The 144,179-nt window shown below is 40.1% G+C and overlaps 1 protein-coding gene and 1 non-coding gene across 2 annotated transcripts; one reads left to right on the forward strand and one right to left on the reverse strand.

Annotated features, from left to right (window-relative positions):
* Positions 1–13,878: 13,878 nt before the first annotated feature.
* On the reverse strand, positions 13,879–91,532 carry MTPN (myotrophin). Its single transcript, XM_061414823.1, has 4 exons — positions 91,166–91,532; positions 42,395–42,508; positions 41,481–41,564; positions 13,879–17,085 (listed from the first exon to the last, which is right to left on the reverse strand). Exons 1-4 carry the CDS (start codon positions 91,235–91,237, stop codon positions 16,999–17,001), a joined length of 357 nt encoding a protein of 118 aa, XP_061270807.1. The 5' UTR covers positions 91,238–91,532; the 3' UTR covers positions 13,879–16,998.
* A 34,387-nt stretch (positions 91,533–125,919) lies between these two features.
* On the forward strand, positions 125,920–125,991 carry TRNAQ-CUG (transfer RNA glutamine (anticodon CUG)). The gene has a single exon. It is a non-coding gene; the product is annotated as a tRNA-Gln (tRNA).
* The last annotated feature ends 18,188 nt before the right edge of the window (positions 125,992–144,179 follow it).

Here is a 144,179-nt window from a genome sequence, read left to right on the forward strand (position 1 = left end):
GACCTCTTAATTCAAATTTGGTTGGATGGATTTACTTTTGGACATGAGGAACCTGGTTTGTCCTTGGTGTCAGGACTGTGTCTGAGCTCCTGGGAATCAGCCAGGTGTGACCACCTGGACAGGTTCGTCTAGGATGCAAGTTCATCTGCATGTTAAGTGTCACTGTGTGCACGAAAGGACAGAACACAGCATGAACAAAGGTAGTGCTCGTCTGCAGACTTCTGCTTGAGGTCAGCCTCGGGCAGCCCCATGTTCCTCCACCTGGAATCGGCTTCCATGTCCTCCCCTTTGACATGTTAGCCCATAAGCTTATGGAAGCATATACTTTTTCCTTCTTCTTTTTGAAAAGTTTAATTGATTTATTTTTGCTTGTGTTGAGTCTTCCATGCTGCGTGGGCTTTTCTCTAGTTGCAGTCAGCGGGGGCTACTCTCTGGTTGCAGTATGCTGGTGAGAGAGTTAATTCCTAGGCAGTCCCCGAGAAGGAGAAAGGGGTCCAGGGCTCTTGAGGAGAAAAGGACAAACATTTTTTTCTACATTGCTTTGTCTTAGCCAGTTTAACAATGTATCTTGCTTGAGGATATGTTTCTCCTTAACAAAAACCATCTTACTAATCCTGTTATCTTAAGATGTCTGTTGTGGGAGTGAGTCTGATAAAAGTATAGAAGGCTTTGCTAAGACTAGCTGTGGCGGGTAGGGGGGTGGGGATGGGGCGGGGGCTGGGGACTCTCCCCCTGCGATTGTCTATGTCAGAAGCTTTCTCTATGTCTTTTCATGCTAATTTAGCCTGGTCCCTGGTCCCGAAGCTAAATCTTCGGAGATCACGAATCCGACATTGTTCACTGTAAACGATCACCAGCTTCTCACTGTGCTGGCTTCTCTGCGGAGCATGGGCTCTAGGGTGCACAGGCTTCAGTATCTGCAGCTCCCGGGCTTTAAAGCTCATGCCCAGTAGTTGCTCTGAGGCATGTGGGATCTTCGTGGACCAGGGAACAAACCCCTGTCTCCTACACTGACAGGCGGATTCTTTACCACTGAGCCACCAGGGAAGCCCCTATTTTTTTCCTTCTTAACAAGGAGACAACAACCTCAAAGAGAAAGAGTAGGGCTAAAAGTGTGGATGTGATTTTTGGCAAAAAAGATTGTCAAGTTAACTCATGACATGGTGGTAAAGAACCCACCTGCCAATGCAGGAGACACAAGAGATGAGGGTCCGATCCCTGGGTTGGGAAAATCCCCTTGAGGAACTTATGGCAACCCTCTCCAGTATTCTTGCCTGAAGAATCCCATGAACATGGGAGCCTGGCGGGCTACAGTCCATGGGGTGGCAAAGAGTCAGACACGACTGAAGCAGCTTAGCACGCACACAGGCATGGCAAGGCATTGAACATAATTCTTTCCTAAAATATTTCGGGAAGTACAAGGCAGAATAACTCAAATAACTGTGGCAGGAGAAACATTGTCATAAAGATATTTTCTTTTTGTTCAACGCTCCACAGTTTGGAAGGCACATTAAGTGGTGTGCTTGACTCTATATTATAATAAGATAGTTAAAAAAAAAAAAGATAATGACTATCTCAGAAAAAAAGGAAATTGAACTAAATGAAAACATTCTGAGCCAGAGGTGGTAGATTTTTTTAAACTCCCTAATATTTATTTATTTATTTGGCATAGTTGATTTACAATGTCAATTTCTGTACAGCAAAGTGATTCAGTTATATCTATATGTACATTCCTTTAAAAAAATATTCTTTTCCATTGTGGTTTATCATAGGATACTGAATATCATTTTCTGTGCTATACAGGGGTCCCCAGCCATCAGGATCTAATGCCTGAGATCTGAGGTGGAGCTGATGTAATAATAATAGAAATAAAGCACGTGATGCTCTAATGTGCTTGAATCATCCCCAAACCATCCCTGTCCCCACCCCACCCCCCAGCCCCCCAGGTCCGGGGAAAAATTGTCTTCCATGGAACTGGTCCCTCGTGCCGAAAAGGCTGGGGGCTACTTCAGTAGGCCTTGTGATTTATCCATTCCATATATAATAGCCTACGTCTGCTAACCCCAGCCTCCCATTCCATCCCTCCCCTTCACCCCTCCTGCTTGGCCCCCACAAGTCTGTTCTTTATAAGACCTCCTTTTAAAACACACATCTCTCTTTTAAATGAGGGAGTTTAAACTTTTAAAACAGAATCCACTGGGTCACACAATCAAAATAAATGTTTCCGGCTCGGCTATCCTCAGGGAGAATTCCCTTCTGTCTTCCACATCGTCAAACCTCGGCCACACCGCCTGAGTAAAGGGCTCCGTTGCCTGTGGCAACTGGGTGGCAGATGTCCAGGTTTTAATTGGGGTTTGTATTGATTCTCATCATCATGAAAAGAATTGCTAATAAAGACGTGAAACCAAGATTTAAACTCACAGCTACTGAAATGAGACGAACTCAGGACTGATGTAATGGTGCATTCAAAAAGAAAAGGGAGAGTAAGAAAAAGATGGCAAGCCACTCTCTAGTGTTTTGTGCTGAGTGTGAGGAGTAGGTATCCAGAAGGCACATCCTCCTCGGGGCGACAAAGCCTGGGACCTCACTCCTGTTTGGTAAAGCAAGCCAAGCACTGGTCGACCTCTCCCTGGACGCGGAAGCATTAGCGGCTCCCTGCAGAGAGCTCTTCCCTGATGGACAGGGAGGCCTGGCGTGCTGCTGTCCGTGGGGTCGAGAAGTCAGACACGACTGAGCGACAGAACTGAACTGACAGCTCTGAGCTGCTGGCTCCCGCATGGTCCCATTAGGACAGTCTGGTTAGGCTGGGTGGGGCCCTGCTGCTGCTGCTCTTGACCAGTGAGCATGCACAGTGCAGAGAAATGGCCTTGGGACGTCACTGCCCGGCCTGCCCTGGAGGCAGGGTCGTTTGCCGGGTGCCAGGCGATCCTCCGCAGGGTCTGCTCAATGTCTTGTCTGGTCTCAACGCTGCTGCCACCCACCACCTTCCTCCCACGTCTTAGCCTGCGTCAGTGCCACCCGACACAGAGGGATGGTCAGCGTAGGCTCACTTGGCAGTTAGTGTGGGAATGGCAGGAGGGAAGCTTAACCCTGGTGGCTCTTCTTTATTCGGTGCTGTCCCCTTTTTCCATCCCCCCTCCCCATACTACTTAAGCTATTATAGTATTTTACCATAACGCCACTAGTTTGGCATGGATATTTTGACTCGTACCAGCGAATCCTCACTAGCTTTTAACTCCTCCAAGAGGCAAAAAAGAAAAACCTACAAGAATGTGAGAGACACTTTCTGTCTGGGCAGATAGAAAGGGATAAAGAGGATTCTTCAGAAACACAAGAGTTTATTATTTATAGCACCTAACCTTTCTTAGAGAAGGCAATGGCACCCCACTCCAGTACTCTTTTGCCTGGAAAATCCCATGGACGGAGGAGTCTGGTAAGCTGCAATCCATGGGGTAGCTAAGAGTCCAGCACGACTGAGCGACTTCACTTTCACTTTTCACTTTCGTGCATTGGAGAAAGAAATGGCAACCCACTCCAATGTTCTTGCCTTGAGAATTCCAGGGATGGGGAGCCTGGTGGGCTGCCGTCTATGGGTTTGCACAGAGTCGGACACGACTGAAGCAACTTAGCAGCAGCAGCATCAACCTTTTTTAGACAGAAAACCAAAGTATTTTGCTTTTAGTCTATTTTTTCTTTTCTTCAAGAGTTGAAAGAAAAGGAAATGCTGGACCCTTAATGGTTGTTGTTCACTCAGTCCTGTCTGACTCTGTGACCCCATGGATTGTAGCACACCAGGCTTCTCTGTCCTTCAGTTCCCCTGGAGTTTGCTCAAACTCATGTACATTGAGTCTGTGATGCCATCCAACCATCTCATCCTCTGTTGCCCCCTTCTCCTCCTGCCCTCAGTCATTCCCGGCATCAGGGTTTTTTTCCAGTGAGTCAACTCTTCACATCAGGTGGTCAAAGTACTGGAGCTTCAGCTTCAGCATCAGTCCTTCCAATAAATATTCATGGTTAATTTCCTTTAGGATTGACTGGTTTGATCTCTGCTTTCCAAGGGACTGTCAAGTGTCTCCTCGAGCACCACAGTTCGAAAACATCAGTTCTTTGGTGCTCAGTCTTCCTTATAGTCCAACTCTCACATCTGTACATGACTACTGGAAAAACCATAGTTTTGACTAGATGTACGTTTATCAGCAAGGTGATGTCTCTGCTTTTTAATATGCTGTCTAGGTTTGTCATAGTTTTTCTTCCAAGGAGCAAGTGTCTTTTAATTTCATGGCTGCAGTCTAAATCACCATCTGCAGTGATTTAGAGCCCAAGAAAATAAAGTCTGTCGCTGTTTTCATTGTTTTTCCATCTATTTGCCACAAAGTGATGGGATTGGATGGCATGACCTTTGTTTTTTGAATGTTGAGTTTTAAGCCAGCTTTTTCACTCTCCTCTTTCACCTTCATCAAGAGTATCTTTAGTTCCTCTTTGCTTTTTGCCATTAGGGTGGTGTCATCTGCGTATCTGAGGTTATTGATATTTCTCCTAGCAGTCTTGATTCCAGCTTGGGCTTCATCCAGCCCAGCGTTTTGCATGATGTACTCTGCATGTAAGTTAAATAAGCAGGGTGACAGTATTCAGCCTTGATGTACTCCTTTCCCAATTTTGAACCAGTCCATTGTTCCATGTCTGGTTCTAACTGTTGCATTTTGACCTACCTACAGATTTCTCAGGAGGCAGGTAAGTTGGTTTAGTATTCCCATCTCTTCAAGAATTTTCCACAGTTTGTTGTGATCCACATAGTCAAAGGTGTAGTCAGTGAAGCAGAAGTAGGTTTTTCTGGAGCTTTCTTGCTTTTTCTATGATCCAGTGTGTGTACTGTGTGTACTAAGTCACTTCAGTTGTGTTGACTCTGTGACCCATGGACTGTAGCCCCCCAGGCTCCTCTGTCCTTGGGATTCTCCAGGCAGGACTACTGGAGTGGGTTGCCATGCCCCCCTCCAGAGGATCTTCCTGATTGAACACTTGTCTCTTATGTCTCCTATGTTGGCAGGCAGGCTCTTTATCACTAGTGCCACCTCTGAAACCCTATGATCCAACAGATATTGGCAGTTTGATCTCTGATTCCTCTGCCTCTTCTAAATCCAGCCCGTGTATCTCTTAAGTTTTTCGCTCACATACTGTTGAAGCCTACCTTGAACGAATTTGAGAATTACCTTGCTAGCATGTGAAATGAGTGCAATTGTGTAATAGTTGGAACATTTTTTGGTATTTCCCTTCTTTGGGATTGGAATGAAAATCAACCTTTTCTAGTCCTGTGGCCACTGCTGAGTTTTCCAAATTTGCTGGCATATTTGAGTACAGCACTTTCACAGCATCATCTTTTAGGATTTGAAATAGCTCAACTGGAATTCCATTACCTCCACTATCTTTGTTTATAGTAATGCTTCCTAAGGCCCACTTGACTTCACACTCCAGGATATCTGGCTCTAGGTGAGTGACCACACCATCATGGTTATCCAGATCATTAACAACTTTTTTGCATAGTTCTTCTGAGTATTCTTGCCACCTCTTCTTAACCTTTTCTGATTCTGTTAGGTCCATACCATTTCTGTCCTTTATTGTGTCTATCCTTTAATGAAATATTCCCTTGGTATCTCTAATTTTCTTAAAGTGATCTCTAGTCTTTCCCATTCTATTGTTTTCCTCTATTCCTTTGCATTGTTCACTGAAGAATACCTTCTCTCTCCTTGCTGTTCTTTGGAACTCTGCATTCAGATGGGTGCATCTTTTCCTTTCTCCTTTGCCTTTGCTTCTCTCCTTTTCTCAGCTATTTGTAAGGCCTCCTCAGACAAGCTTTTTGCCTTCTCGTATTTCTTTTTCTTGTGGATGGTTTTGGTCATTTCCTCTGGTACAATATTAAAACCTCCATCCATAGTTCTTCAGGCACTCAGTCTATCTGATCTAGTCCCTTGAATCTATTTATCCCTTCCACTGTATAATCATAAGGGATTTGATTTAGGTCATACCTGAATGACCTAGTGGTTTTCCCTATTTCCTTCAATTTAAATCTGAATTTTGCAATAAGGAGGTCGTGATCTGGTCATGATTAAAAGGATGATGCTTTCCTTTTAATGAGACATATCTTCTTGCCTCCAGGTGATGCTCCTGATGTTTCATCAGCAGATTCCTCCATCTAGGGTGGGGTGTCATTGTCTCTTGCTGCATAAGAAAACAAAAAACCCCAAAACCCTAGCGGCTTAAAACAACCATATATATTTGTTTTTAATTCTGCAGTTTGAGCTAGGTCCAGTTGGTGTTTCTTCTGATCTCACCTGAGGTCACTCATGGCTACAGTTCTCTGGGGGCCCAAATGGGGTGGGATAGTCCAAGATGGTCTCACTCATCTGTCTCACTCATCTGTCTCACTCATCTGTGGACTAGGATACCTCAGCTCCTCATGTGCTCTCCTGAGGTATAACTCTGGGTTACTTTCCATGCTGAGATTGCTAAGCTCTAAGGAGGCAAGCCCCAGCAAGGCAACACCTGTGTTCTTCTCCTGGTTTCATGTTCGATGTCCCATCTGGCCCCAATAGGTCACATGGCCAAGCCCGAGTGTCAGTGTGGGAAAGGGTTGCCCCAAATCCTACATACCCAGACATGACTCACTGGAGACCATTACTGTAATAATCTACTCTAGGTATGAAGAGAGGTGCATTATTTATAGGCTTGAAGTAAAGTGAAAGTTGCTCAGTCATGTCCGACTCTTTGTGACTCCATGGACTATACATGGAATTCTCCAGGCAAGAATACTGGAGTGGGTAGCCTTTCCCTTCTCCAGGGGATCTTCCCAACCCAAGGATTGAACCCAGGTCTCCCACATTGCAGGAGGATTCTTTACCAGCTGAGTCACAAGGGAAGCCCAAGAATACTGGAGTGGGTAGCCTATCCCTTCTCCAGTGGATCTTCCTGACCCAGGAATTGAACCAGGGTCTCCTGCATTGCAGGCGGGTTCTTTACCAACTGAGCTATCAGCGAAGCCCATTTATAGGCTTGGCTTTTATTAATAATTTGTTTCATTTAACACATTACATTCTCCAATGACTTGCTGATCACTCTCTAACTAGGTCCTGGTCAATCCAACAGAGTTTTCTTTAACTTATCTGAACTAAACAAGTATATCAGGAGTTGGCAAGCTTTTTTTGTGAAGGGCCAGAGAGTAAATATTTTAGGCTTTCCTTCCTTGTGAGCTATCAAGTCTCTGTTACAACTACTCACCTCTCCTTTTGAAGTGTGCAAGAGGCCATAAATCAAAAAAAAAAAAAAAAGTAAGTGAATGAATGTAAAACTGTGTTCCAATAAAAAACTGTATTTATAAAAAAACAGGTGGTGGGGCAGGTTAGGTCTGTGGGACACAGTGTGCTGAGTCTTGATCTATATATTAATTCTAGATGCCAGAAAAACAGTACATTCAAGTAGTGCTATTTTTCAAATGAAAAATTAAATGTCATCTCTGCAGAGTTTGATTTTGTCATGAGAAGTGATTGATCAAGGCATGTTACCTGATACTTTTCATCTAATTGCTTAACATCATAAACAAACTCATAAAATGTTTTCTTATAGAATCATAAAATGTTTAAGAACTTGGAAAATGTGTATTTACTGAATAAAATGTCATAAGTTGGTTCAGTGAGAGTTGGAGAGGCAATTTATGTAGAAAGCACAGCCTACCACTAGTATATGGCAGTTGAGTATATACAAGTTACCTGACTTCTCTGAGCTTTAGTTTTCTCATTTGAAAATAGTTCTACCTTATAGTTTTATTAAGTGTAAATGAGTTAGTTCATAGGAAATAGTTAGCATAATGCCCAGACCATAATAGATGCTCAGTTAAAATGTGAAACAAACATCAAAATGTCATAAAATTCTAATTCCCTTAAATAGTAATTTTTGATAAGCATGGGTACATGATAGGATTTCCAGGTTCATAGTGTTTAGTTTCAAAAACTTAATTTTAACTTTATTAGAAATAATAGGCAAATTCAGTAAAGTCAGAGGATACAAAAATCAATCTACAAAAATGAGTTGCATTTCTATATACAAACAACTATCCAAAAAAGAAAATGGAATTCTAATGTGGTCCAGTGGTTAGGAATCTGTGCTCTTACTGCTGAAGGCCCAGGTTCAATCCTGGGTCAGAGAAATAGGATCCTACAAGCCGTGAAGTGTAGCCAAAAACAAAGAGGAAATTAAGAAAACAATTCCATTTGCGATAGTGTAAAAAAGAATAGGATATTTAGGAATAAATTTAACAACCAAAGTGGTGAAAGGTTGTACACTAAAAACTACAAATCACTGATAAAAGAAATACAGATGGAAAGATGTCCCACATTCACAGACTGGAAAAATTAATATTGTTGAAATGTCCATATTTACCAAAGTGATCTATGGATTTAATGTAATTCTTATTAAAATCCAAAATACATTTTTACAGGAAGAGAAAAACAATCTTAAAATTCATTTGGAACCATAAAAGACCCTTAATAGCCAAAGCAGTTTTGAGCAAGAAGAACAAAGCTCCCTGATTTTTAAAACATGTTGCGAAGTTACCATAATCAAAACAGTATAGTACTGGCATAAAAACAGACATTTAGACAGACTGTGGAACAGAATAAAAGAAATTAGAAATAAACTCTGGCATATTCATATGCTCAACTAATATTTGACAGAGGAGCCAAGAAGACTCAATGTGGAAAAGATAGTCTTCAATAAATAGTGTTGGGAAAACTAGATATCCATGTGTAAAAGAATAAAATTGAATTCCCATCTCACACTATATACAAAATGCAACTCAAAATGGATTAAAGACTTAAAGCCCCAATGCAATAAGACTCCTAGAAAATATAGGGAAAGAGCTTCTAACATTGGTTTCTGAAATGGTTTCTTTGATATAGTATCAAACGCACAGGCAACAAAAGCAAAACAAGATTAAGTGGGACTACATCAAACTAAAAAGCTTCTGCACAGCAAAAGAAACCATCAACAAAATGAAAGGTCAACCTACGTAATAGGAGGAAATATTTGCAGACCATATAGCTGATAAGGGGTTAATATTCAAATATATAAGGAACTATATAATTCAATGGGACCTTCCCTGGTGGCTCAGACAGTAAAGCATCTGCCTTTAATGTGGGTAGACCCGGGTTCAATCCCTGGGTCAGGAAGGTTCCCTGGAGAAGGAAATGGCAACCTACTCCAGTACTCTTGCCTGGAAAACGCCATGGATGGAGGAGCCTGGCAGGCTACAGTCCATGGGGTCACAAAGAGTAGGATATGACTGAGTGACTTCACTTTCTTTCTATAACTCAATAGCAAAAAAAAAAAAAAAAGAAAAACCCAAATAATTTGATGTTAAAAATAGGCAAATTCCCAAATAATTTGATTTAAAAATTTGATTTACATTTTAAATTTTAACTTCAGAATGTCTGAATAGACATTTTTTCCAAAGAAGACATACAAATGGCCACCATATATATGAAAAAGAGCTCAAGGTCACTAATCATCATTTTTGTTGTTTAGTCGCTAAGTTGTATCCAACTCCTTTGTGACCCCATAGATTGTAGCCTGCAAAGCTTCTCTGTTCATGAGATTTCCTATGGAAGAATACTGGAGTGAGTTGCCATTGCCTACTCCAGGGGATCCTCCTGACCCAGGGATTGAACCTGTGTCTCTTGAGTCTCTTGCATTGGCAGGCACATTCTTTACAACTAAGCCACCTGGGAAGCATCCCTAATCAGGACACCAGGCTCCTCTGTCCATGGGATTTTCTAGGCAAGAGTACTGGAGTGGGTTGCCATTTCCTTCTCCAGGGAACTTCCCAACCCAGGGATCAAACCCAAGTCTCCCACATTGTAGATAGACGCTTTACCGTCTGAGCCACCAGGGAAGTCACCCCTAATCAAGGAACTGCAAATCAAAACCACAATGATATCTCACCTTAATATCAGTTGGGATGGCTGTTATCAAAACAAAACCTCACAAAGGACAAATGTTGGCAAGGATATGGAGAAAAGGGAACCCTTATTGTTTGTGAGAGCGTAAATTCATGCAACTATTATGGAAAACAATATTGAGGTTCCTTAAAATATTAAAAATAGAATTACCATTTGATTCAGTGATTCCATTCCTGGGTATATAGCCAATGAAAGTAAAACCAAGATCTTGAAGAGATAGTTGATAGTTGAATGCACTCCCACATTCCTTGCAGCATTATTCATGATAGCCAAGACATGGAAACAACTTAAATATCTGTTGCTATACAAATGGACAAAGGAAATGTGATATAGGTGTAATATTATTTAGCCCTGGAAAAAGGAAATTCTGCCATTTGCAGCAACGTAGATGGACTTTGAGGGTGTTACCTAAGTGAAATAAGTCAGGAACTAGTTGTGTGTGGTATCAAAAGTATTCAAATTCACGGAAGAAGAGACAGAATGGAGACTGCCAACCGCTAGGGGAGGGGAAAGTGGGGAGGTGTTGGCTAAAGGTTACAAAGTTTATGTTGTGCAAAATAAATGTTATGCATATCTGCTTTTTACAATTTTATCTTTTTACTGAAGTATAGTTGATTTAGGGTTGTGCCAGCCTTTACTGTACAGCAAAGTGACTGAGTTATACAGTCATCTCAGACTCTGCGACCCCATGGACTGAACAGCACGCCAGGCTTCCCTGTCTTTCAGTATCTCCCGGAACTTGCTCAGACTCATGTCCATTGAGTCAATGATGCCATCCAACCATCTCATCCTCTTTTGCCCCCTTTTCCTCCTGCCCTCGATCTTTCCCAGCATCAGGGTCTTTTCCAATGAGTTGGCTCTTCACATTGGGTGGTCAAAGCATTGGAACTTCAGCGTCAGTCCTTGCAATGAATACTCAAAGTTGATTTCCTTTAGGATTGCCTGGTTTGATGTAGACATTCTTTTTTTCACACTCTTTTCGATTATGGTTTATCACAGGACATAGAACATATTTCCCAATGCTACACAGCAAGACCTGTTGTTTACCCATCATATATATGATAGCTTGCCCCTGCTAATCCGGAACTCCCAGCCCTTCCCTCCCCCATGAAGTTTCTGTTATGCAAAATAAGTTCTGGAGATCTATTATTAAGAAAAAGAGGTACCAGGGCTGCTGGGCTTCCTTGAACTTTCTGCAAGGGAGCAGGTATAAGCTCTGGTTTTGGAAGAGAATAGTTTTTCCTCTTCATTTAATTTGAAGGAGTGTGGGCTCTAAAACCAAACATAACTATTGGCTGTGAGCAAGTTATATTCAATCTTATATTCTCTTTTCCTTAACATATGATATTTTAAACATATGATTATTATGAAAATTGAATAAGATAATATAAAAGGGTGGTTTCCTTGCTGGCTCAGTCAGTAAAGAGTCCGCCCACAATGCAGGAGACCCAGGTTCAATCCCTGGGCTGGGAAGATCCCCTGGAGAAGAAAAGGGCAACTCACTCTAGTATTCTTGCCTGGGAAATCCCATGGACAGAGGAGCCTGCAGGGGTAACAGTCCATGGAGTCGCAAACAGTGGACGCGACTGAGCAACTAAACCACCACCAAGGTAAAAAGTTCTCAGCACAACTCTTAGCTGAAATACAATAAATATTATTAAAATTTTACTAGTAAAATTAATATAAATTAGATCGAGTACTTTCAAGCCTACTGAAATTGGACTCACAATTCACCAACAGTGGTACATGGCTAGACTTGGTGGGTGTGCATAAACATATAGGACATTATTAGATATCAGGAAGATACACAGATATCGGATACAGCCTTAGATTCGTTAAAGAAAAACTTAGAAAAACACAGCTTCTTTTTAAGAGTTATCTAGTAGTGTCTTCAAAATCAGCATCCAGTGGCTAAGAATTGTCTATGCATTATTTTTCTTTGTGTGATAAGATGCTGTGGCCTGTCAACACTGCCAGACCTGTGACCCATCGTTCTATCCAAATGATGTGAATAAGGCTGCTCTGCTGCAGCTGCTGAATGCATAGAAGTTGCTAGGGTGGCCAGACCATCCTTTGTGTTGCTACTCTATTTACAGCTGTGTTTTAGTATGCGCTATAAATAGCTCAGTGACCTGCATTTGACCCCATGGCCAGCATTTCTTCAGTGTATAATTGATTTGGGTCTGTAAGTTCAGTGGTACTTTTGAGGCTGCTTGGCCAATATTTGAGTACAATGACACTTAGGTGTAGCCCCACGATCCCAGTAGCCAGTAATCCTTTAGCTAGGATTTACTAAAACAAAGTTTATCTTGCATTTGACTGTATAATTTGACGTTAGTGGTTCAGATCAAATACAGTGAATGTCTGCTATGTATCTGGTGTTCCTAAAACTGCTGATAAATTCTACTGTGTGTGCTAAGTTGCTTCAGTCGTGTCTGACTCTAGAAAAATATCCTATGGCTGATGTGTGATGATCTCCTTAGTGTCTGGGGAAAGACGGTGGATCTAAAACAGGAGATGGTTGCTTGGCACAAGGGTGGCTGTTTCCGAGTTGGTGGTACACCCACTGCAGTAGAGAATCCATTTCCAAAGCACTGATGCCTCCATAGGACAGCAGAGTTGAAAAGGCACCTTGTCTCCCAGAGGGCTCTCCTGCTGTATGTAGGAGACTGCCAGGCAGAAGCCAGCAGGGACACGGCTGGACTAGAGGAATCCCCGTGACCTGTGACATAAGCATGATATTTATGACATATCTCCCCAAATTACTTGCATGTTCCCCTCACTCAGGAATTCAAAGAAAGAGCTTGGACAAGGCTCAAGCCTCAGCAATTCAGCTATGAGGACTGTAACCATGAGCTGCTGCTGGAGACCATGGAAATACTGTCCACAGCAATTGATTGGACATCCTTCAGGGAAAAATCCTAATAATGAAGGGTCATAGTTCAGCTGGTAAAGAATCAGCCTGCAGTGCAGGAGACCCTAGTTCAATTCCTAGGTCGGGAAGATCCCCTGGAGAAGGGATAGGCTTCCCTGGTGGCTCAGATGGTAAAATCTGTGTGTAATGCAGGAGACCTGGGTGCAGTCCCTGGGTTGGGAAGATCCCCCAGAGGTGGGCATGGCAACCTACTCCAGTATTGTCTGGAGAATCCCCATGGCTACCATGCATAAAGCCGCAGAGCTGGCCACAACTACGTGAATACACACCATTCTTACTAGCATTACATCTCTGGAACCGCTGTTCTATCTTACTCTTTTTACCCGGAACATAACTGAAGTTTAGCCACCCTTGATGACACCTTGTTTACAGGCTTTTTGTTTTTCTCTTTATTGTCTTGTACAAACTCATGTGTATTAGATTCACCTGGAGGGCTCACTGTAACAGACTGCTGGGCCCGGGGGCGGGGGGGGGGGGGCATTTCTACCATGTTCCCAGGTTACAGTTGCTAGTCTAGGAGAGGACAAAATCTAACAGTCTGATATACTGTGAAAGTTCTGTGATAGCTTAAATAAGTGTATGAAAGGATTAAAGAGGTTTAGCTTGATGCTATTCTAACACCTATTAAGATCCTGACGCTTCAAAGTTTCCCAGTTACAGCCTGCTCATAGAAACTCCTCCTCATTTATTAGAAACAGTGTGTATTCGGAAACTGACACAGATGAGCAGAACCTCTCAATGAGATGAGTAGTACAGTTTATTTCAATTAAATCTTTCCTAGTCTTATTTTCTTTCTAGAAGTGGAATAAACGGGGGGAAATTCAGATTAAAGTTTAAGGCAAAGTATCAATACAGTTATAAAGAAGACCAGAGGAGGAAGGTGATAATAACCCAAAGTAACCAAGGGAAGAGAAAAATGAAAAACCCTGACACGTTGGCTGTAGCACAATTCAAGTTTATTCCATTTGTTCTTGCAACACAAAACTTAAACACAGTATTATTTAGCATTCTGATGTACATGAACTAGGATAATGAGAACCCCAACTGTGTCAAATGTATTACACTGTGGAAAAAATGAACTCAAATATATCAAAATGCACAAAGCACTAGTCTTCCTCCATTACTGCTTAGAAAGATATGATTGTTTCTCCATTTACAAAATAGAATCAGGACAATTTAAATTTTTTAGAATTTTGCATGCAAACACTGTAATTGCTTATGTAGGAGGGCACTTCACCAGCTTCTTCTATACACAATCGAGTATACAATATTGCATGGAAGAAAACAGCAGCTCAGTTGAAGTTTTAGGGGAAAAAAATCAAATAGGTACATATAGATTTGAAATCCATTATTTGGGGGAAGGAAATCAATGAATGAAGGGCCTGCTTGCTGGCAGCTTCCACCCATGGCATCCACCTACTTCTCCTTCAGGCCCCACTGGGTTTAGAAGGTGAGCTGTGCAGAGAACTACTGGGTCGATTCCGGTGCCGTTAGCTGAACTGTAAGTCTACAGACACCAGTCTGAAGCTGCCAGGGGGAACCTGTTAGGATACTAATGTAGACAGGCAAACCACCTGTTTTCACTTGAAATAGTGCATATGAAAAGACTGACTTAATACAAAACTACAGAACATGCAAGATTTTTTTCTGAGATGTTAAATATTACTGCAGTGGAGAACAAAACTTAACCTTTTACTAATGCATGTAGTACCAAAAAAGCAGACAAGGTTTTAGCTTTCTTTACTCAAAATATGAACATTAAGTGTTGTAAATTTCTCTGCCAAGTGGTTCAGAAATACATTATAAATAACCTAGTTAAAAAAAAAACAAACTCTAAACCATCTTGGTCAGTCTATTCTATGTTTATCTGTTATTTTCTCAAGCAACCGCTTCATAATTATGGGGTTTACAAAATGGCTGAGAAAGAAGAGGGAAGGCAAAGTAGCCTCTACTGCATTACAGGGAACACCAGGATAAACTGTACAAAGAATCACATGGTCTCTGGACCAGTGACTGGAGGAAGCAGACCAGGTTTAGGAATGATAGAACAGCACACTCTCTACAGTAGCCCACTACAGAAAACACTCGGAAAGTAAAGGTGAAAACTGTGTAGAGAGTAAAAGTCGAGCCTTTTAAACAGCAGTATGCCAAGAAGCGAAAACAAAGATACCAGAACACCTTGTACGCTGACAGTACACGCTGACAGAGTGCCCTCCATCTTCAGCGAGGATCACTGTGTTTCAGTTCAGTGATGGCATAAAGCACTAATTACTGACTTCTAATCCAACTCTAATAGCCTGCATCAAGACAGCAGAATTAGCCACAGGTATCAAAGTATTTAAACCAGTATTCTGTGATTGTTTTCTTGGACGCAGGAAAATTCCAGGGTTAGGCTAGTTTTAAGTGAAAAAGCCACAGGATAAAAAAAGGGTTCACCAGGGAAAAATACACACAAACAAACCCACACATCAACCAACCAATCAGCAACTGGTAAGATTTGTTATTGGCCAGGCTGACTATTCTTGGTACTAGTTTAACCCTGTTGTAGGATGCTACATGGCCTTAAAAAATTGTCATTAATTCTTTATTAACCACAATCTGAATACAAGTCCCTAACCCACCCTCCCCCCACTTTTAAAAATTTGAGGTACATTCAATTATTGCATGACATGGCTAAGGAAAAATGCTAGTATTTTTAGTAAGCATATATGGATGGCAAGTCAAATGAATCTTATTTTATATGCAGGACAGCAAATTTAAGGGTATATGTATGTTTTAATCAGCTGTACTGCTCAAGAAATAAACATTAGAAAATGTGTCTATTTTCTGCAGGTCAGAACACCATTTTAGGGCACTGTATTTTTAAAAATACAGAATATAATTTGAAGGTGTCCCATTTTATGCAGTGCATAAAAGAGAAAAGAAACAAAAATATATTAGGCAGGTGGGCTGGCATACATTCAGCAGAAGCCTATCAACAGCTCTGGGTAACCTGGTGACATGCGTATTTTTAAGAGATGGGGTTAAACTGGTCCGAACAGTAAATCTCACCCCAGTGAGAGCTTTGGTGCAGTAAGTAATCAGCATCCAAGGTGGGTCTGAGAGAGGCATTCCAAAAGAATGTTCCTTGATTCTTCAAACAGAAGTGAGGCCAATCTATTCAAACAGCAAATGAAGAAAATCCATAGGTACTAAGACAACTGTTCTCTCTGTATCTAACAGGCTTATGGCTATGATTCTATTTTTAAATCCCCTTTTACTACCAGCGAGAGTTGGAAAGTGTTTCAATGTTCTATGTCTGAATCTAGAGGAAGGGAAAAAAAAAAGCAGACTGGAATGATTTCTCCTTTAGACTTCCAAAATTTGAGATTTTATAAATAAAACTAGTCAGTTTTACCTAAAGAGACATGAAATCCATGTGAAGGGGGAGAGGAAACCCAAAGTCCAGCCGTCCAGCAGCGGAGGAGTGTGCGCCCCCTCGCCTTAACCGAGCTCTCATGTAAAGCTGGAAGTCACCAGGGGAGATTTGGTCACCAACCTCAGGCAGCGCTCGTAACTACGCTGGGAAATCCCCACTAGAGTGCATCTTAAGGCAGAAGGCTAGAGCTAATTGCTTGTCTCAGCACCCTAAGTTTCGTCACAGCAGCCACTACTGCTCACACAGATAGGGCTACCAAATATATAGTTGGCCTTGGTATAATCAGACCCTCAACACAATCTAATAAATTAGCTAGGGAGCTGAAAAGGTCAAATATTAACGGTATGTTTTGTCTTTGCTCTCCCATGGGTATCAGTTTTTTTTTTTTTAAACTGGAAATGGAAAAGAGGCTGACCTGATCAGGAATCCTAGTAAAAGCCTGATCTTGTTTTTTCCCTCTCCTCCCAAACATTGTTTATTTTGTTCCTGGTAGTCTGATTTGTTATGAATTTCTCTCTCCCCTCACCCCTCTAAAAGTATTTTAGCTGAAGAAGCTGGCAGATAGAGAGTAACAGACAGACAGGCAGCAGTGTGAGGCCACAGGAGAGTCATTCTTCCAGAGCTGTTAGCCCATCTGTCCATCACTGAAGAAGGGCTTTGATTGCCTGGTTGTCAGTGGCTTCAAAGGCAGTCAGTCCATCAGGACCTTTCACAGTCTTATCGGCACCCTGGAAAACAGAGGAAAGAGCCTTTATCATTAAACAAGCCTACAACCAAGAGAAGAGAATGAAAGGCTAGATTAGTTGGCACATGCAAAACTTCTTTGCTCCTGGAATCTGTTCCACTGAAGGAAAACCCCCAAACAGTTGTCAAGGATACAGATTAAGCTGTAAAAATATCAGATTATTTTTCACTATATTGCACTAGAAATATACAAACTACAAACACAACTTGCCAATAACATAGGCAATGACTGGTTTTTATTTATAATTACTACTACTACTACTAAGTCGCTTCAGTCGTGTCCGACTCTGTGCGACCCCATGGACTGCAGCCTACCAGGCTCCTCCATCCATGGGATTCTCCAGGCAATAGTACCGGAGTGGGGTGCCATGGCCTTCTGGTTAGGTATTACTTATAATACCTAACTAATTAAGTTTTAAACAGGAAGATCCCTGTGTGTAGTATATAATGAGGGTGGGGAGAGAACACTTTTGCTAAAAAAAGCATTACTGTGACAACACTTTCTTCTTTGCAACATTTTTTGGAGAGTGTATAAATATTACACACATATTTTTAAAATCTAGAACTTACAAATCTTTTAGACAAATTCCTAAAGAACATGTATGACACTGGTCATTATACTTCCAAAAACTGAGCAGTAAAGGACTGGAATGTAAGCCAGGAAGGGAGGGTCCCTGCTACACTCCAGAGAGAGTCTCTCCAGTTTGCTCCCTTGTGCTTCAGGAGGAGAGTGCTGTTCTGGACATTTTACTTCCAACATGGCACTGCAGTTTTGAGAATGTGTACATATGCTTTGGTTGGTGTCTGTTGTTCTTATCCATCTTCCCTTATTAGAATAAAAACTCAATGGGAAGTAGAAATCTTATTCATATTATCCACTACTGTGTCCCCAGTATTTAAACAAGTGCCTGGTGCACGGGAGGTGAATTTGCTCCCAAACTGTGTCTGAACTCTCTAACTCCCAGTGCCAGCAACACTCCACCATCTGAGGGTGCTCTGAGAGCTCCAGCCCAACCAGGATGTATTCATCAAATAACTTCTAGTGTCCTGTCCTCCTCCATTGCCAAGTCTCTCCTCTTCCTGAGGCCTACAGAACTGTCTAAACTTGGAGTACACAGTCATGTAGAGACCAAAGTCAGTCAAATTCACCAGTCTCTCCTCCCATTCATCGTTCAATGTGCTAATCCTCTAGAATGTCTCACCATTCCTAAACCATTCCATACCTTTACATTGCTGGGTTCCATAGGGAATGCCCTGCCCCCTTTCTCTGGGAAACCCATTCAATCATTCAACAAATATTTACTGACTGTCTGATGTATAGACACTGTGTAAGGGGCTGGTGGTGATTCAGTCACTAAGTCGTGTCCGACTCTTGTGACCTCAGGGATGGTAGCCAATCAGACTCCTCTCTCGATGGGACTTCCCAGGTGTAGGGGCTGGAGAATCAAAGGAAAAACAAGATACACTCTGCCAGTCTGGCTCGTGTGAGAGACAAACAAATGAACAATTATGATACAATGGGATGAGAACAAAAAGAGCACTATGCACAGTGGTGAGTGGCCCATAAACTAGAATGGGATGAGGTAGGAGTGTGCAAGAGTCTTTCTGGATGAGGTAATGCTTGAGCTGGGTCTTGATGAGTAAGTACAAGCTGATTAGGTGAGCCAGGAAGGAGATGACAGAAATTCTAGCAAGTGTGAAATTATCACAAAGTCCTCCCCATTACGAATATAAAGGTTTGCTTTCTCCTTTTCTAAGTGATTTTTAACTGCACTATGAGACACACGGAACTTACAGTCAAGTGACAGAGAAATCTGCAAGTGAGAACTTCAGTGGCGAGCATGCCAACACAGGTTAAGTGACAATAATTGGGTCAGTTGTATTCAAAACAAATTCTTTAAAATTTTTTTTTACCGAAGTCTAGCTGAAAGACACTGTTGTGTTAATTACTATTGCACAGTAAAGTGACTCAGTTATACGTATATACATTTTTTTTCATATTCTTTTCCATTATGGTTTACGTAGGACCGTATTGTTCACCATTCTATATATGCCAGTTTGCATCTGCTAATCCCAAACTCCCAATCCATCCCTCTTCCACATCACTATCCCTTTGCAACCACCAGTCTGTTCTGTGTCCCTGTTTCTGTTTCACAGACAGGTTCATCTGTGTCATACTTTAGACCCTACATATAAGTGATATCATATGGTATTTGTCTTTCTCTTTTTGATTTACTTCACTTAGTATGACAATCTTTAGGCCCATCCATGTTGCTGCAAATGGCATACTTTCATTCCTTTTTATGACTGAGGAGTATTCCACCGTAATATATGCACCACATCTTTATTCATCTGTTGGTGGACATTTCGGCTGTTTCCATGTCTTGGCTACTGTAAACAGTGAACAGAGGGGTGCATGTCTCTTTTTTAGAATTATAGTTTCGTCTGGCTTATAAGGCCAGAAGTGGATCATATGGTGGTTCTATTTTTAACAAAACAATTATTCTTATTGGTAACTGTTTTTATGACTAGCACTGTAAACTGTAATTCTGCATTAACAAAAAGTCAAATATCACAGTGAACATCTGTTGCTTTTTAGCTGCCAGAGTTCACTTCCCTTCTTTTGATAACAGCATCCTAATTTCATTCTAGGGAATCATTTGTCCCTATTGTGTGGACTCCTCAAACTATAACTTAAGGTGCCAGGTACTTTTCTTGCCAACCATCAGAGCAGGACACTCACTTCCGGATTTTGAATCTTGACTGAAGAGAGCAAAAGAAAGGCAACAAGAAGTCAGAGCTCACTTATTTCTGTGGCGTCACCCAGAAAAGGCAGCAGAGAAGTCTCTCCTATCTAAAGTCTCACAGCTGGCATAGTTCTGGCCTCTTCTCAGCCCAGTACTCCAACTTGCCAACTGATTCTATGATTAGTCCAATTATCTTCTACTTGTGAGAGTCAAATTCTGCTATTTGCAACCCCAAAAATCTAGCTGATAAAAGTACCTAAAATTTTATATATGCCATCTCTTTTTTCCTAATTATAACACAAACTAATCACAGAACTCAGAAGACACACCAAAAAAGCCCCCATAATACTCATTATTCTATAAGCCAGATACAACTAACATTAACATTCTAGTGTTTCTATCTACTCTCTATGTCCTAAATATGTATGTGCATGTATCGATTTTAAAAATAAATGAGTAAGCATAAGAGAAACAGAGTGACTCTTACACCACACAAAAAAACTTTAAGATAAAGAAGTATTACCAGAGACAAAGAGGGACATTTCATATTATTAAAAGGCTTAATATCCAAAATAAAACCAAGAAAACAATTCCATTTATGATAGCATCAAAAATAAATGTTAGGGATAAATTTAATGAACTCAAACCAGTTCTTCTAAAAATGATAAAGCAGTTCTGTCAATGTGGAAAAAGATATTAAAAGAAAATGATTTTTTGGTAGCTGATTGGAGAACTTAAGAAATATCTGGCCTCAACCCTTCCTCGAGGAAACCATTTTCAATCAATTGTTATTAGTTCCAGGGATCGTCCATGGCTCTAATACACTCATGCCACTGGAATTATTAACTTTAGATATTACCTTCTGATTCCCCACCACGCAGATGCAGCTTTAGCACACTACCACCTTCTACCCCAGACCCTCCCGATTTCTTACACTTAAAAACAGCGGTTTTGTTTCTCTGTAAATGTGTGATGTGTTTATTTAAACCTGTGCTTCTTGTTTCATCAATTCTGACAGTATCTCTGCTCTGTAAGATACTTTCTCTACCTTCACCCAATCCTTGCCCCCAAATGAGTTTTGAGATTCATATGAATGAGATAATACAGTATTTGTTTTTGTCCAATATATCTCACTTAGCACAATGCCCTCAAGGCCTCTCTGTTGTTACAAATGGCAGGATTTTCTTTTTTTAAATAGCTGAATAATATTCCATTGCAGTGTGTATGTGTATATATACACACGCACATATATCACATTTTCTTTATTCACACAGGTTATTTTCAAGTCTTGGTCACAGTAAATAATGCTGCAGTGAACACAAGGTACAGATATCTTTTTGAGTTAGGATTTCTGTTTCCTTCAGATAAACACCCAGAAGTAGAACTGCTGGATCATATGGTAGTCCTATTTTTAATTCCTGAGGCCCCTCCATACTGTTTTCCACAGAGGCTGCACCAACTTACACCCTGCAAATAGTGCACTGCTGCTACTGCTAAGTCGCTTCAGTCGTGTCCGACTCAGTGCGACTCCATAGACAGCAGCCCACCATGCTCCCCCGTCCCTGGGATTCTCCAGGCAAGAACACTGGAGTAGGTTGCCCTTTCCTTCTCCAATGCATGAAAGTGAAAAGTGAAAGTGAAGTTGCTCAGTCATGTCTGATTCCTAGCGACCCCATGGACTGCAGCCCACCAGGCTCCTCCATCCATGGGATTTTCCAGGCAAGAGTACTGGAGTGGGGTGCCATTGCCTTCTCCAGCCAATAGTGCACAAGGGTTCCCTTTTTTTCACATCCCTGCCAACACTTACTGTTTCTTATATCCGTGATAACAGCCATTCTAATAGGCGTGAGGTGACAATTCATTGTGGTTTTGATTTATATTTCCCTGATGATTACTAATGTTGAGGAACCTTTTAATGTACCTGCTGGCCATCTGAGTATCTTTTGTAAAAAATGTCTATTCAGATCCTCTATCCATTTTAAAATAAGATTTTTTTAACTAAGTTTTTTTCCTGTTATGTGAATATTCTGTTTTGGTTATTAACCCCTTATCATATATATGATTTGCAAATAATTCTCTCCCATTCTATAGGTTGCCCTTTCATCTTGTTGATGGTTTTGTTTTTGGTGCCAAATTCAAAAACTTATCACCAAAATGAATGGCAAGGAGCTTATCATCCATGTTTTTTTTCCTCGAAGTTCCATGGTTTCAGGTCTTATTTTAAAGTCTTTAATCCATTTTGAGTTAATTTTTGTGTGTAGTTGTAAGATAGTGGTCCAGTTTCATTCTTTTGCATATACCTGTCCACTTTTCAATATCATTAATGGACCACACTGTCCTTTCCCTATTGTATACTCTTAGCTGCTTAACGGTAAATTCGTTGACTGTGTGTGTATCAGTTCAGTCGTTCAGTCATGTCCGACTCTTTGTGACCCCATGGACTGCAGCACACCAGGCTTCTCTGTCCATCACCAACTCCCAGAGTTTACTCAAACTCATGTCCACTGAGTGGGTGATGCCATCCAACCATCTCATCCTCTGTCATCCCCTTCTCCTCCTGCCTTCAATCTTTTCCAGCAGGGTCTTTTCCAATGAGTCGGTTCTTTGCATCAGGTGGCCAAAGTATTGGAGCTTCAGCTTGAGCATCGGTCCTTCCAATGAATATTCAGGACTGATTTCCTTTAGGATGGACTGGTTGGATCTCTGTGCAGTCCAAGGGACTCTCAAAAGTCTTCTTCAACACCACATTCAAAAGTATCAATTCTTCAGTGCTCAGCTTTCTTTATAGTCCAACTCTCAAATCCACACATGACTACTGGAAAAACCACAGCTTTGACTAGATGGACCTTTGCTGGCAAAGTAATGTCTCTGCTTTTTAATATGCTGTCTAGGTTGGTCACAACTTTTCTTCCAAGGAGCAAGCATCTTTTAATTTCATGTGTGTATACACACACACACACACACACACACACACACACACACACACACGGGTTTATTTTGGGGTTCTCTATTTTCTGTTCCACTGATCTATGTACCTGGTTTTATGTCAGTACTGTACTGTTTTGCTTCTTGTGCATGTATGCTCAGTCATGTCCAACTCTTTGTGACCCCATGGACATAGCCCACCAGGCTCCTCTGTCCATGAAATTTCCCAGGCAAGAATACTGGAGTGGGTTGCCATTTCCTACTCTTCGCAGCTCAGGGATTGAACTCACATCTGTGTCTTCTGCATCAGCAGGGAGATTTATTACCACTGGGCCACCTGGGGAGCAATTTTGCTTCCTACATATTTGTAATACAGTTTGAAATCAGGAAGTTTGACACCGCTAGCTTTGTTATTTTTTCTCAAGATTGCTTTGAGTATTCAGGATCTGCTGTGGTTCCATACAAATTTTAGCACTGTTTAATCTATTAAAATTGCCATTGGAATTCTGATAGGAACAGCATTAAAGCTTCTTTGGGCAATATGGACATTTTAACAATATTAATTCTGCCAATGCATGAGCACAAAGTATCTTTCCATTTATTTGTGTCTTCTTCAATATATTTCATCAATGTAGTTTTCAGCATACGAATGAGTCTTCTGCCTTCTTGGTTAAATTTACTCCCAGGTATTTCATTCTTTTTGATGCAATTATTTTAAGTGGAACTTAAATTCTCTTATAATTTGTAATTAGTATATAGAAACACAACAGATTTTTGGATATTGGTTTTGTATCCTGATACTTAACTGAATTAGGTGAATAGTTCTAACAGTTATTTTAGTGGAGTCTTTAGGGTTTTCTATAATATATGTTGTGTCATTGGCAAAAAGAGAACATTTTACTTCTTCCCTTTCAAATTGGATACCTTTTATTTCTTTTCTTCTCTAACCGCTCTGGCTAGGGATTTCCAGTACTATGTTAAATAAGTGGTGTGAGTGGGCATCCTCATCTAGTTCATTATCTTAGAGGAAAAGCTGTGTTTTTCGCAGTTGAATATGATATACAGGTTGTGGTCATAATACAGCCCTTGTTATGCTGTGGTATATTCCCTCTCTATCTGATTTATTGAGTGTTTTCATTATGAATGAATGTTAAATTATGTCCATGCTTTTTCTGCATCTACTGAAATAATCATATGATTTTTATCCTTGTTATTGCATTATATCACAATGATTGATTTGCAGATTCTGAATTGTCCTTGTGTCCCTGGAATAATCTGATCATGGAGTATGAAACTTTTAATGTATTGCTGAGTTTGGTTTGCTGACATTTTGTTGAGGATTTTTGTATCTATGTTCATCAGGGATACTGGCCTGCAATTTTCTTGTGGCATCCTTGTCTGGTTTTGGATGAGGAAATGCTGGCCTTGTAAAATGAGACTGGAAGCGGTCCCATCTGTACTGATGTTTTTGGGAAGAGTTTGAGAAGGACTGATATTAACTCTTCTTTAAATGTTTGGTAGAACTCACCAGTAAAGCTATCTGGTCCTGAATACTGATTGAAATTTACAGTTAAAATATAAAAACAATGCTTAAATTACTGCTGGGTAGACAAAGATGCCACACGAAAAAAGAAAACTACAGGCCAATATCACTGATGAACATAGATGCAAAAATCCTCAACAACATTCTAGTAAACAGAATCCAACAACATACTAAAAAGATCATACATAATGACCAAGTGGGCTTTATTCCAGGGATGCAAGGATTCAATATTTGCAAATCAATCAATGTGATACACCACATTAACAAACTGAAAGATAAAAACCCGTATGATTATCTCAACAGATGCAGAGAAAGCCTTTGACAAAATTCAACACCCATTTATGATAAAAATTCTCCAGAAAGCAGGCACAGAAGGAAAATACCTCAACATAATAAAAGCCATATATGATAAACCCACAGCAAACATTATCTTCAATGGCAAAAAACTGAAACCAAAGAATTATCTCAAAAATATACAAGCAGCTCATGCAGCTCAATACCAGAAAAATAAATGATCCAATCAAAAAATGAGCCAAAGAACTAAACAGACATTTCTCCAAAGAAGACATACAGATGGCTAACAAACACATGAAAAGATGCTCAACATCACTCATTATCAGAGAAATGCAAATCAAAACCACTATGAGGTACCATCTCACGCCGGTCAGAATGGCTGCCATCAAAAAGTCTACAAACAATAAATGCTGGAGAGGGTGTGGAGAAAAGGGAACCCTCTTACATTGTTGGTGGGAATGCAAACTAGTACAGCCATTATGGAGAACAGTGTGGAGATTCCTTAAAAAACTGGAAATAGAACTGCATATGACCCAGCAATCCCACTCCTGGGCATACACACTGAGGAAACCAGAACTGAAAGAGACACATGTACCCTAATGTTCATCGCAGCACTGTTTACAATAGCTAGGACACGGAAGCAACCTAGATGCCCACTGGCAGACAAATGAATAAGAAAGTTGCAGTACATATACACAACGGAATATTACTCAGCTATTAAAAAGAACACATCTGAATCAGTTCTAATGAGGTGGATGAAATTGGGGCCTATTATACAGAGTAAAGTCAGAAAGAAAACCACCAATACAGTATATTAACACACATATGGAATTTAGAAAGATGGTAACGGCAACCCTACATGTGAGACAGCAAAAGAGACACAGATATAAAGAACAGACTTTTGGACTCTGTGGGAGGAGGCGAGGGTGGGATGATTTGAAAGAACAGCATTGAAACATGTATATTACCATATGTGAAACAGATGACCAGTCCGAGGTTAATGCATGAAACAGGGCACTCAAAGCCAGGGCGCTGGGACAACCCAGAGGGATGGGATGCGGACGGGGGTGGGTTTGACATGGGGGATACATGTACACCTGTGGCTGATTCATGTCAATGTATGGCAAAAGCCACCACAGTATTGTACAGTAATTAGCCTCCAATTAAATTTAATTAAAAATTACTTCTGGGTAAACACTGCTCACTGTGGCACCTGGCAGACTACTATGATTAGTTTTGTTTCTACTGTTCCAGTATCAAAACCCTGTGCACTCCTCTCAAATGACAGAGTCAGGAGATCCACAGCTGAGTTCTTCCTCAGTCCTATTCATTCATTTACAAATAACAACTTTTTATCCTATCTGTTTGGCTAAACTGCTATAACAGAGGCTAAAGCACAATGAATTAAACTAAGTTAACTTATTTCTCTCTCATAGAACAGTAATGCTTAGTGTGCTCACCTCCACATCTGCTTCCAGCCTGCTAGATGTGGGCGTGAAGTCCGTAGCAAGTGGCCTCATATGTTAGGTGATCTAGAAATGGCACACATCTGTGCACACCCCATCGGGCCAAACTTAGACACAAAGCCCCAGCCACTGCAAGACAAACTGAGATGCAAGTACTAGCTAGGCCGCCACTATGCACCAAGTTAAAACATGAAGGTTCTCTTTTTAAAAGATGAGTAAACACTGGACATGAAAGGCAATTTGCACCCTAACCTATGCTGTCCTGAAAATACTCTGGAATATTATCTCTAAATTCTGTCTAGCCTGCCTCTCCTTCTTACTCCTTCCACTCCACCCTCCTCCCCTTTACTTTCTCTCAACTTTATTTAAATGCTGGATTCTCCATGGTTCTGGTTTTTGGCAGGCATCTTCACCACTTGCTCAGTATGCTTTTGCCAGATCTCATCCACGTTATGATTTAACTTCTGACTTATGTATTCATTTTGAACGTCTACCCTGATCTTTAAAGCTTTCCCCACCACTCACACACACTGAGACTTACCTACTTTAGTCCCAGAAATACTATAAATGGAGCCTTTCCTAAAGTGAATCCATAATGTTTTTTTACCAACTTATTTCTTTATCTGGAACATTCTCTATCATGTTAAATGTGGAGATACTATGCAGTTTTTTTTTTTTTTTTTTGCTTACTTCACATGTAATCAGTCACTAAGTCTTTAGACAATAATGTTCTTAAAATTTCCCACCTGTCCTTGCTACTATCTCAGTTCAGTATTTTCATATGTAAATTCTAATGCAATAGTTTCTTTTTTCAATTCTCCTGCTACTCCAACTCAGACTCCATACATCTGTTGGGGTGATCTTTGTAAAATTCAAGTCTGATCGTTAATACTCACCTACATCAACGCCTTTAATGGCATCCTCACAGAAGAAAACAAGATAAATCATGTGATACATAAGGTAAAATCTGCTCACTACCCACCTCTTGCTAAATTTCTTGCTAAATCCCATGCTGCAGCTGTGCTGAACAATCTCCCTTACTCTAATGCATTAACACGTCAGGTCTCTATTGCCTCTGTGACTTTTCTCACACTGATGCTTCTGCTTTGAAAGGTAATGCAGTTCTCTATTCGATTCCTGGACACTAAGTTTCGAGGACTCAAGTGTCAACTGCTTTTTGAAGCTACATTTGTGGTCCCTGAAGTTGTAATGACATTCTTATTTATATCACACTAGGCCTCTGACTCCCAGGACATGTGACCTCTCCTTCCTTTAGATCCCTGCTGGGTTACATATAAACTCCTGCCACAGCGATCAAAACACTTTAATGCCCTTGTTTTACATTTTACCAAATATGTTGACACCAGTACTAAGCTTAACAGTTGCTAAGTTCACAAAGCCTTGCACAGTGTCTAACAGGCAATAAAATACTATAAAAAGTAAATGCTTTTAAAATTAATTGATATAGACTATTACTATATGTAATAACAGACTAGATCAGGACTAGGTTCATCTTACATTTACAGCATGATTCAAGTCATGATCAAGTTTCCTGGAGGACGAAAAGGATGCTACGACCAAGTTAAGTGGCCTCAGCAGAAAGAGAGGTCATTTGTCATTCTAGGGAGTAAAAAAGCTTTAAGGTCTCACAAGAAATTTCTTAATTTTTTTCAAAAGTTATAGCTTTAGATAATCATGCATTATTTTTTAAACTCTGTATTTTGTATTGGTGTGTAGCCGATTAACAATGCTGTGATAGTTCAGGTGAACAGGGAAGGGACTCAGCCATACATATACATGTATCCATTCTCTCTCAAGCTCGCCTCCCATTCAGGCTGCCGGGTAACACTGAGCAGAGTTCCCTGTGCTATTCAGTAGGTCCTTGTTGGTTATCCATTTTAATTATAGCAGTGTGTACATGTCCATCCCAAACCTACCCTCTCCCCATCCTCCCCTCCACTGCCCCAGCCCTGGCAACCATAAGATCGTCCTCAAAGTCTCTGAGTCTGTTTTGTACGTAAGTTCATTTGTATCATTTCGTTTTAGATTCCACATACAACCGACGTCATATGCTATTTCACCTCCTCTGCCTGACTTAAAATTTCACTCAGTATGACATTTTCTAGGTATGTCCATGTTGCTGCAAATGGTGTTATTTGACAGTAAGTCACAGACTATAGGAAATGTTTTTTAAAAAATTAAAGTCATACTATCTCTGCCCTTCAATAGAATAGTTTACAATGTAGCCAAAAGATAAGGTATGCTGGCATGAATCAACAAGAGCATATCTTTATCTACTTCTTACAATTCTGCTTTATACTACCAGTTCTTAATCTGGACAAATAGGCCAAAAAACTGGATTAGTAACATTTTAAGACTGAAATTCTTAAACTTGTACTGAGGTTATCTGATATTATATTGACAAAAGGCTTTTGTGGCAAAGATAATTATAATTATGCTGATTAACTGTTAGAATACTAAGCAGCTGTGTTTCAATGAAAAATTTATCAAATTAATTAAAAAATTAGCATTTAGATACAAATACACACACAACACTGGTGGATGTTTCTTTGTATGTTGCGTTGCACAGAGTCGGACACGACTGAAGTGACTTAGCAGCAGCAGACACGGTTTTACAACCTTAGACTATAACCACAGATCATAGAATACAATCAAAATTCTCCAAGCCAGGTTTCAGCAATACGTGAACCGTGAACTTCCAGATGTTCAAGCTGGTTTTAGAAGAGGCAGAGGAACCAGAGATCAAATTGCCAACATCCGCTGGATCATCAAAAAAGCAAGAGATTTCCAGAAAAACATCTATTTCTGCTTTATTGACTATGCCAAAGCCTTTGACTGTGTGGATCACAATAAACTGTGGGAAATTCTTCAAGAGATGGGGAATACCAGACCACCTGACCTGCCTCTTGAGAAACCTATATGCAGGTCAGGAAGCAACAGTTAGAACTGGACACGGAACAACAGACTGGTTCCAAATAGGAAAAGGAGTACGTCAAGGCTGTATATTGTCACCCTGCTTATTTAACTTCTATGCAGAGTACATCATGAGAAACACTGGGCTGGAAGAAGCAAGCACAAGCTGGAATCAAGATTGCCGGGAGAAATACCAATAACCTCAGATATGCAGATGACACCACCCTTATGGCAGAAAGTGAAGAAGAATTAAAAAGCCTCTTGATGAAAGCGAAAGAGGAGAGTGGAAAAGTTGGCTTAAAGGTCAACATTCAGAAAACGAAGATCATAGCATCTGGTCCCATCACTTCATGGGAAATAGATGGGGAAACAGTGGAAACAGTGTCAGACTTTTTTTTTTTTTTGAACTCCAAGTCACTGCAGATGGTGACTGCAGCCATGAAATTAAAGATGCTTACTCCTTGGAAGGAAAGTTATGACCAACCTAGAGAGCATATTAAAAAGCAGAGACATTACTTTGTCAACAAAGGTCCATGTAGTCAAGGCTATGGTTTTTCCAGTAGTCATGTATGGATGTGAGAGTTGGACTGTGAAGAAAGCTGAGCACCGAAGAATTGATGCTTTTGAACTGTGGTGCTGGAGAAGACTCTTGAGAGTCCCTTGGACTGCAAGGAGATCCAACCAGTCCATTCTGAAGGAGATCTGCCCTGGGTGTTCTTTGGAAGGAATGATGCTAAAGCTGAAACTCCAGTACTTTGGCCACCTCACGTGAAAAGTTGACTCATTGGAAAAGACTCTGATGCTGGGAGGGACTGGGGGCAGGAGAAGGGGACGACAGAGGATAAGATGGCTGGATGGCATCACTGACTCAATGGACGTGAGTTTGAGTAAACTCCGGGAGTTGGTGATAGACAGGGAGGCCTGCCGTGCCGTGATTAATGGGGTTGCAAAGAGTCGGACACGACTGAGCGACTGAACTGAACTGATAGAATATAACCACTATATAACAACTTAGCAACCATTTGATATATTCAACTCACTTTTGGAAAGAAAGCGGGTCAGAATCAAATACAAAATGAATGCCTGAATGAATATATCTGGTATTAAATGTCCCACAAGACTCTTAAAATGTAAAGGAACAAAGCAATTCTTTGTCCTCTCCCTTTAACCACTCAACTAACTCTTATTCAACTGCTATTCTCTGTGAAGCCCTTCTGGAATTTTCCAGACAGTGACTTGGCTTGGCTTCTCTCCTCCTGTATGCAAGGGCATGTTGCTGACCACACTTCAAGGCTGACATTGTAGCCTGGCTTATCTAAAGTCTAGTACAGTCCCCTTTTTTTCTGTACTTTCCTCCCCTACAGAAAAGAAACTGAATCCCCAGACTCGCTTAAAGCTGTAAGCTGCCCTCTGGCACAGAGCTAGCCTCTCCTGTGGACAGCTTTCTTTCTCCATAAAGCCCCAGGGACGAGAGAATCCTTAGTTGTTTTTAGACAGTAAGGACTAGGGGAGACAGGGGAGAAGAGAGTGTGAGATGCTAAGGACAAGGGGAGCCAGTCATTCAGCCTTGGACTGTCATACCTTCAGGCCACTTTTTCTTTGAGATGTAACTGACATAGAACATGACACTAGATGATCTGATATATGGATATACTGCAAAATGATACCACAATAAGACTAGTCAACATCTATCACTACACAGAGGTACAAAGATTTTTCCTTAGGATGAGAAGTATACGATTTACTCTCTTAATAACTTTCGGATGTATAATACAGTATTGTTAACTATGGCTACCATGTTTTATGTTACATCCCCAGGACTTATTTATCTGATAATTGTAAGCCTGTACCTTTCTGGCAACCATCAACATCATGTGTTCTCTGTATTTGTGAGTTTTGTTTTAGATTCCACGTTAAGTAAGATCATATGGTGTTTTTCTCTGACTTACTTCATTCAGCATAATGCCTTCAAGGTCCCTCTATGTTGTCACAAATGGAAAGGATATAAAATATAGCCAATATTTTATAATAACTATAAATGGAATATAACCTTTAAAAAATTGTGAATCACTAGATGGACCTAGAGATTATCCTAAATATAGCAAGTCAAAGACAAACATTTTATGGCATCACTTACATGTGGAATCTGAAAAACAGTACAAATGAACTTATATATAAAACAAAAACAGATTCACAGACATAGAAAGTGGAAGAGGAGGGGAGGGATAAACTGTAACAGATGCACACTACCATATATAAACAAGGGTTTATATTCAGTATCTTATAATAACCTATAATGGAAAAGAATTTAAAAAGAACAGATATACACATATATATGTATAATCACATCATTTTTCTGTACACCTGAAACAAACACAATATTGTAAATCAACTATACTTCAATTTAAAAAAATATACTGTACACTTGTAACTTATACAACATTGTACAGCTACACTTCAAAAAAAAAAAAAAAAAAAAATCAAGCAGGTGGTGTGGATCAAGGACATACTGAACCTGTGAATCCCAATTCTACCCCAAAGTAGCTGTGTGACTTTAGGCAAGTTCCTTAACCTCTTTGCAGATGTTTTATTTGCTTTACATAAAATGGTAAGGCTTACATGATCTCTGCACAAAGTCCTTCATCAAAAATTCTGTTAATCTCTCTTAAAAATGAGTTAAACAGTGAAATATTATTCAGCCACAAAAAGGGGAAGCCACTTTCTTGTTTAAATCTCTGTAGCAGGAGTTTTGTTACAGTTGAACTCCACTTCTCTTAAGAGTATTTGTCACAGTCTTTAATTATCTGCTAACTGTGCTTTATTGGCTGTGAAGTCACAGGTGGTGGTTTAGTCGCTAAGTCATGTTCGACTCAGACAATCCTGTGGACTGTAGCCTGTCAGGCTCCCCTGTCCGTGGGATTCTCCAGGCAAGAATACTGGAGTGGGTTGCCATTTCCTTATCCAGGGGATCTTCCCAACCCAGGAATCAAAGCCGGGGAAGTCATAGGACCAGGTATTAAATCTGTCTTTGCTAACTTCAGGGCCATGCACCCTGTCTGCCTCTCTAAACAATGTGCTAAACAAGCAACAGGAAATGGCATGACAATGAACGACAATATGAACGACTATACTTGCGAGGACTTCTAATTTATGTGGTAGGCTGTGTTGCTATTTTAACCCTTTAGTTTGAAAAAAATAAAAAACTGATTCTTATAACCTCGATTAACTCTTAAAGAGAAAAGTAGCCACCCCAACCTATTTACATAACAAAAGCTAACAAATGAAGCCCCTTCTCCACCCCCGGAGCAATGAGACACATTCTGTTTCCCTGTACTTCTCATTTGGAGACAGTGACCACAGCTCATTTTCAGCTGCATATATAATGATCTTGGATTTGTTCTTATGTTACAGCTCTGGTGTCAAAGTAGTGGAGCTTGAATCCTCATTCTCCTCCTAATGAGCTGTGCGATCCTGGGAAAGCTTCCCAATGCTTGGTGCCTCAGTTTCCCCATCTGTAAAATGGGGGATTAAAAATCGTACCCACTTCATGGGATTACTGTGATGATTAAATGAATCAATATATGTAAAGCACTTAAATGACATTTCTTAGGTATAAGTACTATTTTAACTAGGAGCTAATTCATTTACCTTTTCATCAACTCTATGTGGTAAGTACTAGCCCCATGTCTCAGAAGAGAACATTCAGGCTGAGACGATAAGGAATTTATTTAAAGCCACAAAGTTATTAAGAACTGAAAGCCAAACTTGGAGGCGTGTGACATCACAGGACACACTTTATGTCACTAACAGAAACTATCTAAAATAACGATGCACTCCAGTCTGAAAGAGCTAAATAGGTAAAAAAAAAAAAAAAAGCTTACAAAGGACATACTTGTGGATGAGATTTGTAAGGTGTATCAAAACAGTATAACAACTGGTTTCTCCAGCATCTGGGGGCACTTTTCTAGCTATATCAAGCCTGCTAGTTCTTTCCTCATGCAGTTTCTTAAAATAAGGCAATTCAGAAAAGGTATTGCTCAGTTCTTTGTAGGTCACTAGTCCTAAAATTTTTTTGAAACTAAACTTGCCCATGTTACATGGAAAAGAACTTTGGGGGTTAAAGCAATAAATAGTATGTGTGCTTTGAGAATATGCAAAACTGTTTAGATTTTACCAGGAGTGGAACAGTGAGTAATTTGAGTAAAAAAATGTTTCTACCTACCATACATCTACTTGTTTAAGCTGAAAAGGGGTGGACTTCTAAGCCCTTGTGTCTTGATTCTCAATTCAAGCAACAGAAAATGTACCACAGACACCTCTTTTGACAATGCTGGTATTTGAGAGGGATATGCAAATTTTATTATCAACTGGCTGCTTGAGTTTTTTCAAGTACAGCATAGAATAGAAAACATATTGAGCAAAATCTTCAGTATTATCAGGTAAGATGCTTTTCTAATATTAGCAGTTTTAGTACTTTTTATTCTCTATGGCAGTTGTACATAAGATGTTAATCATTTTAACTTCCTTTTTATAAAAGGAAGGCCATTGAGTAAATCTGTTTTTCACTCATTTATCCACACAATGAACATAGAGTGGTCTGAATCAGCTGGGCATCAAAGTTGCACAAACATCAGTGGTTACATATTTCTCTTGAAAGGTTACAGGAGACATCCTAAGGAGGTACATTCTGTGACACAGTGTAAAGCAGAGAAATAACGGAAAACAAAAAAGCCAAGTTTATTTTGGACTTTTCTCTCTCAGATATAGCTTAGTATGCTAAATGTCTCTACCAACAAATGAACTTATAATAATAAGTATATTGCCAGTTTGATTCTGTAAGAATAAAACAGTAATTATATTTTAAAAACTCATTAAATATTATAAGATTTGTGATTCTCTCATGCTAAGGTGCCTTTTCTTTATTTGTTTAAAAGAATTCTTATTTACTAGGAGGTTGAGTGGTCATTTTTAATAGTAGTATATCGCATATAAGGGACAGAGTATAAACATACACAAGAGTAATGAATACTTGTCTGTCTGAATTCTAAATGACAGTAAACATAAATGTTTACTTTGATGTTAAGTATTTCCCTTTTCCCCACAATACCCTAGAGTGGATTATTTAGAGACAGTTTTCCTTAGAATTAAGGAAACAAGGAGACGTCTTAAAATCTTTTATTATCAAAAGAATTACATAAATTATAAAGAATTTTAGTAAGTATAAATGTAGAAATCTGATATATATTAAATACTATACTAGATTAGAGAAAATGTTAATATTAGAGGAAATGTCTAGCCTGATCAAGTGTATTAATGTTACAGGCAAACAATTACTTCTCAGAGAACTGTTTTTTAAACCACATAGAAATTAAGATGCTGCCAAATTATACATAACTGTGAAAAATAAATGAATTTCAGACTTACGAATATCCATCAGCCATAACATAGTTCGAGAGTATCATTTTGTGATTAACTCTCTTCTACATAATGTGTGCCTGCAACATTACTATTATTCAGGCATTTGAGATTTTAGTCAGGAAGTCAGTAGTATTTTTATACATCTTTTAAATATCTTTTATTCCAAACGTTTCCTGTTTTTTTTCAGGTAAAAAAAAAAAAAAATCTTATTCAACTGTGAGATAATTACAATTTAAAATGACAGGTGCTTACATGGTCTGTTTTTGCTTTCATAACATTAGGTCAAAGTCTATTAGGTTTGATCGTTTTAGTGACTGCGGGTCAGCTGCCACTTCTGTTTCATACTCTCACTCGGGCTTCTTACTCCCTAAGACTACTCTATTCCCCAGGATGCTTCTGGAGCCTGAATTTTTAATCTGTTTCATCTGTCTCCTTTCACCAAACCACTGTTTCTCATGTACTCTGGATTTGGTGAGTACCAGGAGTTTTGTTCATTTTCCTTGAATCGTATTTAGTATTATTTAGTAGTTCTACAGTTTTAGCTTATACTTTTAAACATTCATGATCATTTTATATTTCAATATTTGTTTTTATTCACATAGTAATTTCTTGCTTATTCCTTGGGTGCTGACCACTTGTGGGCTTCAAGCTGCCTTGGATCGACTCCTAACTTGCAACAGTCCTCTCTTGCTTATATTTGGGAATGCCTTCTTCAGCTTCATATCACCTGCTTTCTGTCTCTCAAGGATAATTTATTGTCTCATGAATCCCATCTTATGGTTTAAAGCAGATGTCAATTCATTTATTTTAAAAAACCTCTTTTCTATTATCAGAGGGCTAAAGGGGGATACCCTGGCATATGTTCAGACCTCAGTCTTGAAGTGAAAGGCTCACAAGTGTTGATTTCTACATTTTTTTTCAATCATGAGTGTAACAATAAAAAATAAGGCCAACAGCTTTTACCTGCAAAAATATAATCATTTCTCATAATTGTCCATAATGATAAGTCTGAAAATGAACTCTCAAGGAGAAAGAACATGTGTGGAGTCATATCTTGGAAAAAATCTTGATTCCATTACTTTCTGTTAGACTTTAGGAAGTTGTTTAACTTCCTTTATTGTCACCTTATGTATTTGGAGATTACATGAACAAAAGTTATATTTTCCATAGATGTTAGCTTCCTTTTTTGCTATATGGATAATAAAGAATTAAACATCTTAAATTCCCACTTGTGTCATAACTTCATCTTCCACTGCATTAAAATTAAAATTGTCCAGTAAATGGCATAGCTTGATTGTATAAAATCAAACCACATGATTTGATTTTATATTTAATTCTAGCAACTCTTTTGTTTTTGTAATTTTTGTTTTTATCATTACTTGTGATCATATTGAGTTTTAAAATATTATTTTGGCTTTTCCCTTATGCTAATGATGTACCAGTGGAATAATACAGTTGTGTAGCTGAGAATCCATTTGTAACTTATAGTTGGCTCTTTGTATCTGTGGTTCCTCCGCATTTGTGGATTCACCCAACCATGCATCGTGCAGTATGTTCAGCATTTACTACTGAAAAAAATCCGCATATAAGTGTGCTGGTTCAATACAAACCTTTGTTGTTCAAGTTGTATATTAGAGCTGTCAACAAATCTGGAAAACTTCTAAACTATGTACTTTCAAATGAATTCATAGTAATTGATAAGGATTCTAACTTTGATAAAAAGCAGGACAAACCAGATTACATAATATAAACTCTGAGTGGACTTTAAATAAATGCACTAGACCATGGAATAGCCTTATTTTAGTTAATTAAGGATTTTTGAAAGAGCACAATTTCCTCCTTTAAAAATTTTGTTAACTACTGGGTATCCATTAAGAAGCTTATGCAAAAATAAAATCAATGTAATTAATTAAAAAAAAAAAAACAATACTACATTGTATTACATTGCTTTAAAAAGGTAATGTGTTGCTTTCAAAAAGATAAAAAGAAAATCTTTCTTTCATCTAAAATAACAGCTCTACATGGTTACAATTGGTTTGCCATCAATATAGCCACCTCTGAATGTCACTTATTTAGCTACAAAAATAAGGCTCAGATATAATCAAAGGACAAAATTACAGGCACAAATAAAATTAAAAACTACTTTAAAGTCAGGAAACTCAACTTATAACCGATAATTCAGCAATATAGTATATATCTATGAAGACCCTTCTGGGATAACATATAATGGCTTATCATATATTCAAATCAAGCCAGCTTTTCAGGAACTTATTTAAGTAGAAGATTTAAGGTCTTAATGACCTACAGCATAGTGTTTTGGGAATAAAAAATATGGAACAATGGTCTGTGCTCTCGCTATCTGAAGAGTAATCACTTCTTGTTCTGTTTGTCCTAGGTGGAAAGAAGCTGAGATTGAACGGTTTTATGAAGACCTACATGACCTTTTAGAACTAACACCCAAAAAAGATGTCCTTTTCATTATAGGAGACTGGAATGCAAAAGTAGGAAGTCAAGAAACACCTGGAGTAACAGGCAAATTTGGCCTTGGAGTACAGAATGAAGCAGGGCAAAGGCTAATAGAGTTTTGCCAAGAGAACACACTGGTCATGACACTGTCTTCCAACAACACAAAAGAAGACTCTACACATGGACATCACTAGATGGTCAACACTGAAATCAGACTGATTATATTCTTTGCAGCCAAAGATGGAGAAGCTCTATACAGTGAGCAAAAACAAGACCGGGAGCTGACTGTGGCTCAGATCATGAACTCTTTATTGCCAAATTCAGACTTAAAATGAAGAAAGTGAGGAAAACCATTAGACCATTCAGGTTTGGCCTAAATCAAAACGCTGATGATTATACAGTGGAAGTGAGAAATAGATTTATGGACTAGATCTGATAGACAGTGTCTGATGAACTATGGATGGAGGTTCGTGACATTGTACAGGAGACAGGGATCAAGACCATCCCTGTGGAAAAGAAATGCAAAAAAGCAAAATGGCTGTCTGGGGAGGCCTTACAAATAGCTGTGAAGAGAAGAGAAGTGAAAAGCAAAGGAGAAAAGGAAAGATAAAAGCATCTGAATGCAGAGTTCCAAAGAATAGCAAGGAGAGATCAGAAAGCCTTCCTCAGCGATCAATGCAAAGAAATAGAGGAAAACAACAGAATGGGAAAGGCTAGAGATCTCTTCAAGAAAAATTAGAGATACCAAGGGAACATTTCACGCAAAAATGAGCTCGATAAAGGACAGAAATGGTATGGACCTAACAGAAGCAGAAGATATTAAGAAGAGATGGCAAGAATACACAGAAGAACTGTACAGAAAAGATCTTCATGACCCAGATAATCACGATGGTGTGATCACTCACCTAGAGACTGACATCCTGGAATGTGAAGTCAAGTGGGCCTTAGAAGGCATCACTACGAACAAAGCTAGTGGAGGTGATGGAATTCCAGTTGAGCTATTTCAAATCCTGAAAGATGATGCTGTGAAAGTGCTGCACTCAATATGCCAGCAAATTTGGAAAACTCAGCAGTGGCCACAGGACTGGAAAAGGTCAGTTTTCATTCCAATCCCAAAGAAAGGCAATGCCAAAGAATGCTAAAACTACTGCACAATTGCACTCATCTCACATGCTAGTAAAGTAATGCTCAAAATTCTCCAAGCCAGGCTTCAGCAATATGTGAACCATGAACTTCCAGATAGCTGGTTTTAGAAAAGGCAGAGGAACCAGAGATCAAATTGCCAACATCCACTGGATCATCGAAAAAGCAAGAGAGTTCCAGAAAAACATCTATTTCTGCTTTATTGACTATGCCAAAGCCTTTGACTGTGTGGATCACAATAAACTGTGGAAAATTCTTCAAGAGATGGGAATACCAGACCACCTGACCTGCCTCTTGAGAAATCTGTATGCAGGTCAGGAAGCAACAGTTAGAACTGGACATGGACAACAGACTGGTTCCAAATAGGAAAAGGAGTACGTCAAGGCTGTGTATTGTCACCCTGCTTATTCAACTTCTATGCAGGGTACATCATGAGAAACGCTGGGCTGGAAGAAGCACAAGCTGGAATCAAGATTGCTGGGAGAAATATTAATAACCTCAGATATGCAGATGACACTACCCTTATGGCAGAAATTGAAGAGGAACTAAAAAGCTTCTTGATGAAAGTGAAAGAGGAGAGTGGAAAAGTTGACTTAAAGCTCAACATTCAGAAAACGAAGATCATGGCATCTGGTCCCATCACTTCATGGCAAGTAGATGGGGAAACAGTGGAAACAGTGTCAGACTTTATTTTTTTGGGCTCCAAAATCACCGCAGATGGTGACTGCAGCCATGAAATTAAAAGATGCTTACTCCTTGGAAGGAAAGTTATGACCAACCTAGACAGTATATTGAAAAGCAGCGATATTACTTTGCCAACAAAGGTCTTTCTAGTCAAGGCTATGGTTTTTCCAGTGGTCGCGTATGGATGTGAGAGTTGGACTGTGAAGAAAGCTGAGCACCGAAGAATTGATGCTTTTGAACTGTGGTGTTGGAGAAGACTCTTGAGAGTCCCTTGGACTGCAAGGAGATCCAACCAGTCCATTCTGAAGGAGATCAGCCCTGGGTGTTCTTTGGAAGGATTGATGCTAAAACTGAAACTCCAGTACTTTGGCCACCTCATGCTGAGAGTTGACTCTGATGCTGGGAGGGATTGGGGGCAGGAGGAGAAGGGGATGACACAGGATGAGATGGCTGGATGTCATACTGACTTAACGGACGTGAGTCTGAGTGAACCTCGGGAATTACAGGGAGGCCTGGTGTGCTGCAATTCATGGGGTCGCAGAGTCGGACTCGACTGAACTGAACTGAGGTCGAAAGAAAGGCTTATCAGAAACAAATACATTTCTGATCTACAGTTTGAGATCTGGCTACAAAGAAGGAGCTGGCTTAGGGGTACCTCATTTGGTAAATGACCAGAGCCCTAAGCTAAAAAAGGATCCCTGGAGGTTTTTATTTTCAGAGAACAAAAAGCCTTGGCTAGGTACAAAAGGTCACAGAAAGAGGGAGAAAGGAGGAGGAGGAGTCATTTATTTCTTGTTTTTATTCTGACTTATTAATTTGTAATTAAGATATAACTGATACTATAATTACAATTTAAGGTATACAACAAAATGATATGTGTATGTACTGTGAAATGGTTACCCCAATAAGTTTAAATAAAAATCACCTCACATAGTTTAAAATTTTTCCTCTGAGAACTTTTAAGCTCTATTGCTAAGTCACTTCAGTCGTGTCCAACTCTGTGCGACCCCATAGACGGCAGCCCACCAGGCTTCCCCGTCCCTGGGATTCTCCAGGCAAGAACATTGGAGTGGGTTGCCATTTCCTTCTCCAGTGCATGAAAGTGAAAAGTGAAAGTGAAGTCACTCAGTCGTGTCCGACCCTCAACGACCCCATGGACTGCAGGCTTCCAGGCTCCTCTGTCCATGGGATTTTCCAGGCAAGAGTACTGGAGTGAGCATCTCTCAAATATAATATAGTATTGCTGCTTCTTTTGCTCTACACTCAGAAGATATATTGAGGTGGGCCAATTAAGCCAACCCTGAGGAAGAAAGCTGAGATAGAGACAAAGAAATCAGATGCTGGTCATGTGGCTTAAACCCACAGACAAGCTGTGCCTCAACCTAGAACTGTGTGAGTCAACATGATCTCTTTTACTGCTTGAGCCTGTCTAAGCTGGGTTTAGTTACTTTCAATAGAGTCCTAACCAATAAAATATTACAATTAAATCTTTCATGAATTGTAAATTAATATTTGTAGCCTCCGACAACCAGTTTTTAACATAATACAAAAACATTCCCCCAAGGCTGAAATTATCCATAGTTCTCAAAGGTTCTTTTTAATCTTTACATGAGTGTGGGGGACGGGAAGACAGGAGAAAGATACAGTGGCTGGAAATCTTCATGACCACATCCCACCAAAGATGCTGGATCCATTACAGTGGTAAAGAATAATGTGTTCCACCACCACACGTTTCAAGAAATCCGGTATTTGTGCTGAAGGTATGGGTAAAACCCCCTAATTTTAAAGGACCTGGGTTAACTGCTTTCAGATAGTACCTTTGAAAAGTTGTCAATAAAGTGTTGGGACAAAAGTACTACTTTCTTTCCCAATGTTCTCCAAATCCTACTGAAACTGAATCTATGAAGCATATAATCCTCTTTAGTCTTAAACATAATAAAAGCTACTATTTATTGACTATTATGATGTGTCAGGTACTGTGCAAAATGCTTCATATATATTTACTCATTTTATTTCTAATTCTTTCTTCTTCTTTTAGCAGGACTTATTTGAAAATTCCAAATTAAACATTATTAACATTTTCCAGAATATGGCCATGAAAAGATAATTTTGGGATTAACGTGAGTGCCTTATTTTACGATGATTTCTTGTCTTCCAACATTTGCAGTTTCCATCTAATACAGTTAGAATGGTTGCAACTGACTGGTTAATTTTTAAGGCTGGACTCTGACCTTCATTTGAGAGCTTGTAATCAAAGACAAAACACTGGAAAACTCCAAATGTACCATGATCTCAATCATATCAAGAAACCAAATGACTTGGAGAGCCCCTTACAGCAATCCTCAATAATCTTGCTCAGAAAGATCACTACAGACAAAGAAGTTTACAAATTTCAAAGGCAAGGTTATAAAAGTGTGGTATGTGAATCTGGCACCAGTCTGCAAACTGTTACTAGCACAGGACAACATTTTCTGTATTAAGTACAATGTCTAGTTCAGCTAACTTTTAAAAAGAAAATTGCAGGATATTCTTGATGAAGGAGACTGTGTTGACTTATTTTCTAGCTCAGGCTCTTTACCCAGTAAGAACTGGTAACAGCGTGTGGATCAGCTCTTTCAAGCAACATTGCTCTAGTCTTCAATTTTGGCTGTTACCTCTAATTTTTCTGTTCCTGATGCCACACAAAATTTAAGTAAATTAATAACCAATTACTTAGCTTGAACAGTTATAAAACAATAAAAACCAGCAATTGACCTCACCTTTGACAGAAGCAATTTCACGCAGGAAACATGACCTTCATAGACGGCAGACAGAAGAGGTGTGATATGATGTTTATCTGGAGCCTATGAAAGAATGAGATATAGATCACTTTATCCATTTTTCATTTCTTCCTTCTCTCTAGATCATTAGGGAATGCTTGTAAATAACTGAAAATCAATGTTCTCCCATTTTTAGCCTCTTACAGAGCTGACAGAGGCCTAGGCCCACAAGCAGTTTCTCCTTAGAAGCCGGTGAAACAGAGGGAGCAGGACTTTGACCCCAGCTCAAATCTGGACTCTGGCACTTAACTGTGTGACTAGTTACTTAACCTCTCTGAGCCTCAACCCCCCACTACTGTAGGCTCGCCAGTATGAAGAGGTAACAGATGCCCAAAATTGGGCCAGGTGACATGGCAGCCCCTGAGATGTGAAAAGTTCATCTCACTTGCTCTTTATGGTTACTTAAAACATTTTTCTGAAACTCTGAAATGCAGAGGCTACAAAAGGCAAGAATCAAGAGATAACTGCTGCCTGACTGTTGTCCAAAAATCCACTTTTAGATTTTCCGTATGACTACAGGGCCTATCCTCCACTGGGTGATAGCCATTTGCTACCTACAGATAGTGCTAACTCTCAGACTGCTTTAGAACATGAAAAGGAAGCATGAATCTATCTATCCTGTGTCCCCCACCCCCAAGTTTTATCAGTTTAAAAAAATAAACTTGTTCTGCTTATTAAAAAAAAAATCACAACCATGTATTTCTAAGCTACAGAAATTCAGCAAAATTTCAGACTATATTCTTACTTTCACATGAGATTTCCACCAGTAACTATTTTACAAATCTACTGAAAACAACTACCCAATAGCATGCAACAGGAATTTTTTTTCTAGAATGACAATGTTCTTTACATACATTAATATCTGCTCCTTTCAGCAGCAGAAATTCCAGGATTTCAAGCTGTCCACAATCTGCTGCATAATGAAGAGGCTTTCTTCCACCTTCTAGTGTCCGGTTGACATCTTCTCCCTTAGAAGCCAAATGAAAACAGTATTCGTAAGGATGGTAGACTGAAGAAGGGAAATGAAGCACCTGGTAGCTTTACTTTCTTAAAGCTACAAGGGTTTCGTCAAAGAATTACATTACCTGCAAAGTGAAACAAGCAACCAAGAGCTTGAAATTAAATTCTGCACAATGGTTAGCACACAGTATGACTGCAATTCAAACCATTAGTCAAGCTGAAAACAATTAAAAAAAAAAAGCTAAATGTAATGAAATATATGATTGTGCTCTATTTCTAAGGAATTTTAATCACCATGAAGTCAAGATGTGACCAGCAAAGAAAAAATGTTGAGTTTAAATAAAGATTTTACACAGATCATATAACATGTATTTTAATACTTCAGAGAAAGCATCACTACTTTGATGGAGGCAGACATCACTATCAAAAGGTAATCAGTATTGGCTATTAAGAATTCATTTCATTCATTCATTCAAATTTAAGCTCTATTGTATGGTCAGCTCTGTGAACAGAGTGAACAATGGTAAACAAAATCCGAGATGGTTTCTGATTCCACAGAGCTTACCACCCAGTGTGGGAGGCAGATAGTAATCTAATAATCACATGATTAAACATACATTTAACGGAGTTGTGAGAATTAAAGTAACTGATCCATGCAAAGCACTGAAAATAAGGTGGTATAGCTAAAATTAACAGATACAGGATTAGCTATTATTATAAGCTACCTATGTAAATAAATATTTATTTAAATACTGAGTCAAATCCATTACTCAGTATTTTCATTTTAAGGTTAAGGGTCATTATATAGATAAAGCATCTATTTTACAAACAATAAAATCATTAAATTCAAACAATTTGAAATCACTAAATATACAGAGGTATTTTTTTCCCTTAAGGAAAAAGTTTACCTCCAGGGTTTTACATCCTCCAGAAAATTAGCGTTATCATCTTATTTCTCAAGGGCTGGTACTTTAAAAAAAAAAGAAAGCATTCCAAGAGGTAAAACCACCTGCCTATCACAACAATCAGTGGAGGCCTCATAGCATTAAGTCAGGAAACTAAATTACACACAGTGTTTCTGAGTTCCAGGCCAGATGTATGTTTTAAATATATTGTCTCTATGTCAAGAATTTAATAAAAAATAATTTTCCTCCTTTTTAATTCCTCGATGATAAAACAACCTTTTTCAGTTAAGAGGATGTGAGTAATTCACAGCAGTAACTTCTAATGGATTGTTTATTCAAGTCATCTGAATGCAGAGTGCCAAAGAATAGTAAGGAGAGAGAAAGACTTCTTAAGTGAACAATGCAAAGCAACAGAAGAAAACAACAGAATGGGAAAGCCTAGAGATCTCTTCAATAAAATCAGACATACCAAGGGAATATTTCATGCAAAGGTGGGCACAATAAAGGACAGAAATGAACGGGCCTCACAGAAGCAGAAGATATTAAGAAGAGGTGGCAAGAACACACAGAAGAACTGTACAAAAAAGATCTTCACGACCCAGATAATCACGAGGGTATGATCACTTACTTACAGCCAGACATCCTAAAAGACAAAGTCAAGTGGGCCTTAGAAAGCATTTTTCTATGAACAAAGCTAGTGGAGGTGATGGAATTCCAGTTGAGCTATTTCAAATCCTAAATGATGATGCTGTGAAAGTGCCACACTCAATATGCCAACAAATTTGGAAAACTCAGCAGTGGCCACAGGACTGGAAAAGGTCAATTTTCATTCCAATCCCAAAGAAAGGCAATGCCAAAGAATGCTCAAACTACCACACAATTGCACTCATCTCACACACTAGTAAAGTAATGCTCAAAATTCTCCAAGTCGGGCTTCAACAGTACGTGAACCATGAACTTCCAGATGTTCAAGCTGGATTTAGAAAAGCCAGAGGAACCAGAGATCAAATTGCCAACATCCACTAGATCATCGAAAAAGCAAGAGAGTTCCAGAAAAACATCTATTTCTGCTTTATTGACTATGCCAAAGCCTTTGACTGTGTGGATCACAATAAACAGTGGAAAATTCTGAAAGAGATGGGAATACCAGACCACCTGACCTGCCTCCTGTGAAACCTGTATGCAGGTCAAGAAGCAACAGTTAGAACCAGACATGGAACAACGAACAAACTGTTTCCAAATTGGGAAAGGAGTACGTCAAGGCTGAATACTGTCACCCTGTTTATTTAACTTACAGGCAGAGTACATCATGGAAAACGCTGAGCTGGGTGAGGCACAAGCTAGAATCAAGATTGCTGGGAGAAATATCAATAACCTTAGATATGCAGATGATACCACCCTTATGGCAGAATGCGAAGAGGAACTAAAGATTAAGGTGGGGAAACAATGGCAGTGACAGATTTTATTTTCTTGGGCTCCAAAATCACTGCGGTTGGTGACTGCAACCACAAAATTAAAAGACACTTGCTCCTTGGAAGACAATGACAAACCTAGACAGTGTATTAAAAAGCAGAAACATTACTTTGCCTACAAAGTTCTGTATAGTTTTTCCAGTAGTCATGTAGGGATGTGAGAGCTGGATAATAAAAAAGGCTGAGTGTCGAAGAACTGATGCCTTCAAACTGTGGTGCTATAGAAGACTCTTTAGAGTCCCTTGGACTGCAAGGAGATCCAACCAGTCAACCTTAAAAGAAGTCAACCCTGAATATTCACTGGAAGGACTGTGATGCTGAAGGTGAAGCTACAATACTTTGGCCACCTGATGCGAAGAGCCGACTCACTGGAAAAGACCCTGATGCTCGAAAAGATTGAAGGCAGGAGAAGGGGATGACAGAGGATGAGATGGTTGGATGGCATCGCTGACTCAAGGGACATGAGTCTGAACAAACTCTGGGAGATGGTGAAGGACAGGGAAGCCTGGCATGATGCAGTCCATGGGGTCACAAAATCTGACACAAGTGAGCGACTGAACAACAACAAGGCTCCTTATACAGTAAATTAACACATTAGTAGAAAGAAGGTGTGGGAGAAGGCAATGGCACCCCACTCCAGTACTCTTGCCTGGAAAATCCCATGGGCGGAGGAACCTGGTAGGCTGCAGTCCATGGGGTCGCCAAGAGTCGGACACGACTGAGCGACTTCACTTTCATGCACTGGAGAAGGAAATGGCAACCCACTCCAGTCTTCTTGCCTGGAGAATCCCAGGGACGGGGGAGCCTGGTGGGCTGCCGTCTATGGGGTCACACAGAGTCCGGACACGACTGAAGTGACTTAGCAGCAGCAGAAAGAAGGTGTATAACATACTTAATATCACTGGAGACTGGGGAAGAGCTCCAATTCTACCAGAGTTGTAGGACCTTAAGACTACTTTCGAAATCTTTGTTTTCTTCCCATTTTTACTCCCATCTATAAAATGGGACTAAAAACACACCTCACTGGATTTTAGTGTATCATCAAATGAAATAATCCATGCAAAGTATCTAACACACTACTAGACAAGGTAGTATGTTTAATAAAGGTTAAGTATTATTGCTGTGGATTGATTCACACTAGTTCTAAAAGACTATCCAAAATTAGGTTAATGAAGGTTCAGAATAATGGCTGAAATATAAAGATATGACTTATTATACTTTATATTCAGAAACAAATTTAAAAGTAAGGCCAACCTGGAGTAACAGCTTAATCTATATTCACAACTGCAGAAATGTGAGGCTTTGTTTGAGGCAAAGAAGTATTGCTTAAAATGATTTAGATAAAACTAGTTTTCCTTTCACTTCCTTTCCATTATTCATGCTAATTATTAACTGGAGAGGATTAACTAGATAGGCCTTTTCAGTGGAACAAAGTAAAGAAATAACTGCAGTAGTCAGTAAGACAGCTTTGTCAAAAGTAGTGTTCCTGAATTAAAATATGTGATACCGTCCTTCTCAACTTGGTATAAATGTGCAAAAGGCATATGAAAAGGAACAGTTGTGAGTTTAAACTCCCTTTATCCCTGCAGATGCTGCCTTTACAATTCTTATTTTAGCAGACAAAAATGACAATACTGGAAAGGCTTAGTGTGACTGACAGGAAAGAAAGCATCTTCTTCTGTAGGCCTTTGAGGAATTTATAGTACTAAATACCTATATTGGGAAAGTAGAAAGGTCTCGAATTAACCATCTTTGTCCTTCTACCGTAAGAAAATGCATGGGAAAAAGACATATGGAAATCTCTGTACCCTGCTGCAAACCTGAAAATGCTCTAAAAAATAAAGTCTATTAAAAAAAAATAAATTCAAAGTGAGCAGAAACCAATGAAATGGAAAACAGAAAAATAATAGAAATCAAAAGCTATTTCTTTGAGATCAATACCATTGATAGATCTCTAGCTAGAATGATTAGGGGGAAAAAAAGCACAGAAAATGCTAATATCAGATTTTACAGACCATCTTCCCCCAAAGAAACTCCCAGGTCACAGATGGCTACACTGGTAAGTTTTACCAAACACTTAAGAAAAAATGAATAATAATAATTCTGCACACTCTTCCAAAATAATAGGAAGGCCAAAATGTGTTCTTTGAGGCCAACATACTCTGATTCTGAGACAAAGACATTACAAGTCAGGAACAGCACAGGATAATGTCCCTCACGAACACAAACTCTAAACAATGTTAGCAAATTCAATCAAATAATGTATAAAAGTACAAGAGGCCATGATTAAGTAGTATTTATCCCAGGAATACAAGGTTGGTTGAGTATTTAAAGACAGTCCACATAATTCACCATTTTAACAAACTGAAAAAAGAAAAACCGTACAATCATCTCAAAAAGCATCTGACAAAATCCAACATCCTTTACTGATAAAAGCTCAGCAAACTAGGAAAAGGAGGACATTTCTCTGGACTGATGAAGGGCCTCTACAGAGAAAGTACAATTAACATCATACTTAACTGGTGACAGATTGAATGAATGCTTTTCTCCTAAAACCGGGACAAGACATCTTTCTTCTATCACCTATATTCTACACTGTTCTAGAGGTTCTGAGCACTGCAACCAGGGAACAAACCAACCTCATCCATTCTGAAAAGGAAGAAGTGGAACTGTCTTTGTTTACAGATGATGATAGCTATGTAGAGCAAAGTCCAATGGAATCTACCAAAAAGCTACTAGAATAAGTAATTTTAGCGATGTTAAAGAACAGAAGATCAATATACTGACTCAACTGCATTTTAATATAGCACCAGCAGTTAATAATTACAAATAAAAACTAAAACCAGTATTATCTACAATAGCATACAAATTTATAAAATATCTGGTAATAAGTCTTAACAAAAAATACAATACCTATATACTTAAAATCACCAAACACTGTTGAGAGGAATTAAGAGAGGATCTAAATAAATAAATGGAGAGATAAGCACATTCATGGGTGGGGAGACTGAATATTGCAAAGATGTTAATTTTCCACAGATTGATATACAGGTTCAACGCAATACCAATTAAAATCCTAGCAGGCTTTTAAAAAAAAAAACTTTGACAAACTGACCCTAAATTTCATGTGGAAAAACAAACAATCTAGAACAGCCAAAACAACTTTGAAAAGAAAGAACAAACTGGAGAGCTAACAATATCTGACTTCAAAAATTATTGAAAACTGCAGTAATCAATAAAGCATGGTACTGGCATAAAGATATAAAATACGGAAACTAATATATACTAATAAAAAAGCAGAATAGTAGTTGCTTACTGGGGTATTATGGAAGGGAGGGACTACGAAAGGGCACCTGAGGGTGATGGAATCCACCAAATTCATTATTATGACTGTGGTGATGGTTTCATGATTGTATACATGTCAAAACTTATCCAGTTGCACTCTTTAAATATCTGCAATTTCTTGCATTTAAATTATACCTCAATAACATAGATTTTCCTAAATCAAGTCTCTGTGGCTCTATTCTTGATGCTAACTAAAATTTGATGTAGAAGAGGGGCAGTAATGACTGACAGTACCTTCATGGGAGACTTAAAAGGAAAAGCTACTTAGGGTCAAGTTATTTCATTGTTAATGCTAAATGAAAAGCTCCTGACCTCTGTATTCTGTAACTCAACAAACTAGATGGAAGAAAAGTTTTAAGGTGGAATAAGTGTGGATCAGTATGGCCCCTACTAGCTGGGTGGGCTTCAGGTATCAAAACAATTGTCTGCACTGCTGGAAAAAAAAAAAATCTTACTCAGCACCTCAACTTTCAGCCCCATTATGCCGACCCCATTCCTTTCCACTGTCTTTTACCCAGTTAATTCCTACTAATCCTTTAGAATCAAGCTTTAATCAAACTTCCTCTAAAGTCATCTTTGAGTAATATGACCTTCACAGGGGTGCGCAAAGCAGCTTGTGCAAAGCAGCTTGTATGTATTTCTCTGCTTCACATTCAACTCAACCTGCCTCTATCTGTATCCTCTATGAACGCAGGCCACACATCATGTCACTATTAGTTACTTTTGTAGCTCTAATGCCTAGATAGTTTCTGATACATAGTAAATTTTACATAATAGAAGCTTTTATACTGAATGAATGTGAAATTGCTCAAGTGACAGACTTGGAAGTAAGTCATACACACCATCTTCTACTTCAAGCAACTACTGATAATGCATTACTTACCCAGTAATAGCAGCAGTAACGTGAGACCAGTGCTATGTTTACTGACAGAGGGATTGGAATGACAATTTAACCAGCTCCCCAGCAGCTGGAGAGTGTTAACCTCAGTAGTGGTGGTGAAATAGGGAAGGTAGGCAGTGCTCTATCTAGTTCCTTTCTCCTCACTCTTGGCAGGCATCAGCGATCAGAAGAGAGGATGTCAGACATATTCTTCACCTTCATTCTAACTTCATGAAACGTGACCAGCTACGGAGAAAAATCTAACCCTAATTTTGTCTCCCAGATTCTGGGGATAGAAGTGAGAGATGCACAATTTCAACAGGTCCCTTAGCATTACATGGCAATCTTACCACGTTCCTGTTTTTCTTGCTTTTACACCTTGCACAGAGACTATTTTAAACCTCTTCCACTTTTTGTAAGCCTCCTCCTTCCTTTTTATTCTCAGATAACCTTGTATTCTTCTCCAAACAGAAAATGGTCTTCAGACATGAATTCCCTCCTGAACTTCTATTTTCCTGCAACTGACAAATCCTTTCCTATCTAAAGGTAATCCCTCATGTAAGTTTTGGTATCACCCTTTTTTGTTGTCTTACAAAAAAACTCATTCCTTTGTTACCCCTTTTCTTGCCTGTGTTTTCAACCTCTCCTGCTCTACTTGCTCCCTTTCATCAGAATATGCCACTCACAACTCCATTAAAAAAGCAACAGCAACATAAAGTCTATCCTTAGGCTTGACATCCACCTTTTAGTTACTATTCTTTCTCCTCCTTTTCATAGCTAAACTTGCCAAAACAATTGTGAATATCTGCTATCTCTGGTTTCTTACTTCCTGTTCTAATCTGGCTTCCACCCTCATTATTATACTACAGCCATTTTTGCTGACGTCAAAGACCTCCATGTTGTGAAATGCAAAGGTTATCTCTTAGCCCTCACCTTAACTGAGGTCCCAACATGACAAAGTGGATCACTTCTCCCCGCTTAAAGCACCCTCTCTTCCCCTGGCTTTAGGGACACCACGTTATAGTAGTTTTCCTTCTGCTCTCTATTTCTTTGTTGTTTCCTCTTCTGATTTGTCCACTTCTAGGAGACGTTTGGAGAAGGCAAAGGCACCCCACTCCAGTACTCTTGCCTGGAAAATCCCATGGAGGAGCCTGGTAGGCTGCAGTCCATGCGGTCGCTAAGAGTCAGACACGGCTGAGCGACTTCACTTTCACTTTTCACTTTCATGCAATGGAGAAGGAAATGGCAACCCACTCCAGTGTTCTTGCCTGGAGAATCCCAGGGATGGGGGAGCCTGGTGGGCTGCCATCTCTGGGGTCGCACTGAGTCGGACACGACTGAAGCGACTTAGCAGCAGCAGCAGATGTTTAAAACTAATTTTTGAGATCTTGGTTATGAATTCTGATTATCATATATAATTCAGTTGATAAAAACTGGTTAGCTTTATAGTCCAGTAATAGTATACACCTTGATTACTTCTTCAGTGATAGTTTTTATGTTTTTAAAGACATCATGCAATAACATCATGTAATAGAATCATATCATGTGTCATAGAGTTGGACAGCAATAAATTCTCACCATGATGGGTGTGTAAATAACCAGGCAGGTGACAAATAACTGCACACAGCTTCTGTTTACCACATACAGTTCAGGTAAAACAGGCTGACAAATATAACTTGTCAACACATCCAGGCTGGTTTAGCTTCACTTTTCCCTTTTTAGCAAGAATAATTTATCCAGTATCATTTTACTCTCCTTTCTGTCATTGCAATGTGAAGCCTGTTGGTTGTTAAATATACAACAGATTTTTGTTACATTAAAATTATACTTTTTACTATATTTTTCTTGTACCAACAAATCTGTTTTGAAGCTATTTTGTTTCTATATATGATATATTCTACTTGACAATCAGTGAAGAGACTTTCAAAAAGCTTACAAATTCTTTTGTGTGTATACATTTTCTAGGTAAAGAGCCCAGGTCACTTTTCATCAGATTCTCAAAGGGTACCATGATCCCTGAGAAGTTAGGAACCCTTTCCTTTAACTTTTCTACTTTATGATGGGAAGTAGTATTTAAACAGTGGGAAGACCACCAGACAGAAACCCTTAGTGCTAAGTTACCTCTGCTACTGCTACAATGAGGAAGCAAGAAGCTTGGAAGACCTTGGAAAACTCTGCAGCTGGAGCAGATGGCCTCTTAAGTCTACAACTGTTCCCCCCTTATATTTGAGACCAGGGAAAACAGGTGTTTCTATACTTCTGGCCACAAAACAAAGCAGTAGCTTAAGAGACTGGAAGCAGAAAATGGCTGCTACAAAGGTACATTTAACTTTCCACACAAACTGGATCAAACAGGAAGGTTTAATACAACAACACGAATCATGTTAAAAATACATCTACATTTCAAAGTAAAAAACTTCTTTTCAAACCTATTCTTAGAGTTGTTTTGCTAACAAAAGTAGGCAATGGTTTTTAAAAAGATGCAATATGGTCTTTGAAAAAGACATACTACTTGCAATCCATCTAATTCAACATTTACTACGCCTACTATAAGTTAGGCACTGTGCTACTTGCTTGGGATAAAATAGGAAGGCTGAACTCTGATTAAAAGAATTTGCTACCTTCTTGGGAAGCTAGCATGCAAATAAATGAATGCCATTTAGTTAAGTACCACAAAATACAGAGGAACCTTAATGAACTTAATGTTCGACAACTTTGTTGGCAATTCATCTTTTACTGCAATTTAACTTTTCATCTATTTATATCTTGTATTGTTAATTCAATGGCCTTAGGGGTCAGACACCACATCTTATACTTTTTCATTTGTAGCATAATTCTCAACATGGTTCTTTTAAATCTTTAATAAAAATTTGTTTTGACTGCTAATTATAACAGCATATTCTAAAATGCTAAATTAAGGAATAACAGTATTCAACAAGGTGTCTACTGATTTGGAGAGTGCAGATGTATGCGTATGTAAGAGAGTGGTATCTGGAGAAATTAAATAATATATTATGCTATATGGAATTTTCATAGGCCAACAGGAAATCCAGGTGCTCATTTGGAAAGCACCTATAATACACTGTTGCTGTGAACTGAACTGAAAGTCACTCAGTCGTGTCCAACTCTTTGCGACCCCATGGACTATATAGTCCATGGATAAGAATACTGGAGTGGGTAGCCTTTTCCTTCTCCAGGGGATCTTCCCAACCAAAGGATCAAACCCAGGTCTCCTGCATTGCAGGCAGATTCTTTACCATCTGAGCCACCAGGGAAGCCCAAGAATACTGGAGTGGGTAGCCTATCCCTTCTCCAGTGGGTCTTCCTGACCCAGGAATTGAACTGGGGTCTCCTGCACTGCAGGTAGATTCTTTACCAGCTGAGCTACCAGAGAAGCCCCTGTTGCCGCAAGGCTTCACTGAAATAAGGTAATATATCTGGTATACGAAGCACTCAATAAATGTTAACTGATAATATTATCAGAGGTCTCAATAGTTCTCATTTGAATAGTTTTCCAATCAATTTTCCCACTTTCAACAATTTAAAAAACGTAAATCAGTGTTCCTGAAGAGTAACACAAGAACACTGGTCACACCTCTTCCTCACGCAAAAACATTTCACCTGCTCCCTTTGGTTAAACAGAAAATCTTTGCCACGATACTCAAGTCATCTTAAACACCAATTTACCATTCTGGACTTTTTTATTCTCAGACACACTGCTCCCAACGTATCTGGGAAACTTCACTTTGTTGCTCTTCTTCGTCTACTGAAATTCCATTGCCCCTGAAGATCTATTTTCTCTATGAAACTTTTACCTGATACTTTCCCCGCCTTCCACCCTTGATACTCTTGATAAACAATTTCCTCCGTTTAATTCTTCTATTTCTTATTTATATGTCTTTTACTACATTTACCTTTATTTAATTAGGTGTATGTCATTTCGATGATAACACCATTAAAGGACAATGCCTTATACTGCCTACCTACCATGTCTATGGGTGACTTGTATATAAGAGTCCAATTTAAAGAATTAGCATATTCATTTATACCATGTTTGTCACACTATGTAACCTTTTGCTTACCAAAACATATACAAAACAAATATAAAGAGGTATTTAAAAACCACTGGTAAGAGTGTCTGAAAGCCACATCTCACTGCTGGAAAGGACTCTGTCATCTAATTCAACCGCTCATACTGCATCTGAATCCTTGCTTGTGTATGCCCAGCATACAACTGAATCTCTCTAATGAAAGACAATTCAAGACCGTACAAGTCAGTCTATCCCTGCTTTAAATGCTGTAAATTTCACTGCTTACTGGTTTTGATCCTGTTCTTTGGGGACACATGGAACAAGGAGTTCCCCCTTTCATTAGATTACTGCTTAGTAGCCATGGTACTAAAATGAGATTTTTTTTCTATATGATTTGCTGTCATCTTGAATTTCAGTTACTTTCTGAGTATACATGGAGGGCCATTACATAAACTGCTATTAAACTGCATCTTAAAAAAGTCACCTTCTTTTTCCAGGCTCCCAAGTTCTTTCTAGATTTTATTAAAAGAGTTTTGTTAGTCCTCATCTGCCCCTCCCTCCAGTTGTATCTCCCCTATCCTCATTATGGTCACCTAAAGACATTTATTTAAAAATTAAATAAGAAAAAGACTAGGGAATGAGCCCCACCAGTGTCAGGAAAGCTTCCTTCAATTTGCTGCATAAAGAGATAGGTATTGTATTTGCGTACTACCATTCAAACTATCTTAGATCTAGTTCGTCACACTCTTTTCTAATCATCCTTTCCCATATGGCCCCAAGCATAACGTTCTATCATCCATAGTTTCAATGAAATGCTTGAGATTTCCTTTATCTAACAGTCAAGAACTGCAAAAAAGAGAATAGAATATTTCATACCTTGAAAGTAATTTTATGATTTTGACATAATGAAGAGATTAAAGTTAAACCCCAAAAGGACACATTAAACCCCAGTGCTAATATAAATGTTTACAAGTTCTGACATTATCTGAATTATGTCCACAGACTTGAAAGTAAACTGAACTCCAGTATAAGTAACATATTCTGAGGGAAACATTTTCTGATATGCCTGTCCTAACTTCTGGGAAAACAAGCAGGAAAGGATAATCCAAAAACAAGTTCAGAAAACTACTTGCATATTCATTCTTAGCTGCAGAGCCTGCTCCCATGAGAGAGAGAAAAAGTGATCTACTATTTCTCTACTCAAAAAGGATCATCTTATGCAGAGACAGAGTCAGAGACCTAAGGCACATTCATGTCTGAAGAATTTTTTCTGAAGTTTATTAGAAGCAGGCAATATCAATATAAAGCATAAAAGATCTCATATCAGGCCAACAAAGTCACCTCCAACTAGAATTCTAGCACACGAGGCAGAAGCAATCACCACATCCTATTTGTTCAGGTACCCTGAAACTGGACAGCTTTCCCACTTTAAAAGATAAGTAACAGAAGAAAAACAATATGGGAATGCATAAAAATTAATCATTTAGCAAAAGAAAAGGAATATCACGTTGAATCTCAAGAAATTTAATTTTAGCAAGCACTTATAGTGTGACCAAAATGGAATCCAAAAGACATGGTTTCTTTGAAACAGGTATTTTAAGAAGAAAACCGGCAAACATACACAGTGAACAAACTGAGATGCCAGCTGATTGGAAAAGCAAGTTGTCTAAGAAAGTAAAATGTAGCAAGAAAATGAAAACTGTAATAGCAAAATTAAAATCTGCACCAAAGTCAGAAGAACTGGGCAGCACTACTCAAGAAAAATTAAATAAAGTATTGGGAACAAGCTTATCTTCCAGAATATAAAGGTGATAAAGAAATAAAATTAACTAAAAAAAAAAAGGATAATTGGTATGTCAAAAGTTCAAACCTATAAACACAGAAACAGAACAAAGGGAACAGAAATAGTCATAAAAGTAAGTTTTTTTGAGCTCAAGAAAGACCTGAGTCTGCTGACCATAAAAGCTAATTATATTACAAACAAAACTGAACATATCCTCTCCATCAATACAGCTTTTCAATTTTTTATAAGAATAAAGCAAAAACAAAAAGTGTAAAAAAGAAAAATACATTAATACAAAAGAAAATTAAATTAGCCCGATTTTATTTTGACCTCTCCACAACAGAGTTTTAAAGAGGGAGGAACAATCTACAATAAAGGTATCCAAGTGAGGCTTGGATATGAGATACAATCCCCTGAGGAGTTACTGACACTAATACTAATGGGAGATGTGTGAGGTGCTGGAGGGTAGGCAGAAGGTTGAGAATCTCTGATCTCCAGTTTGGAAAGAATACGTTATGCAAATCAATATTCATGTGTAAAGGCAGTCTTGGGAATCAGCAAATCAGAAAATATATCACCTGTGCTCCCCTGAGTGGGAGAAAAAGGTGAGGAAAATCTTAAGACTTCTAGTGCAGTATTTGCCAACATTTTAGTTCCAAGATCCCAAACAACTTTTTTTTTTAAGGGGGATTATATCTGTAGGTATTTACTGAATGTGAAATTAGAAAGCTTTTTAAATGTTGATTAATTCATATAGAAATAATGACATTACATGCTAATGTAAATGCAATTTTAATAAAAATAACCATATTTCCCCCACCCCAAAATTGATAAGGGTGGTACTGTATATTATTTTTGTAAATTTTTTAAATGCTTGCTTCAATAGAAGACAGCTGATTCTCATATCTGCTTCCACATTCAATTTATTTTGACATACTCTTTTGGCTGAAATATATGAAGAAAAATTTGGCCTTCTGAAGATATGTAGTTTTAACAAGTAAAAAAAAATTTAAGTCTTTTTAGTTGATTATGGATATTCTTCTTGACATTATAATAAATATCCATGCAGCATGATTCTGTAATCTCCTGAACTGGCCATTTAGAATATACTGGATTACCCATATATTAGAATATATTGGTTTATATTTAGTTATGCAAATCTTCCTGATGTTGACAACTTTCTTTATACAACAGCAAAACATCACATTCATTGATATCATCTCAGATCTCCCTGAAAAAGTCTTTAAGTACTGGGAAGTTGTCAAGCTCAGAACGGCAGAGGTAAATGTTCCAAAATTTTAGTTTTCTCTGAAAATCTGAATTGTGTCATTGGCAATAAAAATTATCACCTGTTTTCCTTGAATTGAGTCTCATTAAATTCATCCTCAAGACAGTATCTGCCAAATATCCAAATCTGAATAACTGAACTCATAATGTAATCAGTTGGTTAAAAACGAAACAAAACAACCAACCAAACAAACAAAAAAAAAACTGATGTGGGCTTCCAGTTCAAGATGGTGGACTAGAAGGATGTGTGCTTATCTCCTCCTGTGAGAGGGCCAAAATCACAACTAGCTGTTGAACAACATCAACAGGAAGACACTAAATCCCACCAAAAAAAATACCCTATGTCTGAAGACAAAGAAGCCGCCGCAGTGAGATGGTAGGAGGGTGCAAACACAATAAAATCAAATCCCATACCCGCTGGGTGGGTGACCCACAAACTAGAAAACATAATACCAAAGAAGCTCTTCCACTGTTGTGAAGGTTGAGTCAGGCTTCCCAGCCTGGGGAAGCAACAAAGGGATTGGGAATCCCCAGGGAATCTGACAGTGAAGGCCAGTGGGATTTGATTACAGGACTTCCACAGGACTGGGGGGAAAAAAGAGACTCGAGTCTTGGAGGGTACACACAAAACCTTGCACTCACCAAGACCCAGAGGAAAGGAGCAGTGACCGCACGTGAGACTGAACCAAAACTACCTGCTAGTGTCGGAGGGTCTCCCGCGGAGGCAGGGCTCAGCGGGAGCTCACCACAGAGACAAGAGCACTGGCAGCAGCAGTCCTGGAAGGTCCCCCTTGGCATAAGCCCTCTTGGAGGCTGCCATTAATCCTATCATAGAGCTATCAGGGCTGGGTCGCCTCAGGCCAAACAACAAATTGGGGCGGGGTGGGGAACCCCACCCATGAGCAGAAAACTGGATTAAAGCATAACTGACCAAGGCCCTGCCCACCAGAACAAGACCTGGTTTTTCCCATGACCAGTCCCTCCCATCAGGAAGCTTACACAAGCATCTTACCCTCCTCCGTTAGAGAGCAGACAGAAGCAAGAAGAATCACAGTTTCACAGTGGCTAAAATGAAAACCCCACAGTACAAAAAGTTAATCAGGATGAAAAAGCAGAAAGTTACATCCCAGATGAAGGGACAAGATAAAACCCCAGAAAAAACAACAAAATTAAGTGGAGACAGGCAACCCTGCAGAAAAAGAATTCAGAATAATGATAGTGAAGATGATCCAGGATATCGGGAAAACAATCGAGAAGATGCAAGAAGTGTTTACCAAAGACCTACAAGAACTAAAGAACAGACAGAGATGAATAATACACCAGAATGAATCAACAGCAGAATACCTGAGGTGAAGAATGGATAAATGATCGAGAGAACAGAATGGTGGAAAGCACCGATTCAGAACAGAATACAGAAAAAAGAATGAAAAAAAAAAAGACTGCCTAAGAGACCTCTTTAGTGAAAGTCACTCAGTCATGTCTGACTCTTTGGGACCCCATGGACTACACAGTCCATGGAATTCTCTAGGCCAGAATACTGGAGAGGGTAACCTTTCCCTTCTCCCAACCCAGGGATTGAACCCAGGTCTCCCGCATTGCAGGTGGATTCTTTACCAGCTGAGCCACAAGGGAAGCCCAAGAGACCTCTGGGACAACATTAAATTCACCAACATTTGCATTATAGGGGTCCCAGAAAGAGAAGAGAGAGAAGGACCTGAGAAAATATTTGAAGAGGTTAATAGCTGAAAACTTCCCTAACATGGGAAAGGCAATAGTCAACCAAGCCCAGGAAGCACAGAGTCCCAGGCAGGATAAACCCAAGAAGGAACACACCAAGACACACAGTAATCAAACTGACAAAAGTTAAAGACAGAGATAAAATATTAAAACCAATAAGGGAAAAACATCAAACAAGGAAACTCCCATCAGGTTAGCAGCTAATTTCTCAACAGAAAAGCTACAAGCCAGAAGGGAATGGCACGATATATTTAAAGTGATAAAAAGGAACAACCTACAAATAAGAATACTCTACCCAGCAAGACTCTCATTCAGATTTGATGGAGAAATCAAAAGCTTTCCAAGGAAGCAAACGAGAATTCAGCCCCACCAAACTCGCTTTACAACAAGTGCTAAAGGAACTTCTCTAGGCAGGAAACAAAAGAAGAAAAAGATGGACAATAAACCCTAAACAATTAAGAAAATGGTAACAGGATAATATGCTGTGCTTAGTTACTCAGTTATGTCCGATTCTTTGCAACCCCATGGACTGTAGCCTACCAGGATCTTCTGTCCACGGGCATTCTCCAGGCAAGAATATTGGAGTGGGCTGCCATGCCCTCCTCCAGGGGATCTTCCCAACCAAAAGATCAAACCCAGGTCTACTGCATTGCAGGTGGATTCTTTACCATCTGAGCCATCAGGGAAGCCATATATATATTGTAAATTACCTTAAATGTAAATGGCTGTGTGTGTGTATATTAGTCGCTCAGTCGTGTCCAACTCTCTGTAACCCCATAGACTGTAGCTCACCATGCTCCTCTGTCCATGGGACTTTCCAGGCAAGAATACTGGAGTGGGTTGCCATTCCGTTCTCCAGGGCATCTTCCCGACCCCAGGATTGAACCCTGGGTTCAATCTCCTGTGTCGTAGGCAGATTCTTTCCTGTCTGAGCCACTATTTCAATTAAAAATATATATATATTTAAAAGTTTCATATAAAAGCAGCTAGTTTAAGTTGCAAGTCCAACAAATGTAGGACATCTTCACACAGAATAGTAAAGATGTGCGCTCCACAATCAAGATTTAATAAAAGCCTGGCTTCCCTGGTAGTCCAGGGGTTGGGAATCTGCCCACCAATGCAGGAGACATGGGTTTGATCCCTGGTCTAGGCAGATTCCACATGCTGAAGGGCAACTAAGCCAACGTGCCACAACTACTGAGCCCACACGCTGCAACTACTGGGCAAACACAACCTAGAGCCCATGCTCCACAAGGGAGAAGCCACCGCAGTGTGAAGCCTCAACACGGCAACTAGAGTAGCCTCCACTCGCTGCAACTACAGAAAGCCCACACACACAACAAAGACCCAGCTCAGCCAAAAAATAAATATATAAAATTTTAACAAATATTTAATAGAAACAAATTTTTAGTAGTACTTCAACAAGGGCCTGTTTTTCAACTACACGTGTGTGGGCAAAGTTCACAACAACTGGCAGTTACACATTTTGATGCCACTGCCTTGATTCACACAGCAGGTATACTTACTTTTGTTTTTGCACCATCAGTAAAAGTATCACAATCAAAAGAGAAAATAAAAGTCTTAATACTATTATGAAAAGAGTTTTGACCTCATGAATCTCTTGGAAAGGTCTCTGGGGTCCCAGGAGATCTGTAATACTTTGAGAACTGCTGATCCAGTGAAACAAAAGAGAGGAATTCAAAATTAGAACACAAAAATGGGGAGTTTGGCATAAAAGAATAATGAAAAGTAAAGTTAAGTGAGCCTTTATTTAGGCAAATATGATTAAAAAATAAATCTTCAGAGAGAAGATATACCATGTAACAAGTATAAATAATCACACATTTATATAAAGTAGTAATGGGTAGAAAATAAAAAGCCTATTAGATTTTGTCAGATAAAATTATTAAGTGACACACTGAGCTAAATGCTGTACATGGGAGATTTTTAGATAAATACAGCATATTCTCCCTGAAATACTATGCAGAATCATTCAAAATGAAAATAAGAATGGCACATACTCCTTGAAAGCTTACAACATGCCAGGCACTATTGTAAGTACTTTCTGGGTATTAATCCCTAATTCACTTCATCAGCACAAAAGCTTTAGGAAGTTAGTACTCCTCTTCTTGTACAAGAAAACTGAGGCACAGACAAGGTAACTCATCTAAGTTCCACATTGCTGAAATGTGAGATGACCATGCTATTTAATCAGTAAAGGATGTATGATCCCCTTTATTTCAAAACTTAGAAGATGATGATTATATATAATCATAAAATTTCAGAGAATGCATACAACAAATTTATTAGTAGTTATCTTTAAGAAGATTATGAGAAAATTCATACCTCTGTATTTCAGTAATATTATATTTTAAAAAATGAGCACATATTACTTTTAGTCAAAGCAAGATAGACATTTTTCTTTTGAAAAACTAAAGGCTGCTGCTTAGCAAAATCTAGACCTAAGCATTTTTTTTCTGATGAAATTAAAGTTTTAGTAGACTTAAGTAGACTTTCAAGTCATGGAAGAAAAGTAAATTCCTACACCTAAAAAATGAAAGCAAATTTAAACAAAGTGAAAACAAAGTCTAAAAAGCAGAAATTTTAAATGTGAATAGGTTACTCTACTGAAGATAAAAAGAATCAATCTTGGATTTTGTTAAATTACAAAAGAAAGAAAAGCAAACAAAAAACCCAATAGAAGCTGATTTTAGAAAAACAACTAAAAACAAAGTAATATGAGAAAGAATATAAAAGAATGGGCAAAAACATATCAGCACATATATCTAAAAAACTAAGATGACTAATATTAATATACAACAAAGTAGAATTAAAGACAAAGGAAAGTAAATGGGAAAAAGATGTTTATTTTACATTTTTTAAAATGTAGAAGGTAGTTATGAATTTTTATCTGAAAAGTATCAATAAAACAACTAACAAAAATAGCAGTGCACACAACTCAACATTAAAAAAAAAATTAAAAAATGGGCAGAACTGAACAGACATTTTTCCAAAGAGGAAATAAGGATGCCAACAGGAATATGAAAAGATGCTCAGCATCACTAATCACCAGGGAAATGCAAATCAAAAACCACTATGAGATAGCACCTCACACTTGTCAGAAAGGCTATCATCAAAAAGAACACAACCAACCAATGCAGACGAGGATGTGGACTAAGGGGAACCCTCGGACATCGTTGGTGGGAATGTAAATCGGTGCAATCACTATGGAGAACAGTATGGAGGTTTCTCACTAAAAATAAAACTACCATATGACCCAGAAATTCCACTCCTGGGTATGTATCCAAAAAACCAGATACACTGACTTGTAAAGACACATGTATATAGCAGCACTATTCACAATTGCCAAGACATAGAAACAACCTAAATGTCCACTGACAGATGAATGGATAAAAAAGATTAAAAAGCGATTTATGTATGTATCTTCCCTGGTGGCTCAGACTGCCAGCAACGCGGAAGACCTGGGTTTGATCCCTGGGTTGGGAGGATTCCCTGGAGATCTTCTAGGATAAGGAAGTAAGATCCAGGAAGGTGCCTGGAGAAGGGAACAGCTATCCATTCCAGTATCCTTGCCTGGAGAATTCCATGGACAGAGGAGACTGGCAGGCTTACAGTCCATGGGGTTGCAGAGTCAGGCACAACTGAGCAACTTTCATATATATGTATGTATGTACGTGTGTGTGTGTGTGTGTGTGTATGTATGTAATAGAATATTAACTCAGTCATTAAAGATACTGAAATTTTGCCATTTGCAGCAACATGGACAGACTTAGAGGGCATTATAATAAAGTGAAATAAGTCAGACAGAAAAAGACAAATACTACATGATACCACTTACATGGAGAATCTAAAAATACAACAAATTAGCAAATATAACAAAAAAGAAGCAGACTCACAGACATAGAGAACATGCTAATGGTTACTAGTGGGGAGAGGAAACAGGAGAGGCGTGGTATAGGAAGCGTAAGGAAGTAAGAGATACAAACCATTAGGCATAAAGCAAGCGTCCAGAAGACACTGCACAACTAGGGAACAGAGCCAATATTTTACAGTAGCTATAGCGCATAACCTTTAACACGTGATTCACTACATTGTATATGTGTAACTTACATAACACTGTACAGCAACTATACTTCAAAAAAATCTATCAATCTCCTGTTAAAGAAAGATGAAAGAATCAACAAAAAGAACTATACATTTAAAAAAACAGCACTGTAGTGAGGGTCTATCATAATAATCTGAGTCTCTGGTAGGTAAGAATATAGCAGGGCCTGATTAATAATTAATGAGACTGCATGAGTATGTATTAAACTATGGACTCTAGGGAAACAACACCTTCTATTTCCATGGAGTATTAAAATTCACAGACCAAAGAAAACTTCAATACATTCCCAAGTTCAGAAGCTTACAGAACCTATTCCCTAATCACAATGCAATAAAACTAAAAATTAATACCAAAAGCTTTAGCACAAATACAAAGCAGAACAAAAACTGAGGGAACAAAGAATAAAAATAACACAAAAAACAAAGAACAAACACAACATCCTAAATTACTGACGGAGTAAAAAGGAACACAATACTAGAATTACAGACTCTTTTGAAAATAAAGCTAAAAATATTAATTGTATTACAGAATATCACTTATAGTCAGAACCAAAACTGACTGTGAAAAAACCAAGGGAGTTTTTGTGAGATGGTTGGTTAAATCAAAAGTATGAATTTGAAGTCACAGTTCTTTTATTTCACATTTGATTTCGGAAACATTTCTAATTCTGCTTAAGTCTTGAAACAACTAAAAGCATTTTTTAAATCTTGGTGGGGGGAGGGGTCTGCACTGGGCAGTATGTGGAGCCTCCCTGACGAGAGCTCTAACACGTGAACTCTGCAGTGGACGCATGGAGTCTTAACCGCCGGATCACTAGGGAAATCTGACAAAATTTTAAGTATACTGTGATAACTTTTCATATTAACTGAAAGGTAATAACAATCTTTACAAATTTAAAAATCCGTTAACAAAGTCTGATTAGAAACATCATTCAATCCATATTCCTTCCTAAGAAAATTGAAAATTAACCTCAAAAACATCTGACTTCAAAGATCTATCCTTCCAGTTTTGGGAAAATCAGTGTTAATAACAGTTCATTAAATAGAGTTCTTAATACTTGAGAAAAAACCCCAGTATTTATATATATTTATAAATATGTCTATACATACATAAAAAATAATACATTCCATCAATATTTCCTTTAAAATAATTATTCCCAAACCTGACACTGTTCAAAATATATCCTCATAAAAATAAGTATTCTAAACAGAAACACGGAGAAGCCAATGGCACCCCACTCCAGTACTCTTGTCTGGAAAATCCCATGGGCAGAGGAGCCTGGTAGGCTGCAGTCTGTGGGGTCGCCAAGAGTCGGACATGACTGAGCGACTTCACTTTCACTTTTCACTTTCATGCATTGGAGAAGGAAATGGCAACCCACTCCAGTGTTCTTGCCTGGAGAATCCCAGGGATGGGGGAGCCTGGTGGGCTGCTGTCTATGGGGTCGCACGACTGAAGCGACTTAGCAGCAACAGCAGCAAACAGAAACAAGAAATCAATTAAGAACAACATATAGCAATTACAGCACTAACTGATGAATAATAATTTAAAAATACAAGTATTGATATTTGGGGCCAAAGTAGCTGCTGAATTAATATTTCACTTTAAATAAAACTTGCAAACTACTATCTGGCTTTGGTGGTACTGTGTAGCAATTTGACTGTTTTCTCTTGAAATACAAATAAGGGGGGAAAAAAAAAGAGCAACATTCTGTGCCAAAGGTAAAGACGTCTTACAATGACTTAAGTTAAATTATTATCTAATTACAAAGCCTGAAATGCTGAACCACTTTTTTTACGTGATTAAGTCAAAGCAGTCTGGCACCTTTATTTGATCTCCTGTCTTTTGTTTACTTTCACCTTAGAAGAGTAAAAATAGTTAAAGTATCAAAGAACTCAGAACCACCCTGCCCCAACCCACCCACCTTGTAATCAACTGGTTGACAAGAATCAAATCCTGTTAGGATGCCACCCCCACCCCATCCCAACCCATCCAGACACCTTATCTGCCAGTTTGCCAATTCTGAACTCTGCTACTGCTCTTTCTCCTATTCATACTGTGGATGCTCCTCTTTCCCTGTTATTTAGGGTCCACATTTTGCCAATGACTTTCACCTCGATCTGATATTCCTTAATCTGATCTCCATTCTGCCTTCTGGATAAAGAAGAGCTGCAAGCTCTTTCTACACACACTCTTCTTACCCTGGTATACACAGCTCTAGATCTTCCCTAAGACCTTGAAACTTTAAAGAGCTTATTATTAGCCACTAGCCATTAGTCATTTATTTAGTCAGTCATTCAACAAATATTTATGAGCTCCCATTATGAGCTTATACATTATCTTCAGTGATAGAAATACAGACATGAACAAAAAAGGCAAAGTTCATCAGGTCAAGTCATGGCTGTAACCTACTCAGCATGAGCTGGACTATGGTCACTGAAGTTCTCAAAGTTTCTCTTTTGACAATCAGATCAGATCAGATCAGTCACTCAGTCGTGTCCGACTCTTTGCGACCCCATGAATCGCAGCACGCCAGGCCTCCCTGTCTATCACCAACTCCCGGAGTTCACTGAGACTCATGTCCATCGAGTCAGTGATGCCATCCAGCCATCTCATCCTCTGTTGTCCCCTTCTCCTCTTGCCCCCAATCCCTCCCAGCATCAGGCTTTTCCAATGAGTCAACAGGTTTGTGCTAAGTCAAACAAAAGTTCAAACTCCATTCCTCCTCTCCCCTCTTAATCTTAAATAAAAATAATAATACTCATGTTCCTGTAATGGAATTAGAGTGGTTTCCAGAATCGAATGGGTCCAAAAACAAGTTCTGGCTCTGCCGTTTATTAGCTTGGTTATCCTAGGCAAGTTACTTGAATTTCTCCAAGTCTCATTCATCTCATCTGCAAAAACAATCTTTAATGGTTTTTTTCAAACAAAATTTTCTGACACAAAAACGTAAGCACTAAACAACCTCACATTAAACAGGGACCACAACCTCCAGTCCAGGTACCTGTTAATCCCATACTCTAAGTTTATCCCTTACCCCCTTCTCTCCCCTTTTTGGTTTGTTTTCTATGACTAGAGACCTAAGTTTTGCCCTGTGCTATGAAATAACAATAATCACAATACAGGTACGTACTACCATACATGGGCTTCCCTGGTGGTTTAGACAGTAAAGAATCTGCCTGCAATGAAAGAGACCTGGGTTCAATCCCTGGGCTGGGAAGATACCTGGAGAAGGGAATGGCTACCCACTCCAGTATTCCTACCTAGAGAATTCCATGATGGAGAAGCCTGGCAGGCCACAGGCCACGAGATCACAGAGTCAGACACGACTGAGCAACTAACACTGACTTTCTCTACCATATATAAAACAACAGGATTTACTGTATAGCATAGGGAACTATATTCAATATCTCATAATAACCTATAATGAAAAAGAAAAAGGACGAGATGGTTGAATGGCATCATTGACTCAACGGACGTGAGTTTGAGCAAGCTCCAGGAGATGGTGAAGGACAGGGAAGCCTGGCATGCTGTAGTCCATGGGGCTGCAAAGAGTCAGACACAACTGAGTGACTGAGCAATAATAAATATATATAAGACTGAATCACTCAGCTGTATACCTGAAACTAACACATTTTAAATCAACTATATTTCAATTAAAAAATTAGGCCTCTGGTTTGGTTTACTATTCTAATCACATATGGTCCAGAGAGAAAAATTTCTCCTGTTGGACTGCTGTTACTATTTCATTGTAAATGCAGATATGAGTTAGGCAAACAAAGGGCAACAGTTTAGGTACACTGGTGAAGAAAAGGCAAGTTCAAGGAGCTTTATGATCAGAATTGTTCTAACACCCACAATCCAAATACAGAGTAAATCAACAAGAGTCTAGTTTACCTAGTATTTCTGTTTTTTTTAGAGCTCACTCTTCCTTTCACTGGAGAAGCAAATGGCAGCCCACTCCAGTATTCTTGCCTGGAAAATCCCACGGACGGCGGAGCCTGGTAGGCTACCGTCCATGGGGTCGCAGAGAGTTGGAGACAACTGAGCAACTTCACTCACTTCACTTCCTTTCACTAAATTTCCTCCAGTCTGTCTCCATCTTTGCTTTCCTCACTCTTCTAAATGACTTAATATGGAATAAAAATGTATTTTTAATAGTTTTAGATTTCCTATCCTTAAAGGTAAAATTTTTAAAATGCATCTCAAAAGTGTAGTTTGGTTGGAGATATTTACCATAGATCTAGTACTTCTTACAGGCCTCTACTACACAGCATGCGGTTCACTTGAGTGATTTCTTTTTTAGGTCTTTCTTCAGGTAAAAAGAAACTATCTTCTTTTGATCTATAAGATACGTACACATTACTGAGTTCTAAAGCATAAGTACATACTGTACTGTCATAAAAAATCAGTATCCTGAGGCACAGATGTGACCATTTTGCAGCACAGCATGTAAATACTAGACACCTGACTGACTGTAGAATGCAGTAAAACTATTAAATTTAAATCCTATATAGTTGAGTCAATGTCCCCAATAATTCAGTTACAGTTAACCCTACATTTCCCCACTTAGAATTCAGAAGTCTGTAGGCTGAGTATTTAGTATTGTCATGACGACAGATCCTTTTGAGAACTAGATGGATGCAATCAATTCTCCTTTCCTATGAATCTCCTGTCCTCCTCCCTCCCCTGCCACTCAAGGTTAAAAGTCCCCACTTAAGGGTATTACTTTGCAAGAAAAATCATGTATTACTGCACTGGTGACATTAGTGGGTAAAACAGTACCAGAGTTATAAATTACAACATAGCCATGGATTCAAATGTATAATATCAGTACTTTAAATACTTTATATGGAACTTTATGATACAAGAAAAACAGATGGCACAACAAAAAGGTAGAAAGTCTGAGAAGTATAAAATAAAATAAACTTGCCCTTACTCTACATAGTTTTTTACAAAGTTAACAATAGAGTTCTTGCACACCAAATGCATTGAACTCTCAATATTATAAATATGAATTCATTTCAAAATAATGAACAATGACACCCGTAACAAATAATCATTTAGTGAACACCTGTTTAATAAATGTAATATATGAAGACACAGTTTCATAAAACATTTTGAATGTGTTTTAAACAATAGTTTTTTGTTACTAGCTACAAATCCATACTAGGCTGATCCTGATGAAAGTGATCACCTTCTAAAATCCAATGAATCAGTCACCTCAGACATGTTCCCAATTGAGGGTTATTTTCACTGACAAAATTACTAATACTCGTAGAGGTACTACCACTTGTAGTTCACTTGTAGTGGACACACTGCAATGGCAGCAATGGCTGAGAATCTGGCCAAAAAGAAAAAACAAAACTGTTCACAGTAAAAAACAAAACACATATTCCTTGTTTAAGAATCAGAGAACTACAAAATAAGTCCTGTGTTTTTAACAGTTTTGCAAATAATTATGTATCTCCATCTCTGGGATTCTTAACCTAGGACTATTCAAGGTTCTGAAAGTATATATTCAAATTACAGGCTTTATGTTCATTAATTTACTTATTAGCATTACATGGAACTAAGAGAAGGCAAAGAGATATCAATAAAATGTGTGCCAGAAAACATGTTAAGTGCAAATGTGTGAGTCTTTTTAAGTATTTTTAATCAGTTAAAGTGTTAAGCATCTATCTTTGCAACCAAAAAAAAAAAAAAAAACAAACACTTTAAAGTGGAATCCTGCAATAATTTAAGGCCTCAAATCTTTACCATATGTTCCCATACCAATACAGAATCTTCAAATTTTCTTTTCTTTTCAAAATGCTACTTCAGGCATTTAAATTAGTTTTATATAACTGATTTACTTATTAAAAGCACACTTTTCTTCTTTGAAAGAAGAAAAGGTTTAAAAGCAATAGGTTACAGTTGGATAGTTTCTATTAAGCTGGTGAAAGAGTAGTTCAGTTTTGGACTTCCCTTGTGGCTCAACTGGTAAAGAATCCGCCTGCAATGCAGGCGACCTGGGTTCGATCCCTGGGTTGGGAAGATCCCCTGGAGAAAGGAACGGCTACCCACTTCAGTATTCTGGCCTAGAGAATTCCAGGGACTATACAGTCCATGGGGTCGCAAAGAGTCGGACACAACTGAGTGACTTCACTTTCACTTTTCACTTTCATGCACTGGAGAAGGAAATGGCAACCCACTCCAGTGTTCTTGCCTGGAGAATCCCAGGGACGGGGGAGCCTGGTGGGCTGCCGTCTATGGGGTTGCACAGAGTTGGACACAACTGAAGTGACTTAGCAGCAGCAGGCTCAAACGCATCTTTGTTAGTCAAAATAGGAACCATTACAATCAACACATTTTTGCCAATGAGAAGTAAGTCTGTTTATTTCTGGAGCATAAAAATCCGTGCTTTGGAATTCAACGAACTCTTGTAAAGCATTTTCTGCCTCCTGCTGGTTGTCAAAACATTTTCCCTGCAAAAAAGTTGTCGAGATACTTGAAGAAGTAATAGTTAGTGGCGAGAGGTCAGGTGAATATAATGGATGAGGCAAAACCTTGTAGTCCAATTCATTCAACTTTTGAAACGTTGGTTGTGCAACATGCAGTCATCGGGTGCTGTCGTGGAGAACTGGGCCCTTTCTGTTGACCAATGCCGGCTGCAGGTGTTTCAGTTTTCAATACATCTCATCAATTTGCTGAGCAGACTTCTCAAATGTAATGGTTTCACTGGGATTCAGAAAGCTGTAGTGGATCAGATGGGCAGCAGACCACCAGTGATGAAGACCTACTTTGGTGCAAATTTGGTTTTGTGAAGTGCTTTGGAGCTTCTCACTCCAACCAGTGAGTTGCCAGTTGTATAAAATCCACTTTTGGTTGCAGGTCACAATCTGATCAATATGTTTCGTTCTTCTTGCACGAAATAAGAGAAGATGACACTTCAAAACGACGACTTTTTTTTTTTGCGGTCAGCTCATGAAGCACCAACTTATTGAGCTTTTTTACCTTTCCAATTTGCTTCAAATGCTGAATGATTGCACAGGGGTCAATGCTGAATTCTTCTGCAACTTCTCCTGTAGCCGTAAGAGGATCAGCTTCAATGATCCTCTCAACTGGTTGTTGTCAACTTCTGATGGCCCATCACTTCGTTTCCTCATCTTCAAGGCTCGTCTCCTTGAACCACCACTGCACTGTACATTCATTAGCAGTTCCTAAGCCAAATGAGTTGTTGATGTTGGGTGTTATCTCTGCTGCTTTACAACTCATTTTGAACTCGAGTAAGAAAAATCACTCGAATTTGCTTTAAAATCATTTCCCTAGTCTAAAATAAATATAAAATACGCTTTCAAATTGTGGTGCTGGAGAACACTCTTGTGAGTCCCTTGGACTGCAAGGAGATCAAACCAGTCAAGCCTAAAGGAAATCAACCCCGAATAGTCACTGGAAGGACTGATGCTCAAGCCCCAATACTTTGGCCACCTGATGCAAAGAGCCGACTCACTGGAAAAGACCCTGATGCTGGGAAAGACTGAGGGCAGGAGGAGAAGGGGGTGACAGAGGATGAGATGGTTGGATAGCATAACTGAAAATGTGAAGTATTAGAATCTTTTTTACTGGTGACTATGGTTTTTCCAGTAGTCATGTATGGATGTGAGAGTTGGACTATAAAGAAAGCTGAGCATCAAAGAATTGATGCTTTTGAACTGTGGTGTTGGAGAAGACTCTTGAGAGCCCCCTGGACTGCAAGGAGATCCAACCAGTCCATCCTAAAGATCGGTCCTGGGTGTTCATTGGAAGGACTGATGTTGAACCTAAAACTCCAATACTTTGGCCACCTGATGAGAAGAGCTAACTCATTTGAAAAGACCCTGATGCTGGGAAAGACTGAGGGCAGGAGGATAAGGGGACAAGAGAGGATGAAATAGTTGGATGGCATCACCAACTCAATGGACATGGGTTTGGGTGAACTCCGGCAGTTGGTGATGGACAGGGAGGCCTGGTGTGCTGTGGTTCATGGGGTCGCAAAGAGTCGGACACAACTAAGCAACTGAACCGAATTGGTGGTATAAAATTCTTAACAAAATACATATTTCTATAAAAACTACCAAAATTAATAAAGTCCATCCAAAATATTATAGCAGTAACTGAATCTGGAAAAAAGATTAGTATGATTAAAAAGTAGCTTCATTTTCAATAAACTAATTCATGGCTCTCTAATTGGAATATATTCCCAAACTCTTATGGAGCCAGGGAAAGACCCTGTGTTCTGCTCTAAAGGTCTACCTTCTTAAAAGACAACATCTGTAAATAATCCTATGATAAGAAGAGAGATGGGGAAAAGACAGAAAGGAGGGGGGCAAGAGAGGAAAAAGAAAAATTCTCTCTCTAAAATTTCAGGCATGGTCTCTGTAGAAATTTGTTGAGTGAGAAGAGGGGGTATATACTTTCTTAAGATTGTTTTCTTTTTGTCATCATCATATGTGAATGACAGCTTAAATATATTTCTTTGCATCTTTTAATCCTGACAGAATTGCTTATTTCACTTAACCCCTTAGGAATTAATGTTATTTTGCCCAGAAGCTTACAGACTAAAAAAAGAAAAAAAACAAAGTTCAGTTAATCATTTTAGCCAGCATCATCTATCTTGTTCCTCATTTGGGCTTATTAATTTTAAACAGAAATACAAGGACCCTCTTATTTCCAATCTGGGGTCTTTTTTCTGAAAACTTGTATCTCTATCAATCAGTTCAAACTTATGCGTTCTTCCCTAACCAGCAAAAGCTGGTTACAATGCTTTATTTACTGTAACACTCAATGTTCAATTTTTTCCACCTATGTATTTCAAATGTGGTTCTGAAATATTTCAATGCAAATGATGCAGAAAGAATACTCTGCTGGAATGAGTCAGACCAAATCCAATCCTTCCACTTATCAGTTGTACAACTGCAGGCAATTTACTTACTTTCCATTTTCCTAACCATAAAATGGAGACAAGACCTACATGGTAGATGTAAGGATTAAATTTCATACACATCTGTATGTTCATTAATTATGTGGGACTGGCCTAAGTACTCAAAGAGAAGGCATATATTCTCACTATCTTCCATTCTGAATCTGATGTTCTATAGCATTCATTCTCCTCTATATTGCAACCAAACATAACTTCTTGGCTTTTAAGGCTGTTTATTCTTTTTATACAGTTGTATGTTTTCTTAAAGCGTTTTTACAGTTGCTAAGTTTTATTCATAGATCATGTATTAAACAGGGAAATAACTCAACCTACATAACTATCTACCTTATTTGTTGTTGGTCCTAAACACCCTTTTTATTCTTTCCTGGTAGCTCAGCTGGTAAAGAATCCACCTGCAATATAGGAGACCCCGGTTCGACTCCTGGGTCAGGAACATCCCCTGGAGAAGGGAACAGCTACCCACTCCAGTATTCTGACCTGGATAATTCCATGGACTACACAGTCCACCAGGTCGTAAAGAGTCGGACACAACTGAGTGACTTTCCCTTTCATACACCCTCTTATCAGAACCTACCCAAGAAAATGCATCCTCAAAAGAGTTACTGAATACACTGGCCAACATTGCAGGTCTCAAATGATACTGGCTGAATGAACTCTGAATGAACCAGTGAGAACTGTGCTAACTAGCCTTCTTTTTCACTTCTAGAGTTGGAAATCAAGCCAGGTCATTGGACTGGCACTAATGCTGGAAAGAAGAATTCTGGCACATTTTTGAGGATGGATGACCTTTGATAGCCAAAAAGACTTTGTAAAATTACCTTTCAGTTTTATGATTTAAATCAGCATGTTTGCATGTTTATAAGTAACGATTCCTAATTTTCAGAGTAATTTTAGGTCTCTTGCCTAAAGTTCAAATTTATGATAAAAGCTCAATACTTTTAGAGAATTTAATTCAGCCTCTCTTCCCTTATCCCAATCTACACATGGCTTTCCATGACTTGCTTTTCCTTATAGTTCAGTATCTAAACCATAAAGATAATTTTTTTGGAAAGGCTGATCCCCAAAATAAGTTTTATATTTGATCATATATTTTAATTATTTTAGTTCTCAAAAACTCAAGGGGAAAAAATGAAATTTAGTTTATTGGACAACCTAGTTTTTGGAACACTCAAGTGTTACACAGGAGTGAAGAAACTATGTCCCATGTGCCAAATCTAGTCTGCTGCCTATTTTTGTAAATAAGATTTTATTGGACACGCTCATTTGTTTACATATCATCAATAGCTGCTTTTGAACAATAGCAGAGATGAAAAGCTGTGATAGAGACTGTAAGGCTTACAAAACCTAAGCCAAAAGAGACACTAAGAAAAGGGTCTAAAAACAACAAAAACAGCATACATTTACTATACAGTTACAGTATGTTAGGCATTGCTTTGTTAAATTTTACCTTAACTATCTCCTTTAAAAATTGGGTAAAATTTTTGCATAAAATTTACGGTTAAAACATATGAATTGGGTACTATTATAATTCCTGTTTTCAGATGGGAAAGCTGAGGTCTGATGAAACTAAATAGTCTGGTCAAAGTAAACAGGCGGACCAGGAGTCAAACCTAGGTCTACTGGAAACAAGAGCAAAAGAAGAATTACTCTTCTTCAGGGGTTTTTAAAAATAACACTAAAGGTGTTTTCTAAGGACTTAGTCTGTGGCTAGAAAGCGTTCAACTTTATTGGTTTGATGGTCCACATGCTTTTATATTGTAAGTAGTATGTAAGTACTACTACTTATAAGTAGTAGTATGTATAAGTGTAGTAGTAGTATGTACTACTTAGTATGTATGTATGGAATTAAGTATAGATTTTAATTCTTGTCCACTAATACCAATGAAAGAAAAATGGTTTTTATTTTTCACAAGGAAATGAGCATAAAAACTATCTTTACTTTTACTGAGACTGTATGGTTTTTAAATTTTTTTTTAATTTTACTTATTTCTTTAAAACAAGTTATACTGGGATTAAATGACAATTTAAATCAATTATTAATAAATACATAGTAAATAAAATGGAGATACCCCACATCCAAGGTCAGGAGCAGTGGCTGTGAGGAGATACACCCCATGTCCAAGGTCAGAGAAACCCCAGTAAGACGGCAGGCGCTGGAGCAGCTGTGAGATATCCCACGCTCAAGGGCAAAGGAGAAGCCCCAGCAAGATGGTAGGAGGGACGGATTCACATTTAGAATCAAACCCCATTCCCGCCAGAGACGCTCAGAGGGCTCAAACAAACCTTGTGCGTGCCAGGACCCAGGGAACCCCAAGAGACTGAGACAGAACTGTGTTTGAGTGTCTCCTGTAGAGGTAGAGGTCACCAGTGGACTGCCACAGGGCCAGGGGCTCTGGGTGCAGCAGACCTGGTAATGGCATAAGCCCTCTTGGAGAAGGTCATCATTAACCCCACCACAGAGCTTCCAGAACTTACGCAGGTCTGAGAAATAGGCTCTTGGAGGGCACAAACAGAACCCTGTGTGCACCAGGACCCAGAAGAAAAGAGCAGGGACCCCACAAAAGACTGACCCAGACTTGTCGGGGAGTGTCTAGGAGTCTCTGCAGAGGCGTGGGTTGTGGTGGCCTGCTGCAGGCTTGGGGGCACTGAGTGCAGGAGTACATGCATGGGACCTTCTGAAGGAGGTCTCTGTTATCTTCATTCCTTCACCATAGTTTCAGTTCAGTTCAGTTGCTCAGTCGTGTCCGACTCTTTGCAACCCCATGAATCGCAGCACACCAGGCCTCCCTGTCCATCACCAACTCCTGGAGTTCACTCAGACTCACGTCCATCGAGTCAGTGATGCCATCCAGCCATCTCATCCTTTGTCGTCCCCTTCTACTCCTGCCCCCAATCCCTCCCAGCATCAGAGTCTTTTCCAATGAGTCAACTCTTTGTATCAGGTGGCCAAAGTACTGGAGTTTCAGCTTTAGCATCATTCCTTTCAAAGAAATCCCAGGGCTGATCTCCTTCAGAATGGACTGGTTGGATCTCCTTGCAGTCCAAGGGACTCTCAAGAGTCTTCTCCAACACCACAGTTCAAAAGCATCAATTCTTCGGTGCTCAGCTTTCTTCACAGTCCAACTCTCACATCCATACATGACCACTGGAAAAACTATAGCCTTGACTAGACGGACCTTTGTTGGCAAAGTAATGTCCCTGCTTTTCAATATGCTATCTAGGTTGGTCATAACTTTCTTCCAAGGAGTAAGCATCTTTTAATTTCATGGCTGCAGTCACCATCTGCAGTGATTTTGGAGCTCCCCAAAATAAAGTCTGACACTGTTTCTACTGTTTCCCCATCTATTTCCCATGAAGTGATGGGACCAGATGCCATGATCTTCGTTTTCTGAATGTTGAGCTTTAAGCCAACTTTTCCACTCTCCTCTTTCACTTTCATCAAGAGGCTCTTTAGTTCTTCTTCACTTTCTGCCATAAGGGTGGTGTCATCTGCATATCTGAGGTTATTGATATTTCTCCCAGCAATCTTGATTCCAGCTTGTGCTTCTTCCAGCCAAGCGTTTCTCATGATGGACTCTGAATATAAGTTAAATAAGCAGGGTGACAATATACAGCCTTGACGTACTCCTTTTCCTATTTGGAACCAATCTGTTGTTTCATGTCCAGTTCTAACTGTTGCATCCTGACCTGCATACAAATTTCTCAAGAGGCAGGTCAGGTGGTCTGGTATTCCCATCTCTTGAAGAATTTCCCACAGTTTCTTGTGATCCACACAGTCAAAGGCTTTGGCATAGTCAATAAAGCAGAAATACATGTTTTTCTGGAAGTCTCTTGCTTTTTCGATGATCCAGCAGATGTCGGCAATTTGGTCTCTGGTTCCTCTGCCTTTTCTAAAACCAGCTTGAACTTTTGGAAGTTCACAGTTCATGTATTGCTGAAGCCTGGCTTGGAGAATTTTGAGCATTACTTTACTAGCGTGTGAAAACTGACCTTTTCCAGTCCTGTGGCCACTGCTGAGCTTTCCAAATTTGCTGGCATATTGATGGCAGCACTTTCACAGAATCATCTTTCAGGATTTGAAATAGCTCAACTGGAATTCCATCACCTCCACTAGCTTTGTTCATAGTGATGCTTTCCAAGGCCCACTTGACTTCACATTCCAGGATGCCTGGCTCTAGGTGAGTGACCACACCATCGTGATTATCTGGGTCGTGAAGATATTTTTTGTACAGTTCTTCTGTGTATCCTTGCCACCTCTTAATATCTTCTGCTTCTGTTATGTCCATACCATTTCTGTCCTTTATCGAGCCCATCTTTACATGAAATGTTTCCTTGGTATCTCTGATTTTCTTGAAGAGATCTCTAGTCTTTCCCATTCTGTTGTTTTCCTCTATTTCTTTGCATTGATTGCTGAAGAAGGCTTTCTTATCTCTTCTTGCTATTCTTTGGAACTCTGCATTCAGATGCTTATATCTTTCCTTTTCTTTGCTTTTTGCTTCTCTTCCTTTCACAGCTATTTGTAAGGCCTCCCCAGACAGCCATTTTGCTTTTTTGCATTTCTTTTCCATGGGGATGGTCTTGATCCCTGTTTCCTGTACAATGTCACGAACCTCAGTCCATAGTTCATCAGGCACTCTATCTATCAGATCTAGTCCCTTAAATCTATTTCTCACTTCCACTGTATAATCATAAGGGATTTGATTTAGGTCATACCTGAATGGTCCAGTGATTTTCCCTACTTTCTTCAATTTCAGTCTGAATTTGGCACTAAGGAGTTCATGATCTGAGCCACAGTCAGCTCCCAGTCTTGTTTTTGTTGACTGTATAGAGCTTCTCCACCTTTGGCTGCAAAGAATATAATCAATCTGATTTCAGTGTTGACCATCTGGTGATGTCCATGCATAGAGTCTTCTCTTGTGTTGTTGGAACAACCATAGTTTGGCCCCAGGTAAATAGCAGGGAGGGATCAGAGCCCCTCCCATCAACAGAAAACTGGATTAAAGATTTACTGAGCATGGCCACGCCCATCAGAACAAGAATAGTTTCCCCCTCAATCAGTCTCTCCCATTAGGAAGCTGCCATAAGCCTCTTAATCCTTCTCCACCAGAGGGCAGACAGACTTAAAACCGCAATCACAGAAAATGGCCCAATCTAATCACATGGACCACAGCCCTGTCTAACTCAGGGAAACTATGAGCCATGCCCTGTAGGGCCACCTAAGATGGACAGGTCATGGTGGAGAGTTCTGACAAAATGTCCACTGGAGAAGGGAATGGCAAACCACTTCAGTATTCTTGCCTTGAGAACCCCATGAACAGTATGAAAAGGCAAAAAGATAGGACACTGAAAGATGAACTCCCCAGGTTGGTAGGTGCCCAATATGCTGTTGGAGATCAGTGGAGAACTAACTACAGAAAGAATGAAGAGATGGAGCCAACGCAAAAACAACACCCAGTTGTGGATGTGACTGGTGATAGAAGCAAGGTCCGATGCTGTAAAGAGCAATATTGCATAGGAACCTGGAATGTTAGGTCCACGAACCAAGGCAAATTGGGAGTGGTCAAACAGGAGATGGCAAGAGTGAACGTCAACATTTTAGGACTCAGTGAACTAAAATGGACTGGAATGGGTGAATTTAACTCAGATGACCATTATATCTACTACTGTGCACAAGAATCTCTTTGAAGAAATGGAGTAGCCATCACAGTACAGAGTCCAAAATGCAGCACTTGGATGAAATCTCAAAAACAACAGAATGATCTCTGTTTGTTTCCAAGGCAAACCATTCAATATCATGGTAATACAAAGTCTATGCCCTGACCAGTAATGCTAAACAAGCTGTTCTAAGAACACAACAAGACCTTCTAGAACTAACACCCAAAAAAGATGTCCTTTTCATTATAAGGGACTGGAATGCAAAAGTTGGAAGTCAAGAAACACCTTGGGTAACAGGCGAATTTGCCCTTGGAGTACAGAATATTGCAGGGCAAAGGCTAATAGAGTTTTGCCAATAGAACACACTGGTCGTAGCAACACCCTCTTCCAACAACACAAGAGAAGACTCTACACATGGACATCACCAGATGGCCAAAACCGATTTCAGATTGATTATATTCTTTGCAGCCAAAAATGGAGAAGCTCTATACAGTCAGCAAAAACAAGACTGGGAGCTGACTGTGGCTCAGATCATGAACTCCTTATTGCCAAATTCAGACTTAAATTGAAGAGTGGGGAAAACCACTAGACCATTCAGGTATGACCTAAATCAAATCCCTTACTATTATACAGTGGAAGTGAGAAAAAGATTGAAGGGACTAGATCTGATAGAGTGCCTGATGAACTATGGACTGAGGTTTGTGACACTGTACAGGAGACAGGGATCAAGACCATCCCCATGGAAAAGAAATGCAAAAAACCAAAATGGCTGTCTGAGGAGGCCTTACATATAGTTGTGAAAAGAAGAGAAGTGAAAATCAAAGGAGAAAACGAAAGATATACCCATTTAAATGCAGAGTTCCAAAGAATATCAAGCAGAGATAAGAAAGCCTTCCTCAGTAATCAGTGCAGAGAAATAGAGGAAAACAATAGACTGGGAAAGACTAGAGATCTCTTCAAGAAAATCAGAGATACCAAGGAAACATTTCATGTAAAGATGGGCTCGATAAAGGACAGAAATGGTATGGACCTAACAGAAGCAGAAGATATTAAGAAGAGGTGGCAAGAATACACAGGAGAACTGTACAAAAACGATCTTCATGACCCAGATAATCATGATGGTGTGCTCACTCACCTAGAGACAGACATCCTGGAACGTTAAGTCAAGTGGGCCTTAGAAAGCATCACTATGAACAAAGCTAGTGGATGTGATGGAATTCCACTGGAGCTATTTTAAATTCTAAAAGATGATGCTGTGAAAGTGCTGCACTCAATATGCCAGCAAATTTGGAAAACTCAGCAGTGACCACAGGACTGGAAAAGGTCAGTTTTCATTCCAATCCCAAAGAAAGGCAATGCCAAAGAATGCTCAAACTACTGCACAATTACACTCATCTCACAACACTAGTAAAGCAATGCTCCAAGTTCTCCAAGCCAGGCTTCAGCAATACGTGAACTTGCAGATGTTCAAGCTGGATTTAGAAAAGGCAGAGGAACCAGAGATCAAATTGCCAACATCCACTAGATCATCGAAAAAGCAAGAGAGTTCCAGAAAAACATCTATTTCTGCTTTATTGACTATGCCAAAGCCTTTGACTGTGTGGATCACAATAAACTGTGGAAAATTCTGAAAGACATGGGAATACCAGACCACCTGACTTGCCTCTTGAGAAACCTGTATGCAGGTCAGGATGCAACAGTTAGAACTGGACATGGAACAACAGATTGGTTCCAAATAGGGAAAGGAGTATGTCAAGGCTGTATAATGTCACCCTGCTTATTTAACTTATATGAAGAGTACATCATGAGAAACGCTGGGCTAGATGAAGCACAAGCTGGAATCAAGATTGCCGGGAGAAATATCAATAACCTCAGATATGTAGATGACACCACCCTTATGGCAGAAAGTGAAGAGGAACTAAAGAGCCTCTTGATAAAAATAAAAGAGGAGAGTGAAAAAGTTGGCTTAAAACTCAACATTCAGAAAACTAAGATCATGGCATCTGGTCCCATCACTTCATGGGAAATAGATGGGCAACAGTGGAAACAGTGTCAGACTTGATTTTGGGGGGCTCCAAAACCACTGCAGATGGTGACTGCAGTCATGAAATTAAAAGACACTTGTTCCTTGGAAGAAGTTATGACCAACCTAGACAGCATATTAAAAACCAGAGATATTACTTTGCCAACAAAGGTTGGTGTAGTCAAGGGTATGGTTTTTCCAGTAGTCATGTATGGGTGTGAGAGTTGGATCATAAAGAAAGCTGAGCACCGAAGAATTGATGCTTTTGAACTGTGGTGCTGGAGAAGACTCTTGAGAGTCCCTTGGACTGCAAGGAGATCCAATCAGTGCATCATAAAGGAAATCAGTCCTGAAGAGTCACGGGAAGGACTGATGCTGAAGCTGAAACTCCAACGCTTTGGCCACCTGATGCAAAGAACTGACTCATTTGAAAAGACTCTGATGCTGGGAAAGACTGAAGGTGGGAAGAGAAGGAGACGAAAGAGGATGAGATGGTTGGATGGCGTCACCGAGTCAATGGACATGAGTTTGAGTAAACTCCAGGAGTTGGTGATGGACAGGGAGGCCTGGTGTGCTGAAGTCCATGGGGTCGCAAAGAGTCGGATACGACTGAGCGACTGAACTGAACACGGAAACACATTTAAGACTTATTTACATATTTGAGTGTTTTTCTTGGTAATATTTTCAAATGCTGTTACTAAAAGCTTTTATCACATATGTAATCTTATTTTTTAACTAAAATATAAATGACCTACATACAACACTACATTAGTTCCAGGTGCACAACATAGTGATATCACACTTCTAAACATTTCAAAATGATCTCCATGGTAAGTATAGTTACCATCTGTCACCATAGAAAGTTATTACCATATTAACTATATTCACTACACTGTACATTTCATTCCTGTGACACATTTATTTTGTAACTGGAAGATTATAACTCTTCATCTCCTATTTCACTCAACTCTCCCACTGTCCTCCCATCTGGCCACCACCTATTTGTTCTCTTATCTATGCATCTGTTTTGTTATGTTTTGTTCACTTATTTTGCTTTTTAGATTCCACAAATAAGTGAAACTATACAGTATTTGTCTTTCTCTGACTTACTTCACTTAATATGATAATCTCTAGGTCAATCCATGTTGCTGCAAATGATATTATTTCATTCTCTTTTTATGGCTGAGTAATATTCCATCATATATACACATGGCACATGCTTCATTCATCTACTGATGGATGCTTAGGCTGCTTCCGTATCTTGTCTATTGTAAATAATGCTGTAACAAAATTAAGAATTTGAAAATACTTAACTGAAATTCTAAAATGATGGTCATAAGAGGTTATAAGTGGAAGTTAGTTTTATACCTGCTATCATTACTATTGTTTTTCACAACTATTATAGTAATAAGGAAAAGGTGAACAGAGTAGTTTGAAACTGAGCTTTAAGTGAGGAAATGAAGAAATATTATTTATACTACGAACATATGTTTTAAAGAGGAATATGGTAAAAAAAAAAAAAAAAGCTTTGGAAAAAATGAAGGAAGGGTCAACTGTTGGAGATACTTCAACTCAAATTTAACTAAACTACAGGTGGGTAAGAGATAATGTGATAAATACTGGAAATACAAAGATAAGGTCTAACTTCAAAAACTATATAACACAACAGGGCAGACAGGCAGGTAAAAATTAATATGGGGTTCTTAAGTGCAAGCAACAGAAACCAATTTACAGTGATGAACAGAAACATACACATATTAAAAGCAGCTCTCAGAATTGCTGAGACATTTGAAGAACCACACTCAGTAAATGGGCAGGAATCAAGTGAGGAAGCTTAAAGGCAAGAAATCAAAATCAAAATTTGTGACATGAACCACCTGGGTAGAGAAAAGATGCCACAACAGACATTACTTCTCCTTTTGGAAACTGGATGCTTTATTGCAGACACTTCATCTTTTCCTGTGCCTGAGTATCGGCTCCAGATAAAAGCACCCAATTAGCCATGTTTGGGTTATGGCCCATTTCCTAAACTTTGGGCAAAAGAAAGCAATTTATTTGTCCTTTTCTGCTTGTGCAGTGGGAGCTGGGCCTTGCATTTGACCAAGATTCATACTATATATAAATAGCAGAAAAGAAAGTGAAGTCGCTCAGTTGTGTCTGACTCTGTGACCCCGTGGACTGTGGTCTACACCAGGCTCCTCCGTCCATGGGATTCCAGGCAAGAATACTGGAGTGGGTTGCCGTTTCTTTCTCCAGGAGATCTTCCCAACTCAGGGACTGAACCCAGGTCTCTCACATTGCAGGCAGACTGCTTTACCCTCTGAGCCACTAGAGAAGCCGTATATATAGCAGGGAACTCTTCAAAAACAGGAAGGGGCTCAAAGGCTGCGAGGTCCACCCCCAAGAAAACAAATGCCTGTCTACAAACACTGTAAATTAAATCGAGACTTGCAGAAATATTTTGAGGAGTCTCTGTGTTCTCAGTTTGAAAAGCATTAGTCAAATACTTAAATAATAACAAGTGATACACTCCTATACCTGGCACCTGTGCTTTTTTAACCATTCATTAAGACAAAACTCTTGGAACATTCAAAACTTAAGAGATATATTCCACAGAAAGAGTTTCTTAAGCCACACACAGTTTTTCAAACTCAAATCCAATGACTTGTTAGTCAAGCCAAAAGCCTGTAAGTCTTAAGTTTAAGCAACTCTACACTAAAACAATACAACAAGAAAGCTCTATATTATCAGCATACTACACTGGCTTAAAAGAGAGATTAATAACACAGGAAATGTTATGCAAAACAAAAACTTCAAAAATAAGCAGAAATTTACCAAGCAAATAGAGTGGAACAAAAAAAGAGTACAACAGTGGTAATAGCTATATAAAGCACTTCATTAGAAAACAGTGCAATGCAGTGAAAAGGCACCTGTTCAAGTCAGAAAAAGTGAACTGAAGTCCTAATCCTAATTAGCAGTACAATCTGAGTCAAATCCTTTCATATCTAATTTTTCCTCATTTACAAAATGAGGAAGGTAGACTAGATGATCTTTAAGTAGTTTTACTTCTAAACAAATGTTGGGTTGTTATTAATAACAATGGTTAACATTTATCGGCACTCACTATATTCCAGGGAAAATAGTATACAGTTTACATATATTAAGTAGGTATCATTATCCCCATTTTCTCCAATTCAGGAAATTCAAACTCTAAGCAGTTAACTAACTCATTGAAAGTGATCAGGTTAATAAGCTAGCCAGAACTGGAGGATTTAATTCCAAAGTCAATACACTCAATCATGTTAAACCAATAACAATATTCCAAATTCCCTCAGGACAAGGACTTTGCTATTACAGCATTTATTATACTATGGGAAAAACATTATGTATCTTTTTCTGATATCTAAATTTTTCAGATGGCTAATAATTTAGACCCAAGTATCAAAATACTCATTATTTTATATGGTCAAACAGAAATCTTTCCAAAATATACCACACTTGTCTCTGACTTTTAAATAAGAGATAAAAGTAGATCAAATCTTTTAAACTTTTCCTGAAGCTCAAGGTTATATTTACATACAGTAGTTATTGTACAGGTCTGGGGAACTTGAAGGTAATGTGACTCTGTCTCTTCATTCTCTCAGGTCAGCTTACATTTTTGTTTCTTCTCTCGTTGATTTCATTAACCACAGGTCCTCTACACCCATATTAGTGTTTTGCAGACTGAAAAAATAAGTCAGTTGCATAAAAACTACTTTCACTCACATTTCTCATTACAAGGTGGCCTGGATATAGTACCATAAAGTAATTCTTAATTATCAATTCAGCTGTGATTTGATTACCTAAACAGAACTTTGCTGTTCCAAATACTTTGATACAGAATACTGCCATACTGTATCATACCTTCCCACTCTGAGATATTTCATAAAGAATTAAAATCTAAAGCAGCATGTCTTCAGATCACATGCTGCAAGCATTCCAGGAAAAAGAAAATGCAATGTTTATGAAGACATATGGGTTAAAGGTAAGGTTGGTTCCCAAAATGCTCAGTTTCCTTAAAATGACAGAAAAAAAGGAAGAATTCTTAAAGAAACTCTATTGCAGAAATTCTAAAGGGAATATAAGAGAGAAAGTGGCTCTATCCCATACTAAAACATATTATGAAGCTACCATTAAAATTGCTTAGTATGGATTGAAAAAGCGCAAGAAACATATTGGAATTTTCTTTAGGACAAAGAAAATAGTTCAGATCAGCAGGCAAAGAGGAATTACAATAAATGTGGAAACTGTCTAAAAAAATACACTAACTATATTACTATTTCATACCTTCCCATAAAATAATTAACAAAATGATCAAATGCCTAAAACAGAAAAAAAAAAGAAAACCAGAAGTTCTGGAAAAAAAAAAAAAAAGACCAACTTTACTCATAATCTGATAGAGAAGAAACAGTCTCTTCAAATAGTACACAAAATCCAAGTCACAAAAGGGGAAAAAGTGACAAATTCAATCACATAAAAAGTAAAGACTGCTGTAAAACAACAGCATCAGTCCTGGGTGTTCACTGGAAGGACTGATGCTGAAGCTGAAACTCCAGTACTTTGGCCACTTCATGCAAAGAGTTGACTCATTGGAAAGGACCCTGATGCTAGAAGGGATTGAGGGGAGGAGGAGAAGGGGATGAGATGGCTGGATGGCATCACTGACTCGATGGACTGAGTCTGAGTGAACTCTGGGAGTTGGTGATGGACAGGGAGGCCTGGTGTGCTGTGATTGATGGGGTCACAAAGAGTCGGACATGACTGAGCAACTGAACTGAACTGAAAACAACAAAAAAAGATAAAGCCAAGAGACAAACCGGGAAAAAGACTTGCAAAATGTATGATAAAAAATTAATTTATAAAGGGCTCATACAAATCAATTTAAAAAACCAGACCAATTACCTACTAGAAAAATGAAAGGTATAAACAAGAAATCTGAGGAAATGAATACAAATGCTAAAAGTTCTGATGTTTCATTTCCTCATTAAAGAAATGCAAATCACCTATTCAGAGAGCAAAAAACGCAACGTCATTAAGGATGGTCTTGTGCTGCTGACTTGTGTCTAAGTTGATAAAACTCATCAGGAGGGTCATAGAGCTATGGCCTCAGAAACTGTCAAGGTGTGTATACACATACAAACATATCTATATATATATATAAAGGTAATCACAATAATGTGAGCCAGAAAAAAGATGTTTATTATGGAGCATTAGTTAAATTATGGTATATACATAAAATGGAATAATATGCACCATTTAAAAAGGAGGGATGAATAAATGTAATGTGGAACCTAAGATAAATTATTAAGGAATTAAAAAAAAGCAAAGTGCAGAAGTGTACCTAATTTTTTAAAGTGGGGAAATGGATGAGTAAGTGGGTTTTCCAATGTTTTTCTGGAATTACTTACGTGACCGTGTGAAGAATGGCTAACTCTGTTCAGAGGTACTGGCACAGAGAGCCACAGGTGCTGTATTTTCTAGTCTGTGCTGCTGCCAAGTCACTTCAGTCGTGTCTGACTCTATGTGACCCCATAGACGACAGCCCACCAGGCTGCCCCGTCCCTAGGATTCTCCAGGCAAGAACACTGGAGTGGGTTGCCATTTCCTTCTCCAATGCATGAAAGTGAAAAGTGAAAGGGAAGTTGCTCAGTTGTGTCCGACTCCTAGCGACCCCATGTACTGCAGCCTACCAGGCTCCTCCGTCCATGGGATTTTCTAGGCAAAAGTACTGGAATGGGGTGCCATTGCCTTCTCCTTTCTAGTCTGTACCTGAGTTAATTTCACTTGTTAAAGGTAACAGTAATTATCTAGAGAGCAGAATTACAGACCAAATTTTGTCTTTTTTTATACTTTTCTGTCTTATAAAAACCTAATAAAATCTGTATTTTAAATAAAAAAACACTAGTAGGGATAATGGGCAAGGGGTACTTTGTCGAATTTTATTAACAGGAAGGCCTGGTGTGCTGCAGTCCATGGGGTCGCAAAGAGTCAGACATGACTGAGCAATTGAACTGATGATTCTATCAATACAGCTTTATCCCTTAAATAATAAGTATGTTACTTTAAAATTTAAATCAGCTTTATTACACTTTTACTTGTTTGCCCTAGTTTTTTATGTTTAGAATCTCAAAGCAAAACACGACAAATAGCTGATGTACATATGAGTAAACACTCCTCCTGCAATGTAAAAAAGATCTTCTCATTTTAAGTTCAAAGTAAGAGACAGAGAAAAGTATCTAAACTATTCTGTATCTACTGAGGGCACCTTTTTACACAAGCTGACCTACTGGCTTTCTGACTGGGTCACAAGCCCTGCTGCAGAAAGGGCCTAAACACAGTGACAAATTTTTATAAGAAAGAAACTGGTAATGTAAAAAAGAAACAAAAAAGAGGAAATTATGTAAAACTGATATATGCAAGATAGTTTGAATCAGGACCTCTTTTCAATTGCCTATTTTATTAGGAAAGTGAAAAGTGATCCCAATAAGTCATGCAATTTCTTAAGATTAGAGCTGATACTTTTCCTCAGGTTCAAGAGATCCTTTTCTTTCACAAGATGAACAATTGTTGCTTTTCAACCTATCAGAATGTCAAAGGCAGGTGTAACTAGAAAGGGGCTGGAGTGGGAAAGAAAACCACAGAGAAAGAGAAGTTAGACAGAGACCTGATGTCTAGTGTTTCACAGCAAGTGAAACAGAAGCACACGTAAACAAAAGTACATATATCAGACCTGCTGGAGATTCTAAGGTAACTACTTATCCATACAACTCACAAGCGTTCACCTGAGAGCTGGAGTCTCAAAACTAAACACAAAGCTCACCTCTAAGTAGTCTCAATGGATAATTACCATCTTGCTGTGATTGTTTTTAATACTTATACTCAATAATATAGCATCCCTGAGGTATCTACCAGTATTGAAAAATTAAAGTCAATGTTATGCTTAAGTAATAAGAGCTCTGACGTCAGAGAGACTGACTTAAAATCTCAGCTTTGTTACTTAAGAACTCTAGGACTTTGGGCAAGTTGTTTAACCTTTGGCTTTGTTTCTTCATCTCTAAAATCTCTAATATTAGGTTAACAAATTAACTATGTTCATGGGTTGATGTGATAAATAAAAGCAGTTACACTTCTACGTGGCTTCACAGTATTCAAATAAAGTTTTAAGAACATACTTTTTGAAAAAAGTGCCATTTGTTTAAACCATTCTGAATAGAAATCGCAATGCCTCAGTTAACTTTTGTTTCTTCTTAAAGCAAACAGACACAACTTAACTTTTCTATAGGATAATTATTAATACAAATGATAAGATTATGTATGACTATGAGGGCTTCACAGGTGACACAGCAGTAAAGAATCCGCCTGCCAATGCGGGAAATCCAAGAGACGCAGGTTAGATCCCTGGTCAGGAAAATCCCCTGGAGCAGGAAATGGCAACCTACTCCAGTATTCTTGCCTGGAAAATTCCATGGATAGAGGAGCCTGGCGGGCTACAGTCCATGGGGTCGCAAAGTCGGACACAACTGAACATGCGCACGTGCACGCACACACGTTTCCACAAGCCATCAATCAGTTTCTTTAGGAACACTTTGAGAAAGATAGCACCTGACAAGACTTAAAGTTTACAGAGAAGTCTCCATGCTAATTATTTCCAAATGTAACAATTTTAAAAGTAAACAGTTAAAATTTAAAAAAACTATAGCCATTTTACTATATCCTTGCTGCTGCTGCTAAGTCGTTTCAGTCATGTCCGACTCTGTGCGACCCCATAGACAGCAGCCCACCAGGCTCCGCCATCCCTGGGATCTCCAGGCAAGAACACTGGAGTGGGTTGCCGTTTCCTCCTCCAATGCATGAAAGTGAAAAGTGAAAGTGAAGTCGCTCAGTCATGTCCGACTCTAGCGACCCCATGGACTGCAGCCTACCAGGCTCCTCCGTCCATGGGATTTTCCAGGCAAGAGTACTGGAGTGGGGTGCCATCGCCTTATTCACAATCAAGTAACTTGTGCTTGCCTCTTCCCACTCCAGTGTTCTTGCCTGGAGAATCCCAGGGACGGCGGAGCCTGGTGGGCTGCCGTCTATGGGGTTGCACAGAGTCGGACACTACTGAAGCGACTTAGCAGCAGCAGCAGTGCTTGCTTCTTGCAAGCCCGTTTCTCATCTTCTTAAGGTGCTCACACTAAGTAAGTTACTGTGAGCTAAGAAGCCAGATAACCATTTCATGGCAGACCGATCCGGTGAAAAATATATGGGCTGTAGAGACAGCTCTGTGTTTAAATCCCAGGTATGCTACTTATTTTGTGATCTTGTTAAATTACTTAACTTCTCTTTAGCTTCAATTTCCTCATCTTTAAAATGGGAATGCAATTACCTATACTGAAATGCTTTGGTAAAAGGCAAATAAAAATTGAGGTAAAACTCTTACAGAGTACTTTCCAGTACCTGCCAAAATAAGTCATCCTGTCAATGATAATTATTATTACATAACTAATGCAGGATGTTAAAACTACAGTGAACTTAAGAATATAAAGGATTTATTTGGAACATATGCTTTTAATGTGTGAGATTCCTTGGCACCATACTGGAGATACAAAGATGAAAAAGGATATATGTATCTATCCTCCAGAGGCTCACAGCCTTTAATTAAAGGCAGACACACAAACAAAATCATAGCAATTTGGTAAGTGAAACAGTAGAAGCAGCAGCACCCCATGTGAAGTCAAAATGTCTTTCTGGAGGAGGTGATAGTTAAGCTAAGAGGATAAACAGCTCACCAGGTAGGACTTAGGGACTGCGGTGAGCTGACTTGGTCGAGAAGGATGAAAGATCACAGGTGAAGAAAATACACAAGTAAGAAAGAGCTTGGTGAGGTCTGGAACAGAGCACATGTAGAGAAGAGAGTTTAAAAAGGCCAGCATAGGCCAGATCTTCATGATCTGGGATGCCAAACCAAGGAGGAGTTGGCCCTTTTAAAAATAAATAATGGGGAATCACAAAAGTATAAGGGTAATGAAGGAGGTTGGCTGAAAAAGACGCTCAGATTCCTATTACACAGAGATTCCTCCAGCTGAGATGTTCCAGCTGACCAGGGACGAGAGAGAAACTACAGTCAAGGAAAATATAGTCCAGGTGGTTAAGCAGCAATTAATTTAAAGTAGTGATGTTAAGAGAAAGGAACTAAGAAATAAGGTAGTCTTGATACCACTCAAAAAGTTGGGGAAATTCCCCAATTTCTAGTTTGGGCAAATGGGTGGGTCATGAAGTCATTAGAAGGTGAACAAGAAAAATAGAAACATTCAGGATTTATCTGAATGCAGTTATTTACTATGTCTGGAGCTCAAATGAAAGCCGAATTAACTCCAATGGGAGAAATTAACATAAAGGCAGAAATGGAAGGCAAAAATAAGGCATTCAGATGAATCACACAGACTGAAGACGGTGACTACTACCACCATTGCTGATGAATATCCTACTTTGTGTCTTTCGCTTGTTTTCCAATTGAACAAACTGTCATATGTGAGATGTTACTTTTAATCTACATGCTACCTTATCAGTATGAATGCTTTTTCCAGAGGTCAGCTGAACATTAATGTTTAAGTTTTCTGAGCATCACTATCATGCCAAGATTAGCAAAGTGTTGGGGGCCTGAACGGTGCCCAATAAAAATGGAAGAATTAATATAGTCTTTATATTTAGTTTCTTATAGTCAAGAAACCAAACTGCTTCAGATACTGTTTTAATGATGAATCAGATAAGCATGTAACATGGAATAATCTGTTTTTCTTTATATGTTGCTTTTTTCATTTAGGAACATATAATTTTCAATGGTTTTGGAACTTTGAATTTATTTTTCAGAATTCAAGAATTCCCCCCAAGCCAACAATTTATGCCTATCCATACTCCAGACTTCTGTACAGAAGTCAGTAGAAAAGTACAATTATTGCTTTTTAAAACATTAATTTTAAGGAAAAATACTAAACTGCTTCACCTACAGGTCCATTCTTATATGTTAACAATGTGAGAGATCTTCACAGCTGTACTCAGGAGACTATTTTAAAGATTCTCACCCCTTAGAAGGAAAACTACATAACAAGACATGTTTCTTTATGTACTTTCTTTGTACACAACAAAAACTTAGAAAATAATAATGACTGCCCACCAGATGAAAAAGGTGAATCTATGAATAAGCAGGGAAGATGGAGGCTGGGCAGAAGAAACCATGTTAGGAGGACTTGAAATATAAAAAGGCACAATAGGAGAGCTCAGTCAGTGAAAAATGGAGGGCTAGTTTTTGGCTGTTTTGTTTTTTATCATTTTTCATTAACAAAGCAAAAGGTATTTTAAGAGACTCAACAGTCTCTTAGTTTTTACTCGATAAAAACTAAGAAAAGAAAAAGCTCCATGATCTGTTCAAAGAATTACTTTTTTTGCATAAATCAGTTCTTAATACTTTCTTTTGATGTCTATTTCCCTCTTATGCACATCTTTTTTGTTAATGAGTGTAGGCAGTATGGTAGTATTAGGGAAAAATCAAAATTAAACAGAATAGAATGACCTAACTTAAAAACCGAAAACAAATCAATCCATTGTTACTAGCACTTATTTTTACACAAATGTTTTTGTGAGACTGAAAACTGTGCATAATCTGCCTGGACGTGGACCTTGGAAATGTCCTGCTAGAGATCTTGGTATCATAAACTTTCACAATTACAGTTTAGATTGTGAGACTGTGGAGCAGTGAAGGAGTCTAAGTCTGGGAGTCAGCAGTTTAGTTCTGCCTTCCTTTTGTTATCTCTGTAACTAGATTTTTTTTCCCCCCCATATGCACCCTGTATCTCAGTAATCTTATCTGTAAAATGGGACCAATAGAAAGATTTACTTCACAAGATGCACAAGGATAATGTAACAGGAAGACACTATGTAAAGCATGTTATTTTTGTAGCTGCAAGCTCAGTCCTTAACTTTTCAAATCTCAAGAACATAAAATAAACTAGGTGCCACCATTAGCAGAAAAACAAAAGCCCACTCACTTCCAGAGTACTGCATGCAGTGTCTCACCACTGGAATCATACCATGAAAAGTTCCCAGTAACTTCTTTCCTTGTAACCTTACATTGAAAGATCCAAAAAAGACTGGTTTCAGACTCCCACTAGCTGAAGGCAGTTAACAGTATCCTAAAAATCCATCTCAAAGGACTAAGAAGATAATCTGCATGCGGAATGTCTAGATTGTAATGGTATTAAATAGAGTAAAAACTAACAGTAGCGTGCCCTGCACAATCCTGTAAGTTTTAAGAAACTCTGCTTTTGCTTACTTGCTTCTAACACTCCACTGTGAAGCAGAAACACAGCATCATATACCAGTGGTCACAGCCTTTGAAGAACTAGAAGCTGGATCAGATTCTCAAGCTTTTAGACGTTGAGCAAGATGCCCTCCATGATCATGTCACAAAGTTATACATTTTAGAAACAACATGTGCTCCATATTTATGTAATAAAGTCCTATTTTGTTTTGGAAGATTTTTTAGATCATCACCATATTAGAATCATGTAAGTTCTCTCATAATTACACAAGGAGTCATTTCAGGGTCCAAAGGCAGGCCATTGGAATTTTAAGTTTACCACTCCATCACAACGTGGATTCACACTTGGGTTTAGGTTTGAGATTAGCTTTCTTCATCATGATTTTCCCCCTAAATGTACTGTGACTAAACGACATTACTTTTTATTACACATGTAAGCACTTCTGATGGAATCTAGGAGAAAGATGGAATCACTGAAGTTAACCCGCTGGTTTGAAAACTCAAGTATCTTAAACACTCCCAGATGCTAACTGACAACTTGACCACTGGAAGCAAATTAAGTTATTCTTTGCAGCGGGGGAGAGGAAAGAGGCCACACCCAAAGTTAAGAGTTCACAGTGAAGTGACACCAAGTTTCAGAATTTTAACTACTGCTATTTTCGGTACTCTTTTTTTTTTCCACGGTCAAGAAATACTTTAAAAATTCATAACATGCCCAAAGTTAAATAGAAAATGTTACTCTTATTCTAATCACTTGTTACTTCGTTCAGTAGTGGGCAGGTCCAAGATGGAGAATTACCTCATCCAAAGAAAGATTGGAAGTAATGCTGGCGTCGAACAGGGCCAAACTCAAGTCCTCAGTGCTCATAAGCGACTCTAGAAGAGCTGGTCACCCACTCTCCCCTCCCCCGAGAAGCCAGGAAGGCAAGACCCTGTGTCACCACGGCAGCTATCTGACCCAGAACGCGACCGTTTTCTGTGGACCCAGTTTTCGGCTTTAGACGCTCCCAGCCTCCCACTCTCTCCGCGCCACCTCCACCCAGGAGGTCGCCCCCGCTTCCTCAGCGTCCTCTCCATCCCACCTCCGTGCTCTCGCCGACTCCACTCATTCCCCCACGTACCTTGGCCACATAGTCTTTCACCTCATCTAGGTCTCCGTTTTTCAGGGCCCACATGAATTCCTTGTCGCACATCACTGCAGCGGGGCGGGCCAGCTGGCCGGACAGCAAGACGAGGAGGCGGTGGCAGCGGCAAGCGGATACCGCCGGGCGAGAGGGACACAGGGCCGCGCGGTAGCCGCACAGAAGAGAAGGCGGGGTAGGCGGCCAGGCGGGCGAGGCAGTTGGCCGCGGCGACCGTTAGGGCGGGAGAAAGAAAAGTGTTGTTTTTTTTTTTTTGCGGCCACCGGGCCCAGCAGAGCAGGTTCCGCCTGGCCGAGGAGAAGCAGCAGCGCTTGCACTTCCGGTTCACTCCCGGCTAGGACCGTCCCCCAACTTCCTCTTCCTCTTCCCCGCGGCGGAACGCCCTGCTCGGGACCCCGCCCCGAAGGCGCGCGGCGGAGCGCTCCGCGTGCGCAGACGCAGTGACTGAGCCGCCGGGCGAACGCGAGTCGGGGAGTAGTGGGCGTGTCTAGGAGACCAGACGACTGGGTCTGGAGGTCGAGAAGGGCCATAGCGCCAGTGGAGGAACTGCGCAGCATGAATGGGAAAAACTTAAAGAAACAACTCATAATGTCGGAGCGCACCCTGCTCACTTTCTAAGTGTTCAATAGAAATTGAATTCCTTCCCTTTTCTTTTCCCTCCTTCCCTCCTTCCTTCCCTTCCTTGATCTTTCCTTTCCTTCCTCCACTATCGAGCATCCTTGGGCTCCTACTACATGTCAGGCTCTGCTGGGCACAGAGAATATACTTTAAAAAAAAAGCTTCAGTTCAGTTGCTCAGTCGCGTCGGACTCTTTGCGACTCCATGGACTGCAGCACGCCAGGCCTCCCTGTCCATCACCAACTCCCGGAGATTTTTCAAACTCAAAATGTCCTTTGAGTCGGTGATGCCATCCAGCCATCTCATCCTCTGTCGTCCCCTTCTCCTCCTGCCTTCAATCTTTTCCAGCATCAGTGTTTTTTTAAAATGAGTCAGTTCTTCGCATCAGGTGGCCAAAGTATTGGAGTTTAAGCTTCAGCATTAGTCCTTCCAATGAATATTGAGGACTGATTTCCTTTAGGATGGACTGGTTGGATCTCCTTGCAGTCCAAGGGACTCTCAAGAGTCTTCTCCAACACCGCAGTTCAAAAGCATCGATTCTTATGCACTCAGCTTTCTTTATAGTCCAACTCTCACATTCATACATGACCACTGGAAAAACCATAGCATTGACTAGATGGACTTTGGTGGCAAATTAATGTCTCTGCTTTTTAATAATATGCTGTCTAGGTTGGTCATAACTTTTCCTCCAAGGAGATTAAAAAAAAAAAAGGGGGTGGCATAAAACAATTCCTGCCCTCAAGCAACTCTTCCATACGTAAGACAACGATGTGAATGCTGTGTGTGTGTGTCAATACTACACAAAATGTTCTGTGGAGGGAAAACTGACTCATCTCTCCGACTGGCAAATGCTGTCCAGAGACTTAAGACTTTAGTTTGATGCCATAGAGCAGAGCAAACTTAACTGACCGGTGCAATGTGTATTTTTAAAAAATTTTGTTTTAAGAATTTTTGTTCTTTCGCTTTGAGGCTTCAGGACCATTCTAGCACAACCAGTTCCACTTTTCCTAGAGACTGACTGTAATAACCTGGGGCACAGCCACTAGGTGAATTGTGCTTAAACCCTAATGATCCAGGTGTGCACATATCAACACAGAGACAATAAAAACTCTTATTGGAACAATTATATGTATATATATATATAGTCTATTATTTATGACCCATTGTCACCCTGCTTATTTAACTTATATACAGAGTACATCATGAGAAACGCTGGGCTGGATGAAGCACAAGCTGGAATCAAGGTTGCCGGGAGAAATATCAATAACCTCAGATATGCAGATGACACCACCCTTATGGCAGAAAGTGAAGAAGAACTAAAGAGCCTCTTGAGAGTAAAAAAGTTGGCTTAAAGCTCAATATTCAGAAAACTAAGATCATGGCATCCAGTCCCATCACTTCATGGGAAATAGATGGGGAAACAGTGGAAACAGTGGCTGTCTTTATTTTTCTGGGCTCCAAAATCACTGCAGATGGTGATTGCAGCCATGAAATTAAAAGACGGTTACTCCTTGGAAGGAAAGTTATGACCAACCTAGACAGCATATTGAAAAGCAGAGACATTACTTTGTCAACAAAGGTCCGTCTAATCAAGGCTATGGTTTTTCCAGTGGTCATGTATGGATGTGAGAGTTGTGTTATATAGAAAGCTGAGCACCAAAGAATTGATGGTTTTGAACTGTGGTGTTGGAGAAGACTCTTGCGAGTCCCTTGGACTGCAAGGAGATCCAACCAGTCCATCCTAAAGGAGATCAGTCCTGGGTGTTCATTGGTAGGACTGATGTTGAAGGTGAAACTCCAATACTTTGGCCACCTGATGCGAAGAGCTGACTCATTGGAAAAGACCCTGATGCTGGGAAAGATTGCAGGCAGGAGGAGAAGGGGACAACAGAGGATGAGATGGTTGGATGGCATCACTGACTCAATGGATATGAGTTTGGGTGAACTCCAGGAGTTGGAGATGGACAGCGAGGCCTGGTGTACTGCGGTTCATGGGGTTGCAAAGAGTCGGACATGACTGAGCAACTGAACTGAAATGAAACTGATAAATGATAAACCAAGCTACTTTTCTAGGCTTGCTGTAGAGAATAGGGGATCAGAAAACAGACTGGAACCAGAATACTTAGTTTTAATAAAGGACCCAAACTATATTAATTTTGTGTCACCTCAGGCAAGTTTTTTAACCCATCTCGGTACAGTTTTCCATGTATGTTAAGTGTGTATGAGAACAGTGTTCAATACATGCATATATATTACCTATGATTTGTGCATGTGTGGCTAAATCGCTTCAGTTCAGTTCAGTTCAGTCGCTCACTCGTGTCTGACTCTTTGCGACCCCATGAATCACAGCACGCCAGGCCTCCCTGTCCATCACCAACTCCAGGAGTTCACCAAGACTCACGTCCATCGAGTCAGTGATGCCATCCAGCCATCTCATCCTCTGTCGTCCCCTTCTGCTCCTGCCCACAATCCCTCCCAGCATCAGAGTCTTTTCCAATGAGTCAACTCTTCGCATGAGATGGCCAAAGTACTGGAGTTTCAGCTTTAGCATCATTTCTTCCAAAGAAATCCCAGGGCTGATCTTCAGAATGGACTGGTTGGATCTCCTTGCAGTCCAAGGGACTCTCAAGAGTCTTCTCCAGCACCACAGTTCAAAAGCATCAATTCTTCAACGCTCAGCCTTCTTCACAGTCCAACTCTCACATCCATACATGACCACAGGAAAAACCATAGCCTTGACTAGACAGACCTTTGTTGACAAAGTAATGTCTCTGCTTTTGAATATGCTATCTATGAAATCGCTTCAGTTGTGTCCAGCTCTTTGCAACCCCATGGCCTGTGGCCTGCCAGGCTCCTCTGTCCTGGGATTCTCCAGGTATGAATACTGGAGTGGGTTGCCATACCCTCCTCCAAGGGATCTTCCCAAACAAGGGATAGAACCCACCTCTCCTGAGTTGGCAGGTGGGTTTTTTACCACTAACACCCCCCTGGAAGCCCTATGATTTAGCAGTAGCAAATAGAGATAGGATTCAAACCAAAAGAAAAATAGAAAAAAATCTCCAAATATTTAATAGCTACCTTGATTGTTTTTCTGTAAATTTTCCTTTCTGACAATTAGAAATACAATTTCACATACCTAACGATGATACATTTCTGGAAACAAATCTCAAGGATGAGTTTGTTGGGTAACTCCTGAGGTTCCCATGTCTTTTCTAACTCCCACCTCTGTGATCTCTGAGTTACATCCTGCTGAAAGCTCTTGATTTATATCTCTAGTGCAGACTTCTCTTATGTGATCCATTCTGATATTTAACTTCTTACTCATTTGAATGTTTCAGACTTAATGTGTCCAAAATAGGATTTGGTCTCTTCTGTATTCTAAATTTAGTTGTCCCCTAGACCATCCCTTCTCTGTGAATGACATCACCAAGCACCCTGCCACTAAAACCAAAAACATAGCAACAAATTTTCTCTCCTTGACTAAACTATAGTCAGAAGCCCCTTGACTAGGCTTCAACCTCTGTCTATAAAGACTCGAACAAACAGGAACATAAGTCCTCTCGAGGCCACATCCTAAAATAATCCCAATCCTCTTAAAGTGCCTGCGTGAGAAAATTCAAGGGTGCCAAAGCCCCTGTTTATTCCAGTCAGCACCCAAGACTGGGACCTCTCTCTCCCAGCTTCTGCAGAAGGGTAGAATCCTAACTCCAGTCATCACCGCTAGCAGACACAGCTGGCCTAGTTGCATCGACACTGACTGCGTCCGTGTGTGCTAAGTCACTTCAGTTGAGTCTGACTCTTTGTAACCCTAAGAACTGTAGCCCACCAGGCTCCTCTGTCCTTGGGATTCTCCAGGCATGAATACTGGAGTGGGTTGTCATGCCTTCCTAATGGCTACCCACTCCAGTATTCTTCCCTGGGAAATTCCACAGACAGAGGAGCCTGGCGGGCTACAGTGCATGGGATTGAAAGACTCAGACACATTGACACTAACTAATCTTTTGTAATTTTTTACTCCCCTGACTTGACTCTCCCGCCTTTCCCTCATTCTCCCTTTAAAACACCTATTCATCTCTGTACAGATTGAAGTTTTGTTCAGTTCATGTGGGACTCTTTTTTCCTTACAGCAATAGTTATTACCAATAAAAATCTGTTCTTACCACATTAACTAATGTCCTGCTTTTTTCATTCTTGACAATGCGAGTCATAGACAACTCCTGCCGCTCCCAACCTTTCTTTTATTTCATCCATCAGTAAGCTCTGCAAAATATATCTTAAGTGGTTCACTTCTTGGCATCTTCCCTGCTGACTACCCCGCTACGGCCCTTACTAACCCTGTCATCTCTTGCACTGCTACAATCGCATCCCAGCTGGCATCCCCATTTTCACTCTCACTCTTTTCCAAGTAATTTACCACAGAGCCAGTTAGTTTTTTAAATATAAATCAAACATGCATTTCTTAAGACCTTTCAATGACTTCCTATTGCATTTTAGAATAAATTCTATTTGTTTGCTCTGGCATTCAGGGTCCTCTGTGACTTGACCCTGTTGGTTTCTCCCATCCATAACACTCCCCTCACATCCCTTTACTTTTTTGTTTCTCATAGATCTCATCTTCTGGCAGTTTCAGTAAAAATCAAGCCTATTCCAGCCTAGGGCTGTTAAGCTTGTTGCTTCCTGTCTGGAATGGTCTCTTAATTCATGCTCACTTGGAGGTCTCAATGCAAATGTTACTTCTTCAGAGATGCCTCCCAGACTATTCACTTTAAATAGGTCTCTCAATCGTGTCTAGCCTATAACCTACTTTTTTTTTTTTTTTAAATTTAGCTCACTTATCACAAATATATTCATTGCTTTTTGGTTACCTGTTTTGGCAGGCATTCAGCAATTTTTCCTTTGTCTGGCATCCCAGGCACAAGAGAGAATTCCTCTCCCTGGCTTCCTTGTGGTTGGATAATGTCATGTAACTAATTTTGGCCTATTAGTTATAAGCAGAAGTAACATGAGTCACTTCCAGGCTTGCCAATGCAAGACCCTTCAGAGGGCCCTATTCTCTCTCCCACAGCAACCAGCAACATTCAAAACAGTGGCGGCCGTCAGCTGTGTTCCTGAGCAACTGCGATGAGCAGAATTCCCCTGCCACTCCATAATAAATAAAATAGTAATAAAACTTTCATTGTTTCAAACCACTGAGATTGTGGTGTTTATGACTGCAGCAACACTGAGCCAATTTTGACTGACAGTGGTGGGTTATCACTAGAACAAAAGTCTTCAATAGATGGCATTGATTTAGGGGCTAGGTGGTACACAACAAAGGAAGTGATATTGGAAGCCATATGGATGGTGATTCATATTCGCAGGAAAGAAACATTTGGCAAAACAACCTCCTGTGATAGCATGGTGAGGCATGGAAGGCAGATAATGAATGTATGCTGTAAACGTGTGGCTCTGGTGGAAGAGAATGGGAAATGGAAAGCTGGTGGCATGTGTTGGTAACTATTTTTATGTGTTGCCTGGTGAGGGTGGGGTGGGGTGTTGGGGAGGTGAAGGACATGTTTTTATTTTCTTTCTTTCCAGCTTTACTTTGATATAATTGACATAACACTGAATATGTGTATGATATACAGCATGATGATTTCATATGTATATATTGCAAAATTATTGCCTCAACAAGGATAGTTAACACAACCGTCACTTCATAGTTACTTTTTTTCTTGTGGTGAGAATTTGGAAGATTTACTCTCTCAGCATTTGTCAGGTATACAATACGGTATTGTTAAGTGTAGTCACCATGCTGCACACTAGATTTTCCAGAACTTATTCATCCTGTAACTGCCATTTGGTACTCTTTGACCATTTTCACCCATTTCCCCCACCTCACAGCCTCTGGTAACCATCTATCTACTGTTTCTGTGAGTTTGGATTTTTCAGATTCCACATTTAAATGAGACCATACAGTATTTGTCTTTCTCCGTCTGACTTATTTCACCTTGCATAATGTCCTCCATATAACTGCTTTGCTATATCCCATAAGTTGTGGTATGTTGTGTTTCCATTTTCATTGGGTTTAAGATATTTTAAATTTCCTTTTTGATTTCTTCTTTGATCCACTGGTTGTTCAGAATTGTGTTGTTTAATTTCCACATATTTTGGGGGGAACACATGTATACCGATAGCCAATTCCTGTTGATGTATGGCAAAAATGACCATAGTATTGTGAAGTAATTATCCTCCAGTTAAAATAAACAAGTTAATAAAAAAAAATTTTCCACATATTTGTGAATTTTCCAGCTTTCCTCCTGTTACCAGTTTCATGCCATTGTGGCTAGAAAAGATACTGGATATAATTTCTATCTTGAATTTTTTGAGACTTGTTTTGTTGCCTTACATAAGGGCTTCTTCCCCTTTACATATGGTAAAGAATCTGCCTGCAATGTGGGAGACCCAGGTTGGGAAGAGCCCCTGGAGAAGGAAATGGTGAGGCACTCCAGTATTCTTGCCTGGGAAATCCCATGGACAGAGGAGCCTGGTGGGCGACAGTCCATGGGGTCGCAAAGAGTTGGATATGACTGAGTGATGAACACTTTCATACAATCTATCCTAAAAAATTTTCCATGTATGCTTGAGGAGAATGTGTATTCTGATACTGTCGGATAAAATATTCTGTATATGTTTGTTAGGTACATTCGAATGTTGGTAATTACTGATTACATAAGACATTATAGGAAAAGATGAATCAGAGAGTAATTGTTAAGTTTACAGTTATAAATGGAAGAGATTATAAAGAATCCAGAAATTTGGAAACTTGCACTGTTGGAAGATACAAATGATTCTTATCTTTAAATGAGATGAGCAACAAAGGCTAATTAGAATTCAGCCTTATGTCAAGGATCAAATCAAGGATATTACTGTCACAGATCAGATCAGATCAGATCAGTTGTTCAGTCGTGTCTGACTCTTTGCGACCCCATGAATCGCAGCACGACAGGCCTCCCTGTCCATCACCAACTCCCGGAGTTCACTCAAACATCGAGTCAGTGATGCCATCCAGCCATCTCATCCTCTGTCGTCCCCTTCTCCTCCTGTCCCCAATCCCTCCCAGCATCAGAGTCTTTTCCAATGAGTCAACTCTTCGCATGAGGTGGCCAAAGTACTGGAGTTTCAGCTTCAGCATCATTCCTTCCAAAGAAATCCCAGGGCTGATCTTCAGAATGGACTGGTTGGATCTCCTTGCAGTCCAAGGGACTCTCAAGAGTCTTCTCCAACACCACAGTTCAAAAGCATCAATTCTTCAGCGCTCAGCCTTCTTCACAGTCCAACTCTCATGACTAAAACCTCCGAGTGGATTAAAGTGGTGCCCAGTAAGTTGGATACACTGGCCCAGGTGTTCCTGTTAACAAAGCTTCATGGGCTCAAGTTACCCACAAGAGAGATATAAAAATTTGTGTCTCAGATGACTTGAGTCAAATAAAGAAGATGACTAAAATTTTTAGGGTAGTGCCAAAATATCTACCAGTGAGTACTAAAGGAAACTGTAAGTGAAACTTAAAATGACCCTTGGTCCTCACCTTTCTGTGGTCAGGAAGTAGTTTGACAAAACTGCTCAAAACCTGAGGACTTATTCTTTATGTTCAGGATCAGAAAAGGTCAGTTTTCATTGAAATGCCAAAGAATGTTCACACTACCACACAGTTGCTCTCATTTCACATAATAGCAAAGTAATACTCAAAATTCTCCATGCCAGGCTTCAATAGTACGTGAATGAGAACTTCCAGATATACAAACTGGATTTAGAAAAGGCAGAGGAACCAGAGATCAAATTGCCAACATCACAGAAAAAGCAACATCAAAAAACATCACAGAAAAATCTAGAGAATTCCAGAAAAACATCTACTTCTGCTTCATTGACTATGCTAAAGCCTTCGACTGTCTGGATCACAACAAAATATGGAAAATTCTTCAAGAGATAGGAATACCAGATCACCTTACCTGCCTCCCGAGAAACCTGTATGCAGGTCAAGAAGCAACAGTTAGACCTGGACAGGGAACAAAGGACTGGTTCCAGATTGGGAAAGGAGTATATCAAGGCTGTATATTGTCACCCTGCTTATTTAACTTAAATGCAGAGTACATCATGAGAAATGCTGGGCTGGATGAAGCACAAGCTGGAATCAAGTTTGCTGGGAGAAATATCAATAACATCAGATATGCAGATGACACCACCCTCATGGCAGAAAGTGAAGAGAAACTAAAAAGCCTCTTGATGAAAGTGAAAGAGGAGTGTGAAAAAGTTGGCTTAAAGCTCAACATTCAGAAAACTAAGATCATGGCATCTGGTCCCATCACTTCATGGCAAGTAGATGGGGAAATGAAACAAGTAACAGACTTTACTTTCTTGGGCTCCAAAATCACTGCAGATGGTGATAGCAGTGAGATGAAAAGACACTTGCTCCTTGGAGAAAAAGCTATGACAAACCTGGACAGCATATTAAAAAGCAGAGACAATAGTTTGCCAATAAAGGTCTGTGTAGTCAAATCTATGGTTTTTCTGGTAGTCATGTATAGATATGAGAGTTGGACCACAAAGAAGGCTGAGCGCTAAAGAATTGATGCTTTTGAATTGTGGTGTTGGAGAAGACTCTTGAGAGTCCCTTGGACTGCAAGGAGATCAAACCAGTCAATCCTTAAGGAAATCAGTCCTGATTATTTGTTGAAAGGACCCATGCTAAAGCTGAAGCTCCATTACTTTGGTCACCTGATGCAAGCAGCTGACTCCTTAGAAAAGACCGTTATGCTGGGGAAGATTGAAGGCAGGAGGAGGAGGGGATGACAGAGAATGAGATGGCTGAATGGCCTCTTGGACTCAGTGGACATGAGTTTGAGCAAGCTCCAGGAATTGGACAGGGAAGCCTGGCATCCTGCAGTCCATGGGGTTGCAAAGAGTTGACTGAACAACTGAACGACTGAGCGACTGAACGACTGAACAACGTCTATAGGGCACAGGGGAATGAAGGAAAAGACCTTCCCTCGAAGGTAGAAGATGGAGCTAAGGATCTGGGAAAAAACAATGTAGTGGGGGAGGGGAGTGTACCATGGATCAGAACTGGGGCCTAAAAGGTAACATCCCCCACCCTAGTGGAAAGACTGGGAGGCAACACCCTTGCAGTGTCTGCCTGGTAGGATTCCACAGTTGCTGGACACTGATTGCTATTGCTCCTGTTTTTCTCCATTTCAAATGGGAGTGTTTATGGCAGTTACCCAGTTTCTCCTCTGTCATTATCTATTAGGTAAGGGGTGTGGTGCAAAATTTTCTTCATATGTCTCTAGATCCAGAGAAGATACAAATCTAGGCTTGACTACTGTCAGATCCTGGACTTTGAGCTTGATGTTGTGATAGGATGAAATTTTTTGTTTATTTCTCTGGAAGAGAATATGCGTATATTTTGCATATGGGAAGAAAAGTAAACCTAATATCTGATGAGCAGGGATGACTGTGGTAGTCATTGGTCTTGCTTGCTCAGTCTTCCCCTTTGGGAGCACTTTCTGGCCCCCTAGTGATTGGGTAGGGGTATGTGACTAGTTCTGGCAAATGAGCCAGGAACATAAGTGATATATCACTTTTGAGCCTTAAGAGTTTTTTTTTTTTTTGGTCAGACAGCATGGCATACGAGATCTCTTAATTCTAGGCCCTCAGCAGTGAAAGTGCAGAGTCCTAACCATTGGACAGTCAGAGAATTCCCACAAACATTTAATTGCCATTGGGGGCTCCTCCGATGTTCTTTTCCAGTAAACAAACACTCAGTCTGAGTTCTTGAGTAACCATGAGAAGCAGATTCCCCTACCAATGTGTGGTAGACAAGTAGTATCAATGAGTTGTATATTACTGCAGAATAATCTAGCCTATCCTGAATGATACCTATTTATTGTCTGCTTTTTGCATTAGAAAGTAGGCCTAATGAGGATAAGAATCTTGTCTATCTTGCTGTAAGGTATATACCAAATATTTATCACTACACTGGCTTGTTGACTAGAACGTATAGTTACAACCTAAAAGAAGAGAGCTATTTTATTTGGTGGGAATGTTTAGGACTCTGAGCCCAGGAGACAGCATCTCAGTAGCTCTGAGAAAACTGCTCCAAGGAGGCAGGAGGGGAAGTCAGGCTATATATGAGTTTGCAACAAAGGGAGCAGGCAGTCTGAACAATCAAGGATCAAGTTAAGGAATTTAGCATTCTATGTATTGGAAGAAGCAAGTCTCTGGGCTCACTGTATTCATTCCTTTCATGTATACCTCAGCTATCTGAGGCCAATCCTGTTTCTTTGTTCACCTTACTTCTTGCATTGCCCCAGCTCCTCAGCAATCGACACAGAGGGTTGCAGCATCTGCTGGATCACAGTTTGGGGAGCCCTCATTAGCATTTTGCCTGGCTTCCCAGGTGGTGCTAGTGGTAAAGAGCCCGCCTGCCAATGCAGGAAGTGTGAAGAGCTGGACAGGACTGAAGTGACTTAGCACAGAGCACACACTTTCACATTTGGAGGCCAGAAAGCACTGATGGCTATGACATTTCTTGTCTACTGATATGGCAGGAAATATTTTCATTTCACAGGCTCATAGTAGGTGCTCAATAAATATTTCATGAATTAATATATGGGTGAATTCTCTTAGCATAATTAAAGAAAGACCTTAATTAACCAAAATTTGTGTCTGAATAATCACCTCAATTTTGCATGGTGATGAGTCAAGATAATGCCAGGAAACAGGCCTAAAGAGTTTTCAGAACAAATTTTGAGGTTGCTTCAAAATAACACATAAAAAGAATAATCTTAAGTAAAGTGAAAGTCATTCAATCATATTTAACTCTTTGTGACCCCACAGATTGTAGCCCTACAGGCTCCTCTGTCCATGGGATTTCCCAGGCAAGAATACTGAAGTGGGTTGGCATTCCCTTCTCCAGGAGATCTTACTGACCCAGGGATCAAGCCTGGGGCCTCCTGAATTGCAGGCAGACTCTTTACCACCTGAGCTACCAGAGCATGATCTTAGGAGGGCCATGTTCTTCAATTTCCATTTGCAAAAGTACTATGTGAATGTATGCCTGTTTTTAAAATTTTAAGGAAACATCACTGCACATAGAGTAAAAAAGTGGAAACAGTCTTTCTTGCAGTCTCTGATCTCTCTCTTAAACCACACCACTTACTTTCCCACAGATAAGCACTGACAATGTTCAGCAGTACTGGGGAACTATGGTATGCATGTTAAACTTGAGATAATAAAAACATACAAAAATGGATTTATAAGAGTATTTTAAGGGCTTCCTTCATAGCTCAGTGGTAAAGAATCCACCTGCCAATGCAGAAGATAAAGGTTCAATCCATGCCACACAGCAACTAAGCCTGTGTGCCACAACTATTGAACCTGTGCTGTAGAGCCCAGGAACTACAACTGCATGCCCTAGAGCCTGTGCTCTGCAACAAGAGATACCACCGCAGTGAGAAGGCCAAGCACTACAACCAGAAACAAGCCCCAGCTCGCCGCAACTAATGAAAAGCCCATGAAGCAGTGAAGACCCAGCACAGTCAAAAACAAATAAAGAAATAAATTTTTAAAAGGAGTATCATGGTGCCATTGTGACTTATCATTAGAAATATATATTAGGTCTTTGTCTCTGACACAAAGCTCCTAAAACCTTTAGAATCTCCTAAGTGCTGAGAACTATAAAGGTGAATTTTATAGTGTTAATAAAATAACTTTGGGATCCCATCTATGGATGGGGGCTGGTTGCCAGTAGAACCAACCACGTGATTAGAGGGATGGAACTCTCAGAGGCACAGATAACAACCTGGGCTTGTGATTAGCATCTGAAACTGAGGTGGGGAGGGGCAGGATTGTAGGACTGACCCCTTCGCCTCTGGAATCTGGTGCTATCCCCCAGTGGTGGTGGTGATGTTTTAGTGGTTTAGTTGCTAAGTCATGTCCGACTCTCGTGATCCCATGGATGTAGCCTGCCAGGCTCCTCTGTCCATGGGATTCTCCAGGCGAGAATACTGGAGTTGGCTGCCATTTTAGATAGTGTCATAATTGGGTAGAACTGTAGGACATCCAGCTGATATCTGAATGTTTCTTGTTGGTGTGGAGAAACCCCTCTCACACTCCCCCAGTCTCTTCTCCACATACAATAGAATTGGGTGCAGAACCGTTAACTGTGTGTGTGTATGCATATAAAAACTAGAAGGAATCAAATATTAATCATGTCATTCTCTGAGTTATGGGAGTATGGTTGATATCTTGCTTTCTTCTGTATATTTTCCCATATTTTCTAAGTTTTCTATCAACAAATATTAATTTAAGAATCAGAAAAATAAAATTAGCTTTATTAAATCATATATCTAAGTAGTTGTTGCTGTTGTCGTTCAGTTGTGTCCAAGTCTTTGTGACATGCTGTGATCGCAGCATGTCAGGCCTCTCTGTCCTTCACCGTCTCCTGGAGTTTGCTCAGACTCATGTCCATTGAGTTGGTGATGCCATCCAACCATCTCATCCTCTGCCATCCCCTGCCTTGAATCTTTCTCAGCATCAGGGTCTTTTCCAAAGAATGGGCTCTTCACGTCAGATGGCCAAAGTATTGGAGTTTCAGCTTCAGCATCAGTCCTTCCAATGAATATTCAGGACTGATTTGGTTTAGGATTGACTGGTTTGATCTCTTTGCAGTCCAAGGGACTCTTAAGAGTCTTCTCCAGCATCACAGTTTGAAGGCATCAATTCTTCAGCGCTCAGCCTTTTTTATTGTCCAGCTCTCACATCCATACATGACTACTGGAAAAACCGTAGCTTTGACTAGACAGACCTTTGTCAGCAAAGTAATGTCTCTGCTTTTTAATATGCTGTCTAGGTTTGTCATTACTTTTCTTCCAAGGAGCAAGCGTCTTTTAATTTCAGGGCAGCAGTCACCACCCACAGTGATTTTGGAGCCCAAGAAAATAAAATCTCTAACTGTTTACACTGTTTCCCCATCTATTTGCCATGAACTGATGGGACCAGATGCCATGATCTTTGTTTTTTGAATGTTGAGTCTTATGCTAGCTTTTTCACTCTCCTCTTTCACCTTCATCAAGGGGCTCTTTAATACCTCTTTGCTTTCTGCTGTAAGGATGGTGTCATCTGCATATCTGAGGTTATTGGTATTTCTTCCAGCAATCTTGATTACATCTTGAGCTTCATTCAGCCTGACATTTCACATGATGTACTCTGCATATAAATTAAATAAGCAGGGTGACAATATCTAATATCTAGAGCAGGTATCTAATATCTAGAGTATATCTGCTGCTGCTGCTAAGTCGCTTCAGTTGTGTCCGACTCTGTGTGACCCCAGAGACGGCAGCCCACCAGGCTCCCCCGTCCCTGGGATTCTCCAGGCAAGAACACTGGAGTGGGTTGCCATTTCCTTCTCCAATGCATGAAAGTGAAAAGTGAAAGTCAAGTCACTCAGTCGTGTCCGACTCTCAGCGACCCCATGGACTGCAGCCCACCAGGCTCCTCAGTCCATGGGATTTTCCAGGCAAGAGTACTGGAGTGGGTTGCCATTGCCTTCTCTGAGAGCATATCCAGCTATGTTCAACATCTAGAGTAGAGCTTATGTCCAATTCAGTTAAATGAATTGCAGTCATTGCAATAAAAAATATTATAAAGGCAGGTGACAAGAAAGAGCAATGAGGTAGACATAGTTCTATCAGATATTCAAACATAATATGAATTTACAACAAGTAGTTAATTCAATAAATATTTATTCAGTGCCTGACACTGTTTGGGAAATTGAGAAGGAAGTGATAACTAAACAGATAAGATTCCTGTTCTCAAGTAGATCAATAGTCTAGTGGGGGATAATAAACAAGTAGATTAGTAAGCTAATTTAGGTAGTATTTAGTGCTATGAAGAAATGAAAGAAGGGTGTTATAATAGTGAATGTTGTTGAAGGGATGCAAAGTTGCTAAGTAGGGTAATGAAAGGTAGCCTCTTTGAAGCAGAATATTTGAGTTGAGACTTGGATGAGAAGGAGTGAGCCACTGAAGCTTCTGCAGGGAGAATGTTCCAGGAAGAAGGAACAGCAATTGCAAAGGCTAAGGCGGGTATAGGCTTGGCAGAATTAGGAGTTGGGTGGGCTCAGCTAGTAGGGAGGTGTATATGAATAGCCAGGGCAAGTCCCAACAATGTTGTGGATTGCTGAATATGCTGTGGGGGTTTTCTTGGGGGATATGAAAGAATGACCTATAGAATATTACTGACAATGTGGTAAAACAATGCAGTGCTAAGATGGCACTAACATCACACAGACAGTCTAATGAGTATAAAATTCATCTTCCTATTTCTCTTGCTATGGTCAAGTTTTTATTTAGAGTATACTAGTGGCTCAGTGGTAAAGAATTCGCCTGCCAATGCAGGAACTGCAGATTAGATCCCTGGGTTGGGAAGATCCCCTGGAGGAAGGCATGGCAACCCACTCCAGTATTCTTGCCTGGAGAATCCCAAGGACAGAGGAGCCTGGTGGGCTAGTCCATGGGGTCACAAAATAGCTGGACACAACTGAATGACTGAGCATGCGTGCATACCTCAGTTAGATTCCACATCATGAAGAATTAAGACCCTTATATGTAAACCGTTTCAAGATGAGGTTTCAAGGTGGACTTCCTGATGGTTCTGTGGTTGGGACTTTGCCTTCCAATGCATGGTGTGCACACGTTCGATCCCTGGTCAGGGAACTAAGATTCCACACACCTCATGACCAAAAAACCAGAACATAAACAACGAAAGCAATATTGTAACAAACTCATAAAAACTTTATAAAAAATATGAATGGATATATTCGCATATGGTTCAAATACCTTTAAAAAAAGAGAGAGAGAGAGATGAGGCTTCAAAGAACTCTGTCCTTCATGTCCCGATTGCTGCTGCTAAGTCGCTTCAGTCGTGTCTGACTCCATGCGACCCCATGGACTGCAGCCTACCAGGCTCCTCCCGATTAAGCACTCACAAATTAATGCTTGGGTATGAGCACTGAGTTCCAGGTAGCAAGTGTTGATGATGTCCAAGGTTAAAGCTGGGCCTAGGGGCAGCATACAGACCGTGCTGTGTATGCTTGTGGATGGGTGAATGGGGATGGCTGTGAATCTGGATGGTCACAATGTCTGGGCTGGGCACACAACTTGAGTTGTCAAATACAGTGCTAGAGCCTAGGTACCACCACTTCACAGGATCTAGATTCATTTTTAGAATGGGAGTCATTAGAGATTAAACAGCCTTGACCATTTTAGGAAGACAATGAGATAACTTGACCAAACAGAGAAATTTAGAGACATGGGAAGATCTTGACTTACTGCAGACATTTTACTGAGATGTGTGAATTTCTTCCTTGTTCTGAATTATGTTTCACTTTATATTTAATTATTAGAGAATAATTTATTGTTACTACCTTGGTTTATAGAAACAAATATATTGTTATAAACAAAATACAACCAATTGGAAAATATGCTGTTTTTCCTTTTATTAATTCATACCTATGAGGTTTGTGACATTGTACAGGAGATAGGGATCAAGACCATCCCCCTGGGAAAGAAATGCAGAAAAGCAAAATGGCTGTCTGGGGAGGCCTTACAAATAGCTGTGAAAAGAAGAGAAGTGAAAAGGAAAGGAGAAAAGGAAAGATATAAGCATCTGAATGCAGAGTTCCAAAGAATAGCAAGGAGAGATTAGAAAGCCTTCCTCAGCATTCAATGCAAAGAAATAGAGGAAAACAACAGAATGGGAAAGACTAGAGATCTCTTCAAGAAAATTAGAGATACCAAGGGAACATTTCATGCAAAGATGGGCTCAATAAAGGACAGAAATGGTATGGACCTAACAGAAGCAGAAGATATTAAGAGGTGGCAAGAATACACAGAAGAACTCTACAAAAGATCTTCACGACCCAGATAATCACGATGGTGTGATCACTCACCTAGAGCTAGACATCCTGGAATGTGAAGTCAAGTGGGCCTTAGAAAGCATGACTACGAACAAAGCTAGTGGAGGTGATGGAATTCCAGTTGAGCTATTTCAAATCCTGAAAGATGATGCTGTGAAAGTGCTGCACTCAATATGCCAACAAATTTGGAAAACTCAGCAGTGGCCACAGAACTGGAAAAAGTCGGTTTTCATTCCAATCTCAAAGAAGAGCAATGCCAAAGAATGCTCAAACTACCACACAATTGCACTCATCTCACACACTAGTAAAGTAATGCTCAAAATTCTCCAAGCCAGGCTTCAGCAATACGTGAACTGTGAAATTCCTGATGTCCAGGCTGGTTTTAGAAAAGGCAGAGGAACCAGAGATCAAATTGTCAACATCTGCTGGATCATTGAAAAAGCAAGAGAGTTCCAGAAAAACATCTATTTCTGCTTTATTAACTATGCCAAAGCCTTTGACTGTGTGGATCACAATAAACTGTGGAAAATTCTTCAAGAGATGGGAATACCAGACCACCTGACCTGCCTCTTGAGAAACCCATATGCAGGTCAGGAAAAAACAGTCAGAACTGGACATGAAACAACAGACTGGTTCCAAATAGGAAAAGGAGTATGTCAAGGCTGTATATTGTCACCCTGCTTATATAACTTATATGAAGAGTACATCATGAGAAACACTGGGCTGGATGAAGCACAAGCTGGAATCAAGATTGCTGGGAGAAATATCAATAACCTCAGATATGCAGATGATACCACCCTTATGGCAGAAAGTGAAGGAGAACTAAAGACCCTCTTGATGAAAGTGAAAGAGGAGAGTCCGTCTAGTCAAGGCTATGGTTTTCCAGTGGTCATGTATGGATGTGAGAGTTGGACTGTGAAGAGAGCTAAGTGCCGAAGAATTGATGCTTTTGAACTGTGGTGTTGGAGAAGACTCTTAAGAGTCCCTTGGACTGCAAGGAGATCCAACCAGTCCATTCTAAAGGAGATCAGTCCTGGGTGTTCTTTGGAAGGACTGATGCTAAAGCTGAAACTCCAGTACTTTGGCCACCTCATGTGAAGAGTTGACTCAATGGAAAAGACCCTAATGCTGGGAAAGATTGAGGGCAGGAGGAGAAGGGGACGACAGAGGATGAGATGGCTGGATGGCATCACCGACTTGATGAACATGAGTTTGAGTGAACTCCGGGAGTTGGTGATGGACAGGGAGGCCTGGCGTGCTGCGATTCATGGGGTCGCAAAGAGTCGGACACAACTGAGCGACTGACCTTAATTGAACTGATGTGGATCCTAGTGCCAGGGACCACTACTCAGCTTTGGCAGCCCTTGAATTTTCAGGCATATTCCTGGGTTTGAGATGAATAGTCTCTGAGGTGTCACTTTTGCAATCCTGAACCTAGATAGAAAAGGCGAAGATCATGCAGCCACAAGTGATAGCAAATGCTGAAATGGACCCTTAGGGAACTAGACCAGACAGGATGGATTAAGAATCAGAGATTTAGCTTGCAAAGTCTGCCACATTCGGTTGAGTCCATGATACAACTAATGACCTCTTGAAGAGCTGAAATCTCACTGGACTATTAAACAACAATATGTGTTCAAGAGCTGGCACCATTAATTGTCAGTGCTGATTCCAGTAATAATATAGAGACACAGTATTTGACTTCCCTGGGGGATCAGACAGTAAAGAAAATCTGCCTGCAATGTGGGAGACTCAGGTTTGATCCCTGGGTTGGAGTAGATCCCCTGGAGAAGGAAATGGCAACCCACTCCAGTATTCTTTCCTGGAGAATCCCATGGACAGAGGAGCCTGGCAGGTTACAGTCCATGGGGTCACAAAGAACTGAACACGACTGAGTATCTAACACTTCACTTCATATACATCAAGAATAATTTCCAAAAATGTGCTTGTAGCTGCAGGGGAGTGGATTTTCCATTTAGGATACACACATCAAAGTATCTGCATATATAACATTACTAAATAATCCTGAAATGTCTTCTTTATACATACTTACCAAAGAATACATATGGCGTGAAAGAATCACATTTTATAAAATTGAAAGGTGGTTTACTAGGAATTACAAGTAGATATCAAATGTGGGTAGTTGGATAGTTGACACCCAGGATTCACCTTGCTGTGAATAGAATCAGTCACTCTTCAGTCTCTGGGGTAAGTGTTTCATGCTGCTGTAAAGTCTGGGAGGTAACTCAGGGGAGCAACATGATAAGCAGAGAGGATGGGTCTTTAAGACCTGCTGTTCAGAAGGCTCTGTCATCAACAGTTCAGTCGGTCAGTCATGTCCAGCTCTTTGTGACCCCATGGACTACAGCACACCAGGCCTCCCTGTCCATCACCAACTCCTGGAGATTACTCAAACTCATGATCATTGAGTCAGTGATGCCATCCAACCATCTCATCCTCTGTTGTCCCCTTCTCCCACCTTCAATCTTTCCCAGCATTAGGGTCTTTTCCAATGAGTCAGTTCTTTGCATCAGGTGGCCAAAGTATTGGAATTTCAGCTTCAGCATCAGTTATTCCAATGAACATCCAGGACTGATCTCCTTTAGGATGGACTGGTTGGATCTCCTTGCAGTCCAAGGGACTCTCAAGAGTCTTCTCCAACACCACAGTTCAAAAGCATCAATTCTTCTGCACTCAGCTTTATTTATAGTCCCAACTCTCATATCCATACGTGACTACTGGAAAAACTATTGCTTGGACTAGATGGACCTTTGCTGGCAAAATAATGTCTTTGCTTTTCAATATGCTATCTAGGTTGGTCATAACTTTCCTTCCAAGGAGTAAGCATCTTTTAATTTCATGGCTACAGTCACCATCTGCAGTGATTTTGGAGCCCCCCAAAATAAAGTCTGACACTGTTTCCACTGTTTCCCCATCTATTTGCCATGAAGTGATGGGACCAGATGCCATGATCTTGGTTTTCTGAATGTTGAGTTTTAAGCCAGCTTTTTCACTCTCCTCTTTCACTTTCATCAAAAGGCTCTTTGGTTCTTCACTTTCTGGCATGAGAGTGGTATCATCTGCATATCTGAGGTTATTGATATTTCTCCTGGCAGTCTTGATTCCAGCTTGGGCTACATCCAGCCCCGTGTTTCTCCTGATGTACTCTGCATATAAGTTAAATAAGTAGGGTGACAATATACAGCCTTGATGTACTCCTTTCCTGATTTGGAACCAATCTGTTGTTCCATGTCCAGTTCTAACTGTTGCTTCTTGACCTGCATACAGATTTCTCAGGACGCAGGTCAGGTAGTCTGGTATTCCCATCTCTTTCAGAATTTCCCACATTTGTTGTGATCCACAGTCAAAGGCTTTGGCATAGTCAGTAAAACAGAAGTAGATGTTTTTCTGGAACTCTTGCCTTTTTGATGATGCAACGGATGTTGGCAATTTGATTTCTGGTTCCTCTGTCTTTTCTAAATCCAGCTTGAACATCTGGAAGTTCATGGCTCACGTACTGTTGAAGCCTGGGTTGGAGAATTTTGAGCACTACTTTGCTAGCCTGTGAGAGGAGTGCAATTATGTGGTAGTTTGAGCATTCTTTAACATTGCCTTTCTTTGGGATTGGAATGAAAACTGACCTTTTCATCAACAGCCAACTCATTAATACCTTCCAATGTTCACAGCCAGGGGACTGGGATTGTCCTTTGTGTCACTCATTTTCTTATAGTTTTCCTGTGTGGCTGGTTTTCCCATTCAATACTGGAGGACAGAGGCAACGGGGAACTCAAGTTCTTTGGGAAAGCTTCAAATGCTTAGCTATAGCAATGACTCTATGAACAGTGGTCTCAACATTGTAAGGCTTTCCAAGGTAAATGGATTATTTATACTAAGTTTTGAGAAACATCCTAAGGGACAAGGAAGACGCTAATTCAAACTTCCATGAACCATGTTTTTATAACATAAACTAACTAAGTCATCAATAAAAAAGTTTTATAAATGTTAAGCCTAACACAAATATTAGGTATTGATCTGTCTGACACATTTATGTTTATTTTCTATGGGTTGGAGTAAATTTCTGTTTCAGAGATTACAGAATTTTGTTTATTCTTTGTCCTTTCTTAGATTTATCTGACGGTGGCTTTTCTTTTTTTCCCTAACTACAAATCATAAGATTGTGCCTAAGAGAAAATATGGTATTTTGTGATAATTCATTTTATTTTCTATCCCCAGGTGTCTTTTAGTAAAAATCCTGAATCATGTCTATAATGTTTTTTTCTGCTAGATTTGGGGAGGGGCCAATTTCAATATCGTCCTTTTGCAATATTACTTCTGTTTTATGTTTTGTCTTTTTGGCCAGGAGGCATGTGGGATCTTAGCTCCCAGCCAGGGATTGAACCTATACTCTCTGCCTTGGAAGGCGAGTCTTAACCACTGGACCACCAGGGAAGTAAGTCCCTTGTCATCCCTTTTCTATGCTTTAAAACATGTAATTGTGCATCAATAGATTCACTGCCTCTATGGGTAGGAGCAAGAGTAACAAAAACTCATGTTATAGATATGCTGATTTTGTTGCTAAAAGCAAATGTTTGACTGGCATTTGTGTGACATCCTTATCAGGAAGGCCACACAGATTAACCACAGGGGAGTAAGGTGTGAAAAAGAACTGGCAAGAAAAAGAACGATAATGGCAAAAGCATTCTACTGTTTCACTGATTACGAAATGCTTTTGTATTATTTCATCTGACCATAAAACTACCTTGTCGTTAATAGTTATTAATAGTTTCATTATATTATCTTGCAGATGTGGAAATGAAGCAGGGAGAGCTTGTCTGACTTTCCAAGGCAACATGAGCTCTAGGTGGAGAAGCTGGAAGCCCATCAGGGCTTTAGGATGATACTGTTCAGAGAAACGGTGGAGGTGGGTGTACAAATGGGCATCTTTGCTGAGAATAGCAGTTAAGTGTGTTAAATCTCAGGTTCAAATACACATAACAGTGTTTCAGAAAAGGCTCAAAACCAAGCGGTAGAGTCAAAGCTGTCGGGGGGCGCCCAGCCCGGAGTTCCAGTGTGGCCTGGAGGAACGGAGCCCGTGCAAGGACGGCCCGGTCGGGAGCACCTGGACCGAGCTTGTGTGGTGGGGAGACTCCCACTTCTTCCCAGGGGTGCCGATTCCAGGACGGTTGAGGCGTCGGGGCGGCCACCAAGTCCCCAGCGGGGAGACCCCGTCGGGGAGTAAAAATTTATATCTAAAAAAAAAAAACAAAAAAAAACCCAAGCGGTATTACCTACCCCTAAATCCTAAAGGAGTCCATCTTAAAGGAAATCAGTCCTGAATATTCATTGGAAGGACTGATGCTGAAGCTCCAATAATTTGGCCACCTAATGCAAAGAACTGACTCATTGGAAAAGACCCTGATGCTGGGAAAGATTGAAGGCAGGAGGAGAAGGGACAACAGAGGATGAGATGGTTGACTGGCATTAAGAGGGTAACAGGCAGGAAGGCCAGGGATTTCCAAAGGGAGGACATAGCCTGCAAGTGTCAGACATTTTTATCTCTCTTAATTGGCAGGAGGAAACTAGGGATAATTTTTTCCTTCTCTATACAAATTTAAAAGGAGGTTTCTCTTAAAATACTCTGTTGCCATAATGACACTTGGTTTCACCTGAAGTGAACTATTCTCAAACCTTGAGGTAACCAATGCATTTTTCTTATGGAAATGTTTGTCTTAAGCTATACTAATGTAGTATACATTTACCCCAAACTCTGTCTTCAAGTTGGTTCTGCCTAATGGTTCAAAACCTGCTTGACAAACTGGTATGTTGTACTCAGATATTGTTCCCCTAATCTATGTAAATGAAACTATTTGTATGGTAATCTGTCCTTCTACAAGATTCAAGTTAATCTTTTTATGGCCCAGGATGAACCATTTGCTGCCAAGATTATCCCAAAATGCATCTTATGGGTGAGGGCCTGGTGCCATTCTGAGTTTTAAGACATTGCTTTCTTTCATTAACAGACTGCTAGTGACTATATAACATCCAGCTGAAGACTAGCAGGGGGGTACTCTTTCTGCCCCATTCTGATGCCTATGTCAGAAGCTTTCTCTATCTCCTTTATACTTTAGTAAAACTTTATTACACAAAGCTCTGAGCGATCAAGCCTCATCTCTGGCCCCGGATTGAATTCTTCTCCTCCAGGGGCCAAGAATCCCGGCATCTTTGCATGATTCAGCAACAACCTTTCAGCATCACCAACTTGATAGACATGAGTTTGAGCAAGCTCCCAGAATTGGTGATGGATAGGGAAGCCTGGTGTGCTGCAGTCCATGGGGTCACAAAGAGTTGGACACAACTAAGCAACTGAACTGAACTGAACTGAAGGGGTATTTACCAAGGCAAATTTGCCCAAAGAATTTTCAGAACCAAAGAGCAGGCTTCATCTACTACAGTTCAAGTTTGATGCTGGGCTCTGGAGCGACCATTTGGAGAGAATCTTGCTTCTTTAAAGACCTGAGAGCCACAAGTTATCTCTAGACCAGGAAGGGAAAGGACTATGACGTGAGGAAGGAAAACTGGAAACGCCGGGGAAAGTCACTGTGTTCACATTAGGGTTTCTTGACCTGGGCGTTTGGGTGGGATGATTTTTTTTGTCTGTTGTAGGGAGCTGTCTTGAGCATTGTAGGGTGTTTAGCAACACCCCTGGCCTCTACCAGTGTCTGTAGCATTGCCCTTCCCCATCCCTAGTTGTGACAAAGTATCTCCATACATTACCAAATGTCCCCCAAAGGACAAAGTTGCCTTGGTTGAGCCACTATTTAAGATGGGTCAAGCTGAATTAAATAATGAAGATTTAAACTTCGTGTTTACCAGCCTGCACATGAATTGCATTTTAGTATTTTTTTTTTTTATTGCTTCAAACTATTGTAAAGTATTTTTTAAAGGAATGCAATCAACTTGTCAAGTGCTTTTTGGGTGACCCTTTATAGTCAGGAAGATTCCCTGAAAAAGGAAATGGCAACCCACTCCAGTATTCTTGCCTGGGAAATCCCATGGACCAAGGAGCCTGGTGGGCTACTAATCCATGGGGTGGCAAAGAAATGGACATGACTTAGAGACTAAGCCATGTTTAGAGACTAAGTCGCTAAACAACAACAAAAAATCAGGTATAAATGAAAGAGGAAATTATGGTTTCAAGGTAAAAGACTAGAGAAAAATTTCAGATTCTTGAGATAATGGCAGTAGAATATTACCTGGAGCAGAAATACCTTGTCTTCCTCTTTTACATTAAATGTAAGCTGTTGGTAGGCATGTAAAATGATCTTGGTGTTGGTGTCAGCGACTCCATCTTTAACATGTGGAGAGCCTTTACTTCATATCAAGCTCACTAGTGCTCAATCACGGCTTCTCTGGTGGCTCAGTCGGTAAAGAGTCTTCCTGCAATGTGGGAGACCTGGGTTTGATCCCTGGGTTGGAAAGATCCCCTGGAGAAGGGCATGGCAACCCACTCCAGTATTCTTGCCTGGAGAATCCCAAGGACAGAGGAGCCTGGTGGGCTACAATCCATGGGGTCACAAAGAGTCAGACACGACTATGTGACTAACTTTAACTTTAGTGCTGAATCACAAGGGCCCAGAGCCATTTCTTTCAAATTTCTGATGAGAGACGCTCTCATGACTATCTCCTAGAAAAATAAAATTAAAATACCATAAGCAATAAGATTTTGAACTTCTTTCAAGGAAGTCATGAATAAAGACCACTTAATTTTTACAGGGTGAGAGGCTTGTAATATCACAGCTTCTGAATGCTGAAAGAACACAAGGATTGCTGGAGAAGTATAATATGCAATTAATGATTTCCTGGTGAAGGAAAATCCATTGGTGAAAAAATAGTAATGCAAATAAATTAAACAATTAGTATTTTGATCCAACCTTTCATTTCAGCTCCAAGAATACCATTATAACTTTGAAAAGAATATAAAGAAGGATGTAAATCCTTAAGAGAACTTCCTTGCAGAAACTTCCTGAAATTTTAATATGTGTTTAACTACTCAGTCATGTCTGATTCTTTGTGACCCTTAGGACTGTAGCCCACCAGACTCCTTTGTACATGGGATTCTCCAGGCAAGAATATTGAAGTGGGTTGCCATTTCCTCCTCCAGTGGACCATCCCGACCCAGGGATCAGACCTGCATTTCCTGTGTCTCCTGCATTGCAAGCAGATTATTTGCCCATGTATTAAAAAAACCATTCACTTTGGCCACCTGACTCAAAGAACCAACTCATTGGAAAAGACACTGATGCTGGGAAAGATTGAGGGCAAGAGAAGAATGCAGTGACAGAGGATGAGATTGTTGGATGGCATCACTGATTCAATGGACATGAGTCTGAGCAAACTCCAGGAGATAATGGAGGACAGAGAAGCCTGGTGTGCTGCAGCCCATGAAGTTGCAAAGAGTCGGACATGATTTGGTGACTGAACAACATTATGGAGAAATCATTAATGACCACTTTAGTGGACATTCATCTTTAAAAATAGTTTTGGCCATCTACAATTTAGATGCTCATCTTAGGTTTTAGAAATCCCCCTTCTAATGAATCTTGGAAGAAGGTGGGCTTAGCCACAACCATAGAAGAAGATGCTATATCCTTGCTCTTCTGGGATTTCTCTGAGACCTAGCCTCCATCAGTTAGATGATGCCATTTGGAGCCCACAGCCAGTGATATGGTAGCTATAAGAGTTCAGTTCTATGGTGGTGACAGCTGAAGGAAGACTGAGTTCCTCAGGACAGCATTTGGAACTGGGGCTGCCAGAGGTGCAAGCCATAAATCTGAGATTCAGAGATGAAAATGGCATAGCGGGGAAAGAGGGAAGGAGGGGGTCACACCAGACAGGTTCTGCCTTATGATTTGGGGTGTTGTTATTGATTGCATAGCCCAATGCCAGCTCTTTAATTCTTCCAGTGATTCTGGGAGTCATTCCTTATGTCTTTAATGAACCCCATTTCATGTTTAAGTCAGCTGGAGTTGGGTTTTGTTGCCTGCAACTAAGAACCCTGAATGATACAATTATTAACTTATAAGAATCTCATTAACAACTGTAAAAGCAGAAAATTTGTTTTCAACACAAAACTTAGTAGTAGCAGTAGCAGTAATAATAACAATAGTAACTGGAGTGCTTATTCTCTGCCAAGTACTGTTCTAAATTCACCACATCTATTAGCTCACTGATCCCTGACAACTGTGTGCTATGAGCAAGCTGAGGCATGGAGAACTTGAGGGCATGACTGGTAAAATGCAGTACTGGGCTTTAAATCTGAGCTATTTGATGTCAGGGCCTGTCCTCTTAATAGTTATGAAGTAGACACCTACCTAATTTGTGAAAAGTTTCCTTTTCCATTGCTCTTTTAATTTTCATATTTCTTCAGGGAAGGATTCCTTATCTTTTCTTTGACCATTTCAAGAGACTTTACACTCCACAGTGAGGAATAAAAGTACTACACCCGCAACAGCCACTCAGCCAAGATAGAATCTTCATTCATTCACTCATTCATCCAGAGGACGTTTAAGAACCTCCTGCAGCAGGCAGACCCCCCTATAATGGCCCCTAATGATCTCTGCCTCCTGGTATTCATGCACTTGTATATTCCTCTCCCTTTGAATATAGGCTGGCCTAGTGACTGGCTTCTAACCAACAGAATGCAGCAAAGGTCATGCCATGTCACTTCCATGGTCAGTTTACATAAGATTGCAACTTTTGTCTTGCTAGCACAATCTCTCTGTTTCCTTCTTGGCTTGCATGTTTGACAAAGTAAATTGGAATGGAAGAGCTGCCTACACAGACAGGGACTGAGGGCAGCTTCCAGGCAAAAAGCCAGCTAGGAACAGACTTTTCTTCTAAGAGCCCTTAAAGAACTGAACTCAGCCAACAACCATATGAGCTTAGAAGCAGATCCTTCCCCAGTCAAGCTTTCAGGTGAGACCCCAGCCCTGACCAACGCTTTGACTGCAGACCTGTGAGAGACACTGGAGCAGAGCACCCTGGTTAAATCATGTCAGAATTCCTGAATTGCAGAAACCGTGATATAAATAAGTGCTGTTTTAAGCTACTGAGTTTGTGGTTATTTGTTATGCAGAAATAGACAACTGATACTGTAAAAGAAAGTGTGTCCAGCACTTTTTCTAGGTAGACCACGTTCCTGCTCTTATAGAACTTACTGAGACAGTCAGGAAGTAAGGCACAATGTTTAAAAGAATGACAGCCTTTGAGGACACGACATAAACTGGTTAGAACCAACTAAGTCCAAGATGGTGGATGAGTCAATTTCCACTAGAACTTGAGCCTCAGAATATGCTCAGTGTAACACATCATCAGGCTAAATGGCATATCTATAGGCAGCATGACTATTCAAAGGCCCACCATGAAAGGCCAAAAAGTGGGTTATGGCCTAATTCATGGAAATCCCTGCTCTTTTCCCAAAATAGTTTGAATAATCCTCCCACATAGCCTACTAAATTACCTACCCCTATAAAAACTGATGGCCTTCCCAGGTGGTGCTAGTGGTAAAGAATTCTCCTGCCAATGAAGGAGATGTGGGGTTGATCTCTGGGTCAGGAAGATCCCCTGGAGGATGGCATAGCAACCTACTCCAGTGTTCTTGCCTGGAGAATCCCATGGACAGAGGAGCATGGTGGGCTATAGTTCATGATGCGCAGGAGTCAGAGACGATTGAGCATCTGAGCACATAAAAACTGACAACCAGGTACCCTGGGGCCTCTCGTCTTCTCAAAGGGTCTACACTCTGCGGAGTGTGTTTCTCCCAAGGGTCCTCTCACTTTCTGAGATAAACTGTATTATGCTTTTGGAAAATGTAGCTGTCTAAATAAACATGCTTTCACTTTACTATGGCTCACTGTTGAATTCTTTCCTGCATGAAACCAAGGACCCACACTTGGCAGCCAGTCCCAGGGACTCCTCAGGTCCTGGGACATGACTCTCCCCTTGTGCCCCTCTTCTTCCTGCAACAATATGAAAAAAATGAGCATAAATTTAAGTAGCTACTGTGCACTGAGAAAAAGAAAATACAGTGCTGCTATAGATCTGTACATGGGACTATTCATATTAATATAAATTAAAATGAAATAAAATTAAAAACTTAATTCCTTAGCTGCAGGAGCCACATTTCAACTGACCTATAGCCACATGTGGCTTGACTCTTGGCTCCTGTATTGATTAGCACTGATTATAGAACATTTCCAACATTCCCATCACAGGAAGTCCTGTTGGGTAGTGCTTTGCAGAGAATGACTGGGGAAGTTTGAAGGACTTGTTTTTCTAAATGGGAAGCTAGAAAAGGCTTCTCAGAGACAGAAGTGTTTCGGTATGACTAGAAGGAAGAAGAGAAAGCCAGTCTTGCCAAGACCAGGTTCAGGATGTGAGGCAGAGAAAGTAAGATGCATGCAGCTCTTTGGGTGGGAACCACTGTGGTGTGTTTGAAGACAGTGTGGGGGGAGCTTAGTGTTATAGGAGGAGAGGACGAGTAGGAGTGGAAGGTAAGGCAGGAGAGGGGAGCTAAGGCGCCAAGTGGTATAGGCTCATGTCCAGGGTCAGGAGCTTGGATTATGTTTTAAGTCCATCAGGAAGCACCAGAAGTCTTAAGTAGGGGGGTGACATGATAGGATTTGTGTTCGTACTCTCAACAGGCCACTTTGTTATGTGAAGAATTGATTGTTGGAAATAATAACCAACAAATGATTATTCAAAAAACAATTGCTTAATGGGGGAAATAGGTAGGTTGTGTAAGAGATGATTGTCATAGCCCAGATGCGTGCCTGTGTGCTAAGTCACTTCAGTCATGTCTGACTCTGTGTGATGCCATGGACTGTAGCCCACCAGTCTCCTCTGTCCATGGGATTCTCCAGGCAAGAATACTGGAGTAGGTTGCTATGCCATCCTCCAGGGGATCTTTCTGACCCAGGGATCAAACCCGCGTCTCTTACGTCTCTTGCATTGGCAGGCAGGTTCTCTACCACTAGCACACCTGGGAAGCCCTTGAAGCCAGGTACGGGTGTCCTAAAGTGTGTGCAGTAGAAGGGTGTGGGAAGACGGGCAACATTCCAAACAATGAGAGTCCACTGCTATCTGAGCGGCAGAGCCCAGGAGGGCTGCTGGTTTAAATAGAACCAGGGCCTGGGCTGAGCTTCAGAAGGGCAGCTCTGTGTTGCAGGAATCGTGAGATATGGGTTCTACTATCAAATAGAGGTATTTTAAAACAAGATGAAGAGGAATGGGAGCCAGGCCTTTTCTTGGAAGTAGGGCACAAGGATAAGTCATTACTAGTTCATTAGTCTGTAACTGAGCACACTTCTTCCTGTCACCTGGGAAAAAAATGGAAGAACTACAGGTATTAAGAAATTCAGCAGGGACCTCCCTAGTGCTCCTGTGGTTAAAAATCTACTTGCAATGCAGGGGACGTGAGTCTGATCCCTAGTCCAGGAACTAAGATTCCATGTGCTGCAGGACAACTAAGCCTGTGTGCCACAACTGCTGAGCCCTCATACTGCAACGAAAGATCCCACATGATGCAAAGAAGTTTCCACGGACTGTAACTTAAACCCGATGCAGCCAAATAAACTTAAAAAAAAGAAAGCTGGTAAATACGACTCATGATTTTCAGGGGGGCAATCTTCCCTTATGTATTTATATCATGTTTGTTATTGTATATTTGTGAGATTATTTGAGTTGTGTTTGTCTAGGTTCAACAAGTGTTCTTTGTTTCCTTTCCTCAGGGTTGTACAATAATGCCTCAAGTAACAGCACTAGAAGGGACCAGTAAATATTTAATTAGTGAGTGAATAATAATAATAATAAAAAGAGTCATACTAATAGAACCACACAGGACACAAGTTAAGTATCAAGAACTAAGTATTTCACACATATTAACTCAATTACTTCCTGCAAGAACTCTATGAGTAAGTCCAATTATTTCCCACATTTTGTTGAGGAAATTAAGGCACAGAGAGTTTAAGTAAGTCACCCAGTTCAGTCAGTTTAGTTGCTCAGTCATGTCCAACTCTCTGTGACCCCACGAACTGCAGCATGCCAGGCCTCCCTGTCCATCACCAACTCCCGGAGTTGGACATGGACCCAAACCCACGTCCACTGAGTCGGTGATGCCACCCAACCATCTCATCCTCTGTCATCCCCCTCTCCTCCTGCCCTCAATCCTTCCCAGCAACAGGGTCCCTTCAAATGAGTCAGCTCTTTGCATCAGGTGGCCAAAATATTGGAGTTTCAGCTTTAGCATCAGTCCTTCCAATGAACACCCAGGACTGATCTCCTATAGGATGGACTGGTTGGATCTCCTTGAAGTCCAAGGGACTCACAAGAGTCTTCTCCAACACCACAGTTCAAAAGCATCAATTCTTCTGTGCTCAGCTTTCTTTATAGCCTAACTCTCACATCCATACATGACTACTGGAAAAACCATAGCCTTGATTAGATGGACCTTTGTTGGCAAAGTAATGTCTCTGCTTTTGAATATGCTGTCTAGGTTGGTCATAACTTTCCTTCCAAGGAGTAAGTGTCTTTTAACTTCATGGCTGCAATCACCATCTGCAGTGATTTTGGAGCCCAGAAAAATAAAGTCTGCCACTATTTCCACTGTTTCCCCATCTATTTGCCACGAAGTGATGAGACCGGATGCCATGATCTTAGTTTTCTGAATGTTGAGCTTTAAGCCAACTTTTTCACTCTCCTCTTTCACTTTCATCAAGAGGCGCTTTAGTTCTTCTTCACTTTCTGCCATGAGGGTGGTGTCATCTGCATATCTGAGGTTATTGATAATTCTCCCGGCAAGCTTGATTCCAGCTTGTGCTTCCTCCAGCCCAGCATTTCCCATGATGTACTCTGCATAGAAGTTAAATAAGCAGGGTGACAATATACAGCCTTGACATACTCCTTTTCCTATTTGGAACCAATCTGTTGTTCCATGTCTAGTTCTAACTGTTGCTTCCTGACCTGCATACAGGTTTCTCAAGAGGCAGGTCAGGTGGTCTGGTATTCCCATTTCTTGAAGAATTTCCCTCAGTTTATTGTGATCCACACAGTCAAAGGCTTTGGCATAGTCAATAAAGCAGAAATAGATGTTTTTCTGGAACTCTCTTGCTTTTTTGATGATCCAGCAGATGTTGGCAATTTGATCTCTGGTTCCTCTGCCTTTTCTAAAACCACATATAATCAACTATATTGCAATAAAAATTTTAAAAAGAGAAAAGCCCTGTGTGTCACTTTAAAGTCATGGGGCGATGGCCAGGAGGAGCTACCCCACGCCCCCACGCCCGAGGCCAGGGGTGGCGGCGGGAGGACCAACCTCACGTCCAAGGAGCCCTGGCTGCGTGGGTGCAGAAGGGCCTGGAGGGGCTATCCCACGTTGAAGGTCAGGAAGGGCGTGGTGAGGAGATACCCCTCGTCCAAGGTAAGGAGCAGTGGCTGCGCTTTGCTGGAGTAGCCGTGAAGAGATACCCATGCTCAAGGTAAGAGAAACCCAAGTAAGATGGTAGGTGTTGCAAGAGGGCATCAGAGGGCAGACACACTGAAACCATACTCACAGAAAACTAGTCAATCTAATCACACTAGGACCACAGCCTTGTCTAACTCAATGAAACTAAGCCATGCCCGTGGGGCAACCCAAGACGGGCGGGTCATGGTGGAGAGATCTGACAGAATGTGATCCACTGGAGAAGGGAATGGCAAACCATTTCAGTATTCTTGCCTTGAGAACCCCATGAACAGTATGAAAAGGCAAAATGATAGGATACTGAAAGAGAAACTCCCCAGGTCAGTAGGTGCCCAAAATGCTACTAGAGATCAGTGGAGAAATAACTCCAGCAAGAATGAAGGGATGGAGCCAAAGCAAAAACAGTACCCAGCTGTGGATGTGACTGGTGATAGAAGCAAGGTCCAATGCCATAAAGAGCAATACTGCATAGGAACCTAAATGTGAGGTCCATGAATCAAGGCAAATTGGAAGTGGTCAAACAAGAGATGGCAAGAGTGAATATCGACATTCTATGAATCAGCGAACTAAAATGGACTGGAATGGGTGAATTTAACTCAGATGACCATTGTATCTACTACTGTGGGCAGAAATCCCTCAGAAGAAATGGAGTAGCCATCATGGTCAACAAAAGAGTCCAAAATGCAGTACTTGGATGCAATCTCAAAAATGACAGAATGATCTCTGTTCGTTTCCAAGGCAAACCATTCAATATCACAGTAATCCAAGTCTATGCCCCAAACAGTAATGCTGAAGAAGCTGAAGTTGAATGGTTCTATGAAGACCTACAAGACATTTTAGAACTAACACCCAAAAAAGATGTCCTTTTCATTATAGGGGACTGGAATGCAAAAGTAGGAAGTCAAGAAACACCTGGAGTAACAGGCAAATTTGGCCTTGGAATACGGAATGAAGCAGGGCAAAGACTAATAGAGTTTTGCCAAGAGGATGCACTGGTCATAGCAAACACCCTCTTCCAACAACACAAGAGAAGACTCTACACATGGACATCACTAGATGTTCAACACCGAAATCAGACTGATTATATTCTTTGCAGCCAAAGATGGATAAGCTCTATACAGTCAGCAAAAACAAGACCAGGAGCTGACTGTAGCTCAGATCATGAACTCCTTATTGCCAAATTCAGACTGAAATTGAAGAAAGTAGGGAAAACTACTAGACCATTCAGGTATGATCTAAATCAAATCCCTTATGATTATACAGTGGAAGTGAGAAATAGATTTAAGGGCCTAGATCTGATAGATAGAGTACCTGATGAACTATGGAATGAGGTTCGTGACATTGTACAGGAGACAGGGATCAAGACCATCCCTGTGGAAAAGAAATGCAAAAAAGCAAAATGGCTGTCTGGGGAGGCCTTACAAATAGCTGTGCAAAGAAGAGAAGTGAAAAGCAAAGGAGCAAAGGAAAGATATAAGCATCTGAATGCAGAGTTCTAAAGAATAGCAAGAAGAGATAAGAAAGCCTTCCTCAGCAATCAATGCAAAGAAATAGAGGAAAACAACAGAATGGGAAAGACTAGAGATCTCTTCAAGAAAATTAGAGATACCAAGGGAACATTTCATGCAAAGATGGGCACAATAAAGGACAGAAATGGTATGGACCTAAAAGAAGCAGAAGATATTAAGAAGAGGTGGCAAGAATACACAGAAGAACTGTACAAAAAAGATCTTCACGACCCAGATAATCATGATGGTGTGATCACTCACCTAGAGCCAGACATCCTGGAATGTGAAGTCAAGTGGGCCTTAGAAAGCATCACTATGAACAAAGCTAGTGGAGGTGATGGCATTCCAGTTGAGCTCTTTCAAATCCTGAAAGACGATGCTGTGAAAGTGCTGCACTCAATATGCTAGCAAATTTGGAAAACTCAGCAGTGGCCACAGGACTGGAAAAGGTCAGTTTTCATTCCAATCCCAAAGAAAGGCAATGCCAAAGAATGCTCAAACGACCGCACAATTGCACTCATCTCACACGCTAGTAATGTAATGCTCAAAATTCTCCAAGCCAGGCTTTAGCAATATGTGAACCGTGAACTTCCTGATGTTCAAGCTGGTTTTAGAAAAGGCAGAGGAACCAGAGATCAAATTGCCAACATCTGCTGGATCATGGAAAAAGCAAGAGAGTTCCAGGAAAACATCTATTTCTGCTTTATTGACTATGCCAAAGCCTTTGACTGTGTGGATCCCAATAAACTGTGGAAAATTCTTCAAGAGATGGGAATACCAGACCACCTGATCTGCCTCTTGAGAAGTTTGTATGCAGATCAGGAAGCAACAGTCAGAACCGGACATGGAACAACAGATTGGTTCCAAATAGGAAAAGGAGTACGTCAAGGCTGTATATTGTCACCCTGCTTATTTAACTTCTATGCAGAGTACTCATGAGAAATGCTGGACTGGAAGAAACACAAGCTGGAATCAAGCTTGCCGGGAGAAATATCAATAACCTCAGATATGCAGATGACACCACCCTTATGGCAGAAAGTAAAGAGGAACTAAAAAGCCTCTTGATGAAAGTGAAAGAGGAAAGTGAAAAAGTTGGCTTAAAGCTCACCTTTCAGAAAACGAAGATCATGGCATCTGGTCCCATCACTTCATGGCAAATAGATGGGGAAACAGTGGAAATAGTGGCAGACTTTATTTTTTCGGGCTCCAACATCACTGCAGATGGTGACTGCAGCCATGAAATTAAAAGACGCTTACTCCTTGGAAGGAAAGTTATGACCAACCTAGATAGCATATTCAAAAGCAGAGACATTACTTTGCCAACAAAGGTTCGTCTAGTCAAGGCTGTGGTTTTTCCTGTGGTCATGTATGGATGTGAGAGTTGGACTGAAGAAGGCTGAGTGCCAAAGAATTGATGCCTTTGAACTGTGGTGTTGGAGAAGACTCTTGCGAGTCCCTTGGACTACAAGGAGATCCAACCAGTCCATTCTGAAGGAGATCAGCCCTGGGATTTCTTTGGAAGGAATGATGCTAAAGCTGAAACTCCAGTACTTTGGCCACCTCATGTGAAGAGTTGACTCATTGGAAAAGACCCTGATGCTGGGAGAGATTGGGGGCAGGAGGAGAAGGGGACAACAGAGGATGAGATGGCTGGATGGCATCACTGACTCGATGGACGTGAGTCTGGGTGAACTCCTGGAGTTGGTGATGGACAGGGAGGCCTGGCGTGCTGCGATTCATGGGGTCTCAAGGAGTTGGACACGACTGAGAGACTGAACTAAGTCACCCAAGATCATAGCTAATAAGCAGCAGAGTTAGGAATGGAAGCTGTTCTAGAGGTGGTGCTCTGATACTTTGTTACAACATCTCTAAATGAATGAACTCACGCACAAACAATTAAGGACCCCCTGGCATCTCTACTTTTGGACAAGGAGCATGCTAAGGCTATTTTCAGATTTTTCTTTTGAGGATGAAGACATCCTGTCTACCTGCTCTTTCATTGGATCCATGAAGGGAGCAGCTGGCTTGCAGATAACTAGAAGCACACACCAAACACCTGGATGTAGCTGGAATAGGATAGGAAGTGGCCAGAGGGGCATGCTACAAATAACAGCAGATGTTGAGTAGCTGAGGGGTTCCATGGTGTAATGGTTAGCACTCTGGACTCTGAATCCAGCAATCTGAGTTCAAGTCTTGGTGGAACCTAGTTCCTTTTACTTTCTAATTATTTGGAGCTTCCCTGGTGACTCAGATGGTAAAGAATCTGCCTGCAATGTGGGAGACCCAGCTTCAATCTGGGATGGGAAGATACCCTGGAGAAGAAAATAGCAACCCACTCCAGTATTCTTGCCTAGAGAACTTCATGGATGGAGGAGCCTGGTGGGCTACAGCCCATGAGGTTATAAAGAGTTGGACACAACTGAGCGACTAACACACACTAAGTAAGGAAATTCTGAGAATTTAGTTCAGTCAGAGAAAATGGGGATGGGGCACCCAAACCTGGGTGCCAGAAAGACCCTACAGGTATACACTGAACAACATTTCCTAAATATGACTTAAAAAAAATGAAGATGAAATACAGGATGAAAGTAATTATAAATTATCACCAAGATGAATATATATGGATTTATTTGTTGATTATAAAAATGAAAAAGTGGGATTAAAATCTATACTTACAAATGTTAAAACAGGGTAGAACTAGCTGTATACAGGAATATTATAGAGAATTACTGATAATATTACTTCAGCAATAATGGTCTTCTTGTGGTTTACGGAATAATGGTAGAGCCTAAGGTCCAGTGCTTTTAAAGTATACTTTTCTTTTTTCTATAATTGCCTATTTCTTAATCTACTACTGATCCTGAGAGTTTTACCTGACAGCCATTAAAAATGATATAATTTAGTCTTCCACATTTCTCTGAAACCTAAATTGGAAACAAATATTTCCTAAAAAGCAATTACATATTTCTGTGCTTATTATACTTGCTCTACATATATTATAAAAGTTGAGTGCTTTATGTTAGAGAAGTTAATCTGAAATCATTCTTAATTAAATTCATCATTCTCTGTACTTGTTAGAAGAAGTAAAATGAAATGGTAGGAACATCAAAGGTAGAGCATTGTTATTGTATGTTTGGCAAACTATGAAAATTAACATTTGAAAAGTACTTCACTGTGTTAATGTTTTATTATTGTTTAGCTATAATAAAGATGGAAATGTGAAAATATTCCAGGTGGCTATATCTTATAAATAAAGGAGAAAATCAAGTAAATACAAAGCATAACAATAACAATGTCTCATGTAGGATTTTGAGAAATATTTTTCACATGTATTATTCTTACTGCATATTTATAACAACTCTAGGAAGTTAATTTCTGCTTTATTGATTATGCCAAAGACTTTGACTGTATGAATCACAACAAAATGTGGAAAATTCTTCAAGAGATGGGAATACCAGACCACCTGATCTGCCTCTTGAGAAACCTGTATGCAAATCAGGAAGCAACAATTAGAACCAACTGTTGAACATGGATCAACAGACTGGTTCCAAATAGGAAAAGGAGCACATCAAGGCTGTATATTGTCACCCTGCTTATTTAACTTCTATGCAGAGTACATTATGAGAAATGTTGGGCTGGATAAAGCATAAGCCGGAATCAAGGTTGCCGGGAGAAATATCAATAACCTCAGTTATGCAGATAACACCACCCTTATGGCAGAAAGTGAAGAAGAACTAAAGAGCCTCTTGATGAAAGTGTGAAAGAGGAGAGTGAAAAAGTTGGCTTAAAGCTCAACATTCAGAAAACTAAGATCATTGCATCCGGTCCCATCACTTCATGGCAAATAGATGGAGAAACAGAGACTGACTTTATTTTTCTGGGCTCCAAAATCACTGCAGATGGTGATTGCAGCCGTGAAATTAAAAGATCCTTACTCCTTGGAAGGAAAGTTATGACCAACTTAGACAGCATATTAAAAAGCAGAGATATTACTTTGTCAACAAAGGTCTGTCTAGTCAAGGCTCTGGTTTTTCCAGTAGTCATGATTGGATGTGAGAGTTGAACTATAAAGAAAGCTGAGCACTGAAGAATTGATGCTTTTGAACTGTTGTGTTGGGAAAGACTCTTGAGAGTCCCTTGGACTGCAAAGAGATCCAACCAATCCATCCTAAAGGAAATCAGTCCAGGGTGTTCATTGGAAGGACTGATGTTGAAGTTGAAACTCCAATATGTTGGCCACCTGATGCGAAGAGCTGACTCATTTGAAAAGACCCTGATGCTGGGAAAGATTGAAGGCAGGAGGAGAAGGGGATGACAGAGGATGAGATGGTTGGATGGCATCACGGACACAATGGACATGAATTTGAGTGAACTCCAGGAGTTGGTGATAGATAGGGAGGCCTGGCGTGCTGCAGTTCATGGGGTCGCAAAGAGTTGGACACGATTGAGTGACTGAACTGAACTCTACTAGGACAGTTTTTTTTTTTTTTTTTTTTTTACGTGAGGGCTTTCTGTTAGGCAACAGATTCCAAGGAATAACTTACCCACAGGAGTAAGGAGTAGTTGCAGAGGATGGACTTAGAATGCAGTTTTCTGACTTCCAATTCAGTACAATATATATGATCACTGTAAGTCTCTGAAATGAAACTCTGCCTTGACACACAGGTAAAAAGATGAACACATGGCTGGTTTCTGACTAACAAAATTCAAAGGACAAATCACGTAAGTTGTGAGGGGCTAGTGTGAAATTTGAACACTTGTCAATACTGATTTGCTGGCCTTAAGCTGGACTATTCTGAGTAACTACTGATTCGCTCAATCATAAAGAGCCCGAGGACAATGGATTCATTTTTACCATATTTAAACAGCTAAAACTAGTTTTAGGAACTGTATTTGGAAATTGTTGCAAAGAGTATCTTTTACTCACTGATTTATAAAAACACATCCAGAATTACTTACCAGTAGAAGATGACACCTTGGTGGTTTTTCTGGTATGCTTATTATTTTAGTCCAAAGACCTCTTATATCCCAGACAGTGGAGAATATGTGTTTCAGGACAATGTAATACCGCCAGAAGAGCACTGAACCTCCAGCTACACATTGATCCATTTGGACCCCTCTGGGATTTTCGGGTGGAAGGAGAGGTATCTGGAGTTTCTGGGTTGATTTGTAAATTGCTATCATATGGATGAAATGTCTTGATTTTTTTTCCCCCCAAATAAACTCATTCTTTAGGTTGAAGAACTGGCTAAACTGAAAAAGTCCTTCTATTGATCGAAATGGCATGAAGGCAAGAAGTTTTTCCTTTAGTTGTTCAGAGTGATTATTCTTTTTTCTCTCATCTGTAGATAAAACATTTTCTGGGAAATGGACATATTTTGTTTTTCTGAATATCCCACTCACTGCTTTGTACTCACTGCTTTTCACATTCTTCTGAAATAACTTCACATTAGACATCACATGTTAGGATCCGGGTGGGATTTGAGGAGAAACTTTGGAAATGCAAAATGCCTGAAAAATTGAGGATGTTTAATTTGGAAAAGAGAACTGAAGTTATGATGGTTGTTCTTAAATAATTATAGTGCAACCCTTTATACAGATGCAGAGAACAAAACTAGAAACAATGAGAAGTTGTCTTTGGGCCCAAAGTGTGATTTTATAAGATGATAATTCTCAGGATGGAGCGGGCTCCTGTGATGGGGTGAAGGCGGTTAGCAATCTGTCATTTCTTAAGTGATGCCTTTTCAGAGGGGTTACTGAACTGGCTTTCACTTTGGGCTGGTTGAATTGGTTAACTTAAGTTGCAGAATCTCTGGTTTCACAATCTTTAAGAACTAATTCTGGGGAAAAAAAAAAGGATGTCCTGAGTACTCAATGTGCGACGCGGACAAATCCTGAGTTGTCCCTGGGCTCTAGAGCCTTAATCTGCAAGATGAGACAGCTGGATATGGGATCAAGGTACATTCTGTCGCCCTGAAGCTGCATCCAGCCTGAAATGTTAAGAAGGAAGATTAGAAGCCACCGTTACATTTTACCTCTCAAATATGTTCTCATGTTAATGTTTTACTGGTTGTTAAAACTACCAATCTTCTAATTTGCATTTAAAAAACTCATTAAAGTGGGAAATCCAAGTCGTAGGAACGGTTTTCTCCCATAAGAAGCAATGGTGTCATTTTCATTGGGAAGGAAGACAGAAATGTAACCTGAAAAATCTTGAGTTTTCTTGACTAGTCCCTATATAAAACCACTTGACAAGCATTGTACGAGGTGATGTTTATGGTCTCTGCATCTTGAATATTGTATCTCATTCTCTCATTGCTGTTAGAATGGTGGTGGTTGGTGGCTTAGTTGCTAAGTTGTGTCCGACTCTTGAAACCCCATGGACTGTAACCCACCAGGCTCCTCTGTCCATGGAACTTTCCAGGCAAGAATATTGGAGTGGGTTGCCATTTCTTTCTCCAGGGGATCCTCCCCACCCAGGGATCGAACCCGTGTCCCTTGCTGTGCAGGCAGATTCTGTACCACTGAACCACCAGGGACACCACCAGCTCTTAGAATAATCGATTCTACAAGCAATTTGAAATTGTTGGCATAGGAAGCTTCTACCTTTAGGTCAGTCATTTCCTCTCAGAATCGAGCATTGACTGGATCTCAGAAGAGTATATCAAAGGAACAGAGGCAGTTTCTCTTTCTAGTTGCCACAGGAAATATATCTCTCAGAGCACAGAGGAGAACAAAATCAAATTTAATGTGTATTCCAAATCTTTTCAAAGTACTTTCTCAGCAACCAGAATCACCCAATCCCCAAATGAATGTCCTAGTAATAACAGCTTTTACTTAAAATTTAGAAATCAGATTCTATGTTCCCTGAGACCAAGGGCTTCCTACTGTATTCCTGAAAAGTAATAGAATTTGGCAGTTAGTAGACACTCAATGATATTTTGGTGAATGGGTATGTGAATGTACAATGAAGTGGATAATTTTAAATAATTTTTCCCAGCTACACTTCTAATGGTGAGACAGCCCCCTGCTGGAAGAATGGATATTCTATACACTATCTGTACCTATGAACAGTGTACTGAAAATATTTCAGTTAATCAGTCTTGTTTCTACACCAGGTCACAGGAAAAGGTGGCATCTTATCAGACAGAACACTGTAAAAAGCTCCTTGAAGAATCACTGGATAGAACAGGACTCATTTGGCATTAATTTGGTATATTGTCGGAGAAGGCAATGGCACCCCACTCCAGTACTTTTGCCTAGAAAATCCCATGGATGGAGGAGCCTGGTAGGCTGCAGTCCATGGGGTTGATAGAGTGGGACACGACTGAGCGACTTCACTTTCACGTTTCACTTTCATGCATTGGAGAAGGAAATGGCAACCCACTCCAGTGTTCTTTCCTGGAGAATCCCAGGGACGGCGGGGAGCCTGGTGGGCTGCCGTCTATGGGGTCACACAGAGTCGGACATGACTGAAGCGACTTAGCAGCATAAAATTATATATAATATTCATGCTATGCAATGATTATGCAAGTAATAAACAATTCATGAAAATCACTTGGTATTACTTTCTGTGGAATCAAGATGAGATGTTACAGCTTTTCTTCCCATGAGTTATTCAAAATGATAATCACTTGTACTTTTTACACATGGAATTTAAAACACATATGCATGCACGCACGCACACACACACACACACACACACACTCTGTCTGGAACTAACCTCTCAATTCTTAGGTTCTTAGGCAGCTGTGTTTTTCCTCTGTTTCTTTCCGTGTCCTCGCTTCCACCCTCTGGGTGTTTCAGAGGCTGCTCTGCTGGATGCTGGAGGCCTAAAAGAGAGACAGGGCCAAGGAACTAGGAATGACCTTTCCAGAGAGCAAAGCATTGTCACCATACTTTGGGAGGAAGTTAGGATGGGGTAGAAGAGATTTAGGCAGCAGTTTCTATCATGAGGTAGGTGGAGAGCACAGTGAGACGGTGACAGCCTCTGGCAGCCTGGAGGGTCGGATTTGAAGGAGAAGACAGGCGCCCTTGGAGACAGTAACTAGAATGAGGCATCTTTCACCTGGGAATGGAGCACCCAGTCAGGGTTGAATGTAGCTGGAACTAGGCAGCAGCCAACTGGGAGAGCTCTAGGTCCCGTAACCAATCAGGAACAATAAAAACCCACAGGAAGAGGTTTTTACTTAGCATCAAGAACCTAGACCAGGGGTTTTCAAACTCGGCTGCCAAATGGAATCACCTGAGAAACATTTAAGACTCCTGATGTTCCCCACGTTCAGAGATTCTGATTTAACTTGCCTGGGGTGTGGGTTGGTTATTTGTGATCATGTTCAGGTGCTAAGTTGTGTCTGACTCTTTTGTGACCGCATGGACTGTAGGCCACCAGGTTCCTCTGCCCATGGGGTTTTCCAGGCAAGAATACTGGAGTGGTTTGCCATTTCCTTCTCTAGGATATCTTCCCACTTCCCATCTCCTACTTGTCAGGCAGATTCTTTACCACACAGCCACCTGGGAAGCCTCTGGGTTAGTTTTTAGGAGGTTTAAAAACGTCTTAGGTGATTGCAACGTGTACCTAAGGCTGAGAATCACTGGTTTGTACAACACTCTGGTGAAACAAGGAGTTCCTAATCTCACATGCATGGAATTTACAGACCCATTATTATTTCTACTGGTAATTTACCTTTCTCTTGCTCTATTTTGTTCTTTTCCCCCTCATCACTGTGATAGGCAAACTAGTTACACCTTCCCCCACAAAGATGTCCGTGTCCTAATCCTTGGAACCAGAGAATATGTTACCTTATACAGCAAAAGAGTTTTTGCAGATGTGATGAAAGGTTTTGAGATGAAGATTTTATCCTGGTTTATCCAGGCTCACCCAAGTATAATCTCGAGGGTCCTTGTAAACAAAAGGAGGAAGGAGGAGAGTCTGAATCTGAGAAGGAGGTGTGATGACAGAAGCAGAGGTCAGTGGTCATGAGATGCTTACTTTGGAGATGGAGGGTGAACACGAGCCAAGGAACATTGACAGACTCTAGAGGCAGAAAAACAAGGAACAATTCCTCCCTAGAACCTCCAGAAAGAACAGAAGGCTGGCTGACCCCTGGATTTCAGCCAAGTGAGATCCATTTTGACCTTCTGACCTCAAGAATGAGAAGAAAATAAACTTGTGCTGTTTCAAACTACCAAATTTTTGGAAAGGTGTTGCACCAGCAGTAGGAAGTGAATACAATGGTTAATTCCACTTTTCTGTACTTACTTCTTCTACCACCTTAAATAATCAATGTAAGGACTTTGCAAAACATGCTTGGATATACAAGTGTCCTTAAAAAATGTGTACATTTTACCTAAAAGACACAACCTAATGTGATTATGGGGACTTCCCTGGTGGCTCAGACAGTAAAGAATCTGTCTGCAATGTGGGAGAGCTGGATTCGATCCCTGGGTTGGGAAGATCCCCTGGAGGAGGGCGTGGCAATGCACTCCAGTATTCTTGCATGGAGAATCCCATTGACGGAGGAGCCTGGCAGGCTATAGTCCACGGGGTCGCAAAGAGTTGGAAGTGACTGCATGACTAAGCACAACACAGGGTGACTATGGAGGGTTTCCCTAAGTTTCCCAAAGCCTTTATAGGAAACAAAGCCCTTCTCTTCTTTATTCTTGTAAAAGTTTAAATGACAAATGCTTACAATGAGCCTTGGATCATTTTCACTAATGCACACCAGACAAGTGCCAGTGAAGATGCTGAGTGACTTCTGGTTTGGGGTGGAGGAAGTGGGATGGAGGAAGCATGAAGTACTCAAAGTTAAAGAGTAAGAAAAAGGGTAAGATAAGCAGGAGACAGGAACCCCCACACTTGCACTGCTTCAGTTGGATACCCATAATCAGAAGCCGTGTGTGAAAGTCTTTGAGCTCAGCTGCACATGCACAAAATTTCGCAGGAGTGTCAGTTTCCACATGGGGCTTCCCAGGTGGCGCTGGTGGTAAAGAACCCCCTGCAGTGAGAGACCTACCAGACTGGAGTTGGATTCCTGGGTCGGGAAGATCCCCTGGAGGGATTTGTACAGCATAATTATCCTTCTATCCAACCTTTTTTTTTTTTTTTTTTGGTCTGCCTGTTTCACTGAATATAAGCTCATTTCAGTAAAGGTATTTTGTGCACCTGATGGAGTGGGGAAGCATTGACTATATGTGGTAGAAGGGAGTTTAGATTTAGTGCAAAGGACAAGAATTGTTTAAATACAACACTAGCTATAAATCAATAAGTGACAACAGGGTGGGTAAAATAGAGGACTCCTTTAAAATATCATAACTTTGCACTGAAAAAATTGTATATTTAAACACCAGAATCAGGAGAAAATTATTGATTTGGAAATCAAAAGTTAATCAGATCCTTCTCTCTTCATGGCCAGAAAGCTGGAAACTTGTGATGAAGAGTGTGGTGTGAGTTGAGGTTGGAGGAGTGAGTGGGAATCCTACCAGCGAGGGATTTGTTGGCTGGGGTGCAGAGAAAGGCTTGGACTTTATGGTACTTTCAGGGAGAAGTCATTGGAGGACTTTAAGCAGAGGAGTGACAAGATGTGGTTAATGCTTAAAACAATCCTTCTGGCTGCTGTGTGGAGAATGGGCTGTGGGGTCGGGGCCACAAGTAGAGTGGAAGCAGAGAGACTGGCCAGGAGGCTGCTGTAGGGATCTAGGTTAGAAATGATGGTGGCTTGCACTGGGATGGAGGAATAGAAATCAAAAGGAAGAAATGTGGAAGGTATTTTGGGGGTACAGCCAAAAGGACTGTATGAGGGAAAAGGAAGAATCAAGAAGCATTCAGCTTTTGACTTAAGCAACTGAGTGGGTTGTTGGTGGTATTTACTGAGACAAAGTGTGTGAGGTGACTAATAGGTTTGGGGGCAGAGAGAACAGAGAGTCCTATTTTGGGTATGGTAATCTTGAGATGCCTATTTGACATGCAAGTGGAGATGTCATTAAGGGAGTTGGATATGAGGAAGGAACTTGGGAAAGAGGCCCAGGTTGGCTCTTTTAATTTAGGATTTTATCGATGGACCAGATGAGATTACATGAACAAGAGTTTAGATAAAGAGAAACTCTGAGGCATCTTCAACTTTTAGACGTCAGAATAAAGAGGTATAGACGGCAAAGGACCATAGTGAAGAAGAGATGGGAGTGTATGGTGGCATAAGAAGCCACCAGAAGAAAGTAGAAAGACAGATAAGCTGTGTTTGATTGAATTTAAGAAGTTCAGTGTTAAGTTTATTTCATGTAACTAAAAAATTACAGTAGGTATATGTCGTACCAATGTTGGCCTAACTCCTAATGATGGAAAGTATAGTAAAAATAAAAAAGGTGACAATTATTACTGTCATTATTTAATTTTTTCTGAAAGAATTAGCCAATAAAATTGTACAAAAGGAAAAAAATTGCAGTTATGCAAGGTTAAAAGACTTTCCAGTATTTTTACTTGGATCTCACTAAATTTATAGATTAATCTAAATGGAATTGACATTTTTACAAGTTTAAGATTTTTAGCCCAAGAACAGGGTATGTGATGTATTTAAGTCTTTTATGGACCTCAATATAGATAAAACATTTGCTTCAAGAAGGTTCTGCTTCTTTCTAGTTAAATTTATTCCTAGGTATTATTTAAAAGTTTTATTTTGTATTGGAGTAGAGTTGATCACGGAGAAGGCAATGGCACCCCACTCCAGTACTCTTGCCTGGAAAATCCCATGGATGGAGGAGCCTGGAAGGCTGTAGTCCATGGGGTCGTTGAGGGTCGGACACGATTGAGTGACTTCACTTTCACTTTTAACTTTCATGCATTGGAGAAGGAAATGGCAACCCACTCCAGTGTTCTTACCTGGAGAATCCCGGGACGGGGGAGCCTGGTGAGCTGCCGTCTATGGGGTCGCACAGAGTCGGACACGACTGAAGTGACTTAGCAGCAGCAGCAGTGTTGGTCAACAATCTTGTGTTAGTTTCACATGTACAGCAAAGTGATAAATACATAAATATATGCATTTATTCTTTTTCAAATTCTTTTCCTATTTAGGTTATTACAGAGTATTGAGCAGAGTTCCCTGTGCTGTACAGTAGGTCCTTGTTGGGTATCTATTTTAAATATAGCAGTGTGTACATTTCAATCCTAAAGTATTGTAAAAACTCTTTATGTTGCTACTGTTAACATATCTGTATCTGTATTGTATCTATATCTTTACTGTAACATATCTATACTGATATTGACATACAGACGCTCTTTGAAATATATATGTTTAAAGGATTATGCAGAGAAAGACTAAACCAGAAATGAACAGAATCTTCCTAAAGAAAACACATGCTCTCTCTTTCCAAATATATATACATAGACATATGGTATATTCATCCATATACATGTATATAGATATATGGATTGTGATATATATATGCACATACATTTATATACATATGTGTGTTTGTGTGTATATATATATATATGTGGCTTCCCAGGTGGCACTAGTGGAAAAGAACCTGCCTGCCAATGTAGGAGACTAAGAGACACGGTTTCAGTCCCTGGGTGGGACGATCCCCTGGAGAAGGGCATGGCTAACCACTCCAGTATTCTTGCCTGGAGAATCTCATGGACAAAGGAACCTGGTGAGCTACAGTCCACGGACCGCAAAGAGTCGGACATGACTGAAGCGGCTTAGCACACATGCACACACACACACACACACACACACACACATGGCCTCTTTGAGCAATACTTAAACTTATCTCTGGGTGAGGTTTTTTTTTTTTCCTCTAATACTAGAGTCTTTGTCTATTTCCCTTTCCTAATTGTGACAGGTTACATCTTAATTTCTTGGGCGTTTCTTGAGATGCTCAATAAAGAAGGTGTGAAGGCAGTCTTCTTTTGTGAGTCTCGCCAAATGAAGGGCTTGAGCAGGAGGGTCAGTGAGGGTCACTGAGGGAAGAAGAGTGTGGTCATCAGAATACTCCTATCATATTTTTAGTCATGTCTAAAATTTGAGCTGAAGTCTTAAGAGTCCTATGAACTGAGACATTAAATTACGTTTTAATTTTAACTCACAGTTTCTTTGAAATTCCATCTCTTTGGTAACACCTTGCTTTTTTCCTCTCTCTTTAATAAAACCTCATTTCCAGAACAACTGAACTGCTATAGCTTTTCAAATGATTCCTTTCAAAAGCCTTATGGGGAATGTTTTTAATAAACACTAAAAAGTGTTGTTCTATTTTTAAGCTTTTATCTCTGATATCTGAACAGCTCCTAGGAGCTTTCTACTGGTCTGTTTAGTCTAATTCAATACAAAACAGGAAAATAATTATGCAAACTTTCCTAAAGAAGTGTTAAACAGATGCATGGTTTAAAGTACATGGAAACATTACATTTTGATAATATTTGGATAATTTATTAAACAATAGCACATTAAAATAGCATTTGACATATATGTTTTGATAGTGTTATATATTAATGTAGTTGGCTGCTTCTTCTCTATACAAAACCAATTACTGCATTTGCTTTGAGTTAGAAACAGCAGTGGGATTAACTATTGTCTTCTTCTGGAAATTTGACTTAATAAGTTAATTCTCTGAAAGAATAAACATGTAGGTAGGAGGCAGGGTGAACACAGCATGCCAAAACAGGATCAACAGTGAGGTTTGATGTCTTTAGAATATTGTTATAAGCCAGTTCATTAAACTACAGAATTAAAATTATATTGAGAAACTCAATAGCAAATGAATTTATGAATCATGCTTGTTGGCAAACTCACAAGCTCAAATGATTTATGGAAAAACAAATGAGAGAAGAACCCAACTTAACTTGACTAGAGATGTAGTCATTAGGGCTTAATTTCCAAGGGATCACATGCTTGGCAAGATTTCCCTAAAGGCAGAGGGAGAAGCAGAAATGGAACTAGGGGTTGTAGATTTGATAAAGTACAATGAGGGAGAGAAAAATGAATGTGTCCAGTGATTTATCCTTCACGTTTGTACTTTTTGGTTTGGTTTCTGTGTCTGATAAAACTCTTACTGTTCTAAGTTTCTTAGGCAAATTTAGTGTTGGTGTCAGAAAGGGGGCCTGGGACTGCTTGATTCCATAGGGAAACTCAAGGGAATATTTTCAGTCCTCCCGTAGGAATGGAGTATTATAGAATGTTCCCTTCCTGTACTCCAGTCAAATCTTAAATTTTGATAAGGTCAGGTTTTGCCGAAGTAGTTTAAGGCTAAAATATTCTATATCAAGGGGTTCTCCCATCAACCTCTGGGAGAACCATGTGATCATGTGTGACTCAGTACAACTCATGACTGCAAAGGGAAACTCAGCCAAAGTATATTTCCTAATATTGAGGGGTGAATAGCATCCTCCTCATTCAAGCTTACTCATACCCACATGTTTGGGATGCTACTTAGTGTCACTGAAGTACTGCAGAAACTCATTGTTACCAAGATGCACCCTCTTAGGGAGTTCTTTCCATAGCAAAACAGAAATGTGCTAGTCACAGCACATACAAGTCAGTAACAACAGCAACAAAACAACACAATTAAAAAATGGGCAGAAGACCCAAATAGACATTCTCCTAAGAGAACATAGAGAGGGCCAACAGGCACATGAAAAGATGCTCAACGTTGCTGACTCTTTGAGAAATTCTAATCAAAACTGCAGTGAGGTAGCACCTCAATCAGGAAAGAATGGCCATCATTAAAAAGTCTGCAAATAACACATGCTGGAGAGGGTGTGGAGAAAAGGGAATCCTTTTATACTGTCAATAGCAACGTTGATTGGTACAGCCACTGTGGAAAACAGTGTGGAGATTTACCAATAAAATAATATAGAATTGCCATATGATCCAGTAATCCCATTCTTGGGCTTATATTCAGACAAAACTGTAATTCAAAAAATACATGCACCCCTATGTTCATAGCAGCACTATTCACAATAGCCAAGACTTGGAAGCAACCTAAATGTCCATTGCCAGATGAATGAATAAAGAAGATGTGGTATATATATATATCCCACCAAACTACTTATTTGGGCACAGTTTGCAATGCCCCTAGTCAATTACAACAGTGACATCACAGATCACTGATCACAGATCACTATAAGAAATATAATAATAATGAAAATATTTTGAGAATTACTAAAATATGTCACAGAGACATGAAGTGAGCAAATGCTGTTGGAAAATGATGCTGATAGACTTGCTTGACACAGGTTGCCACAAACCTTTAATCTGTTAAAAAAAAAAAAAGCCCCCCCACCCCAGACTGTAGTAACTGTGAAGCCCAATAAAATGAGGTATGACCATATGGATAAATCCAGAACCAGATATCAACAGTTTATGCTTATAGCTTTTATATAACTATAACACAAATCAAATTTACAAACTAGTTAGATACAATCTATAAGATCAACAGAATCCAAATCTGGGACACTTATTTAATGCTGGTTTGTTAAAAACTAAATTACCTTTCATTATGTGAGTGGATACTTTGTAGCTACCACCTTTCATTGAAGATAGTTCCTTTCACGATCACTATCCATCTTCCATGAGGGTTCAGAAATAATTTCACAATGCCAGCCAGAATGAATAGGGAACAGGTCTCACTGGGGGAAACTTACAAGGCAAGACTCTGTGAGAAGAAAGACATACGGTTGGTACAGAGGGAGGTGGTTGGAGTTAGCAAGCTTAACTGGACATGCTGTAGATGTGTGTTTTCGGGAAGGTTCTTTGCCCCCTACTGCTGTACCTTTTTAATAGTATAAATGCAGCAAAGCCATCATGTTAGAAGTGAGACACACTACTCAACTCCATAGGATATCTGAATTTTTGATTCCAGTGTTAAAAAAGTTGTCTGAGAAAACCAGCTACTTGGAGACATTAAGGAATCCATGTAGAGTTGGGTTTTGGCCGGACTGTCCTGCTGGGGGAAGGTGGACACTGGGCTTGTGATTCAGGTGACTCAGAGTGAGTTCTTAGGACCATTTTCAGACAATTCTGCTCATGTGTCTTGGTGCTAGATGCTAGGACACAGGTTCATTTGAATTTGGCATGTTTAAATCATCATAAGTCAAGTGATGATTCCATTCTTCTACCATTTTTTCCCCTTTGAACTATTGTAAAACTTTTATTTCCTATAGTATGTCATTACATCACTTAGTCTTCTCTTGGAAATAAGCCTCCTCTGTATGTTTGCTTAGATGGTGTTAACGTCGTGGCAAATCCAAGAGCAAGCCAAGCCCTAAAATTTGGGAGCCGTATTCATTTTTAAAGTAATAAGCTGACATGATATATCATTCTGAACATGCTTACTTTTAGATTACCAGAAAAACAAAACCACGAAACAAAAAACCAAACTATTGTAGAGACGATGCCGACATCTATGAATTTGGGAAACACTGGGAAGATTATGGATGTTAGGGCTCAGGAACCTTGGACTTGAAACCTTGGCCCTTGCACTTTGGTATGTAGTCTTGGGGAAGTCATTGAACCTCTCTGGGCTGGAAGTTTTGTATTTGTAAAGTGAGGATGACCTTCACTTATTCAATGTGTAGAAACTAAGCTAACTCTGTCCTAAGTGCTGGGGATCTAGCTGTGAGGAAGCTAAGTACCTGACTTCATGGAGCTCACAGTGCAGCCAGGGTGGAGAGTGGAGGGAGAAAAAACACACATAAAATAATTTCACATAGTGATAAGTGGTATGAAGAATATAGGGCAATGGGATAGAAAGTGACTATGAGTAAAGGCAGAGTAGGTACTTAGCCAGGGAAAAACTCTCAGATGATATGTGCCATTTGAGTAGACACCCAAATGATGAGATAAAACTAGAAGCAAGATGAGCCAGGAGATGTGGGAGTGAGCTTGTTGTATCTGAAGGACCCAGAAAACTAATGTGATTGGAGCAGAGAGAAGAAGGCAGTGATGGAGTCTACTTTGCAAGGTTGTTTAAGGATCACAGGAGGTAAAGACATTAAGTGCCCAGCACAGAATATCAACCCAACAGATGGCAAGCATTACTTGTATTATAGATTATAAATTCACATTTTATTACTTGGTCTATTCTAAGCAGGAAAATTTTGTTGATCTCACTTAAGTTCGTTCCCCTTAGAAACAGAGAAGCTAGCAAAATAACTATTTCAGTAAGTAGTCACTATTTATTCACTACGGCTTTGTTCACACTTATTCTTTGTAAAGCTTTCCTCAGTGAGGTCTGTGGTACGTTTTCTCAACAATCTCAGGATATAAATTATTCATATAATCATAGAATCTTTATTTATTGAAGCTGGTGATACTTTAGAGATCATTCTGCCTCACTCATTTTTCTGGTAAGTAAGGTGCCACCCAAGCAAATGATGCAATATAAGGAGACAGAAATAGTGACAGAGCTGTACAGGATCCAGGTCCCTGAACTCCTAATTGTCTCTTCTTTTTATTATCCTAACTTATTCCCTCTTAGTCTTCCTCCCTGATCATACCTTGGCTTTTTGTTGCTTTATTATGATTAGCAAAGGATACTTTAGGTATAGTTTGGAGTGAACACAAGCCAGTAATAGGACCAGCAATTTAAAGCCTTTTAGATCATCACAGAATGAATCTATGAATCATCCTAGATGATTAGGGCGTTGTCATAGACTAAATGTTTATGTCCTCTGAAAATTCATGTATTAAAGCCCCAATACAACTGTGATGGTATTTGGAGGTAGAGACTTTGGGAAGTGATTGGGTCTAGAGGAGGTCATAAGGGTAAATTCTTCATGATGGAATTAATGCCCTGTAAGAAGAGACAAAGGTCTATCTAGTCAAGGCTATGGTTTTTCCTGTGGTCATGTATGGATGTGAGAGTTGGACTGTGAAGAAAGCTGAGCACCAAAGAATTGATGCTTTTGAACTGTGGTGTTGGAGAAGACTCTTGAGAGTCCCTTGGACTGCAAGGAGATCCAACCAGTCCATTCTGAAGGAGATCAGCCCTGGGATTACTTTGGAAGGAATGATGCTAAAGCTGAAACTCCAGTACTTTGGCCACCTCATGCGAAGAGTTGACTCACTGGAAAAGACTCTGATGCTGGGAGAGATTGGGGGCAGGAGGAGAAGGGGACGACAGAGGATCAGATGGCTGGATGGCATCACCGACTCGATGGATGTGAGTCTGAGTGTACTCCTGGAGTTGGTGATGGACAGGGAGGCCTGGCGTGCTGCGATTCATGGGGTCACAAAGAGTCAGACAGGACTGAGCGACTGAACTGAACTGAACTGAAGAAGAGACCAAAGAGTTTGCATATTCTTTTTCTGCTGTGTAAAGACACAGCAGGAAGGTAGCCATTGGTAAGCCAAGAAGAGACCTCTCACCAGAATGTGACCATAGCAGCACCTTATCTTGGACTTCCCAATGTTTGTTGTTTCAGCTCCCTCAGTCTATAGTATTTTGTTATAGCAGCTCGAGAAGACTAAGGCAGGCCTTCATATTGTAACATTTAGGATATATTATACTGTTGAGCATTTACTAGGGTGAGTAAGAATAAAGCAGTAAGTTGGTTGACCCCCAAAACTTCACTTATAAAATTAGAGGAGTTTTCTTGGGCAAATTTGCTAAAATTTTCCCATCTTGATGGTGAGGTGTCCATTTCAAAGTTACACATGCCTTAAAAAATCTACTTTAAAACTGATCGCTATTGATTTTAGGGTGTGAAGGCAAAAACTGAAGATCTAAAAGAAAAATACAATCTGATAATATGATATTAGGGGAACTTGTAAGGTTTACTGACTTGTCCCATCCTGATGAAATACTGATGAAATAGTGTCAGGGAACACTAATCAGTGTTCTCTGTTCGCCCTAATCAGTGTCAGAGAACACATGTTGAACTAGATGGGTTTGATATATGCTAAAATGTAGGCTATTTTGTGCTTGTAATTGAGAACTGGATCTTTGCAAATAATTTTGTTAGAGATGTATGAGTCAGAAGAGAACACAATTCTCTTCTAAAGCTGTATTACAGATATAGTGCTGACACTGGGGGGACATTGTCAGTAAATAAATGTAACACAGACACAAAGAATTGATGTGCATGGTAATAATTGTACTCCATTACTTTTATAAAGTCCTCTGGTCTACTGATGCTTAAGAAAATATACTACCGAATGGCCCTTTGATAGGGGTGAATAAGTTGAGATATTGCTTCTCAAAATTTAGACTCAAGTGCTCTCTATAGAATAGAAGATGCCTGAGTGCTTAGGATTGAATATTTAACAAGTGAAAAATAAAGGCAAGTTCAGTGCATGCATCAGCTGGCCATTGCACATACAATTTTTGTGTCCTATTCTACTTATGAATTTGTCTGCAGAATATTTGTAGTAATTCTTCATTATTGGGCTAATGGAAAGAGCCTATGGAGTTGAAGACTCCTGCATGTCAATCTATGCTTTGATTTTTTTAAATCTTCAAAATAGGAGGAGTAATAACACCTATATCTCAGGCTTGTCCTAAGAGTTAAATGAGATAAGGTATGTGAAATGTGGCCTAAAAAAACACTAAACAGATATTCCTAATATATATGCACAAAAGTATTTCACTTCGAAACCCAAGAACAAAGGAAATAAAAAAATAGGTTTTGTCACTAGTAATTAAATGAACTATGTATGGCTGCCTTATAAGCAAAGGACTCGTGAGTAGAAGAAAAAGAATCCAGTGACTAAGGAAGCTGGCTTAAGAGGTCTCCTCATCCACAGCCAGGGGAGAAAAGATGAACCGGCAGGGAAGTTGGTTGCCTTCCTGGAAGCCAGTTTGGCAGGAGAGCTGCGGACTCGACAAGGATGTGGGAAGCCATGGAATCTTCTTTTCGTCTGGTTCATGAGTGAGGGCAGCCTGAAACACCTCCATGCACAGGGCAGGCCTGCAGTATCAATAGCTGAAGCAATTCAGGTGTAAGCAGAAGGAGGCATTCTCTGCAGGGAGGTTGGCTGGTGCAGTGCGGGTAGGGCTGTACCTCCCATCAGCATTCCCAGTCCCAACCCCATGGACAGAGATTTTAGTAGAAAGCTACCTTGTTCTGCTAATAAAGCCTTGAGATAAGTCTCCATTCCATCAGAGTTCCTGTTGCTGCTGTTGCTGCTAAGTCGCTTCAGTCGTGTCCGACTCTGTGCGACCCCGTAGACGGCAGCCCACCAGGCCCCTCCGTCCATGGGATTTTCCAGGCAAGAGTACTGGACTGGGTTGCCATTGCCTTCTCCGAGAGTGCCTGTAAGATCTTCCTATTTAGAACTTCCGGAACTGTCATTCTCTTCTGCCCCGTTTGAGAGGAAAAATGTCTAACTCTCTTTGTTTTCAGTTAAGAGTTTATCTTCACCAGGCAGTAAACTCTATGGCATGTGTCATAGAGTCAT

The sequence above is a fragment of the Bos javanicus genome, chromosome 4 (assembly GCF_032452875.1).
Source record: "Bos javanicus breed banteng chromosome 4, ARS-OSU_banteng_1.0, whole genome shotgun sequence".
In the NCBI taxonomy this organism is placed as follows: Eukaryota; Metazoa; Chordata; class Mammalia; order Artiodactyla; family Bovidae; genus Bos; species Bos javanicus.

Coding starts and splice junctions, on each gene's coding strand:
- MTPN (XM_061414823.1), bottom strand. CDS start 91,237: ATGTGCGACAAGGAATTCATGTGGGCCCTGAAAAACGGAGACCTAGAT. Junction 42,509..91,165: donor TGAAAGACTATGTGGCCAAG/GTACGTGGGGGA, acceptor TTGGCTTCTAAG/GGAGAAGATGTCAACCGGAC. Junction 41,565..42,394: donor TGAAAGGAGCAGATATTAAT/GTATGTAAAGAA, acceptor ATTCTTTCATAG/GCTCCAGATAAACATCATAT.